Source organism: Pocillopora verrucosa, chromosome 14, assembly GCF_036669915.1.
Source record: "Pocillopora verrucosa isolate sample1 chromosome 14, ASM3666991v2, whole genome shotgun sequence".
NCBI classification, from domain to species: domain Eukaryota; kingdom Metazoa; phylum Cnidaria; class Anthozoa; order Scleractinia; family Pocilloporidae; genus Pocillopora; species Pocillopora verrucosa.
The window spans coordinates 6,224,329-6,330,842 of NC_089325.1; the positions used below are offsets into that span (position 1 = coordinate 6,224,329).

Here is a 106,514-nt window from a genome sequence, read left to right on the forward strand (position 1 = left end):
ATGGGAAAAAAAGAATAAATCCGTTAGGAATGAAATAACATGGTTGAAAATGCATAGTGTTAAGATACTTGATGATTTGATGGAAAGACTCAATAAAAACGCAATATGAAGGCATAATTAATCGATTGATGGAAATACAGTTCAATATATCCATTTTTGTGGATATGATGAATATTCATCCAAAAATATCTTACTATAATATCGCTTGAAATGTCAAAAGAAAAAAAATGGCTTAAAGAGATAACGCTTGTATATAGTACGATGAATAATATTATCTCAACTAATGTTAAAATGGAAAAGAAAGATTTGAAAAAACTGACTTAATCTCAGCTGATCAAATTATTAATGGAGCAAGATGAAAGGATAATAAGACGATCGTCTAAAGGCTGGAGCTTGGGTCCCCTGTGCTAGACCACGCTATGTGTTCGTGGTTAATAATTGTTGTCGTGAGACAAACAAAATCTGTTATGAAGGAAGCTCTGAAAAACTGGATATCTACATTACATCACGGTCTGAATGTCTCAATCATGTTAAATAAAACGTCAATCAACTCAACTTGTGATATTTTTCGCTTTCATGGGCCGTTTTAGAGAGGAAAGTAAGACAAGGCTTGCAACTTCATTTTCGTTGACCCCACTTTCAGGCGTAGAAGGGCCGTGAATATTACGGGTGCAGTTGCTGGAAACCCTAGATTTCATCGCATAAAAACTGTATTGAGTTAAACTGTTTTGAACACACCTTTTCAGATAACAATCGTGCGACCGTATCGAGCCGCCAAGTTTCTTTTGTATATTGACCCTTGTAAAGAGCGTCCTTTGTTCGCACCGAGATCTCGCAGTGTGAAAGAAAACCTATGGAGCCTCATTAAAGCAGGAATTTATCTCATGAAAGGACTGAGTAAAACGTCAGACGCCAATAGACGCGAAATCAAGGGGGTCTTCGTTTTGCAGAAAAGACCCCATGAATCTACAAAACGAAGACCCTCACTTAAACGCTTTGTCAGACGCCAATAGACGCGAAATCAAGGGGGTCTTCGTTTTGCAGAAAAGACCCCCTGAATCTACAAAACGAAGACCCTCACTTAAACGCTTTGTCAGACGCCAATAGACGCGAAATCAAGGGGGTCTTCGTTTTGCAGAAAAGACCCCCTGAATCTACAAAACGAAGACCCTCACTTAAACGCTTTGTCAGACGCCAATAGACGCGAAATCAAGGGGGTATTCGTTTTACAGAAAAGACCCCCTGAATCTACAAAACGAAGACCCTTACTTAAATGCTTTGACGCGAAATCAAGGGGGTCTTCGTTTTGTAGATTCAGGGGGGCTTTTCTGCAAAACGAAGACCCCTTGATTTCGCGGTTGAAATCGGCAACGTATAATAGATTCTTCCTTCCCAGGGGTCTGGCAAAGCGTTTAGCAAGGGTCTTCGTTTTGTAGATTTAGGGGGGCTTTTCTACAAAACGAAGACCCCTGTTAATTTCACATCGGTTTGTACTGAGGAACGCTTTGGGTTAGTTTTTTAACTGTCCGTGCCTTATTCGGGCAAAAAAATTAGGGTCTTCGTTTTTCGGTCTTCGGTCTTCGGTCTTCGTTTTGTAGACACCCGGAATTGATCTCAGGAAAGGACTGAGTAAAACCTTTGAAATGAAAGTGAAACGCGCTCATAATAGCAGGAATTTATCTCAGGAAAGGACTGAGTAAAACCCTCTTTTCGTCACCAAACGGAAGCGTACACAAGCTTTATTAATAGAGAACCTTAACTGGAAGATTGGGAAACTGTGTAAGATGCAAATTTATCCATTGTATTGCCGAACAGCAAATTTCAATATCTCCATCACCGCTGGACCATGAGACGCCAAAACAAAGGTCCGTTACATCACGCGACGAGTGGAACGCTACGGGAGGTACTCGCATAGACACGAACCGCCATGTTGAACGTTCGAGGGTACGAGATAAAATACCTGTAAGAGAAGCATTCAAGTGTTTTTGAGTTCGAGTTTACCGCCAAGTGAAAAAGTTGTGCAAAATTCGTTTTATGTGTTTTGTTTTATCTTGAACTGAGCAAGGCGAGTGATCGAGGACAGCCGCCAGAAGAAATTAATTTTATGGCTACTCGAGCAGACTTAAAAGGTGAGCTTTTGTTTTGTTTTTTTCGTATCTAAAAAGAATCCAAGTCATCCTGAAATTCGAAGGTAAACGGCTGTTCTTTCTACAGACCATGAGACAGGCGTGGTTTGATGCCACTCTGGTTGAAATGAATGAGACCGAGAAGTTTCTCCTTGTAGAAATTCAGCATATTTAAAGTATAGCTCAAGTGGTACCTGAAAGAGCACTGCAGTAGTTGGGGGTGAGTGCGCAGCTTAAAAAAAGCTGCGCGCCAACCACCCAACTACTATTCTACTGGGAGATTTCGATGTTACCATGTCTCGCCAACGTGAAACGCGCTCATAATATGTTGAAAGAGAAAGAATTATGAATAAATTAAACATAACTCGATTCTGAGAAATGTGCTCCTAATATGCCAGTTATCGAATATCAAAAAAAAAAAAAGTGAGATGTTTACGTGTCACGCCAACACAACACTGCACCCGCTAAAAATATTTTAAAACGTAACTTCCTTTGAAGTCAATACGTGGATGAAACAAGTTTTTTCGTTGAATTGTGACATTGCGGAAATTGCCGGAAGTTGTTACTTCCATGGAATTTTCAGAATATTTGTGTTCGTTTTCACAATAAAATTGAGATCATCTGCTAAAAATTATTTTGAATAGGAAAGTAGATAAGAAATTGAAAAAAAGTTTATTCTTGCGGGATGGTGAAACCGAGTTCGCTGATTGCAAACCAAGTGAAGACTTGTAACAAACATTTTGAAGAATGTTTGGCTCTGTGTGGAGAATTAACTCAAGGTCAATCTGTGAAAGTAAAATTTTCTATTAATGAATTTGCTGGTGTTTGAAGACCTGTGCTGTTGATCAAACTAAGAAATATGGCAATAACTTGATGCAAGTTTTTAACGAGTGTGAGAAGATGTTAGCTCAAGAAAAGAAGAGAAGAACGTGCATCTAAGAGATAAAGCAGGCCACTGAAGATATTGAAAGAAAAGAATACATCAAGCGTTATCACAGACAAAGGGCTGTGAAGAAAGCGAAGCTGTCGATTAAAGTTCCTATGCCTGTACCTTTTATGAGAAAGAATCCTACTTATCATCGAACCAAGATAATGACACTTTATTGAGTTTGTAACTTCCTAAATAATGGTTTTTGCTTTGGATGTGGTGTGCTTTTGGTTCATCTCTAGATTTACTGATCATGTTTTTGTTTGTTTGTCGAAGAATTGTCAATTTTCAGGATATTCGCTGTTATCAAATTTATTTTTATCAGACCAGAAATCCTTATAAACGTCATCTGTTTATAATTCATATCTTAAACTGTCAGTGTCTGTGAATGATAATTTTGCTTTATTATTATAATTGTATTATTATCAGACATGTTTTGATGCTACTCTGGTTTACAGATTTAATGAATGTAACCGAAGAAGTTACAATTCATAGACCCAACGTTTCGACACTCCTGTCTAATACCTTCATCAAGGGTGATCTAAACGCTGCAACAAGAGGTCCTTTTATATTATCACTAATTAGCTGCCTTTATTAGGTAATGTTTCGAATGGTTATATGGCATGTGGAGTAGGAAAATATCAACAGAGGGGCCGAAAAACATATAGAGTTCATCGTTTTGTTTGGGAATGTGTTAATTGCGTTATAAATGATAAAAGGGATGACAATCGATTCTGTAATCTACAATTAATGACACCGAAGGAGAATCGTAAGAAATCAGCAAATGGACGTGATTATATGTCTGCAGCTAATAATCATAAGAATAGAAAGTGTGTGAAGGCAATCAACGAGGATACTGATGATGACATATATTATAACATCTTATACTCTGTGCAGCAGAACTTAAAAATTAACGCTGGTATTTTAAAAATAATCTGTGAGGGGCTCAATAAATGTAAAACAGGAATGTCACAGAAAGGCAGTTATAATTATAAGCTTAAATACGTAAAAGCTGAAGATATGCCTGATAATTACAAGACATGTAGTAAAACAGGTTCTAAGAGGACTAATGGAAAAAGCGTTCATCGGAATGGGGAAAAAATGAATATGTTTGACTAAGATGTGATAAAAAAATGAAAGAAAGAAGTGAGTGCAATCATTATAAAACTTGCAAATGAACCAACTACTATTCATTAGCAGTTAGACAACGGTAAAAATCACGTTTCCATTTTCCCGCACACTCTGCGGGTTTTAGCTTCCAGTCATCAGAATCGATATTATGTCCGATAGCTTTCTTCTTCAATAATCCTATGGAAATACTCTAAATGATTATTTAATGTTTGATCTGTTCTAAATTGACCGTCACAGTGATCACACTTTATTCTGCTACTTTTCATGAATTCAACAATTGAACATACGATTTCATCAAAATCGTTGGATATCCTACATTCATAATCAATCTTCTTATATTTTTCAATCATTTTCTCTTATTTGTCAGATACTTTGTGATTACAATTAGGCGTCTTAAACTCCAAACGGAAGCCCCTTATATGTTAGATGATTGTCAGCAATAACAATATCTGGTTGCCCGGCCATATAGCTTTTTTTCAGGAGCTTATTCTCTTCTCTGTAGTATCTTTATTCTCATCACATTGGGCAATAATAATAGTATCAGGATAACACTTTCATATAAAATCAAATATCTCGTAATGGAGGTCAGTCTCTGTTTCAATTTTAATCATCTTACCATTTGGATTATCAAACAACTTGTGATAACCATATTCCCTTCTGGAAGGAAGTACAACAGGTGTTACCCAGTGTTTGAATTATTTAGCTGATCCTAATTTTGATGATAATAGAAGAGAGTAAAAACCAGACTAATTTTTAAAAAATCGTGTTCCGGACCTTACCAGTCGTTTTAATGGGATAGGTTTTATAGTCCTCAGAGTCGATATGCTTCCTGATGTCTTGATCTGTGTATCTGAGTCACTTTTTTACCCCTGAACCAGATATTTTTTTGTCATCAACATAAGAAATCATTTCAACATTTAATTCAGAATTTGTAAATTTCGTTTGTTTCATATTCATAATATTTTATATTGTATTATATGTTTAAATATTGATCAAATCTTTAATCGGTATCCAACTATTGAAATCATCGTCATATCCCTTCCACTTTGCAAGAGCTTGTTTCTTTTTATGAGCTCTTCTTGTGACTTTATCAATTCTGAAAACTTCTCGTGTGGCTTTCAATAATTCTGGCTCATAGAAACTTCCTTCTATTTCTTCATTTTTCAGGCCTTTCATTTCGTATGTGATTGGATAAGTATACAAAACTTTGTCGACAATAAACATCTCTTCTGTCCAATTTGGAGTGTACCCTTTATCAAATGCCTTTCTCTTGCATTTTGATATTCTCACCTTATCACCAACTTTGAATTTTGGTTTTATTTTTGTATGCATATCACCAAACATGTTGAAATAAATAGTTCCCTTATTCCTCTTTTTGCTTTCCTCTGTTGGTGTCATTTCAATGCTTAAATGTTTTGTGTTGTCGTATTTTGTCAATATTTGTGGAAGCATGTTAACATACTGTGTTGCCTTGAACTGTGAACTGTTTCCACACTCTCTGTTTTATTGTTCTAGTCCATCTTTCAACAACACTGGATTTTTCTTCATTTTCTGTTGAGTACATTGTTGTGCTGTGTTTGTCTAATAAATCCTTAAGATGTTTATCATTAGAACTATTTACTATAATCAACCCATAGATATTCCGGTTGTCTACCTTCTTTGAATATGCTGTTAATGGTCAGTTGCAGTTTCACCTCTCTTTCCTTTAAAAGTTTTATCCATCCTTATTACTGAAAACATCAATAGCCATGAGCAGATACTTCTACCCCTTGTTCCATTTACTATGTAAACCAAATCTGCACTCCATATTTCATCAATGTGATTCACAATAACACGTCGTCGAGTGAAATCCCTCATTATGGGTTTGTGTAATTCCTCTGCTAGTTTTTCCTGCTAGTTCTCACTCGACGGCTTTTTCCGTTTTTTGAAAAACCTAGTCCCAGTTTCTGTTTTGTGTTTATCATATTTCCTACCAACCAAGGTCCCCACTCTCTTTCATTATAAGGTACTGCATCAAGTGCTTTCACCATTTTTCTATCTGCTTTATTCTTACATTTTTTGTCATCTTTGCACGCAGAACAGTTAACATAATGTTGCATTGCAGTGGCATTCGTTTTCCCACTTGGTTTGTCATAGATCTCATCATCTTTATCATATCTCAGTTCTTTGCCAAGTGGGTTGTATGTTCCTGTGTATTTATGTCCAGGAAGTGTGAAACCTGATTTTGGTTTTGGTAATTTACCAATTCCTTTATGGATATCAAGACTGCCACATTGATGAAGAGGATTTTTAATTTTTTGATACATCAGAAGTGAAACTATCAAGGGCTTGATCAATATATTTATCAGCCATTCCTTTTATCTTCTTTTTTGCAAAATCAGATTTGATAGCCTTTCCAGCACCAATCCTACCAAGATCAAACAAACCTTTCATACTTTAGAAGTTTTTTTTGGATCATTGAAAAATATCACACTCCACCTCGTTGTGACTTTTTTTTCATTCCGGATCCTTTCTTCATTTTACGATAATTTTTGAAATATTTGATATACTGATTCAAAATAACTCTGGCATCATCTACTCGTTTGATGTCCATCTTTCGTTCTGCTTCATTTACATTTCCCTTTTTATATGATTGAACAATCTGGGATTTAACACCTTTTAATTGATTTCTTTTAAATTTTGCTCGATTAATATTTGTGGTAAGAATTTTTTATCACGAGTATCTATCATATTATCCCTTTTTAGTTGTTTCTCTATATCATCATAATTTTTATATCCATTTTATCTAATACCATAGTAACCTAGTCTTCTTCATTCAGAGCGTAGTCAATTTCTTCTGATCATCTTCTTCATATTCTGGTGGTAACTCTGGTTCCTCTGGACAGTATTGAGGATCAACATAAATTTGTTTGTTTCCATTTAACATGTCAGCAAGACTTTCTTCATATTTAGGTACTTTGGGAACTAGTTGCTTCTCATGCTGAGGTTGAACACCTTCATCGAATAAGCCTTCTAACCCGATATTTAGAATTTCATCTGGTGTATGACGATCAGGAGTTTCACCTTTCTTTTTTAACTTTCTTTTTGGTAATTTAATATCATCAACAATTGCATTATTCGATACATCATCCAATTTTGCGGTTATTGGTTGGAATATTTTCTGAAAAGATGTTTGACTTGTTCTCTCTCCCAATTGATTATTTGAATTGTGTCATTTACAAAATTGATTTTTTTTCCTGGCTCGGCTTTCTCGCCATTTAAGCAAACTCATATACAATTATATGTGCTCTCAGTGCTGCTGGTAAAACGAGCTTCCTTCTCTATAAGATCTATCAATTGTTACATTATGATAAAATATTTCTGTTTGCTAAAAATCTCGAACGACAAAAATACCAAAACCCTATAAAAACATTTAAACCAATAGGCGATGAAGTCATTGAATCTGAAGTAATGACAATGATAATTCCAGTGTCTGAGTTGTCCGATGACAATCAAAAATTGATAATATTTGATGATTAAATTTGTGAAAAAAAACCTGAAGGATATGATCGATTATTTCATCAGAGGTAGACATAAAAACTTAAGTGTGATATATCTGAGTCAGTCATATTATAAAACGCCAAAAGATATGACTTAGTTGCTCGCATTTGTGTTTGTTTGATTTCCCTAACAACAATTAAAATTCACTCATATACCATGAAAAAAATAACATATCCAAACAACAGTATGCAAAAGCCACTGAAGAGCCATTTTCATTCCTTTATACTGATAAAACATTTGACGATAAAAATCTGCGATAAAATATTATAAAACATAACACGACGTTTCGACGTTTCCAGAACGTCATTATCAAGTAAACTAAAATAATAAAATCGAGCATATATATAATGAAGCGGTGAATAAATTACAAAGCGTTAAAAGTTAAACAAAGAGTTTGGCCCTAATGGAATCGCTCTGGGTGTTTAAATTGGGCCTTATTGTTCTTATGTACAGCATTTCATAAACAAGACAATCCCATTTCGTGCCACATTTTTTAAGCATTCTAAACTGGCTCTCATTGAGTAAGTCAATGTTCCCATGGGCATCTCTCAGGTGGCGACCAATGGCAGAGTATCGATGATCAGCAATGCGTTGAAACAAATGGCGCGTCGTATATCCGACGTAATTTGAATCACACAAATCACATTTAAAAATTTAAATTTAAGAACAATAAGGCCCAATTTAAACACCCAGAGCGATTCCATTAGGGCCAAACTCTTTGTTTAACTTTTAACGCTTTGTAATTTATTCACCGCTTCATTATATATATGCTCGATTTTATTATTTTAGTTTACTTGATAATGACGTTCTGGAAACGTCGAAACGTCGTGTTATGTTTTATAATATTTTATCGCAGATTTTTATCGTCAAATGTTTTACCAAATCTTTACTTATTCGAATTATACTGATAAATCAGGGAAATTCATCATGAAAAATTTCAATGAATCAATATAATCCAATGTATGAGTTATTCTAATGGTCCTCTCAATTTTAACAAGTACCATAAGGCTTTGGGTGGAAGTGTTGGGGGATCACCTGGTCCAAAAGGCGATAAGGGTGATGAAGGTGATAATGGTGAACAAGGACCATAATCAAGGGTGATAAAGGAGATACCGGTCTTGAGGGGCCTAAGTGGGATAAAGGTGATATAGGGCCACAGGGTCCACAAGGGCCATCTGGTAGTGCAGTTGGAAGTGGTTCTGCAGACCTTTCAATTTGTTCTTTTGATTCTTTTTTTTTTATCAACAGGCACTAGGAAGGGCACAAATATGTTTAACAGTCCGGCAAATCTTAGGAAATTTCATCAAAGGAAACGCGATAAATCTTGTTTTTTTGAAAAACATTACGCTGGTGCGCGTGCCAACATTGAGCAAAAACCCTATGGGGCCTCCTTAGGGGTTAATAAATTAAGCAATTTTTGCTGCTCGCACTCGATCAACAAACGTTTTGTCTCAACGAGTTGTGCCTTGATAAGCGCAAAAAACTTTAGCTGCCATGCGAAGTTGAACTATTGAATAACTTTCTAATCCTTCTGTTTGCGTAAAGATTTCTGGGATCACCAAGGGGCAAACATTGCAAGTCGCTAGAAGGAAATGCATGGCGAAAGATCATTTCGGCGTTGAAAAAAACGATTTGGGAGGAAATTATTGCTCCTTCGCCTCGATTTTATGAGAAATAGATTAAGCTAGTGTTGTTACGAGGAAAGGATACGTTTTCGTTGGATTTACCACGAAATAAGTAATAAATTATTATGATGATAATATAATATAATACAATATATATAATAATATAATATATATAATATAATGATGATGATCTTATCTCCCAGCACAAATTTTATTGTGAGATTGTCACCGCGTAATGGTCTCGAAATATTACAAAATTAGCCATAAACCGCAAGAAAATAACTTGATAAAGCCTTTTCAGTTGTATTTACGTTTGTAAAGCCTCTTTCTGGCTTTTTTCTTGGCTCGGTAAGACAAAGAAGCTCTACAACAGCTACCCCTTGGCAGCAGGGGATTGAAATAGTTTACTTGAGCATAATCATCCTGATTCATTAAAGTGATTAAACACCTGCACTGCTTCTTTGTTGTGATCGATAAGAATGAATTAGCATTGATTATCGGTTCAAAATGGAACCATTTCGCGACGACGAATAGGTACAAATGGGTTCCTTGCGAAGCGATGTACAACGGGATATATTTCTACATTTAAAGCCCATATACTCCTGATCTTAGGTTCCCGAGATTTTAAGATCCTCCGAGGAGTTCGAAAGGAGAGCGGCAGCTAAAAAAACTTTGGATTTTTCTCTAACAGACTAGAACTCGACTTAATGAGTTTCTCATGTTTCTCATCGCTTATTTCATCCCTCCAAAGAGCAAGTTGAATTTGTTATTCGTGACAGGCCTCTCGCTTTGCGCAAGGCTTGAAAATTTATCGCGGGTGAAAAAAAGGTCATGTCCTACTGTTAATGACGAGGGTCTACTTGCAAGCTACAGAGATAGATATGTGAGTGCGTAGAAAGTCAATGTACCATATTTCTGTAATTCTGGAAACTGTCTTACCTCTTTGCTACTATATCGATCGTAAAATAGGCCGTTAAGATTCAGTGACCGCGACTTCTAAATAGGGGTGAAAGCGGTAGGGGGACTTGGAAGAGAGGGGGGAAAGTTATATCTGACATCTTTATATTTATCAAGAGGAAACTGAGCTATCTGCGTACTTCGGTGGCCCTAATCACTTTCAAGATCTAAATATAATTTACCCTCAGTGCATTTCATACATTTCTCTTAGTTGTAACTTTTAAATTTATTGTTAGGCAAGAGGATATAAACTGCAGTTTATACTCTCTTAGTGTAAAGTCAAACAGTATCTCTTTGTTGACTTTCCCATTATTTTCACCGCCTTTCTGCTGGAAAATTTCATGTTATTTCAAAGCGAAATTCCTCTTTAGTCACCTCTGAGATTGAAGGGGTTTACCACGATACTGAGAGAGAGAGTTATGCAGAAAGCTTAGTGGTGAACTGCAAGATGTTGATTATAGGAGCATAGCGTCCTTGGTCCAGTCTTTTTCACGAATAATGATACGAAACTGTTTGGAATAAAGTCATCTAAACTAGTGTAAAGTTGGCGTGTTCCAAGCGTTCATGGAGCGAATTAATAAACGGCGCGATCTTAGAGTGAAAAAACGAGTGGACCCGGGTCGGGTCGCGTGGAGGATAAGTAGAAACATTTAACGCAGAATAACGCGCACAAAACATACAAACATCCTTAGCCCATGTACTAATATTGCGGTTTTCTTTTTTCTTTCCTTTTTTAGGTCACTATCGTTCTGTGGCAGACAAGTTCGATTACTTCTTTAAAGAATTTCATGAGGCAAATATTCCAATTCTTATAGAATGTTTGGACCTGCAATCACATCACATTGTTGCTGACATTGGTAGTGGGACGGGGATCATTGCCGAAAAACTCTATGAAAAGTGCGGACTGACCAAGCCAATTTGGTGCGTGGATCCCTGCGCAGAAATGCAAGAAAGAGCGCGGGAGCGAAAAGGAATCTACCCAGTTCTGAAAACTGCTGAAGAATTTTTTTCTCATCCCGAAATCAACCATTGCTTTGACAGAGTGATATCTATTGGCGCCGCGCACCATTTCGCAGATCCTGTCGCCATCTACAAAAGTATCTTTCATTCTTTGCGCCCCGGAGGCATATTTCTCGAAGTGACCACAATGGACACAGGTTATCCATGTTTCAAAAGTGCGAAAAGAGTCGAGAAAGCAGCGGTGGAGATTGGCATCCAAAAGCGAAAACTTCTCCGAAAGCTCGTTGCAGATCCAAACGTACGCGCATCAGAGAAGGAGTTTTGCTGCCCGATGTCTCTGACAAAATCCAAGTTGTATGAGATGTACCGATGTCGATACATGAGCATGCTTCATCTGTTGAACGATGAACAGATTGCAGAAGGAATCAAGGAGCTTGAGGATGGGCCGTTGGCGGATGTTAAGAGTTATGATCACATCAGCTTTACTCAAGTCATCCACGTAACAAAATTTGACCTGAACTGACTAAGTATGAAGCAGACAAATTGCGCATTTTGAATTTTGCAAGGGTATTCCTTGCGTTGTGAGTTTGCCCTCATATTTTCTAAATAGCACCAATATTCAAACATGGTTATTAAAAAAAAATTGTTTCCCATTTTAACGAAAATCTTAGTTCGATACTTATCCAACGAATGTGAATGTATTATTGTGATCGATGTTTTCAACATTATTGACCAGGTCGAACCAGTGGCTGTATTTACAAAATTTTGTGATAAAATTACAATTGGATCAAGGCACTGGGAAGTAGCTGATTTGTAGACGGCTATAGTTCTGTATTCCATATACCCCTGTGTATCTAAGGGCCTATCCGCACTGGCAGACAAAACTAGAACTAGACCTTGTGAGCAGGGTAACTGGGATACCTGGATGGTACTGGATCCTTGGAATCAAGTGTAGTGATACTACGGGTGTCGGACTAGTATACTGAAATAGTGAGCTCAAGTCTGGCCAAGGGCATACACCTATTTCAAAACATAGGAATGCTAAAGAATATTTTTTCCAAAGAAAAAGAATATCCATACAACTACAATGAAAACAAGCATAAGATTCACCTTTGTGATCGTGAAATTAATACCATTCGCACTGTTATCGTGGCTTCGTTGCCTGGCATCAAATGAATCCAACATGGCGTCTTTCTTCGCAAGCAGTTTGCATCCATTAGAGTTTTGTTCTTCAATCTCACGGTAGTAGTGTTGTTCAATAGATTGTATAGAGTATATGCAGTTTGGTTTCAGATTTCAGATTTTGCCTTTTACAAAAAGTGTACGTTTTTCAACTAAGACGTTGGCATACTTGGCATACAAGGCAAGGCAAGGCTTTCACGGCTTTCAAGCGTTCACGACTCAATCCGCTCCAAAATTACCGCTCAATAAAATCTTTTAGTATGGATTGGCCGCGAACAATACGACTTGCGTATGCGTCTGTATTTTGAGCAATTGCGCCATAATGCTCTAGGTGATCGTAATTCAAACACGTTGAAATACAAAACGACTGACGAAAGAGTTTTATAAGCAAAAATCTCGTGGTTCGTCTGTGACCCGGCCCTGTCCGTGCATGACAACGTCAATCATCATCAAGATAACACGCGTGATCAGCATGTGAACACCTCATTGGATCACGGTTAGTTGTCATGGTGTTGAGGGCCCAGTGACTGGGTACTATTACACAGTTTTTCTATTTTGTGGCGGAGGAAAAAAAAAGACGACAAAAAAAAGAAAGGCATTTTATGACTGGGCTACCACAGGTATCCCAGTAATTATTGTCTCGACAAAATCAAAGGACAAATTTTGTCATGTCAAGTTTTTGTCTCCTCTGTTGCATCCGCACTAAAAATGTCGGGGGAGTGTCAAAACGCTGTCAAAAAGCTGTCAAAAAGCTGTCATAAAGCTGTCAAATTCGGTTAAAAGCCAAAAATAACACCTATATTATATTTCATTTGTGATTCATTCAATTTAGCTGTGCGCGCCAAAACATCGTTTTGGCGAAATAATGGAACATGTTCAAATGCTTCAACTTGTGACGTGTTTCTTGCTTTTAAACTTCGCTCAGATGCATGGCAGAAGAAATCATGCTTTTGATGAGCCTAGTATCTGGGGCGGATCCAGGATTTCGAAAAGGGGGGTTCGAAGAAATGGGTCGCCGAAGGCGGACCCATCTGGGGTGGTCCGGGGCATGCTCCCCGGGAAATTTTGAAATTTACGTCTTCGGAAATTCGATTTCCAGCGTTTTGAGGGATGATGGTGGACGGTTTAATACCCTAACAAATCATCTCTTTCTAAAGCTACTTTATTAAACAAGGACTACGTTTAAGTCTTTACAATAATCGAGATCAACTAACTCCTAGAAAATGAAACTAAAATCACTGTAATACATTTGTCTTCTCTATTTAATGTGTTCTAAAAAGTCACGCCTAAGATTCCTCAAAAATGGGATCAAAGGGTAGCATTCTACGAGGTTGTTGTTTGGCAAATTTCTGGACTACTGCATCGTAATCGACTGGCTTTTCATAATGCATACTCATTAAAGCCGGGCCAGAGAGTCTCTCGATTGTCATCGTGGTCTGTAAGTAACCCTTGACTAGTTTTAAAGTGCTGTTTGAGCGCTCGTTATCAGCTGATGTTACAGGAATTGTACATACAATTCGCAACAACAGGTGGATGTTCGGAACGATGTCGGAATTACAAGCCTGTTGATAGACAGAAAGTGTAATCAATAAAGTCGTCATCTGTTAACCTAAGGGAAATTTAAACAAAAACAAATTGAGTTACTTCGAACCTGTAAGGCAGGTTTATTTAATAGATTTTTCCAAGCTTTTATTCGGGAAAATTTTGATCATATAAAGCGGTGCTTTTGAAAATTTTTCCAATTCGGCAAGAAATTGCCAAGTCGCCACAAACCATCCGCACATGGAGTACATGGAGTACAGGAGTACGCCTCTGAGTGGCAGCCCCCTTGACGCCAGCCGGCCTGAGATGTCAACAACTTCCTTTGAAAAGCCTGTTGCTTTGTAACGATTTCCCATAAAGGCCAAACTGCTGGATAAAGTGACCGCCAAAAGGGGTGATGCGCTGCAGGCTGAAATGGAAGGAACAGCAGAGATGGAAGCTGAGGTAGCAGCAGAAGCTGATCCACAAGCATTTGAATTAACTCTGAGAACCATGGTTCTCCCGACCAGTTGAGTGCGATTAGGAGAGCGGTTGCCTGATCTTCCCTTATCTTCCATAGGATTCGAGGAAGAAGGACCATAGGAGGATAAATTAGACGAGTCCGTTGGCTCCAATCTTAAAGAAATGCATCCACAACCAGAGCCCCCGGATCCGAGTATCTCAGGACATACCTGAGTACTTGATAAGTCAGGCGAGATGCAAAGAGGTCTACTTCCAGTGTGTAGAACCTCTGACAAATGGGCAGGAAGATCCCTTTGGCCTGGGTCCACTCTGTTCGGCATTTAATGTTGCGCTGGGTATTTGTCGTTCAACTTTGCGTAACAAGGACATTTTATCCGTTTATTAGACTGGAATTTTCCTATTGGAACTTCTGGTGCAAACATGTCTACAAATCTATCGCGTTAATTAATGTATGCAACTGAAGTTGGGAAGGGTTATAAGATTCGTTTTCTTCAAAATAAAATCCTACTCCGGAGTTTAAAAATGGTGGGTGACATCCAAGCTAATTGACAAGAAAAGTTAGAAGTCGGAATTTCAGCCACGCAGTGAGAGTACAACGTAAGATTTACCTGAAAAGTGAATTAAATTTCTTCGATGTATAGTTTTTCATAATTTATGAACAGCCAGAGTGCGAACTCCTCAATCACCAGTCATTTGAGCCGCTTCTTAGCCACAACGTGAGACCTTAATACGACTCGACGCCTTGCATTGCAACTGATGGAAGGCATATCTTCGTACTTTCCTTTAAACCAATCTTAAGATGACATCTTTCTTCCTCAAAGTTGGAGGTGCGTCAAGCAATATTTGTGGATCGCACTCGGAGATAGATGTTGTTAACGGTGTAGAAGTGGATGTTTGATACAGTAAGTGACCGCTTGTCCCACTTTTGGACCTATTACGCATGCGTTCTCTTTGGTTTGGTAGGACGGATCCAAGTTACGCACGCAATCGCGCCTGCGCATTACATTCTCCCGTACCCCTGTATTACGTAATGGCTAAAATAGTGCCCGCAATGTAGTGGGCCGCGCATGCTAAAAGTAGCACCTTACTTATACGGTCAGTCGTACAGTCGTAAGTCCATATTTTTTTCCGGCTTGATGGGTTATTACTATTTCCTATAATCATGGCTCATCCTGAATTTAAGCCTAAGAACGTGTTGGAACAAAAGTGGGTGGGGCAGTCCCGCGTAAAATCGGGTCCATTCCACAGATAGGCGGTTTCAAGAAGTAATCTACACATCGCCGCAGCTGAAAATTAACACGAGATACCACAGTCAGACCACACTACGTGTTTGTGGTTAATAATCGTTGTCATGAGACGAACAAAATCTGTTATGAATGAAGCCGTAAAAAACTGGATATCTAAATCACACCACGGTCTGAACATCTCAATCAAGTTAAATGAAACCTTATTTAACTAATTGTTGGTACTTTTTCGCCTTAATGGGCCGTTTGAAGCGTGTTTTTATGGAATTACTTTTGGTCAGAGGCCGTCAAGAGAGGAAAGGGAGACAAGGCTTGAAACTTCTTTTCGGTTGACCTCTAATGGGCTCCTGATTGTGTGAAACGGTTTTTAACACACCTTTTCAGATAACAATCGTGCTATCGTTCGAGCTGCCATGTTTGTTTTGCGTGTTGAAACTTTTAAAGCTCGTGCTTTGTTCGCACCCAGATCTCGCGGGGTCAAAAAACCCTATGGGTATGGGGCCTCCTTAAACCACGAATTTGTCTCAGAAAGGGACTGAATAAAACCCTCTTTTCGTCACCAAACGGAAGCGTATGCAAGCTTTATTATTAGAAAGCCATAACCGGAAGGTTGAGAAACTGTGTAAGATGCAAATATATTCGTATTATTCATTGGATTGCTGAACAGCGAATTTCAATATCTCCACTACCACTGGGCTGTGAGGCGCGAAAACAACAAAGGCCTTTTGGATCACGTGACGAGAGGGACGTTATGGGAGGCAAACGCATAGCAACGAGTCACCGCGTTGAACGTTCTAGGGTACGAGATTAAATAATTATTCTGTGTTGATCACTTGTGCCATGTTGCTTCATATCAGCAGACACCTATAGGCAGATAATTTACAGTAAATTGGCTAATCCAAGCATGCACTTTACTTATGTTGCATAGATAATTTTACTGAATGTAATTATTTTTTCCTAACCTTTGATCCCAGAAGTGATTCAATTTCTGCCTCATCCTCGATAAAAAGCATAAAAACAACATGTTAACAGAATCAAGACAAGGTTTGATACTTAAATTCCACAGTTTAAGGTATTTAACAGGGTGGCTGTTTGAACATTTTACCATAGTGACTTTTAAATCTTGCGCAGGTAAATTGGTGGATATGCAAACAATGAGTGATTTTGTGTGCTAAGAACTGCCAGGTTTTAGCACATCAGTTGTCATATTTTTGCTTAGAGTTAGAAATCATGATTGAAAGGGTATTTTGAAATTTAAATTCAAACATTTACCTTCTTAAAATAACACAAGTATATTTTAGACTTGAATTCCAGGTTTCTAGTACTGTTATAATTTGTTTTATGTAATATTATTGTTTACTTACTCTCTCATAAATGTGCAAGACCTCTGTTCTCTCCAAAAGGTCTCCATGTCTTACCACTTCCCTACCTCTTTGGATAGTAAAATAAAGTGGTAGACATTCATTGGAGCCTGCCCAGTCATATACCTCCTATGTCATTAAAACAGGAAAAAAGTTTACATTAAAAAAAAATGATCAGGCAATCACTATATGTCTGCATTTTAGAAGAAGTACTTTTTAAAGCAACAAACTGTATCAAACTGGAAGAAAGCACCCTTATTGACCTGGCGCTTTTCCTTGCCATTTGAGTGGCATAGGACAATTGTCACCTTCTCTCCTTCTAGACTGGGTTGGGTAACCCTGCCTTGTCGGGCCTCCCTTATTTTCTTGCTTGATTTTTTAATCTGACATAATAAATACATGACAACTCAATTAATATTTTGCTGAAAATGTATTGAAATTTCTGCTGCTTAGTAGTTTATTGGTAATAAGCATTATTTATGCTCCTAGAGTCTTAAAGGAAGTCATCTAACAAAGATCCTTATTTCATTGCTGGACTTTCTTGATGTCATTGATATGGGCATTATCTTTGCAATATAATTTTTTGAGAAATGATATTTACCAATTTCTTCTTGTCATTCTCGATTGCCTTTTGCAATGAAATCTCCTGCTCCCTCTTTAACGAGCGTTCCTGTTCTAACCTCTCCCTGTTTGAAACAATAAATAGCCTGCTGTTACCGTAAATTTGTTGGTAAATTGATAAGCCTCCCTTTCTATGTCAAATACTCGTAATTTAGTTTGTGTCACAGCTGATACCCTGGTGTTAGTACTGCCCTCTTTTGATTTTCTTGTAAGTTCATGTTTAATGGCAGGAGGCTGGCAAATATAGAAAGATCATGAATAACATCATTGCAATTTTGATTGATTTTAACCGCCCTCCTCCTCCCTAACAATTAAATTTTTCATGAGACAAATCATTCTTTTCAACTTGTGTATCTCATCAGCATTCACCTTGATTTGGTGCTACAAACGTGCATCTGCCTGGATAATCAAAACATATTATGCATATTATACAGATATACCTGGGTTTTTAGAATAGGAAGTTGTAAATAAGACATTATTTAACATGATTACACCTTAGTATCTGATGCTATATATGTTTATGGAAATTCTCAGTAGGATCATAAGGTTGCCAATGAGTAACAAGTTGGAAATATTTCTACCTTTATCGTATCAAATATAAAAGACCTCTTACCATTCCCTGGTGAATGCATCCACAGCATCTGCTGCTCTTTTCATAGCATCCACCACATCTTCTTCTCGTGCTAATAATAATTATTGTAGGTTGTCTCCTAGTCATAAGAGTCAAAAGTGAAAGAATTCTGTTTTCAGCCATCTTAAAGTCAAATCAGATCAATTTTAACCTGTGGTATTTACTTTTAAAAAGCAGCCAAAAATATATAGTAAAGCAACATACCAAATTTACACCAAGATTCTTTTTTGTACTGGGTTTAGCTGTGGTGTGAAGGTAATAATACTAGTGCCTGATAATGGCATGGGAAATTATAACTGTCCAGTAAACAGGTAATGAGAATACTCAGACTTATCAGGTAGAAGTTATTATCTTGATGCAACACCAAATTCTCATAACCAATTTTCATGGAAATGTGTAACAGCTGGAGAGGAGACTTAGCAATCATATTTTGGGAGTTAGATTAATTATACAATTATTATACAAAATTCCCTTAGTTAACATATACTGACCTGTGAAAGAAATTCTTAAAACACTCACCGCAAAAACGCTCTATGAGTATAGGCCGAGAAGTTGTGGGTGCCATTATTAGCAAATCTGACCCCGTGCCTCCAAATTTTCTTTTCACTGTTGTAACAAATGCACATAAAATGGTAAGAAGAGTTTGAGAACATTGATAATTATGGTCATTATTGCATCTTTTATTGGAGTATGAAGGTTGTCATGGGGTACCAAATATAGCATGATGAAGCATAACAGAGACAATGAAACAACAGAAAATACTGGTTAGCTCATTTCTGCAGAAATTGAAACAATTTATTTGAAACACATCCTGCAAAGGAACATCCTATCATCGAGATACGTCTGAACGTCATCACGTGAAATGCCACGTCGTGCTTTAATAGGAGCCTTCAAATTTGCCCACGCCGATTCTGCTTCCTGGGTGTGTACCCCTGTCGCTGGATCAACAAAATTGTCGGCGTGGACAATGACTCGATGCCGGGCTACGTGATTGGGAAGATGCTGCTCAAGGTTTTCGTAGGCGCCCCAGTCGTCCGTGATAACCTCACTCCCAGGAAGGAGACACTTCTCGAGAATCGGTAAAAGAGTGTTGCGATCCCTTCTGGCAACCACTTTATAAAATCCCCTAGCAGGTCTCGTAGCTGTTGAGATAACTCCGAATACCCACACGTCTGGAGTACGTCTTCCTCTGTTGTACTACAGAATATGGCAATAATTAGCACTGTTAAAGTCTGGGTGCTTAATATCAAGCGGCTTCAAATTCACAGCATTTTTCTTTTTTTTATAAAAATGAGCTTGTTTGTTTTTGTTGTCGTAGCTATCATTGTTATTGTTACTATTGCTATTATTATTATTACTATTATTATTATCATTGTGTAATACTAACCTTCGCCTTATGATTGAATTTGCTTTCATCGCACTTCACCAATGCTGGGCCGCCAAAGGGGATGAACGGGTTGTCGGTGATGTCCTGGGAACACACACGCTCCAAACGTCTGAATATAGTGCATACCAGATTTCTATTCATGGTCATCATTCTCGATGTTCGTGTTCGTGATTCATCGATAGACCAAAAATAGAGTGTCATCATCATTTCCCCCAGAGGAATTTTGGGGAATTCAGCGAAAAAGCTATTGGCCCTTAAACTTCGCTTTTTCTTGCATATCCTGCATCTCCTTAAGTTAAAAAAAGAATAGATAACCGAAGTGTAAATTATAAATTACTTTTATAGTTTAAAACCTTCGTTTTGCCTTTTCTTACGAGCCTGTACTGAAACAGTATATATTTTTTTCTGAAACGATTCAGAAGCGGACTTAAGCGCGCACGAAAGCCTTTAGAGGACGCAGAAAGGGAAATATTTGCGTGAGTTAATTTTTTCAAAGTTCACACGAACTCGCGTGTCTCGCGCCTCCTCCAAAGCGAGGGATGTTATCAACTTTTAGTGAAAATTTAACTCCTAGGCAGTCCAACCCCATTTGTAATTCTTGTGATATTTTTTATGCTACTCCATCAGTTTAGATTTTGCCCCAATAATGTAGAATTTGAAGTAATCCTCGACCACTTGTACTAAATCAACTCTCAAAAACATACATTAGGTAAAATTAAGCGTTTTTCTGAACTCCGAGCAGTATAATAAGGCAAACTTTGAAGGTAACACTTATCGGCCTTCCTTTATAGCGTAACTAAAGCTCCAAATATAACCTTCCAAAAGAGAAACCGTGAATAAAATATATGGTACACATATAATATACTTATTGCAGCAACTAACCATTGATAACCGTCGATGTGGCCATCGGTTCTCCCAACCATAACCATGTCCTCGTGACAAGCGCCGCAGTGAAGAGGATTCGCTAGAAGCGAACGATTCTGAAGCCACCGTATCATTCTTGATACAGGGTACTGCCTTAGAGTAGTAAAATAACTCAAGTCCATAGCACTATATGAAGTTTCCGACAAGAAAACAAACGCAATGTAGTCTGATCCGAAAAGAGAGCAGTGACCAAGAAAATGAGTTCAGTGAACCGCCCTTTAGGTTATTACGAATTAGACCCGAAATTTCCCTGGACTATAGTTTCTGGAAAATGTGCGACCAAATTAGTGTTGTATCGGAAGTTGCGGTTTTCTTTCATTTCAGCCGTGAGAAGCTTTAATTACTTTTTTGTGGCGATTATCGGATATCCTGGAGTGTTTAGCGAACACCTCATGCTACCGAGAGTTACCAAACCTATGCTGAATTACTTATGCACATTGAATGTGCAGACAGCTAATTTCCTTCCTCGTAGTCTAACCCCAGGTAAGTAGGGACTGTTTTCCAAATTCCAATTTTTAAAACTATATCAAATCATCAGCATTTCTTATTTACCTCAATTTTACTTATCCTTTGCGGAGAAAAAATATCTCTATCTATATCTAAAAATACCCAAAAATCCTCAGAACATAGATTAGTGAAATGAGCGGACATTTTTTATTGTTTGAAGCGAGCTAAACATTTGCGCTAAGCTCGTGTTAAGCGGCGTTGCATTAAAGCGACCTTCGAGTGTAACCCTTTACCAACGAGCGCGACATTTCAGTTTTACCTACACGAAACGATTGTAACAAAAGGCAGCAAAATTAGTGGTGCGTTGGCCACCCTGTAAGTTGAATTGGACACGTGACGAAAGAAATGGCATCTTCGTAAATAAGTTAGTGAAAAGAAACTTTACTGAAGAAAATTTACAATGTATTCTATGTATGTTTATAGATAGCTATAATTAGTTTTATAATTAAATCTTGCTCTTTTTCAATCGGGCCCAAGTCTTCCTTTGCCCCGATGATTTGATCTTCCATAAGGGTTTCACATTCGGTATCAAAGACTCTCATTACTCCGTCCTCGTTTAACAAAACAAATCTGATGAAAAAGGGTAGATTAATTAGTGTTTAGAATTTGATAGAATGATGCTGTTTTAAAGATCGCAAATAAACAGTCGATAAATGTGAAAAGTTATAAATGAAGGTTTGGATTAACGATTTAAATTAAAAGATGTCTATACTGCCATTGCTAAGTTCTGCATTCATGAATGACAAGTTGATTTACCGTACTACCATTTCACTTAATAACAGTCAGGGAGGGAGTGCCTTTTGACTTTCATACCTTGTTTGAACTGTGATTGGCGAAGAGCCAAACACTGCATTTAGAAACAGCCTATTTTGGCCAGAGGTCCTCTTCCACAGGCACCGAAATGTGTGACTTTCAAACCCAAACAGTGGACTTGAAATATCCTTTGGAATTCGGATTGACGACTTCGGCACTGTCCACCGGTAGCACTTTCGCTTAGACAACTCCCTTTTCACGGCAACTTGAGACTGCAAATAATAATAATAACAATATTTAGAAAAACAACGATAATAATATTATTATTATTATTATTACTATTATTGAAAGTAAGAAACAAAAGCAAATAAAAACGAAAACATCGAAATTCTAACTGAATGAAAAGTGTCTCAACTGTTATACTTGAAAACGAGTCTCCTAAATGAGATCAAAAAACCTTGTCATAAATCGCGCGCTGAAGACTTTCAACTTGACTCTTAAGTAGCGCCTGGCGGCTTCCTTGATAAAGTTCGTTGTGGGCATTTTCCATCTCTAACTGGTAGAAATTGTTACAACCGGCCACGCTGCATTTCATCATTCTTTTAGGACATTCGTCCAAATGAAGGTGGACATGGGACCTGAAATAGACACACATGGATCTTACGTTATCGGGCTTCTTTGGGAATTTTATTACTATTACCGGGTTAACCCTTGAAGAGGCCAAAAAAAATTTTAACAAGTTTTACCTTAACTGCGCTTTACTACTGGGGCAAAACCGGGTGTTGGTCCTTTTGATTAATTTTTTTTTCATGCTCTTTTCTTTAACAAAATTATGACAAAATCTTGTGAATCAATTCATGACGATAACTGAATGATAACTGACCTGGGCAAATTATGGCCACAATTTAATGGACATGGTCCGGGCTTTTCTTGACAGGTTGGTTCATGCTGATCTAGTATATACCTCTCCACCTCAGCAGTGCAGTACTTGCAAGGTACTTTCTCTTGAGGGCAGATCTCCAAGTGACGCTCAAGTGAATCTCGCAAATGCGATCCAGGACAGCCATTGGGGCATTCCAGAAGGAGGAATGAGCCGGTCTCTTGATGTCTCTCCTTAGAACCATGCTCACCGACCCACGAGCAGCCAACGTTTGTGCATTTCACATTCAATTCGGAAATGACTGAACTGAGGGGTATGCTGATGTTCAAAATGTGTTCGTTGATTGGCTCCCGATTCAATCTTTTTTGGCACAGAGTACTTCGGATAACCGCGATTGTGGACTATCCAAATATAGCTCTGAATGGGAAGTTTATCATTTGTTTTTTTCCGTTGAACTTGGATGGAAAACTATGCCAATGTGATTGAGACAATAAGGAAAAGTGTGCGTCAAGATAATTTGTGCCCTTATTTTGCTATTAAAAATTTGATTCACACATATATTCCCAACAAAGGCCATAAAGTAGCGAAGAGTCAAGAAAGATACAGATAAACCTAATTACCAGCAGTAGAGATTTCAGTAGCCGCACGTTTTCGCGTCTTTCTCGCCAAGCTATCTTCAAATGTCAAACTGTAAGTTGTAAAGTAAACGTTGGCCTCACAACTTTAGATCGGCAATCCAGATTAAAGATAAAAAACTAACAGCAAGAATAATGGAATAAATTTTTCGTGACTAATGATGGGTTGTTCACGTCAAGGATCAGTCAAATTTAATAATTGCTTCCAAATGAATACAAATGTGGTGAGATGAAAGTATGGTCACTCGTTGACGTTTAATTAAGAGGAGAACAAGAAAATTGCTAATGCTAACTTTGACAGGGAAAAACTATATCACAAAAAGGAAGTTGCTACGATTGATTAACATCTACGATGACATTGTTGTTTGTACATAGATAACCGTGGGTTTCGGAGCTCGTTAGCAAAACCAGTTGAACTGGCGTACAGTTTTCATTCTTTTCATCTTCGGTCAACAGACGTTTTTGCCCCGCAGGTAGGCATAAAGCTGAAATATTGATTTAATTGGTACAAGGTTCATAGAGAAGTCAAAATGTTTACTTAGAAAGGCGTCATCGCAGAATGCTTGGGTGTAAATCCTTCTTTTAAAAAAAAGAAAGGCTGAACTGTGAAGCTTTGATTAAGATTTTACTTATTAATTTGAGAAGATTAATCCATTTTGCTGAGAGTCGCCATTCTGACTTTATCCAGTTTGGCAACATCGGACGCGCCCTAGTCTGCGCGCTGTTTTCAAATGAAGCATGTTTACAAAAACATTCGCTTTTTGCTAAATGACCCGCTTGGAGAGCGTTCTTAATTCGTTAACTCTTTGCTGCCTTTATTAGAAATTCTTTTCTTCGTCTTCCTTTGTTATAATTTGGGTTTAGATGAAACCTTTGCTGATTAAAATTCTGACGCAAGATTTGTCTATTGTCTGCAGTGCTAAGACAGGTGGTGCGGTGAGCGATGATTCACTTAAAAAAATAACAAATGATGGTAACCTTTTTTTCTTTTATTTTTTTTGTCAGCAGTATTTACACTAGTGATTAGTGCTATATCTCATTTGAAAGAGGACAAAATTAGCTTTTCAGAAAAAATATATTTTTCCTCCAAAAATCCATGGATTTTAAATCATGCTAAGAAAATGGCATACAATTTGCATAAATTATTGTACAACTTTTGACTTTGAAACAGCCTGAGCCTGAATGGATTGGAGCTAAAAGGAAACATTTCTTAGATAAAATATTCCTTATCTTATGGGCAAGACATCCAGAGACTCTGGCTGAAAAAGAACAAATACGGAATGAATTAGAATTTTTTTTCCAAACTGTACCCCAAAACCATAAAAATTGACCCAGATTATTGAAAAATTTATTCCTCACCAAGTATTTACACAAGGGAAGTAAGCTATACCTCACTTGAAACAGAAGTAAATAAGCTTTCCTGAAATGCATGTTTCCTCTCCAAGAAAAAGGAAACAACCTCATTGAATGCTTGCAAACTAACATTAATTAGCATAAAATATCATCAAAATTTGAACTGTGAATTAAGTGATACCCAAATAATACAAAGTAATGAGGCAAAAATTAACTTAAGAGGTTCCTTGTTATATGGGCAACATCTCCATAAAAAATTGGCTGGAAAATAACAAATCTGAGATGTGTTACACATATCTAGTGAACACTGATTGACACACTGACTAATTAGTCTGACCTTATCATCACCCCAAGCCCAAATTTACTAATCCCTCTTGAAGTCTACAGTGCAATCATTGGAACTATATTTCTTTGTTTGACTTCTGAAATTTTGCCTTGAAACGGGGACAAATGAGATAATCAACCTCAAAATACATAGAGCGCAACATATATCAAAAGTCTTTCACTTGCAATGCACCACCAGTATTTTCAAGAGTAAACAATTCAGAAGTGAAATGCCCAAATTTACTAATCCCTCTTGAAGTCTACAGTGCAACCATTGGAACTATAGTTCTTTGTTTGAAGATTGACATACTGACTAATTAGTCTGACCTTATCTTACAATCACCCCAAGCCCAAATTTACTAATCCCTCTTGAAGTCTACAGTGCAACCATTGGAACTATATTTCTTTGTTTGACTTCTCAAATTTTGCCTTGAAACAGGGACAAAGAAGATAATCAACCTCAAAATACATAAAGTGCAACATATATCAAAAGCCTTTCACTTGCAATGCACCACCAGTATTTTCAAGAGTAAACAATTCAGAAGTGAAACCGGAAACTGTCATTTTATATCATTCCACTCATTCTCGAGCATAATTTGTTTGTTTTGTGAATTTTCAGCATGTAACAAGTAGAACCACATCTAAAAAACATACAAAACATATAAGATAATGTACAGGTCGATATATATTATACTATAAAAGATTTTATTTAATTTAGTTCGGACGCACACTGCGTCATATCTGTCATCGGCTGATAATTTAGGTCGTTGCGTTCTAACATTCCATTGAAGATTATTTTCTATGTCGCTCAAAAATCATGTTTGATCGTAATATATGTTGTTTTTCATTCACAAATATACATTTGCAGGTTTGTCTCAAGGCAAAAAACAAGGATTCGTGCGCGAAAAGTAAAAGTAAATGTTTCAACACCACATGCGCACGCATTTAAATATCGCAAAATTTTTACAGATTACTTACCTCGATTCTTCGCTAGGATTTTCCAGTTTTCTATCTAATTCGGATTCCTCACCACTAGACATACCACCATGCTCACTTCCATCGTCAAAAATCACCTCTAAAGCCTTCGCTACGCTGTATCTCTAGCGTTTCGCATCGGACGCCATTATCGCAGACTGAAATCGTACGCAAATAATTTTCGGATCAGGCTCCCGGGGTCACGTTTGATAGTTCCGAGCTAAAACTCGCCATGTGATTGGCTTAGAATGTTTACATGCTACAGCCGAAATTTCAGAGCGATCGGATGTAATCCGAGCATTTCCGAAAAGGTCAAAGTCAGCGTGAAATTTTGCACGATCGGCTCAGGGCCTGACCACGAAGAGTTAATTCTTTAGCTTCGCTCTTACCCAGGGTAGATCACGATTCAGCGCGACATAAGTGAAATTGTTGGAATCTCTACATGACACTGAAATGGCCTCTGAGCTATTGTACAAAGCGAGTGTTTTGAAATTGGTAAGTGAACTGTAATTTGCGTACAGTTACTAGCGAACTGTTTTAAGCCGAACACGAATGAGCAGTGATTGCGCTGTTAAGAATTCACATTTTTTTTTTTGTATTTTATGCCATAGGTCTTTCCGCTGCTTCTCAGTGAATTTTTTCCTCATTGTGGAGGTAAACTCTACAGTTTTCTCTGACTCTTTATTACAGTTTGATCTAATATTCCTCTACTATTTATGCTCTTTGTTTACAGTTTGTACGTCGAACGTAAAATTTTTAAAATGATTAACTGAGGCTTACGCATCAGGATTAATCTCTCGAAGAGGTCACATTTCGAGGAAAGTTTCAGACTTCATCTGTAGTGTAAACAGCTCTTCAAGGGCTGGGCTCTGAAATGGGCACTTTCAATAACATTTTGTTCGATCGACAAAGATATGAGACCTTAAACAAATATTAACACGCGAGTTCAAGGATATCAGTTATTGATACGTAATTGTTCCCTTTTTCATCCAGCGCTAATGTTGCTGAAATTTTTCGAAATTAGCTAAAGCGACCGAGATATCTCTTTCAGCTTTCTCGGAAATTACGCCTGGCGGCATTCTTTGGTTCAAGGGTGTTATACCATTGAATTTTAAATTCAGTTCGAGGTTTGCCGCTTATTATCACGAATGAAAACGTTTAATTTAGACTCAAAGAAATCCCGTCACGATTAATCTTGTATGTTTACGATTCAAACGCATAGGTTTTTGATTGAGTACCGAGAGAGGTAGCTCCGTGAGTTCCCTTAACGCAATTGTCGCAGTTTTGCGGCTTCTAAGACAATGAGACTTGTTTCATGTAAGCTATTTTTGATTCAATCATTCTCGAAAATCTTGTTTTCTTTAAAAGGCGGAGTAATTTGCACAACGCTTAAAGAACGCCTCATTTGCGTTGACCAATAGGATTGCGGTTAATCTTAGTATAAAACCACACAACAAATGCATGAATGCCTATGATACATTTAAATTTTGTGTTTGTATTCCGCTTTGTTCAGCTGGGATCGATTCCAAATTAAATGCTAGGTTCTAATAAAGTACAGCTTTTTGGGTAATTTGGGGTATTAATTTCATCGACTATGGAAACTCCACAGATGTGCTCTCCGAAATATTTTCTAAACTGCTTCTTGTGAATTTAAAATTTAATTGCCATGAATTTAAAACTTTATACACAATACTGGGCTTTCTTAAAGGTAGAGAAATATAATGCGAACGAAACTTATTGAGAATGACAACTAGAATGTGACATAACAATATTTTTAATCGAGGCAGTTACTTCTCTCTGGCATGGTAGAAAATGCTTGCTCTGGTTAGAGCATACTTGATGAATTTTTCACTGTTGGCAAATTCATCGGATCTAAAATGTTTCGAGTTTTATTTAAAAACTTTCCATAAAAGTGCTAGTATACTCACATCTCGATGAGAAGTAGTTGATATATTAATCTCGTAACATTGTTTAGTAAATAACTGCGATATTTACCTCGATCTCAAGGAATATCTTTACTGAGTAATTCTTCATTTATTACATTGCAAGTTTGGAAAAATAACATGTAATTAGATTAGTACTATTTTGTCTACTTCATTTTTACCGGGTTTTTTCGATCTGTTTTAAAATAGAGATGGATAGAGCAGCGATAGTCTTTTTTTTTTTAATCTTTTAAGGAATGGTGCAAATCAAACCAACCGCCTTCGAATAATTTCGTCAAATTGTGTACTTTAGTGTGAAACAGAAAATATGTTCGTTAGTGTTGGCAAAAAAACACCTTTTTTTTCTTTCTGTATCCATATGAAATAGTCAGCATATGATATGAGACAACAATCATCAATGTAGAGTGTTTTTCGGAAATCAAATAAACTGAGTCCTTAAAAAGAGACACAAGATCCCGAAAATAGGTTTTATTTTCAAAGAGTAAATCATTGATTGGTACAAACGGTTCCTCTCACTGCACTGAGTATTTTTGACGGAAAACAAACGTAAATCTAAGGGAAGTGTCTTCGTTTAGATAATTTTTCGACAAAAATAGCGTTTGATCAATATCGTCAATATACAAGCATCTTTACAATTGAGAAAAATTTCTTTTCAAGTAAGAATTATATCGACTTCTATCATGGGTTCATTTGCAAAATTAGCTTTAAGAAAAGGAAATAATTGAACTCAAAGAGATAGAAGTTAGCACCAGTTTGGTCTCCGTTTTTTAAAGATATGTTCAAAATTGAACTCCGCAATGAGAATGACGAAAAACAGAAAATTTATAGCAACTAGACGAGACCTTCATACACGAAACTTTAAAACTAAACGACAAATAAAATTAGAAATCTCGCTGAAGAGCTAAATCCTGAGGGTAGTGTTTTTGAGAACTCAGCTTCAACTGAATGAATTATTAAACTGTAAAAATGCTCCACTGGAGTTTTTTCTTTCTTTTTTTTTCAACTTCTATCACTGCTATTTTAGTTCTCTGACACTGATCGATTATCGGGTAGTTTTATCAATTTGTAACAACTTGGCCTAACAGAACTACTGTTGATAGTGGACTATGTATAACGTAGATTGATTGTAAGGTCTAAGAGTCAATTAACAAATATGAAACGTCATTTTTTTTTGTTAGCGATTGATAGGAGTACTAAGTGACAAACTTCTATTTGAGTTGGATCAACTGAACATGTACAGTTGTATCGGCAGAAGGTTATATGAGGGACAAGACCCTAATAATAATGGTAAATTTCTGCCCCAAGTTCACAAACATTATTAGATTAACAGTGCAATAAACGACATAATCTCCGAATTTAGTTATACCACATAAAGCAATTCACGGACAATCCAATTTGCAATAGTTTCGGCAGGTCAGAAATGCCCGTATGGTTTTCATGACTGACTCTGTCACATTTAATACATAACAATGGCCCCATTTAAGAGCCATTTCTGCAAATAAATCATTTCATTTAATTTCTTGAGAACGAGAGGGCGATCTTATTTTTTTTTTGCTGTATTATGGTTCGATCTTTGCTATTGGAATTCAGTGTACATGACATAAAGCAGCCCAGAAATTGAAATTCTCAAACAAATTTTTTTTAACATGGACCGAGATTTCATGAAACCACGATGTTCAACAATTGATTTTCTTAACTTTAATTTGTTTAGAGGAGTCCTAAATTTTCTTAGCTTTTTTTATTTTTCATTTTTAAATCAACCTCCGATGAAAAGAAAAAAGAATAACAATTTTGAGAGTTTTATTCTCCTTGCGATCTTTTTTGGGCTTAATTAAGAGCTTTGGAAAATAGTATTCAGTTTCATGGATCAAAGGTGGATAATAACTGTCTCCACCAGGAGCTTACGACCTTGGTTATAAGCTTCTGCTCCATCTCTCAATGCTTATGTACTTAACCAGAACTTTGCCTAATAATTCGAATTTCGTTGCATTAAGTGACTTAAAGCAAAGGCATTAAGCCACTTCAAGCAAGCTCAAATCTCTGAGACCAATCAAAGTTTGTTTTTTATTTTTCAGCGAGCTCCTTACCAGATTTTGAAACTATAGAAAGCGAAGTAGCATGTGACGGAGAACACCTCGTGATCCATTGCGCAAACGCAAGCTTGGGGCTGAATATTTATTTTGCACACTATGGACGAACACAGCCTGGTCGCGTGCTGTGCCCCTACGACGGACACGATAATGACACGAATTACAAGTGGGGCGACGCTGACGTCACAAACAAGTTTAAAGCCCTATGTGAAAGGAGAAACAAGTGCAGGTTGAAAATTAATGCTGGACTCTTCGGAGATCTTTTCCCGCAGAAGAAGCATTCGTATTTGCTTTTGGTTTATACATGCGGTGAGTAATATCAATCTTCGTGAATGCTGTTGAAAACTGCCGTTTTTACCCTTATACCTCTTTAAGTAATGAGGAAAGTCTAACTTCACCCCTCCAGCTATGTATTGTCATAGCGGAAAAAGATAAACTAAGGTCTAACAACATATTTTGAATCTGAAGATTAAGAATAACAAAATTATTTGTATACATGCAGAAAACTGACACCAGCTCATTCCCTCGTTCAGAGCGTTGAGCTGCTTTTTGGAAAAAAAAAATGGAAATCTATGCCGTGTGATGCAACAAGAGTTTCAGCTCTAGAGGTTTTACCGCTGAGCATCGTCTTGTCCATAGGAAAAAAGTCGAAAGTAACTTGCGTTTTAACATTTCTGCGAATTGCCTTATTTCATAGTGTCTCAAAGCTTAAGACGTGATATGGGTAAAATCTAATCTATTCCAACGAACTGTCGCGTCCTAAGATATTCTTACGTATTATCATTATTGCGTTTTTTTAAAGAGCTACCAACAGGAACGGAAACCACAACAACAAGCATTGTATCAGCCCCTACCTCTTCATTGGTCAGTTCCTCATCGGTATTGGTAGCAATATCTCCAACAGCAACCTCTCTCTCTCCCTCCAGTTCCATTCCACTGACCCTGCTTTCAAAGACAGTTGGGAATGTCACGACAACCGTCAGCGCCAACACTGGGGAAGATACAATTGTCATCGACACTCCTTATGTGGAGCAGGCTGGCTCCTCTTCTGATTCTAACGTCAGATCACTTGGGATTGCAGGTGCACTGTTTGTGTGGCTTTTGTTCGTGCAAAGTATATGAGAACGACTAAGGTTCGGTAACAACCCTATATTGGGGTAGAGAGAAAAAGCCCGTTCGTTTGTTTATCACCCTATCGTATAAACCTCCAAAATATGAAATTGCATTCAAGACCAGGAAAGCGAGAATGAACAAAGTCAAACTGGGGTCTGCGCTGTTGGCTAAGTTTTCGGCGAATCATTCACACTACTTCACTGAGCCCAATGCAAAATGCTTGCCATTAACTTTGAATCTTCCCTATTCCGTTCTTGGAGAGGTGAATTATTTCGCTTGTATCAAAGTTTTATTTACTCAAGTTGCTTTTTAATGGAAATATCCAGAAATGATATAAGCTTGTGGTTTACATTGATCTAAATGCCTGATAGTCGCAGCTAAAAAAAAAATACAAACACTTATAATTTGCGTGATCTTCTTTTCAGATCACGGGTCTGACTATATAATAGTGTTTATCGCCAGCGCTGCTGGTGCACTTGTTCTTGCAATTATCGTTGGTATTTTCATATACTATCGCCACAATGAAAACAAGCAACATTTACACGTCAAAGAGTTGCCAAAATTAAACGCATATGGACCGGTTGAACGGAAAACACTGCCGGAAGTTGATCCATTCATACACGGCCCCGTCAAGACCCCGCCTCCTGATTACATGATAGAAGGACACAACTACAACTGGCAGCGTGGTAGAACCTTACCGCAGAAGAAGTCTGAAAATGGTTCAGTGGTAGGGACATTCGGCACAAAAGATGTTCACACAAGAGATATGAACGGCGAGAGGTAAGCCAGGTGCACCCCTTTCAAACAAAAATTATAAGTTCTGTCCACGTTCATGAAGACGTTTTGATCTTAAATCTTACAGTAAAGAATGTGAAACATGTCCGCTATATGTAGTAACTAAAATGATATATTTTATTGAAAAGCTGACTTGCAATATGGCCGAAAAACAAACAGACAAATGGAATTCCTCCTCAGCCCTTTCCGGAAGACCAAGAAAGGCTTTAGTTCTTTGTGATGAAAATCTCTCTTTTTAGCTGGCTCCTATATAAGACTGCATAGTCAATTGATTTTTTCTGCTCTTCAAAGCTAAGCATTTGTTTCACGAAGCATAATAATCTAAAAACCTCCTCATTCTTTATGCATCAACGTTAATGATCTCCGTCCTTAATATTCCCTGCACTCTCTTTTTCACTTAGTCCTTTGATATGTCATTTTATTTTTATTTTTTATGGTGCTGTGTTTCATTTTTCTTTCAGCAAGCTATAAAAAGGGGAAAAAGTATTCCACGCTGACGCCGCAGCGCTCCTCTAATTGCCTTCCTATTAAGGCCTAATACCCTCCATTTGATTTTTAAAACACAACCAAGGACCAATAAGATCACATAACACTTTTATTCAACATTAAGTAGCATTAAAAAAAATCCATGTTATTTTCATAAGTAATATTCAAATTTTATAACAGCACAACTAACTCGTTTAGAGCACTTACGAGGTCTTTGATCACATAAAAAGGCAAAGACTTTTAAGACTCTAAGAACTTTCTTTTGTTAACGCAAAGTGAACCTAAGAAATATTAAAATCATTTGCAGTTTTCGCACTAATATTATTTATGGGCGATTAACTGCAACATATGTTACTGGGGAAGAAATTCAAGTTACGCCACACAGCCTTTTTGACAAATCGTAATAGGGCTTCAAAAGTAAGAGGGGCGCTTGAGCGCCTCAGTTCTCTCGTTAACTAGAACCAAAGTGCCCCACTGACCACGACAAATTATACAGCGCAAAAAAAAAAGAACGTTAATGGATACAATACTAACTCGACGCCGAAATTCCTTCAAGACGTAAGGAATAAGAAAGAGAAACTTGACGCATACTTTTAAAAAATTAGCCGTTAGGCATAAAAATTGGCGAGTTTTAACCGTTGATCGTATAAAAGTTAACCTTAAAAAGTTTTCTTTTAACAACATGGGGAAGAAATTGACCGATAGCCGTAAAATGGCCAACATTTTAATTATTAGCTGTAAAAGTCATCACCTCCATTGAGACCCTCTTTACACACCTTTGTTACTCAACATGAAATTCAGGATGGTTGCTATCATGTAACAGGTAATTATTCCTGAGTTCATTTTCAAGCACGGAAACCAAATAGAGTTCCGAGTCAACATTTCTCCTTGCCTTTACTTCAGACAGAATGAAACTCTCAGATACCAACGAAGCCCATATTCACCTGCCACACCCACGAGATACGGCAGCTCAAAAAGGTTTATGGTCCCAGAGTACCCAAGCAACAGATCACTAGGGATTGAACGGGAGAAGCCTTCAAACTTCGATGCCCGCAGATCGAGGACTGGAGACAGCAGACCTTCCTCAGAGGCTCTTTATTACTAGCCTCCCTGTATACTCTTTTACTGATTATGAAAAATGATGCGTCAGGAATTCTGTTGATAACTCAAAATTAAATGATATCTGAGAAAGCTCAATCTCTTAAATTCAAAGCTAGGCTTTAGAAATTTTCCGAAAACAACCGAGAGCCAGTCAAATTTTCGGTTTTTGTCTAATATAATCAATCAAAATAAGCTATTTACTTTCATCGCGCTTCAAACAAGCAATTTAAAATTCTCACTGATTACTAATTTCCTCTAAACGTGATACAAGGTTGCAACGGCAAAGGATGGAAATGTTGAACGTCCATGTTTATGCCTTTCATTTCACTACACACCTGGCGGGAAGATTTATTCGTTTACTAAAAGTCGGCTTAGGGTTATGTTCTCATGCTTCCTACGGCCATATTTAAACATTAAATCAATAGCATATGGCGTCGTGCGTGAAAGGCGGAAACAACACAAAAGAGTTCATTTCAGTGTTCCTGATGACCAACCCAAAAAGAAACCGACGCACTTCAAAGTTTGTTGCTTAAAAAGTCAAGCCTAAAAAGCGGAAAAAAGGCGTATTTTGATCGTTCATTGTGGCCATTTTGTTCCTCCGCTTTCCGTCCGTATTTTTGCCCCGTACTATAATGTAATATCGTCGTGTATTTTGCGGGTTTGATTTTCCTAATGTGGTAAAAAGGCGTAATGGTGAAATAATAAATAAGTACATGAGAAAGTGAGACAGAATATTCATTTCCTAATTCATCAAGGTAACTAATGAAGCAAGTCATGTCTACAAAATCTATGGCTGATGATTTTATGAAAGATTGAACTAGCTGGAAATCAGTAATGCTCCTAACTCTAAAATGCAATTTTTATATGATAAAGTTGAGGTGAATAAATGTTTACTGATATATCTTTTTTCAAATTGTATTTGGGTTCTTACAGCAAACTATCAAATCACTGAAACAATGAATCTACGGATTGTGCTCAAATATAGTCGCAATAACCTCCTCAGGCGACTAACTGATATGCTGAGGCTCTTAAGTTGCTAACGAGAGCTTCCTACTCCTATTCAATTGAGATAGCTTCGTCGTAAGAGGCATGTAATAATTTGCAAATCTGATCCCCTACAGCAAAGATCTCTTCCGACCAGAGTTTCTCATGTCAGTTTTGTGTGTATGAGATGAAATAAGAAATCAATATTCAGTTTTCAGAATACCATTACCCTGTAAGAAAATGAAATTTTCCATTTGCTTGGTATTGTGCTTCTGTCCAAAGGTTTAGGATTGACAAGGATGCGCCAGATTATAAATACATTTTTACAACACCATTTTTAAAGATGGCGAAGAACTATTCGGAGGCAGGCCGGAGTGGAACACAACTCTTATAATGCACCATTAAAACTGACAGATACGACTGCCTCAACCTTATGAATAGATTTATGCTTGACAAAGGAAGTATTTGGAATATTATTGATGAATTATCCCGCTAAGAATGGATGTTGGCCAGCATTTATTACCGAAATAGGACTCACGTGACACATTGTGGTATTTTGGTTTGAACCAGTAAATTTTCTCGCAGACAAGAACCGGTAGCTCAGCTCAGCCTAGACTGGAAACGCTGATTTCATCGAGCTGAACGGAAGTTCGAAGGAGAAAAACAAACCAAAGCAAAAACAAAAAATGCAGGTCAGTCTCAGGAGGCTATCAGTGATTGAAGCGGCTTACCACGGCTTTCTTAAATCTGTTTATCACTATCACTGTTCATTAATTTGTTTTAGAAGACCTAGTTGTTTAATGGAGAAAGTGTGCTTTAGTTTGTTTCTGTCATCTGTTTTCCTTTCGAGCGGTAAAACATTTCTAAAACCTACTACTAAAAACATAATTGCGTGCACTGAATTTCTTGTTTCTGGTGCGTGATGCTCGTATCGAGTTTTCAGACACCAGGATCTGGTTAAAATCTTCGAGTGCTTTAATGTCTATCTTGACATAATAATAGTGAAAAAAGGATTCTATGCGATGTACATTCTTTACTTTAGTTATCACACTGATATAAAAGAGATGGAGAGAAATGTACTTTTGCGGGGCGATCAAAATCGAGTGTATAACAGGATAAAGGAAAATGTGTGAAAAAATACATAAATTGAAGATATGCCATCGACAATAAACACATCAAAGCAATATGGTCTTTCCCAGGCGAATTGTTTTGCTTCCTTTCTGAGCAATGTTCTTCGATTTTCATTTAAAGAAATGCTTTTTTGTGTACAAATGCGTCAACACAATCTCAGCACGTTAAAACCTTTTGCTTTGTGTTTGTATGTGTAACCGTTTAATAGAATATCTCTGAGTTCTTTCCAATGAATAATGGCTTAAATAACCGAGCAGTGAGGAGAATCTAGCAGAGCGGAAATTAAACGGTGCCTTTGTAATGCAATCACCCACAAACATTACAGTTGTTGTGATATCTTCATAACCTCCAGACACAAAAGTCCGATCAAGAATCATTTCTAAATCATTTCTAAAAGTTCGTGCAGCTTTTGTGATACCAAAAGTGCTGTCCGAATGGGAATCAAGATTCCTTACTTCAACGCGCTGCTAACCAAAGAAATCCACTTAGAGCGTTGAAGATAGATTTTTTGTCATTTGGATTTCCTACAATGACGGTGAAGCAGATTCCCTTGAATGCTACTCTGTGTGCTGCAAAAAAGGTATTTCAAATTTTACAACACAAATTTCACAATCACTCAAAAAAAATAAGGAGTGGAACATGACAAATTCACTCTATTGTTTTACTTAATTTTTCCAGAGTAAAGATCGTTATCTTTACCATGCGCTTATCTACCATTCTGTTTGAATGAAATTTTAGGCGAAGAAGAAATGAGTGGTAAAGAACTAACAATAATGAATTATCGATAAAAAAAAAATGGACAAAACAGTATATTGTTGAGTAATATGCTTGCATTACTTCATCAAAATAACTCTCAAACATGTTGCATAATTGTGGAAAATCAGTACCTAGCAATGAGAACAGTCAAAATGAGCGGCCCGTAAGGGTCAAAATGCACTGATTGGATGCGGTGGCTGCATGCACCTATCTCTGTCAATATGTATAAGGTGAGACCGAATCGATGAACTGGATTAAGCCATTATTAATTCGAGTCGTTTGATCACTAGATTTCAATGTGAATTTGCGCACACATTTAAGTCTTTTCCATCATTACCGCATTGCTCCACTTGTCAGACATGATTGTATTACTTATTGCTATCCTGTCACATGAAATTCCGACTTGTTGGTATTGTAATTCTTACTTGCAAAAATTTAACCGTGTGATAGATATCAAGTTCTGACGCGTCGCCTCATCCGTTTCCTCAATCTTCACTCGTTGTGCTTTAGCTATCACAAAACGCTAGTGAGTATCTTAACCCTTTTTTCTTTAAATTTCCTTCGTTATTAATTTTGTGGACTCCTTTTAGCTTTACTTTAATCGGTCCTAGTCCTCAATTTATTATGTTTCGCCCTGAATAACCGCTTTTTCTACTATGTTTCTGATGGCCTCTGTGTTTGAATTCTCTGGATGTGTGATTTAGCTCCGGGCTACACTACCTCTTTTTGCGAGCTAGAAAGAAAGGGCTTTGTGAAGCAGCACTCGGTAAAAAGCTAGGAAATTGGCTTGAATATTACCACTTCCTGATGGTTTTTCAGCGAATTAGGAACATAGCAATAAGATGCTGTTTATGAATTGGTCTGACTCGAGGAGGCTATGACAAAGAAAGTATAGCCAAATTTGAAAATTACATATTTAAGTTTGCATCGAGAGAGATTGAAAATATTTTGGAAGAGCGAATTTTATTATGATGTAAATGCACTCGAGTAGTTACGTAATTGGAGTAAGACACTCTAGAAATATTTAAAGTAGAAGAACGAGGGAGACTGGCAATATTTCAAAATCTCACAATACTTGCATTTGAGTAATTAGGAAATCCTACGCCCAAGGGGTTGATATTTGTAAACACAGGTGCATGCTTGAGACGTTACGCACTCTAAATTGTCTAGCTGTGTAATGCCTAACCACGGTACATTAAAGAATGTTGAAATATAACTAAGTCAATAACTAAATATATAAACATCAAGTTTCGCAACTCTACATGTTAATTTAGTGCGCGAGGTAACAAGAAGAAATGGCTATGGAAAACGTTGGAGGTTGAAAACAGAATTTCTAGCGGTAAGCAGCTTTCATGTAGGATAAATGTTGTTATCGAAGTCGGAAAAAATTATGCTTGTCTCAAGATTGCATTTCTCAAGTGCTCGCTCAAAAAGCTAAAAAGCTAAACAGAAGCAGGGAGACGGGACTCCCAAAGGCGAAGGAAGCATAACAACATGCTAAGCATTAACAAAACTGACAGACATGGCCAGTCATATCGTCTTAACTAGATTTATGCCGAGAGGAGGGAAATAATTGGCAATCTTTAAAATAAAATCTCTAAGTTATAACAAACTGTAAACGTGCCGTAACTATGACAATTTGGCTCAATGTTGGACTTTTAAAACGCACGTGCCCACTATTAAACGATGTCTCTGCTAGACGCTCACTTTATCTTGCACTTGTGAAGTCTCAGTTATCCTACGCGACCCAAGTCTGGTCCCCGGACAAGATTGCATTAAAAACTCAAATTGAAAGGGTCAAAGGAGGGCCACAAGGTGGATCCTCAAACAACGTGTAGGCGTGATGTCATACAGAGACAGACTTTTAACTTTGAAACTTCTTCCTCTGACATTAGACCGCGAACTCAAAGATCTTGTTTTTTTTTACAAATGTCGGAATGGTTTTACTGATCTTAATGTTTATGATTTTGTTTCTCCTGTTTCTCACGGCCGAACCAGACTAAGTAATTCTTATAACCTTAAAACTCCTGTATGTAAAACTAGCACTTTTCAGGCCTCTTACTTTAATCGTATTGTTAAGCTCTGGAACTATATCTGTAAATTTTCACCCCCTACCAGTTATTCAACTACTGCTTCCTTCCGCAACTTTGTTACTGAGCACATGTTTCACCTTTTGCACAATCACTTTGACATATCCTATCCCTGTACCTGGTCAATTGTACGATCCTGCCCCTGTCATCCCTAGTTTTTTAGCGTCTTTTAAATTTGGCGTCTTTTGGTTGATCGTGTTTTAATTATTATTTGTACCATGGGAGGTGCGTCGCATGGGTCCTCGCGTCCCGTTCGCACCTTCTCTTTTGACCTTATCACTTTAAATCACTTTGCACATATATTTCATTTTTTTTTCTTGGCTGTTTAATTTGCTGTATGTTACTTGTGTTATGATCAATAAAGCTGTTAAAAAAAAAAAAGCTCGAAAATCACGTACGTCTATATTAAAGGAACCTCGAGACAATACTCAACGACTTTTATGTTGCTTCTACTCTCCATGATGGGTGTGAAGTTATGTCGTCAGGTAGGTACGCGTCAGCCTTATTAGCTGCTAAGTTTCTTAATGTGATTTCTTTTGCCGCTTTTTCTTCGAAGAGGTGGGAGTACCCAAATTCCACCAAAACTAACGCTATTTTATACTCTCTGGTCTGTTAAAGCTAGACCCTGACTTTTTTTTTCTTTTTAGTCTGTGCTACAAATGACACGCTCTATCCACGATAAAAACTTTCAATTTTTTTTACGGCGTTGTAAATGGATTTCTATGATTGCTAGACTTAGGGCCTCACGGGTTAGTTAAGTTCTTAAAATAATATAAATTCCAGTTTGTAAATATATAATATGAAATAAACTGTGATAATGATTATTTAAGGAAGAAAAGATGAACGAAAACTGAATCACTCAAATATACCTAAACTGTGAAAAAAAAAAGCGCGTGTTATTAATTACTGCCCAGAAACTCAGATTCGCTGCCAGGCCAATTTTTCGTTCCTCTATTTTTCTTTTCGCTTTTTCTTAAACGAAGAGGAAATGCTTACAGTCTACTAAAGGCAGACTATACCTTTTTTCAAAGGTGCCGAAAATAACCTGTTGCGCCCACAATAAAAACTCTCATTAATCCTGGTGTTTTTACATTTTCTTTTTTGTCATTTTCTCGTTATTTTTCTTGTTTTTATTTATTTATTTATTGCTGCTTGGTGCATACTGTCAACCACACAATGTTAGGGATTCTAAGTTTGCCGTTACAAAAGCATATGGGTTTAAATTATTAATTTTGCAGTATTCTTTTTCTCTTTCTTTCTTCCTTCCCTCCTTCCTTCTTTCCTTCCTTCCTTTTTTTCTTTCTTTCTTTCTTTCTTTCTTAAAAACAAGCCTCGGGTGAAGAAACGAGCCTCGATTAAAGAAACGAGGCTCGATTGGAAAATCGAGCCTCGATTACAAAATCGAGACTCGAGTGCGTAATCGAGCCTCGATTACAAAATCGAGACTTGATTGCGTAATCGAGCCTTGCATGTCGCGTAGTGGCAAAACAAGGTATCGTGGTCGTTTTAGATCGAGAGTTGGTCTGGTTTACCAGAAACCTTGAGTGATCCCATTCAAGTATATTTGAGTTCGAGCTTATCGATAAGTGAAAACGTTGTGCAAAATTCGTTCCGTGTTTTGTTTGATCTTGAACTGAGCGAAGCATTTGATCGAGGACAACTGCCAGGAAAGATGGCTACTCGAGAAGACTTAAAAGGTGAGCTTTTGTTCTGTTTTCTTCGTAGCTAAAAGCCCTGAATTTGCGAGTCAACCTGAAATTTGAGAGTAACCGGCTGTTCTTTCTGTTGTGACATACCATAGGATAGACATGTGATGCTACTCTGGTAGATTTAAAGATTTAAATGATGTAACTGACAAGTTGCAATTCGTGTAATCCAGGAAATGTAACTTTTCGGTTAAATCCTTCAATATTTAAACCAGAGTAGCGTCAAACAATGTCTACTTGTTCACCTGGTTGTCTTGTGAACTTTAATATATAAGATGTTAATGCCGAATGCAATTTTTTAGTGAAATTTCAAAGTTGCGTAATAAGTGTTATGTTGTATTTTGTCGCTTTCACTTCTTTCCAATGCACGAGAGAATTGTTTGCTTAGCAACACTTGGGGGAATCATTAACGAGTGAGTTCATGAGGAATGAATGATTTCTAGCAGTTTTTGTCGATCAGTCGGCCAAGTTCAGGTCAGGTCAGGTCAGGTCAGGTCAGCAAATTCCTCAGGTGAAGGCCAGAAAGAAACCTGGCTGTTAGAGAAAGAAATCAAAGAAATGCGACGAGGACGAGGAATGACGTAGAGGTCAACGAAACGGGCAAGGAATTAAGGTTACTTTCCATCTTCCAGAGTCCGACAAAACCGATTTTTCTTTTATTTGACTAAACTGAATTCAAACATTTAACCTAGCGTATCCAAATAAACTTTCTTTAATCTTAAAAAGGAGCCGAGTAATTGAAAAACGTTCTTTTCAAATAAAAATGAATAAATTAGGAAGGTGTCATAATCTCGGACCTGAACTAATCCCCTGAGATATATTAAAGTTCATCGTCTTGGGACTCGTTATTCACGTTATTTCTATATTTTGTTTACATCGCGCACTTGACAAAATTCACTCGTGGAAGCTCTTTCCTTATGGAAAAATCTTTGCTCATGGAAAAATCAAAAGCCACAACGTTAAAGTTGCTCAAAAACCTTTTCAGACTTTGGGGCATATTTTCGCCAAACCTAAGGATCCTGTCACGAAAGAACAACGAACCGACGCCATTTATTCTATTCCTTGCAATGACTGTGATAACGAATACATCGGACAGACCAAACGCCAGTTTGGTACACGGTTAAAAGAGCACCAAAAAGCGGTTTTTCTTTGCAAAAAGGAAAATTCAGCTTTATCGGAGCATACTTGCCTAACCAACCATACAATTGGGTGGGATAATTCTGAAATTATCACTACTAATCGGCGTTACCACCAGCGCCTTTGTTTGGAGGCTTGGCACATAAACTCCGCCCACGCTCCTTTAAATCGTGACGATGGCGGTCTGCTTCCTGACGCCTATTTACACCTCGTCAGAAAAAAGGCCGCTAATTAGTGATCATATAAAAGGACCTCTTGTTGCAGCGTTTAGATCACCCCTGATGAAGGCACTAGACAGGAGTGTCGAAACGTTGGGTCTATGAATTGTAACTTCTTCGGTTACATTCATTAAATCTGCAATCCCCTGAGGTAAATTTTCGCGGCAACCGGTCGTCTTGGGACTCGTTATTCACGTTATTTCTATATTTTGTTTACATCACGCACTTGACAAAATTCACTCGTGGAAGCTCTTTCCTTATGGAAAAATCTTTGCTCATGGAAAAATCAAAAGCAGAAGAAAGTCCTTGGTAAAAAGCGGCTGGTACTGGTACCTCGCGGAGCTCCACGCCTGCGTCCAGATTTCGAACGAAGAGGTCGCCTTCAAACCAAATTTGCCATTCATAATGTTGAAAACGAGGTTCCTTTCATTTATGCAAATACCAGGCTTGATAAAAATCGTAATTTTGAAAGCTTTCGTTCGGTCCGTTGTCTTGCTCCTCAGCACATTTTCCGTTTTTTTTCATTTCTACCGCGGATTTTGTCGTCCTCCTTAACGCTCCACTCAGCGATCGAGATAAAAAAAGGCATGCGCCGGTTTCGTTACTCAACTGATACTCCCAACTGCGTGATTGCCGTTTTTAGAAGTCAGTTAAAGTGATCATATGCAGATTGCCGTCTAGTTTGCATTTAACCGCCTCGTCGATTTTTTTGATTGTTGCGAGGTTGCGTTCCACAAGTAAACCTGATTGTAGGATGGAACGTATTGGTTAAGTCAACAAAGTTGTAAGCTTCTTTCATAGAGATGTCAATGTTCTTCAGAGGAAAGATTTCATTAAGAAATCTCTTACAGACCAAAGGTTAGAGGTGCTAGCCGTTAACAGTCGTTTTCTTGGTCTGCTCACTCCATTGTGACCGATGCGCGGGCTCGATGATAGCTTACGTGCAGCCGTACCCTTCCCTCTTAGCTCAATGAAAACCACGATAATATGTTAAAACATGGTGCCCATTTCAGGTTAAGTAAGGAAGACTTCTTTAAAACAAGATGTTAGTTCTAAAAGATCGTGGAAGTGGATAGAATGGTAGGATAAAGTAAGCAGCGAATTCGGCATGTAAGTCGGTAGCGAACATGTGGCGAACCCGAACGTAGCGTACTCGACAAGTAGCGAAACCGGCTGTTACCGAAAAAAAAGAAAAAGAGTTAGCAATGGGTTGCTTTACCCGGGAAATCTTGATCCATCGTCAATGACGCCAGGAAGTCCCGTTATCCCATTGGTTTGCTGTTTCAGGAGGCGTGATAATCCGTTGGCGTGGCGCAAGTTGTTTGCGAACTTGAGCTAAAATTGGTAAGAATGCAATAACTTTGAGCGAATTTATAGGGTATCTAGATTTAACCAATTTTCGTCCAATTTCGCCAAAACATTCCAGGAATAATGACAAACGATATTTGAAATATTTGTCCCGTGATGTCCACTTACGCAAAACGCCTCGCATATTTTTAGCTACTCCAACTTTAGATGCCTATATCTAGACAACCAATCAGAATATTGAAAAAGCCTGACATACTTTTGTTGATTGACGCCCGCAAAGGTGGGAAGTAACCTTTAGGAGGCTCGATAGAGTTCTAGGTTTTGCTTAATGTTGGTGCACGCGCAGCGTGACGTTTTTCCGGAAAACTTTTATATTTTCGCTTTTCTAGGTCCTAAAGATCATAAAACGGCGATGAGCAAGGTTCGGACAATCGTTTGCTGTAGTAAATATTAACAAAATGATTTTCGTTTTCAAGCTAAGGCTCCACGAAGGGAGGCGCTCGCCATCGATAATTTGGCTTTGCCTTTGATTTTCTTCAGTTTGCTACGGTGAAATCTCGCAAAATTTTCACAATTTGTGAAATTTGTCCAGCCGATCATCTAAAAGCCGACAAAAAAAATAGGTGTTACATCGGCAATTTCCTGTGGATATGTGGAGCCAAAAGGTCATGGATTTGCACGCATACGTGTAGTGCTTTTGAACATACTTGCCTTTTCGCTGAGTTTTGTGACTTAACAGTCACCACCACCCGACGAAAATCATTAATCATAAGCATATAACGATCAGATTAAACGAATTCATTCTTTTTAAAACAGGTGGACAATCACAAACGGGCCGTTAAGATTTGGTGACCTCTACCTCTAAATAGTGGTAAAAGCGATAGGCAGACAAAGGAGGGGGAGCGGTTATAACTGGCATCTTTATATTTCTCAAGAGAAAACGAAGCTATCTAGGTAATTTAATAATAGCCATCTGAACTGGTGTAAACTTGGCGTGTTCCAGGCGTTCACGGAGCGAATTAATAAACGGCGCAATAGTAGAGTGAAAAAACGAATGGGCCTGGGTCGGGCGCGTGAAGGACAGAATAACGCGGACAAAACACACAAACATCCTCAAGCTATGTCTTGATATCGTGGTTTTATTTTTTATTTTTTTTCAGATCACTATGGTTCTATGGCAGAAAAGTTCGATTACTTCTTTAAAGAATTTCATGAAGCAAATATTCCAATTCTGATAGAATGTTTGGACTTGCAGCCACATCACATTATAGCTGACATTGGTAGTGGGACGGGGATCATCGCCGAAAAACTCTATGAAAAGTGCGGACTGACCAAACCAATTTGGTGCGTGGATCCCAGCGTAGAAATGCAAGAAAAAGCGTGGAAGCGAGAAGGAACCTACCCAGTTCTGAAAACTGCTGAAGAATTTTTTTCTCATCCCGAAATCGCCCATTGCTTTGATAGAGTGATATCTATTGGCGCCGCGCACCATTTCGCAGATCCTGTCGCCGTCTACAAAAGCATCTTTCACTCTTTGCGCCCCGGAGGCATATTTATCGAAGTGACCACAATGGACACAGGTTATCCATGTTTCAAAAGTGCGAAAAGAGTCGAGAAAGCAGCGGTGGAGATTGGCATCCAAAAGCGAAAACTTCTCCGAAAGCTCGTTGCAGATCCAAACGTACGTGTATCAGAGAAGGAGTATTGCTGCCCGATGTCTCTGACAAAATCCAAGTTGTATGAGATGTACCGATGTCGATACATGAGCATGCTTCATCAGTTGAATGATGAACAGATTGCAGAAGGAATCAGGGAGCTTGAGGATGGGCCGTTGGCGGATGTTAAGAGTTATGATCACATCAGCTTTACTCAAGTCATCCACGTAACAAAATTTGACCTGAACTGACTGAGTATGAAGCAGAAAAGTTGTGCCCCTTTGCAGGAGTATTCCTTGCGTTGTGAGTTTGCCCTCATATTTACTAAATAGTACCAATGTTCAAACATGGCTATTAAAAAAAATTGTTTCCCATTTTAACGAAAATCTTAGTTCGATACTGATCCAACGAGTTTGAATGTGTTATCATAATAGATGTTTCAACATTATTGACCCGGTCGAACGAGTGGCTGTATTTACAAAATTTTGTCATAAAATTTTCATTTTTCGAAAATGGCTCCATAGAAGACAAAGTTTTTTCACCGTCAAACCGATATCCAGCCCCCGACCCTGATTATTGATTTCCAACCAGCAGACAAAACTAGAATTGCCTCGATGAAACCAAAGGATAGAATTTTGTCATGACAAATTTTTGTCGCGTCAGTTGCATCCGTATTAAAAACTTCAAGTTGTCAAATCCTGATCTACTCATAAGAGTTGCCGGCATAGTTTGCCAGGATTCATCTTAGATCGTTTTAAAGTTTAATAATCCACAAGTTTCTCAGAAAATTGGATCAAGTGGTTACAAGATTGCTTCTTGCCTCGATCGATGAAACAAAATTCCGCTGAAAAAAGGGGCTAGAGTCGATCAAGATGCAAATTTAAGTTGGACAGATGACGAACTTGAAACTACTGCTCGGAGTCGTTTGTGAATATTCCTCCCAAAAGGATCCCGAAGTTTTATAATTAGAACAGGAGAGTTTCAAAAGCAAATACCAAGAGGAAATAGTTCGTCACGTCATATGAACAGAATGGATTGCCACAAGATCTTAGCCTGTTCATCTGAGAAAGGATGGCAAACTCTAAAGATCGCAGGCGGAAAAGTACCCAAATTCGTTCTTCAAATCACTTTCACGGATAAGCTTTCCGGATTCAAAAGCTTCCGGAGCCACAAAGTTTCAACTCTAAATTTCGGATTTAAAATTTCCGGGGACACGAATTGAGAGGGAGTTTTAATTTCGAATTTATTTACTTGTGTGTAAACGGCAAAACCAAACTCGTACGGATTCTTTACGAGTCGGAACAATTTCTACGAGTGTAAACTTAGTGTGAATGTAATTGTTTGGTATAAATGTATAAAAAGACCATTCATGTTTTGGCGGCGGGAAGTCTGGATACTACACTAGGACCCAGACCATCACTTCGAGACTAACATCACTGGGCCTTAACGTCTCTGTAACGTTTGCTTATAGTCCCTGCTCAAAAATGCTTTTCAAACTTATATATGTATATAAACATATATCATATTTTTTTTACATTTATATTGCTTTATATATATATATATATATATATATATATATATATATATATATATATATATATATATATATATAACATCGACAGCTCGGCAATTAGTTTTTCAGAAATTCAAAATCTTCTATGTGATAAATATTCTTGCTGACTCCAACGAGCTTGTTTAGATCTTCTTCAGAGCTATTCCGGCACCGTTTATTCGGTTCTCAAGGAAGGGTTTATGAAGCACCAATTATCGCAGCCTGCGACCAAACTCCAAGTCTCTACGGGGCTCCCGGGGATGGAGGTGGGATGTAAAGGAGGAACCTCGCCTTTCGGCACCCTCATCCCGCGATCGCGCGAGAGACCTTGATGGTGGGTTACAATCATCGCAGGAATAGATCACAATCTCCTTAAAATAAAATATCCCTCCCTGCATCATTTTCTCACCGATCCTGGTGTCGTTACGCGTCAAGACTCGCTACATCAATGCAAAAATCTCCCTCGCGTCGTCGGGGGAGGTCTACAAAATGCCGCAAGCACTTCGCCCACATCAACGGGTGTGTCAGGTGTGGCATTCACAATAAAATAAATAAAACGTCGCTCTGTCAGATATCATGACTATGTAGTGCGCATACGGACCCATACGGTGAAAATTGTGTTATAACTTCTGTAGTCGTGAAAACGCTCTTTCTTAAGAGCAAGAAACTCGGTTTAGAGGGGCAGTCTCAGACAAAGTGACGTAAGCGACGATCGATAATTGATCAAACTGATAAATCGATAAATGACGTTTCCTAAAGCACCAGTGTGTTATGCTAAATTACGATCTGTTTCCGACTACAAAGAGTTATTTCGTGACAGTAATTTGATCCTGTGGGTTTAGATTTGTCGACATCAGGGTTGAAACGTCAAAAGCATCCATTCATCTCTAAATCACTCTGAGAATGTGCTGATCTTCAACGTACTACGCGTCACTGAAGATTCAAGAGCTGCTTTAAACACCTCGATGTGACAACTGTTCTTTAGTACATGGTTACCGTTTTCACAATTGACGGCGATTTGGATGGAATCGAACGTGAACTGGCTTTGGAGTGTATTCGTGCGTGCCCTGTTAATTATTTCTTTATGGAACATTTTACGAACAAGCGCTCAAGGTAAGAGATGTATCCTTCACTCAACTTACGTTTTTTATTAGATTAACAATGTGGTTTTCTAGAGGCCTTTCTGTCTCTGCCTGAACGACGAGCATAGGAGTAAAATTGACTTGTCTTTTACAGTCGTGACTTCGTTATCGCTCGCTGCATCCAGACTTTAGCCGTATGTGGTCGCGGTATTAGCTACTGGTATTTTCTGAAATGGGAAAATATTCAAATACCGCTTAAAATCAACAGGATATCTGCTCAGAGGCGTGACATGAAATATTCAGTACAAAGGAGTGAAAGCACGATTCGGTTTATTTGTAGTCAAGTAACAACATTTAATTACTCCAGAGATCGGGAAGGAAATATGTCTCGTGTAAACTAATCAGAATGAAACTGAAACAGGAGAGGAAATAAAAACGTAACGTTAAGAATTCCTCTAAGTTTGCATTGCTTGAGAACACTGAACCTATAAACATCACTTGCAATTAAAATTTATTTGCAAGTGTTTCTAATTTAACTTACAGGCGAGTTTTTTTCTTAATCAAACCTCTCTTCAACGATGAAATAAGCAGACATTTGAAACATGCCGCAGATAAACGATTGCGTTGAATACAGACAAAAAAAATTCAACTCATCAGTAAAACAAAAATTCGAAGATTTTAGGGGGTACGGGGGGCTAACTCAATGATTTACCCACACAGATAACTCCAGAAATTTTGACTGATATCCAACTTTAATTTACGGAACACTGACGGTCATTTTACTCAAACAACAAAGACACTTGAAAGCCTTTATCCCACAAATTGCACCATGGCTTGCAAGGAGGAAATTTTAATTTCCGGTGAACCTTTTTTAATCTTTGCTAAAAATTCCTTGGAACTTGAAATAATACTACGGTGCTGATATTGTGTAGTTGTCATGCAGTATACTCCATCATGATTTTCTTATCTTTTGACATGGTTTGGTCAGCGGAAATCGTTTGACAGAGCTGCAAAGAGGGCCAAGCAAGATTAGCAGAACTGTCAAGTTTGAGAGTAATATGTTAAAAAGTAAAGAAATTAAGACCTTGTGAAGTCGCGACATTTTAGAGACATCCGTATTTAGGGGGGCATAAACTTGCCCCCCACCGTTCAAATGTCTGTAAAATTTCGAGAATTCGTCGAACCATGGCACTGGAAAAACTTGCCAATTTTGCTAATCTTGTGGCGCTTTTAATTTTTAGCAGTGTCGATGGATTTCCGCCAGGACAGGCGCTTCGTTTATTTGTGATCCAATTTAAAGCGTTAAAAACGCATTATGAGTTAAGGGTTTGGCACTAAACAAACAAAAGAGACTCAATTTTAGGTGATTATGTTGGACGCTACTCTCATTTGAGAAGCATGTTACTGACAGGAAATTGAGCTATGATAGAATAATGAGTTTTTTAATTGTAAATATCTGTTTCACAAGCTTTTGGCTCGGCGACCCTTGGCTTTTTTTCAACGGCTAACCAGGTGAGGCTAAGGGAAGTCTGATAACGATAAGAATGGATATAAAATAAATCATGTCACAAATTTACAACGTCTCAATGTCGTGAAGATATCATTAGCGAGGGAAAATTGAAAAAAAGAAAAAGTCAGGAAGTTAATATATGCATGCATCAAGTAGAGTGTCGAATAACCTTACACTCGAAATAAATATATCTCATTAGACACTTTGGTGTGTGGTATCGCTTAGTATTTTTGTGAGTTGTGCCATATTTCTACGAGCCCGCAGGGCGAGTCAAAATACAGTCATGCTACACAACAAAGCGTCTAATAAGATGTATTTACTTGAAAATGATATCGTAACACTGTCAAAATGTTTTGCCTTTCTAGGAAGTTTTAATCTTAAACCGTTTACTGAATATACCCTGATAAGAATGGATTTGTTCCAAAAACACGATAATTTACATTAGAGCTTTGTCTGGAACGTGACGCATTTTCCTCGCAAAGGGACTGTAAATGGCGAAAAGTAGGAAATAAATATATATATATATATATATATTTAGCTTAAAGGAGATTGTACTCGTGCCCAGTGAACAAAGTCACGAAACCGCTTGTTTGGATCGACGCCAATGATATCAGGTTTGAATGACGCTTTAATATAAGCGAAGTAGCATTGCTGAACGAACAGGTCACAAAAACTAGCTAGATATTTGTTTAATCTTTGTCAATGTTGGTGCAAATGTCGAAATACAGATACGATGCTGAAAAATGAAAATATTAATAAGTGCATAATAAGCAGAAAACAATGAAGAGAAACGTGAACAAAACTAAATACTGCTTACATTCGTGTTAGCTTGAGTTTTCTCAATGTCTAGATGTAATCTGAACAAGATCTAAACTTTTAAGAAATCAGCCTTCATGTGATCGTAATTTTGTTCTTGAAAGACTGTAATTTGCCCTGCAAAAATAATGCTTTAAAGGCGAGTTTTGATGGAGTGTTGAGAAGCCCCACATCAAAGTAACCAGAGTGGTCGATTATAACAAAAAGAAACATGTCAGGGAGCCAATGAGAATCAAAGTAGAAAAGAAAACTTACTAAAGGGTAGGAATGCGTGAGAACGAAGCGCTTGATTTTTATTCGTTAGAAGTTTGATTATTCGAGAGGTTATGAGATTTTCAAAACAATCACAACGAGAAGAAAGGTAAAGCCAATGAAATCGTTGATTTTTTTTGTAGAGCTATTTTTTTAGTTGAGTATCAAAAGTGATCTTGGATTGCTTTCGTTTTGCTTACTACGCTCTGTGGTCGGTCTGAAAAAATTCGCAGCATTATCTCAACCAATCAAATGTGACACGAAAACCAACTTACGTTTTCCCGCGCTTCAGTCAGGTTGCCCGTGTCAGAACCTGTGTTGTGATTGGTAGTTGTGATACTACGCTCATTTGAAAACTTGCTCTGGATGAGATAATTAGCCAAAACAGACAAAATTCAAATACTTGTTATTAAAATTGATATTTTTTCCATTGGCTCTTTTGTGGTTAACAATTTGTTGTTTTGTTTATTTCTTACCGGGATTGCTAGGTGGATCACTGCAGCACATAGGAAAGATAAACTTCTATCGTATGGTTCCTGAAGGCTCTTCCGTCGATCTCAGCTGTGAGCTCAATAACCCCACAGTGGATGTGAGACTGTGGCTGATGTTACAGTCTGGGGCAACGTTTACACCGAGAAAAGGCGTGGTCAAATATGGGCAGTTATTTACTCTTCATAGAGTAAGCAACAAAAAGCAGGGCTCTTACGTATGCAGGGCGAAAAGTCCCAGATTTTACAAATATATTGGAAGAATTATTGTGACACCAAGACTACAAAGTAATGTGAAAAGCCTGTATAATTTATTGTTAACATTCTGTTATTACGTTTCATGTATTGTACATCACCAAGCTATAAAATTCAGGCAATTAACTTCTGTTGTTGCAAATTATGTTATTATAGTTATCATTACTGTTGTCACTTTTGGCTTTGTTATTATCATTGTTATAATTGACTGGATGTCCGATATTGATCGCTCGAGGAAATTAAAAGGAATCAATAACTCTCGGACTCAATCATAACTCAAGTAATCATAACCATTACAATTTCCTCGAATATGATTGGTGCAGTAGCTGCTTTATTTTTCACAAATTAAGTTCACTCAGCCTAATCCACCAATCACAGAATTGATCACAATAACCATAGCAACAACCACTAATCGTAAAAAAAGACATGGTAATTTCAAATGGGAGGTATTATTTACTTTAACACATTGTTTCTACCAGAGATGTTTGTCCTAAATGTATTCTTGTTTTTGGAAATTGTAACAGTTATGATTAATTGGTAATAGGACTCTGTGTCGTCCAACTCTGTCTGTAATTATACTCGCGATTTTGTTAATCGCTCGTATGATAACGGACCAAATTGGACTTGGTCCTATTAACATTATTAATTAAGCTAAGTTGGATAGGTAATGGCCTAATAACGGTTTGTGCGCAACTTATTGCGTCAAAACAGATTTTGTCATTGAAAGCTAGACTACGAGCAGTCCTTCCTTTTCGGGAAGTCTGTCGCGCGCTTCTTTCATGCGCTTAACTCCCAGAGTTCCCTCCGGCGCACGAACTTTATTTCCTTTTCCTGTTCTCTTTTTGTTCGTGCACAGTTCTCCGCCGAAAAGAAGGGACTGCTCGAAGTCTAATGAAAGCAAGAAGCTGCATTAACATCAACAAGATAGATCGATCTTCGAGTAAAACTTACCTCAAGTCTAGTGAGTTTTGATCTCCAATGTCGGGTTACAATGACGTGGTTGCGAAATTTGTATTTTGCAGACCCTCCAAAACCAAACGTGACAGCAAGATATCAAGGAGTCGTTGTCCATAGAGATAAAAATCTAACATGTACTGCAAAAGGCAAGAACATATCTTCGGTTCAGTGGTACAAGAGTGCACGACCTCTGTCCATGCAACAACAAGAAGTCAGGAGACAGTATGACATCGAAGAAGGGGAAATATGGTCCAACACTTTATTGTTAAAGAATGTCACAAAGAAACAGGTTGGCTGGTATGAGTGCCGTGCGTTTTTAACTTCTCAGAAGTTCGGGTTTTGGTCAGCTCATGTCAACTTGAATGTTTTAGGTAGGAGATACCATTATTTCCTTCAATTTTACCTCAAGTCAAACGTGCATTAATCTTGCTTGATTTAACTTATCATTTCCTGGGATGACTTAAGATACGTATGAGTGCTGCTACCGAACTCAAACAATGACACCTTTAAGATAGGTTCGGCATCTGGAGGGAAAATGCAACTAATTCTGGCGCGTTTTTACCTCAACTTACCAACCGGAAGGTTTTTACTTTGGTATTTTATTTTGAAATAAAAGCATCAGACACACAAAAAATGGGTATTTGGGAGATCACAACGATCATTTCCAGTAGCTTTTGGCTGCAAGTGAAAAAATGCCACGACTTCGATATGAAATAGTTCATGGAGTTTCAGAAACGACGATTGTAGCATATCAGAGCTTATATTGGTGTTTCATTTCTCTTAAATGAGAGTTAAGAACATGAGTTGACTCGAATGTCTGAGGTGTTTTTAAAACATGTTCCGTTTAATCATCTTCAGAATGCCCGGAACCTGATGGAAAGTTCGCTGATCCGCAGAGCATTACGGGATATCTTGTGTGCACGGGTGGGAAGAGCACTAGAATGAGCTGCTCAAAGGGACTGGTGTGGAAGGACGTCAAGAAAATGTGCGGCACTCCAGGTAAGGTGTTCGGAGAAGTATGATGTGCATAGGACTGTGGATTTGCTAGTACTGTGATATGAAACCTCTGGTCAAAGCAGCGTTCCTGAGGGCGCAAAGGAAACAAAAATACCAGCCTGTACTTATGACTTGAGATCGTAGATTAAACGATTAAATCTTAGCTGTGTCTACCGTTGTAGAAAATTAAGTTATTCTGGCCGGGAAGCGGTCTGAGCAATTTAGACATAGGGAAGAAACAGATATCAACTCTCTCAGTTGGCTGGTAAATCTGAAGAGAAAGCCGAAGACCGAGCTATAGTCAGACGAATTATGGATATATGACCATTTGAAAAGCGACGTTCTTGACTGACAGAAGCTCCTATCCGATGGTTTTTTAGGCTCATAAGATTTCATTGACCCTTTATTCTTTCAGCGAAGGTTCTTAAGTGGGAATCTTGGCCTCATTCACTGCAGCAGAAAGACCGTACTGTTGGGGAATCCGTAAATATAAGCTGTCAAATGAACGATCCTACAATAAGAATCAAGTTAAAACAAAAGCTTCCCTTTGGTATGATAAAGGAGCGAATGGCGGATGGCTGCAGAGTCATTCGAGTTGGTCAGACGTTTGTTATCCGCGCTGCGGATTTTCATGATGCTGGTATCTACCTCTGTGAAGCACCATCTGCCTCTATAAGTCGAAAGCAAGAAGTTTTCTTGATGATCAAACCAGGTAAAGCGTAATATACTTTTTGAATGAATGAGCTTTATTCATCACTACTAGAGTCAAACTGGAGAGTTACGTTTTGAGCTTTTTGCCACTCATCGTAGTCCACCTTCCCAGTGATAGGCTTATGAGGATGTGCCGCTGGATAGGATCACATTGCCATGATTGGATTGACTATAATGGGGTTACATCTTCAATAGATTTATTAGAATAGGGTCGCACATTTTCGGGATTTTCGGCGGAGAAAATTTTGGTAGTTGTGGTTTAAAAATGGAAAATTCGTGGTGAAAAAGTTGTTACCATATCTTGTCTATATGGGTATGTGCCATGCTGGGTATATGTCAGCGGAACATACCCAGCGAAAATTAACCCAAGTAGCCCCCCACCCCTTCTCCGGGAGTATTTTGTCAAACATCTAACATGGATCTAGTGGAAACCACAAGCAGTCTAAGTTTAAATACTGTCAGAACTTAACATATCCTTTGTTATACCACGACAGACAAATAATACCAGATTACTAAATTACTCTACAGTGGTTCTCAATGTCAAAATCAAGATTGATCATACTAACTCTAAAAAACTTAACTAGCTGATAGGGTAATTTAGTATTATCAACTGAGATCATAACGTAAATTGACCACCATAAAGAGTTTCAAAGCTGACGTTTCCAGTTTTAGCCCTTCAACAGAGCAAATGAATAATTCATTCTCTCTGACGAAGGGCTACTCTCCAACGGACGCCGCACTACAGTTTCTTTAGAAACTTACCCCCTTTAACTAGTTGATAACTGAGAACTCAAACTTTCAACTCTCTTAGTTTAGAGCTCATGTCTAAAAGTAATAATCCTGAATTTCTTTCGTCCAGCTCCGTCATCTGCCATTTTCACGGGGCACAGAAATTTATTTGCTTCCAACGGGAGCTCTGTAGATTTGAATTGTGGCGCCGAACACATCTTTCAGCCAATGATATTCTTGGAGATCATTCGCACAGACGGTATAACACAACTGATCCCGGACGGGCACAGGATTGTCCTGACGGCTCGAACAGTGACCATACACGGAATAGAACGGACCATGAGAGGGAAGGTTATCTGCAGGGTTATTTCATCCTGTAATCAAGCACGAGGAGATGTAGACTTGGGGTTTCTTCTTCCAATTCCCCTGAGAGGTATTTTTCAACTGTTACTGTATAAGGTGCTATTCATTGCTCATCGCGTAGGAGATGGGAAAATTCTGGGGGGAGATCACAAGGTTTTCAGGGGGCAGGGAGAGGGCATCAGTTGTCGCCGACTGAGTATAAAGGGGGACTATAAAAAATCGACTGCTAAATTACTGTCAATAAGGGGGGGGGGGGGGGCGATCATGTAAATCGTCTCGTGACGCATTCAAAATCCTTTGACCTCACCCCCCTCATCCCCCATCCCCCCTCCCCCCCAGGCAATAGATAATAACAAGTCTTAAGATCAACGTGGATATTATCACATTATTCGGCAATTTGGTGATCTAAAGACTCTGGTCTTGATTAAACGATCTAGAGAAAATCATAAGACTTTTTTTACGATTTAGTCAATATTTAAAGGATACTTTGCCTTTCTTTACCCTTCCTAGCGTGTTTTTGCCACGAAATCGCCAGAAGCAATTTGGAAACCCACGGGAGGAAAATTAATTAGTCATAGGAATTCTTTTTTCAGTTTAAAGTGAACGAAGTTCAACTAATTTTTTCAGGGTATGGATCCAAAGGAAGGGCACCCAGAATTAACTTGGCTGATAAAATTTTGCTTTCGAACCTGGATCACATTTTTCAAAGGTCCCAGTAACTTGACGGGACCTTCAAATCTTTAAGAATAGAGAAGCAGATTTTGGCACCCTAACCAGTCCATTATGTTACTGTAGCTGATATTTTTATTGCATAATTTTCAAAACTTTTGAAACCCCCATCTTGAATGAAAATAGAACAGCTTTAGGGGCACGTTTAGGTACCGGGACCTTCGAGAAAACGGGCCACTGGCCTTAAAGCTTATGCGATTTAGTGTCCTGTTGGAAGCACCCTTTTTTTGTATTTTTTTCTCGTCAGGAAAACCGCCCGTCCCAAAGTTATCGCAGCAAAATTCCGAGGTAGAAAAAGGCAACAACCTCACCATTACATGCTCGGTCTCTGGGGAAGAATCACGTGACATAGCGTGGTTCAAGAACAAAGTCCCTGTAGCAGAGGAGAACGTCTTGACATTGGGTTTTCGTAGCCAGCTTAAGCTTTATAATGTCAGCAGTTCTGACGCTGGGGTTTATGAATGTAGGATCATGGACTTTGGCGTTGGATATTTTGTAAAAACAGCGACAGTCAAGGTCAAAGGTCAGTAAGGAAATGAAAAGTTTTGCCGCTAAAATTGTTTCCATGTAGCTTAGTTCAGTCTCTGCCTTCAAGTGAGCTGTGCTTGTATCCTTTAAATCTTCAGACAAATTCTATCCCTCCAAAAGAGTATGCTTTTCAGTGATAGTCCTTTAAAAGACAGGTAGAGTAATGCAATATTTCAAGCAAGGGGTAGGAAGTGTGTTTATGACAGGCAGCCGGGGACCGAGGACATAATTCCCATAAGAGAATCTATTCAACGTTTAGACCTGTCTTCCGTTTAACATAACATGAATTGTGGAATGAATTTTCATGGGTCGTTCAGCGCAGGGAACTCTTTCGAGGAAAATTGGCCAATCCATTCAGAGGCGCAAACATTGTAATTTATTGATTTATCATATTTTTCATCAAGATTCGGCAAACGCAGTGCCGACAGCATCGACAACAACCATTTATCCGTCGGCTTCACTTGAAGTTTCGTTGATCACAATAGTCCCAAATCAGTTGGTAGATATCAACTGCTCCATGTTTCAAGCCGACATTGAGTTGAAATTATGGCACGAAACAACTCCAGGATTTCTTAACCAAAGGATACCTGACGGTGTCTCCGTGATCCGCCAAAATAACACGTTTAAGATCATGCAAGGACAGCAGAGCGATGAAGGAAAATATTATTGCCAGAATGCCGACCAGAAAATTCAAGTTGCCATTTTAACTTTTTCAGGTAACATACAAATTTATGTTCTTGGCATGTTTTAGTCGTAGAGACTCGTCACGCAAGCATGTGACGTGCGAATTATGACGCAAGTTTGTGACGACAGTTGTGGAAGAGATTTTTTGTTATCAAAGTCTTGGAAGAAGCAGAACTTAAGATATAGCCTTCGCAACATGACACTTAAAGTGCATACAGTAATTTACCAATAAATATTAATTTTGCAAATGTAAGCTAAAATAATGCTAACCGTTACCACTGCTTTGTTCACAGCCAACAATAAAACAAATCTTTTCGTTGGTAAGAAGCAAGGGTGTCTGGTTAAAGTTAAATGTACTTTTAGACAATTTTGGTCGATGATAAGAGGACGTTGTAAAACAAATAGGTCTAAACTTCGTTTTATTAAATTTCTAAACAATTTTTCTTCCCATTAAGTTGCCACAGCAACAGAGTTGCTGAGTTCCTGAGGTTGTTGATCCCCATTTTTAGCTTGTCCTAAATCGGGAAAAAATCGTTGCAAGTAAGAGATAGACGGCGTCCAAAGCCACCTTAAAGTTGCGCAGATTCTGTTTTGTTGTTTTTTTTTTTTTTAATTTGGGTGAGAAATAGCGTTAAGCGTTCTGCCTTATCATTCTTCCATGGTTTCATGAATGGCTTCTCTTTGAAAACTTGTCAGATGAAAAACCTCCAAAGATAATCAACTTCGCGACACGGGCGTCTGTAAACGCTTCCCAAAATGTGAGGCTGTTTTGTGAAACGGAAGGTAAACCTCCCCTTGCGTTCAAGTGGTTCAGGAATGGGCGGCTAATCGGAAGCTGTAAGGGAGATCTGGAACGAAAGAGGACATGCTTCCTTCACCGTCAACAAGGAAAATACAATGTTTCATGGAGGGGATCTGGTACAGAGCTGGTCATCAAGAAAGCGTTTCATCCTTTTGACACTGGAGTCTTCACTTGTGTCGCCATGAACTCAGCTGGAACGGATAACAAAACTGTCACGTTAGATATCCATGGTAGGTCATTGATAAAAGCAATGTGACCTGGAGACTGTTTTATAGTCGCGTCTTGTACTTGATATCTCAAGGAAATTAAAAAAAACCGAATTGGTGGGGATTTGAATCCTGAGGGATCATGATTTGTTCCACTTGCTAATTAACAATTTCAGACAAAAGCCATTTCTAGTTCATTGATGCTAACATATTGCAGCATGTTCGTCGCATTTGAAGTATACATAAAGTAGTTTTATGGTAAACTTTCGACATAATTTCTTGACGGCCCGTTTATTTTATGTATATCTACAACCTAAGATGGCGATATAATTTAATGGTAGCTTTTACACATATGTGTTAGGACCCCATTAAATAAAAACTTATCGCATTTTAGACAGACAGTTAAAACTCAGAAGTAGAGTGTGTCTTTAGCCTAAACAAGCTGATTCATGTAACATCGACAGAAAAGCCTGTTGTTAACAAGAAAAACTACACAGACCTCCTTGTGTTGTCTTTTGGGGACGCGACTACGATCCAGACCACAGCGCTGCGCGGTCATCCAGTACCTCACTTCAAGTGGTATCAACAACCAATCAGAATCTGTAATTCAGGATGTAAACCAGATGCCAAAAAATGGCGACGAGTTCCACGTCATGTGATCGATCCATCAGAAAAAGTTCCTTCAAGAATAAGCAGTTTGTTTCTTCCACCTGCGAAGTCTGGATATTTCTTCAGATGTATCGCCGAGAACTTCCTCGGGCATGATGACGCTGTTTTTTCCGTGCTCAGAGTTGGTAAGTTTACTAAAATTGATACAAATTTTACCGCACTTGAATTTTTGACAAGCAGCTTTTTTTTTGTCCTGCGTTTTATACGCAAGACTTTCCCGAAAGTGGGTCAGCGAAAACCATACACTATTCGAGATCACTGCTCGCGACATTTGCAAAAAAACTGTTCCAATTTTTAAAAAGTAAACACAGGTTCGAGAACAAACAGACTGTGCATTTTACTACGTTCAAACTCCATTAAATTTTTCCTTCTCATGATTTCCCTTTCAGACAAGGAAGCTGTTTTACCAAAAATCGTCCCTTCATCTTTCACTCTACAAGTAGATGAGTTGAGCTCTTTTACGATCTCATGTAGAGCTGACTTGGGAGATTTTGAGTACCTCGAATGGAAAAAAAGAAATTCAACTCAGATGTTATCCAACACATTGAAAAGGAACAAACATAACGTATCCACGACATTATCTATCAGGCATGCGCAGTTGGGGGATGCTGGGGATTATTTATGTTACGGATGGACTGCAAACGAGACAAAGATTTCAGTCATAGCAGTTTCTGTTGCAGGTAGGGGAAATTATTCATCGCGGGGAAGGGGGAGGAAGGATTTTTGGGGAGATTCCATGGTTTTCAGAGAGAACGGAGGAGGAATCGGTCGTCGTGAACTTAGAATAAAGAGACGCTATAAAAAGGTGACTGACAGTTAACTGCCATTGAGGAGAGCATCAGATATTACAGAGTCTTATGGGGGAATTGGGTAAATTTAATCGTGATACAACCAAATCCTCTAAACCCCCCCCCCCCCCGTTCCTGGGTGGGGTACCCCGTTCTCTAAAGCGGCCTTAGCGATGTGAACGCCGGGAGGGAGTAACTCTTTCAGGCTGGTAATTTGTTTTAAGCGTGTGGAAAAATCAATAAATGACAGGACAAGTTTTCTCCGTTCGAGTTTTATCACCTATTGAGCATTACGTTAATAGGGGCTGAAATCACCATTGGGAGTCTCAGTGGAATGTTCAGGAAGTTGGAATTCTTACGAATTTGCATAAAAGGTGCAAAAAGGATTTTGGATCAAGGACCGGGTTTGGAAAACTGTCCGGTCGCAGTCATTTCATAATTGGCCCTGGTTGGCTTCATCTTTACCTATAAATCTAATCGTTATTCTCTTTATATTCCAGAATTAGTTCGTCCCGTTGTGTCGCTCTTAAATCAAACTATCCAAGAAGCAAACGTTAACAGCACAACGTTAAAATGCAACATTGCATCAGGGTATCCTGCACCAAATGTCACTTGGTACAAAGATGGCGCACAGTTGCGCCTGCTCTCCCTCGGGTCAGTGGATGACTGTAGAATAAATGGATTTCATTATATCGAGAGTGACCGCCCGCCCTTCACGAGAGAGTTGCTGATATGCAAACCAAATCACGTCGAAAACACTGGAATTTATAGGTGTGAGGCCGAGAATACCAAAGGAAAAGATACGAGTGAAGCAGTTTTGAATGTATTAGGTTTGTATAAGGAATGTGTGACAAATTTCCAGTCCGTTGTTAAGTCCATCTTTCTTTGAAAGATTTGTGAGGCTTCAAATCTTACTTGGTTAAACATCTCAGCATGGAGACCATTCATAATATTTTATAAAGGATGTTTTACCCTAAAAGGGAAACTTTTTCAGACTTGTTGTTGTAGAAGGTTTGAAATTTCAAGAGTTTTGTCATTGGCATGAGAGGATAAACTAAGATGTAACATCTGAGTCATTGGGTAATTATAGCCGTTTCTCACGAGGAAATACAAACCCTTTTTTTTTATCTCTCAAGTCCCTTTCATGCATATGCCAAACTGCTTCCAAATCATCTTACACCGCACAATTGTCTTTCTTTTTCAGTTTTTTTTTTTCTTCTCTTTTCTCTTTCCTCCTCAATATTATTCTTCTTTCTCCGTTTAGCGCAGCCAAAAATTTCCAACATGGTGGATGACAACCTGACCATGGAGTTGGGCGAAAAAGTAAATGTCAGTTGTGAGGTAACAGGTAACCCCCCTCCCTCAGTTAAATGGGTCAAGAGAACGTCAGAGGGTGACTATGTACCTGTCGTGAATAGGGGCAAAGAGAACCGCACCCTTCTGATAAAATCCTTGCGACAGCAGCACTATGGGGACTACATATGCGTAGCTGAAAACAAGTTTGGACATGATTCGGTGGTTTTATCTGTTGGTAAGTGTGCTATGGTACGAGGCTTTCTCTGCTGTTTGCGGTAGTTACCTTTTTCTTTTCCGTCGCTACCCAAAACTTGCATTCTAGCTCAGAGGAAGACGATTTCCGTCAATAAAAGCAAGTTGTAATAATATCACCCAGTCTATATATTGAGCAAAAATATTTTAACTCTGCATGATTTGACGGAAGGCTATATCAATTAAATTTTTCCATTCTGTAAACGGCACCACGTGGTTCCCTTTAACGCCTATGTGCTTTTGAAATTATCCGAGGGAACTTTGACGGAACGACACGTTTGTAGTGATCTTCGTCAAAGCAATAACACCCTCCCTGACTGCCCCTCCCCATCCCTCCTCCCTACCTCATTTCTCCCCCCTTTCCTCACACCTCAACCTAGTAACCTTTCTAGCATACTTTCATGCCTCAATCTTGATAACCACAGTTCAACCAGAACAAGTTGGCGCCATTTCGAGCCTGGGACCTCACTCGAAGATCCCCTTCATAGCAGCCATTGTCGTTGGCGCGACTCTGTTTTTGTTACTCTTGGTCATCGCTGCCATTCTGGGTCGCCGGCGTCAGATTTATGGAGGTTTCTACATCTGCACCACTCCTCCCCTGCCAGACATGATACCGAGGCTGGATTCCTCCATTCCTCTTATTGAACAAGTACATAAGCTGCCACTGGACAAACGCTGGGAGTTCCCAAGAGAGCATCTACGCTTCTGTAAGATTTAAATAGATAAATAGTTTCTTAGGTTTAACCAATTGTCGCCTTCCTTTTAGTTACGCAACAGATCAATAGCAAGTAAAACTATACTCCCTCGATCTATTTTTCAGCATTTTGGACATGAAAGTACACGAATATGCATTTTTCACTTGTTATGACTATGATAAATATTTCGTAATGCATAGTGCAAGATCTCTCCAAGGATTATAAGAAAAGTAAGCGATGTAAATTGTTAATTCTACACTCGCGTTTGCAGGAAATGTCACGATAATTCCCTCTACTTCCAAAAATCTAGTCTATCCAACTCCACTTCCCCTCCCCCTACAATGAACGTGCCCATGCTGTGGAGCCTGGTGTGAGCTTCTTAGCGGCCATTTCTTATGGCGAACTTACCGTTCAAATACTCTCACGGATTGCAGGCAAAGTGCTCGGCTCTGGTGCTTTTGGCGAAGTGTACTTGGCCGAAGCAGAAGGGAACATCATAAGTGATAGCGCGTCAGCGGTAAACTCGCACAAAAGACATCGATTGTCGACTTTAAAGGACTCACGAAGGGGTTCCTCTATATCTCATGGGCCTGTTAAGGTGGCAGTCAAAACATTGAAAGGTGAGTAAAAAATCGTTTCGCCTAACAGACGTGAACTTCGCACGCGATCCAACTTGCCCACATTGTGGTAGCCTGCAGAACAGGCGTAAATTTTTGCATTTTACGGGCGAACTAAGACAAGCGCTAGGCGAGCGTGAAGCGGGAGGCAAGCGCGAGGGAAGGAGCGCAAGGACACGTGCTCCTTCCCTCGCGCGTGACTCACACTTCGCGCCACCTTACACTTGCCACCGTTCGATTAAAGAACGCCAAAAAAATTACGCCTGTTCTGCTGAAGAAAATTTTGGGAAACAGAGCAACTTTTCTGCACATAATGCGACCAGATCAAATGCTGAACCCCACTTAAAGGAATGCTTATCTTTCCCAAGTCAGCCCAATGATTTTTGTCAAACAACCTCGTTCCCAGGGTCCTTTTCCTTCCCTCCTCGAGAAAGCAAGAGATAGTTCCCTGAGAATGAGGTTGTTTGTCATGTTTCCTTGACAGTTCATTGATACTTACACACACTACAGATTGGAGAAAGGCAAAGAGGAAATCAAACCCAAGACCTTAGGATTTCACTGTGTTTATCTTTAGGCAACTGTGTCGCCCATACTTATAATTTCTATCTTAAACTTTGCCGGACATTGCAGTTCGCTTGAATGACCTCTAATTCAACTATAATTTAACACGTGATTTCATTATTTTAACTCCAAATCAACGACTTTCCTCTTAAACAGAGGGGGCAGAGGAATCAGAGCACAAAGACCTCATCTCCGAGCTAAAGATATTGATTCACATCGGATCTCACAAGAATATTGTCAACTTGTTGGCAGCTTGCACAAAGGGTAATAAAAACTAGATGTTTAGGGGTCCAGTTATATGTAAACCACGAGCAGTACCTGTTTTGCAGTGAAATCTATCTTTTGGCGTAGAATCAATGACTGATTTTCCTTGAATCGTGCGACAAACCTAAGACAACTTTATAAAAAGGATCACGTCACTGATATTGTGGCTTAAGCTAATAATTTTTTTCCGTTATCTTTGGTTAAATATCAACTTATTGTTGTTTAACGCTCACGTAAGCTATTTCTCAATGTAATGTTTAAAGGAGAATTTTTCTTCCTAATATTAGACCACTTAGTTTTAATACTACACTTCGCAGCCCGGTTAGTTGAACACCAGTTTCATAGAAAGCATAAATATAAATCTCGTTTACAACCAGGAGGAATGATGCTGTTGTTCCTCTAGTTTCTTTGTTTATTTTTGTTATTGATTTTTTTTTATTTTGTTTGCCGTTATTTTTGTTACTTCTGCCAAAGATGCACAAACTACAACTTTAAAACGTTAGTGGAAGGAAAGATAGTTTTGTCTCATCCATTCCATATTGTGTTTCGACTCCAGTTCCTTATAATATAATTTATTTTACCAAATTACATATCCAGGTCGTTACAGTGATTTTTGTGTGATCATCGAGTACTGTCCATATGGGAACATGTTAATATTTCTGAGAAACAGTCGAGGAATTTATGACCCAACATGGTTGCCACCCACCGAAGATCCTGACAAACAGATCAGCTTGACAGAACTAGTGAGTGCAGCTTTTCAAGTCGCTAGAGCCATGGAATTTCTTGTGTCTAGAAAGGTAGGTGATCCTTTAAAAGAATTTCCCCCTTTTTTCTTTTTCTTATCGTATGATTTACGAATCGTGGTTGATAAACCAAATTAGAGTTTAATTTGAAGGGTGACATAATTAGGAACTAGTTGAATTGAACAGTGAGATAAAAAGGTTGTGAGTCGGTCACAAGGACCGATCATTATTTACACGTGGTTTTCACATGGGGGGGGGGAGGACGGAGGGGAGATCAGCCGTCGCCTATTTACAATTGACTTCCAAGAAGGGGAAGGGGGGGGTCATTAGAATACTGCAGAACCTTGGAGGGGGATCAGGTAAATATCATTATGTTACAATCAAAATCGTCCGACCTCCCCTTCCTCAGGCAATCGATGTTGACCAGTCTCTAACTGTTATTGTCTTTCCAGTGTGTCCACAGAGATTTAGCAGCCAGGAATGTTCTCATTGGGGAAAATTATGTGGTGAAAGTTGCAGACTTTGGGCTAGCCCGAGATGTGTATAAAGATGACAAGTACATCAAAGTCTCGCCGGTGAGCCAGCTCAAATTTATTCTGTTACGCCTAAATTCAAATCCATTTGAGAGGAAACTCCTTCTTTCAGACGCTGAGTATATATTAGTTGACATAAAGAGGGATGACTTTTCGTCTCTCCGCGATCGTGGGAAAGAGAAAAAAAGTTGATTCCCAATCAGGAATCGCAACCTCATTCCCAGGGCCCTCTCTCTTCCTTCCCCGGTGAGGACCCTGGGAATTAGGTCGGGGGAGTGGAACCCCAGAAGTGAGTAGGCTTTTGAAAGAGACAGACAAACACAAAAGGAACAACAGTGTACTCGTGTTTTAAACTTTCACTGGTGATTTATTTTTCCACCAATCAGTCTTTTCCTCATACAGATTTGATGTTTCTTTCTAGGGCCTTGTTCCGGTGAAATGGATGGCAATTGAATCCCTAGTTGATAGAGTTTACTCCGAGCAGAGTGACGTGTAAGACGGTTTTGAAATGTATAATTTTAATCTAATGTATGAAATATAAGTATATATTATATATATATATGTGCAGGTGAAAAAAAGAAAAAAAAATTATTCCAAAATCCAGAGGCATGAGTACGATATCTAACCCTAGGGAGCCCATGAGTGTCCTATTACATGGAAGGGGTCAATTGTCCTCTGGTACCCCTCCCCCCTTACTAAACCATTGCAATCGCCTTTGAAGTAAAACTTACTCGCGTTGGTTTGCAATTTGAAAAGGTTAAGTAGTTCACACAGTAATTCACATTCCTTTTGATTTTATTTTGTAGATGGTCCTTTGGAATTTTTCTCTGGGAGCTGTTTACTCTTGGTAAGACTTGACGATTTTAAAGGAATTCGGATTCATAAGTGCGCCATCAAAACTGTAACCTCCTCAGTAAACCCCTCACCCCACGCCACCCTACCACCCTTCCAAGGTATTATCCCTTTCACTTTGAGTTACTCGTCTAGCACAAAACACGTAAACACTCACATTTAGCAACAGGGTCTGTTGTCCAAAGGGAAATTGACTTTAATTAAAAGAGAAGTCTAGAGGTACAAAAAATACTAAAATAGATCAAAATAATTTCAGTTCTTGAAAGAGTAAGGCTCGTAGTTACGCTCCTGTATTAGTGTTGACCGGTTGGCCTTTGTGAGATTCGAATCCAACGTATTGTTTTCATTATACTGTAGGAGGAAATCCCTATCCTTCGATACCGCCGACAGAAATTTATCAATATATCAAGGACGGAAATCGTATGGAAAGACCCTTGGAATGTCCAGAAGAAATGTATGTGCCTCGAATACGTATGATACTTTAGACTACGAGCAGCCCCTCCCTTTTTACGAAGTCCGTCGCGCGAATCAAAAGCAAACAGTGAAAAATGACAAAATGATGTTAGCGAACCGCGCGGAAATCCGAGAGTGAGGCATTATCCCAGAGTTCTGCGCGATGCGCTAACATCAGTGTTAATGTTACTTATAACAAGAGATATTGAAAATTTTCAGCAAGCGAACATGGAACAAAGATAAAGATTTATTCTCGAAGATTCGAACCTCAGACCTTTCTTGACAGTCAGAATCTCCACCAACTGGATCACAGGACACTTAGTTTGTTTTCTCCTGCGCCATTTGTTTATGAGCTAAAAAAAGGTCAAAACATTTAACTTCTCTTAACTGAATGAATCGAGTTTCAGCATAAGGAATCACGTGAGTCTCGTCGCGTGATTCGCTTCTCTCTTTTACCCAGCTAAATTGTCAATCAAAGTCAGCAAATTATTGTGTTTATTGACAGGTATGCCATGATGACAGACTGTTGGATGGAGAAACCCGAAGACCGACCGAACTTTACCGCGCTTGTGCAGAGGCTGGATCACGTGATGGAATCTAATTCTGCTGCCATGGTCAGTGCATCATAAATTTCTTTTCTTCAGATGGATTCTTTCGGCATATATGGGTTATTTATCTTAACTGGATAGTTTCCCTGAACGAGAACCTGAAGAAACCTCAAATTAGTTATTTGCAAGGATACAAAAGCGCAAAAATATGCTCACATGCCATGTTCTTCACGCTTTCCGTAGCACCAAGCAACCGGCATGAGTTGGGAACCCACTTCATTGTACGTAATCTCCAGGTGTTTTCCAGGTTTCCAGACACTTTTCCGGCAGCCATTTCTACTCCTGGGTATAGAAACAAGGTTAACGATCGAACCCAGACCTCTCCATTCGTAGTCTAATGCGCCAAATCCTTGGCCATTGCGTCTCGTACAAAAATCGCCAAAGATTAAAAATATAAAGAAAGATCTTTATTTTGTCACGAACGTGGAAGGGACAATGAAAAAACTCATGTTTGCCATGAAAAATCAAACACAAAACCTTTGGATTTCGCGCTCCGACGCTCTACCATTTAGTCAAAGAGACTCTTTAGTGAGTAAGGCGATTACAAGGTTCATATGTGTTTCACGTGTCCTGCATACTGAAAGGATCATCCGCGTGGAAAGTGTCTTGCACGAAAAAAGAAAAATGTTGAGCTCGGTGAACAAAATTGTCAAAAAGTACTTAAAAGAAATAAATGTTTAGACGGCGATTATCACAGACTCATTTACCAGCCGTCATGCGGTACTTTTTCTCGCTAAATAATCCTAGCTGACAAGCTGACAAGGTCATGCAATGAACATTTTCATTTTTTTTTTTCGATCTCATAGGGCCGTGAGGGATATCTAGAGCTTGAGGACGAGCCTATGTTGCCAAATGAAGAAATAGATGATGATGGTTATTTGAAGCCAACAGAGATATCTCCCCTTGGTTACAAGTCAGCGCTTCTGAACGGAAATGTTAATAATGACAGAGACAAAGACTTGTCAGGGGAAAACAAGAATTGGACGAGCGAGCTAAAATCCAAGGATTTACACTGCGAACGTTACATAGGTCTGGGCTTCAAGCCTACAAACAGTTCAAATGACATAGCAGAAACTGTGCTTTAGGAGAGTGGTTGTAACCGAAGAACTCAGCTGCTGTAGGATCGCCGTGATCATGCCCTTTCCTTAGCTTTTCCCTGATTGTCTCATACAGGAGAAAGGTTTTCCTTTTTACTTCTTGCAATAATAGAAGACGGAATCAAGCCCATTCGCAGGAAAACAGTCATGAGACTAATTTTTTTCAAGACGGCGGTATCCGGTTACAAATGATTAAACCCTAAACTTACTCAGATCGTATTCATAACTCCCACTCTGATCTTGTTTACATTTTCTTGTGGATCAGTTGAGAGAATTTGATTTTATATCACGATAACACCCTCTACTTGATGAGCTTGTCCACTCATACCTAGTTGTGGGATTATGTCTTGAAACTGTGAAGAGAAGCATATGTTGATCACTTCATAGAAATAAAGGGTGAATAACATTGGAAATATCATACGTTGGAATGATTCGGAAGTTATAATGGAGCGTTAGATATGTTAAGAACGATCGCCCCAAAAGTCGGGAGGAGAAGGTGAAAAAGGTTGTCTCTGTTAAAGGATGGAGAATGGCCCCAGAAATCATGCACCAAAAGCAGACAGGCTAGTGTAATTTGAGATATATTAATATTTTAGTAAGCCACATTCGAAGTAGGGTGCACCTCTGGATCATCATGATCTAACCAAATAGGTGGTAATACTGTAGACAAATCGAACGTTGCAGAAATTTCTCATAATCGTAGATAAATTTCCCCCGCGACTTTATTGACTTAACATATCGAGTATTACCGCTGAACGAATTGATAGCGGGCACAATAGCTGTATATATTTTTGTAAAGTAATAACATATCACCGCTGACCTAACTTGATAGAGGGCACAAATATATGTTATTCACCAAAGGGAGGTCCATATTGGGAAAAACTGTGCCCGAGGTCTTGGGTACACAAGACAGAGGGCACAGTTTTTCCTATTACGGACCGACCTTGGCTGGTGAATAACATTTTAATTTTTTTCTAAAACCTAACAAATGGTTGCGAAAAGAACCTGACTCCCGCTTGGCCGGATGGGGAGAATACTGCCCACTCTCGGAACCAATCAGATTGCAGAATTTGTAGAATACTGCCCGCTCACGAACTGAGATCTTAGCGTAGTCCCTGACTTGAAAACAGCACGTACGCCTTGTTGTTGTAGGCAACGGCAAAGCTGTTCGGACAGACCTTTAACATAAGGTAAAACCGCAGTAGCTTTGAACTCGTTGGTGGGTTCGGCACTTTTTTAAGCCTCCCCCTACAGATATCTTTGAGCTGATCAATTTATTAATTCTTCTTCTATGTATTTTTTTAATTTTTTTTTGGTGCACTTGACTATACAATTACAAGTCGGATATTGATCACTTCTTGGAGTGAAAGGGTTTAACAAAATTTAATTGGAAGCTGAAATAATTATGTATGCTTTAATTTAGGTATACAAAACTTTCTCATACAGATTAAACAATCTAGTCTAAGAACTGATTGTTAATTCTCCCCTCTAGCTGCTACACATTTCCATGTAAATATGTTACAAGAATTTGGTGATAGATCAAGATAACTTCTACCTGATAAGTTTGAATATTCTCATGACCTGTTTGCTGGATAATGTATGGATATTGTAGGGAGAAGTTACATGTTAATCACTTCTGGGAGTCAGAGGGTTAAATGTGTCCATCGGTTCAAATCCTCAAACTTCATCAAATCTCTAATTTGCTGCATTATTATCTACCTTACTTCTTAAATCTTGATCATCATCATTATTGAAACAGGTCTGTATTTGTTTTACAATAACATCTTGGTGTTTACAAAGCCCGTTATTGCATTTAAGCTGTTGTATTCTTCTGTGGTTAGAAAATCATACTAGCTTGCAGATGTTCATAAACAGAAATTTGGATTCAAAATGATCAAAATTTCTGCAAGGCTTCCCTTATGGAGGCTCACTCATGATCTAGCACATCACCTGCAGGAAGCTACCTGACCAATGAGATGAAAGGCCTCATTAAACAAAGTTTCATTAGCTACACAACATTGCCAAACTTTCAGATTAAATCTCTGTAGCTAAACTTATTCACTGCTGCAAGACTCAGTTGAGAGGCCACATTGAATAGAAATTTACAAAAGCACTCAACAGATTTAAAATTGTAAATTGCATGAGAGAAGTGTGGACGACTTAAGTAGCTCTACCCAGATGGTGAGGTTATGAAGGATCAGGGATCAATATGAGAGGGGGAGGAGGATGGAGTCAGAGATTAAAGCACAGACTGACCACCCTATGAGTCTGTGAGTACCTACTAACCATAAAAAAAATTAGGAAATTTTGGATTATCTAAATAAAATGTGGAATAAGGTGTCAGGTCACTTAAGTGTACCTCGTTTTGCCAAAAAATTCCTTCAGGATCTCAAAGTGTGGCTGTTTAAGAGCAGCTCATTACTAAAACCCTTGTACATTTTCTCAGGATTTTTTATTTCATTTCTCATGCCATCAGATCTTTTGGTCAGAGGAAACCCCGCAATCCTCATTGACTGATAATGTATAATTATAACTGCATCCGTGGTTTGTTGCCCTAGAAAATAAATCAGCATTACCATCCTCTAACACAGTCATGAAATGATTAGTTTGTAACTTTTGTTTGTCAATGAACCTCATTTTATTGACTTATACTGAATTCAAATACCATAGGGTGACTTTACAAATTATTTTGTTTATTATTTTACATTTTATCAGTTAATTGTAGGTCCACATCAGCCTCATGGCTACCACCTTTTTAACCTGCATCACTTAATAAAAAATGAGGGATGGATTGTTCCAAGAGTGACGAAATATACTGTGCTCCGATTTATAGAAAAAAAAAACAACTCTGTATGCTATTCCCTACCATGTTCCAAACAGATATATGTCTATAGTTCCATAGTTTTATCACAATTTAGAGTCCTCGCATTCAACCAAATCTTTCATCCTCAGCTGCATGATCTTCTTCACTTCTTCAATCCCGCACTCTAGCTCTTGATCTCTGTCATTATTCAAGCGCGATTTTATTCCTTTCAAAATTGCATCTTTATTGTTTAAACGAGCGCAAATCACAAATGGAAATCCAAACTTATTACTATAGAGCTGGTTATAATGTTTTAACTCTTGAATCTCCTCTTTTGTTAGCGTTGTGATACCAGCGTGTGTTTGTTCTCTTTGGGATTCGGGGGTAAGTGATTCTAAACGATCGGCAAGATCAGGATGGTTACGCAATATGCCGGCTCTTCCATCTTTGGGAAGCTCGTCGATAAACTGGCACATCACCTCCACGAAGTTGTCAAATGACCTAAAAGGCCTCCTACCACATACAGCTGCTGCACAAATTTTTGTCTCCTCGATAACATTGCCAAACGTACGGATAAAATCTCTGTAATAAAGCTCGTTCACTGCAGAAATGCTCAGTTTGGAAGCCATATTGAATTTATCCCAAACGTGATCTTACATAAAGTAATTAATCTAAGCTTTGTCGCTGGTTTCAATATCAGGAGGCTCAATTTCGGAGAAAAACACAGTTTACAACAATTTTCCCCGCTATGGCGATTCACGCACATTTTACCGTGGCGGATTTTGTTGTATTTTCTCTGACTTTGCTGGCATCTATGGGTATTGGAATATTCTATTCTAGGGCGGGTGGAGCACAGCAGAATAACAACGAATATCTCATGGCTGGGCGAAGTATGGCTAGTATTCCGGTTGCCATCTCCGTCCTTGCTTCCTTTGTTTCGTCAATCGCGATCCTAGGAAATCCAGCCGAAGTTTACACGTATGGCTTTCAGTACTGGATCAATTCCTTCACGAACTTTATTTCTGTTCCAATCATGGCGTTGGTTTTCTTACCTGTGTATTATAACCTTCGTTTGACTAGTAGTTACGAGGTAGGTTGTCAGACATGAATTAATGAATCCCGCTGCAGAATTAGCACCGATCGCTTAGTACCAAATTTCCGGTTTATCTCGATTGAAATGCGTGAAGTGTAGTATTCAAATGTGCAAGTTAAAATGTATTGGAGTAATCGCACAGTTATGATACAAATACCACGAACAGTTGAACAAACAGAGTTTTCATCGTTTTTCATTGTGAACAAATGTTTACTTGGTGTAATCATCTGTCATGAGCAAGTAACATTCGCGTTCTTTTCTCTCGTACACATTTTTTTTTATCATTGAATGGAATCGAAAAAGTGAAATGACTTAACATCAATTCAGTCTTAAATTAATTTAACATGGTTAACCTTTTCTCGTGTGAAGTTCTATGCCGGTGTGTATGTTCCGGGGTAGCTCAGTTTGAAAGGTTTAAATATATTTTTTTCTATCTCCCCCTGTTTATGCAGCCCGTCGCTGACTAATGGCACTGATTCGCACGAACCAGTGAATCCTAAGGAAGGATTATTTACAGTTTAATTCAACTGTTCGAAAACTTCAAATTATACCCACTATGAACAAGTCAAATAGCAAAACTTTACGATTTGTGAGTGTGTGTGTGTGTGTGTAACTCTTGGAAGAAATTGGACAAAAGAACATTTAATTTATGAATCGTACTTATTTAACGTTACGTAATCTTTTTTTTTCAATTCATTTCGTCGTATTGTAGGTTTTTTTCATACGTAACGTCTTTTGTTTTGTACGATAATTTGTAGGTCTGTTTTCGTTTCGTTTGCCATATAATTGTAAAAAAAATTCATTTTTGTGTAATTCGTTCAGGGTTATTCGAAGTCGTGTTCGAATTTATACGAGGTCGTTCAAGATTAGTTCGCTCGAGATCAGTCATTTTTTGCTCAATTTAATTTGTTAATCGTACTTAGTTTGAGTCAATAATAAAATGTTCAACTAGTGAACAGAAATCCCTTTAGTTAATTTCCAGTACGATTATTGTTACTGTCGCACTTACAGAAAAGCAGCCTGATCCAATGACAGGAAATGAATTAAGAATTCCTTATAGTTAATTTTGTGACCTTAGAAACATGATTGGCACTAAATTTGGATTTATAACTTTATAAATTTTAGTATTTGAATTAGTTCTTCCCACCTTCATTTTAAGTCTTCCCTAAAATCTCCACTCTCCATTTGATTGACAATTGTTTCTTACATCAGTGTACATTCATTGGAATAAGAAGTACCCCAGAAGTTTGTGCAGCAGGAAAGATGCTTCAGGGTTGCTTGAGGTACAGCCTACAGCATCTCTAGCTTCTTGAGCACCCTCCAAACTTTCCAAGTGCATCATATCTTGATGAATGCACAGCTGATGTATGAACCAATTGTTTTATAACTTAATCAGTGCAGTTGTTTGAATATTGTTCTCTTATAAATTAAAACATTTTAGAAAAACAGTGCACACTAAATCTGAAATAAATCATCTTTTAGCCAAAAAAACTGTAATGATATAATTTAAAACTTGTTTATAAATAACTTATACCCAAAGTAAAATTAATTACAACATTAGTCAAAATATACTCAGACATCAAGATCTGTTTGATAGTGTGGCACAAGCAGTCATTTACAAAATGAAATTTAGATATAACTGACTTTATTCTCGTGGGACTGAGTGCTTTGTAAAAACATTTTCTTTCAGTATCTAGAAAGAAGATTCTCCTTTAGTGTGAGGATGTTAGGATCTGTAATGTTTGTTATACAAACGGTAAGTGAATATTAATTTCTAGTTAGCATTTACTGGATCCATTTTTCTCTCTGTTCAAGCTTAGCTAGCTATTAAATAAGTTATGGTATTAGTAATGTCAAATCAAAGATTAAATAGGAAAAATATTTATTGTGTTGTCTCAAGTGCAGGACAAAGAAAGTCTGAGTCCTCATAAGGAATCAACCTCAGACCTTCAGGTTCTTCTCTGTAACCCTTTCACCCTCATGAGTGATCAAGACAGAGCATCTCCTTACATTATCAGTACCATACCAAGCAGACACGCAACAAGAGTAAATAAATATGTCAATGAGGGGATACTTGATCCAATACTAAATTCTCCAAATTGGCATTTTAAGAATTGTATGGCAGACAGTAGGGAGAATTGCTGAGGTGATCTTGGGAGTGACAGGGTCAATGCTTGACCAGTGAGCCACAGAGAACTCCTTGGAGAATAAATAGGTCATAGTTAGGACGCACAAGTCTTGTATACTGAAAGGATGAGCAATGTGGAAAGTGTCATATGAATTTAAATTATAATATCATTTCTTTAGTGTATACATCACTGTGCATAATAATTAGTTTGTGAAATCTGTATCACAGTTGTTATAATTTCTCATTTAAAATGTTGCAACCAGTGTTGGTTCCTTATGAAAGATTTTGTCGTAGGACCCCACAGACACAAACTTAAGTTAACTTGTGCATCCCACATGCTTGTATTAAAGGCCATTTCATTCATTTGTCATCACCCATGTCATGCTATTTTCCTTTCATTATTGTTGGTCAAATGAGCGCAGTTTTCTAAATTATGAATCTTATTTCAAAAAATTTTTTTTTTCAGGTTTTGTATACTGCTATTGTATTATATGGACCATCACTGACCTTAGAATCAGGTAAAAAAGTATTTGATATGCCAACTGAAAATATTTATATGTGTAGAATATAGAGTGGTTTATTTCAGATAAATATTGTAATTCACTGATCATCCAGTTAATATCTGTGGTATTTTGTATTATTTAGTGACAGGTTTCCCACTGTGGCTTTCAACGGTTGTAACTGGTCTTGTCTGCACTTTCTACACCACAGTAGTAAGTCCTTTTTTAGTTATTTGGTTATGTTTGTGAAGAATCATTTTATTGCTGGGAACATTGACAATTAACATAAACAGATCTATGTGTAAGCCTCTTGCAATTCTTTAACTAAGCTTTGAAAAAAAGCATTTCAAAACATCTACTTCTAGCAAAACATTTGATTTAACTCCTAAACTCTCAGAGGTGTGGAGCATGTAACTTCTCCCTAAAATATCCATACATTGTCCAGCAAACAGGTAATGAGAATACTCAAAGTTATTATGTAGAAGTTGTTATCTTGATCTAACACCAAATTCTCATCACTCGATTACAAGGAGATGTGTGGTAGCTAGAGAGGAGAATTAACTGTTAGATCTTGGGAGTTAATGGGTCAAAGAATCTTGCAGGGACTCAAAAGAGCTGAGAATTGCAGTAAATTACACTCAGGGGACACCATGTACGGTCTCAAAAGAGTGTAGTTACTTAATATACACATACAAGAAACTTACTTTTATGTGGCACATCAAGACCCATTTGGAACACATCAAGTCCACCAGAGATACATTTGTGGTAATCCAAACAAACATGATAGTAACATTGGTGGTAATCAAAACAAACATGATAGTATTTAATAAATTTTTTTTTGTGGTTTCATACAGATTGTGTCTATTTGTTCAAAAACCAGCTGAAATTTAAAAATACGAAAGACAACCTTTTTTTTTGTGGCATCTTGTTTAGACTACCAGTCAATTTGCTACCATTACTATCACAGCCTACAGTTGTAATAAAAGCATGAGGGATCACACATTGTGTACACCCCATGTCACAAGATGCTTGTATAAAGGCTTGCACTAATGATGTTGTAATGTTTATTACTGTCACTGTCCTTAGGGTGGCATGAAAGCTGTAATATGGACAGATGTGTTTCAAGGCATAGTCATGTTAGTTGGGCTGACAACAATTATTATAGTAGGAACGATAAAGGTTGGAAGTCTGAGCAAAGTTTTTGATATTGCTTACAAGGGGCACAGACTTGAGTTTGAGTAAGTTTGTTGAAAAAAATCATGATTATTATCACTATTACAGTACTATCAATTTCATTGATCTTGTAATAACAAAGCAAAGAGAAATAATGGTTTCAGTACAACTAAAAATCATCTCTCTTTACAGTTTTTCCATAGATCCTACACACAGAACCACATTGTGGGTTTTTCTAATAGGTGGTGTATTCCAAATGCTACCTGTCTATGCAACCAACCAGACAGCTGTCCAAAGATTTCTGACCTCAAAGTCCTTTAAGTCTGCTCAGAGGTATATACCGGTAACATTCTGATACTTATTTTCAATAGTAGAAGTAAAGAAATGACCTTGACAGGCAAACTACAATTCCCTTAAGTTACAACAAAAAGAAATTACTGAAATTTTTCTTTTTCCTATAATGGTGTTAGTTTAATTGCAGTGCACATTTAAGGTTCATTTTAGTACATGTGCAATATTCTCAAGTCCAAATGAGATTTATTACAGCTTTCTCAGGAAAATCCTGTTTTTATATTTTTAACCATGGACACACTAAACTAATCTTGCAACCATAAAACTAGTATTGTCCAAAATGACCTTGTCAGTTTATACAATATTCCAAACATGATTTATTTCTTTTACTTGTGAACAGTTATTTTCTTTTTAAGAATCATCTGATTGAACTTTATATTATGTATTAAGTAGATTGCCAACACATAACAGGTAAAGAATTATTTATAGAAGATAATTTGTTCATATCTTTCCATAGGGCTGTTTGGTTGAATCTTCCTCTGAACATATTCAGCACAACAATAACAGTCCTAACAGGATTGGTGATTTATGCATACTATGCATCCTGTGATCCTCGTAGTATTGGGGAAATATCCAAAGATGATGAGGTAAACTAGTGGCTCTTAATTATTGATCTGCAAAAAAAAAAGTCATTGGCTTGCAAACAGAATATTCTGACTTTGGAGTGTGGACAGAATAAATGAATAAGCCCTTGATATTTAAGGAATTCTCCTTTTCGGCACCTTAGGAAATTTATAGAGAACATGCAGTATGGAGAATGTGCATACAGATGTTACAATGTAAAGGGTTTAACATATCTTTTGATCTTTTGCACTGTCTTCTCTAGATTTTGCCATATTTTGTGGTTGAAGTTCTGGGAAAGTTCCACGGTATTCCTGGAGTCTTTGTTGCCTCGCTGTTCTGTGGGACTCTCAGGTATTATTCAGTACTTACCCTGCATTAGATGAAATGTTTACAGTTTTGTGTTCCTTTAATAATAAAAGACAGAGATAGGGTCATGTCTGATTTCAGTACATCCAAGAGGTATCTACTTCTATTCATACCCACACCAAGAAATTTTATTGGAAAATGAAAAAGGGAAGGCATGAGAACATAATTTTTCAATAAAATTTAGTGTTATCTATTTCCAGCAAAGTTAGGAGATTGAGATATTTGTGCATATCTGGCCAAGAATTTGTTAAACAGCACAATCCAGCATAAATTTTTTTGTTCAGCACTGTAGCATCTGGTCTTAATGCTCTGGCAGCAGTAACAGTGGAGGACTTTGCTCCCTTGGTTGTTCAGCATATTCCAACTGAGAGAGAAACTCTTGTGTCCAAATTGCTTGGTAACAATTTTCATTGTTTAGTTTTTTATTTTATTATTATTTTTTTTTTTTTCATAATGATCAAAATTTCCACAAACTTTGTAGAAAATGCAAAACAAATAATTCAGTTTTATAAGATTGGATGAAAAAAGTATAACAACAATTCAATAGAGACAGATCAAGATGGCATAAAGTTGGATGAGGATGAAGAACATTTTTTTGGACTATTTTTAATTTAAGTTAAACCCTTTCATGCCCAAGTTGCAATAAGTAATTCTCCTTACTGTCTGCTATACAATTGTTATGATGTTAGTTAAGAGAGTTTGGTATTGGATCAAGTGATGATGCCATGACTGATGTTTTTCTTCATTCTCGTCACTTGTCTGTTTGATATCACATTGATATTGTGAGGAGATGTTATGTCTTGGTCACTCATAGAAGTTTAAGAGTTGTGGATAAATCCACAAAAATTAAGCCATAATGCACAAATCTTGTTTCTGTGCAATTAGAGAACAATACTGAATCTGAATTATTCCTTTTCTGCTTCTTTTAATTTATAGTATTCGTATATGGCCTCATTTCACTTGGGCTGGCATTTCTGGTTTCAAAATTGGGAATGATATTACAGGTCAGTGTTGTTTACACACATGTGTAACAAATGTTCATCAAAAAAAATGTTCATTTGATGGTTCACACTATAAATAGATTATTTCAATTTCCACTCTCACAAATCTGGTGCTTTGTCTTCTCTAAGTAAGGTAGCATTATATTCTAAAGATGCTAAGTTATGCCAAGTTGTGATTGCTTGAAAATATGTAGGTGACACACCTTAGTCCAATTCTGACAGATAAAAAGAACATAGAAGTGGCATTCAAACCTTTGACAATGTTGCATGTTTAACTTATTTCTTATCAGTGACCATAAGACAATTATTGTCCTCCTAATGTGCTTACCAAAATCAATATCAAGTTATTAATTTTTACAGATGAGCGCAACAATGTTTGGAACCACAGGTGGGCCAATGTTGGCCCTATTTTCTCTTGGTATATTGACGACCCATGCCAATGCCAAGGTAATGCTCCATGCTCCCTGCTCCCTGCCCCCTGCCCCCTGCCCCCTGCCCCCTGCCCCCTGCCCCCTGCCCCCTTCCCTCTGCCCCCTGCCCCCTGCCCCCTGCCCCCTGCCCCCTGCCCCCTGCCCCCTGCCCACTGCCCCCTGCCCCCTGCTCCCTGCTCCCTGCTCCCTGCTCCCTGCTCCCTGCTCTGTTTATGTAAGGTGTTTACAGCAACACATCCCAGTTAAGCAAGTCTTGTGGCACACATTTTTCTAACCTCACTCCCCCAAAGACTTTAAAAATTAATCCATTAATTTATGATTTACTTTGCATTACAAGATTTTGCAGAACTCCCAATCTAAAATGGTACCAACCAGTTGAGAAGTTCTTTGCTTTGATTAAATACAAAGATTTCTGACCTCACAGTTCCATTAAGTTTATCCTTTGTACATTTACTTGAAATGAACCCTTTCCACCCCAACATCAGTCTGTATATTCTCCATGTTATTCTCTAAACAGTTGCTTTGGTACTGACAAGGAGAATTTTTTTAACAATCAAAAGCTTCTTCAGTTGGTGATCATTTTCCTTAGTCTTGTAACCTTAATGTTTGACTCAGTAGTGATTTTGTAGGGAGAAATTAGATGCCAGTCATCCCTTGGGGATAAAGGGTAAAGATTTGATGTTGTTGTTGTTACATTTAGGGTGTATGGATCGGAGTAGTGGCTGGATTTTGGACAGTCACCTGGATTAGCATAGGAGCTCTGGTTCACCCACCTGAGTACCCTACTCAGCCTATGTCTATATCTGGTTGTCCAAGCAATTTCACTAATGTTAATATGTCATATGTAGAACCAGCCCAAAGGTAACTTATAAACAGGAGCGAACTTCTATGTTATGTTACCATTTAGAACAAATTGTCGGTATGGTGTTCATTGTAATGATCTTGGAAAAATAACTTGTGGAAGATGGTGCATGATTTCTATAATAACATAGTTACTGTAATGGAACCTTGAGCAAGAGAGCAAGCATATTTTTTTCTGCGAGCCAAATTCCTCCTTTATTTTCCACATCACATAATAATTAACAACTGTGTGACAAAGTGGAGGTGACTAGTGGTGTATATTTCTGAGCTACAAAACTGTGAGGTAAATATCCACTGCTAGCTTCAGACACTGAGGTGAAGAGTTGTTTTAGTTTATATGAAAACAGTGAGATAACATAGCACAAAAAGATGATTTTAACTCATTTATTCCTGCAATGGTTAAATATTTTCATGCAAAAATCACACATGCATTGCTTGTAGGTGAATAGAAAAAGATAATCAAAGTTTGAGTAGCCCATCAGAGCTTGTCTTCTGTGCCATCCACTGTTTTAGTACACACTTACTGTGACTGACTTTTTCTTTTCAGGATACAACCTAGTTCTGTGTACGAGATTTCATTCTTTTGGTATGGTGTCATAGGATTTGTTATCACATACATCATTGGATACCTTGCCAGTTATATATTTAGTGAGTGATTGTGGGAGATTGTGCCTGCTAAAACTGAAAAGTCAACAAAATTATATAATGATCTTTTTTTAAAATAGAGGATCCTAGCTTCCATAAAATCTTTTGGCTCTCACTTTTATTTTCCAATTTAATTATTTTTTGTATTAATTTTTTTTCTGGAGTTACTTGTCAAAATGGCTGTAGATAGATTTGTCTGGTGAAGAGTGTCTTTACTGTAACTTTGACTGCTTAACCCTTTACATGTATCTTCTCCCCATAATATCCATACTTAATCCTGCAAACAGATCATGAGAATACTCCAACGTATCAGGTAGAAGTTGTTATCTTGATCAACAACAAAGTTATCTTTACTGATTAACAACAAAATGTGTAGCATCTAGAAGGGAGAATGAAGAATCTGATCTTGAGAGTTTAAGGGCTTCATTTTGATTAATATTTTCTGAGGTTTTTACATATCTGTATCTCTTCTTCCTGTCCTCCTCCCTTCCTTTCATGTAAGTTTGTTTTTATTTTTCTGTTTTTTATCTCTATCTTTCTTCAAACTTTCTTTAATTTTTGGTGCACTCATCCCTTACCAAGCTATGTTACTTTTCAATTGTAGAAAAACATGATGCTGAAAGAATAGACCCAGCCTTGTTGTTTGACTATTCCAAGCTCTCAAACTGCTTTGGAAGATGCACTAAAACATCTGGAAACATGGCTCTTAATGGTGCTCATTCCATAGAGGTAATTAATATAACAATAATTTGTTTTTTGTTTGCCCTCAGGAGGTTTTATTTTTTGGTTACTGCATATACAGTTTCTGTAGTAAATGACTGTAAATATATGAAAATTACATGTTTGAACTGCTGACAAAGAAACAAATATAATTTGAGGGATCTTCACAGTAATGAACACTACTTATTAAGCAGCAGTCTTTGTCAGTACTGTAAATACATTTTTACAACTTTTTCAAAAGGGAATGCTAAATTAAAATTGTAGTAATTTATTTACCTTTCTTCATAATTTGAATCTTAAAACTGCCTTGCTGTATGGACTTGTACTCCTTTTATATATCTGCTTATAACCAAATAGAGGCTCAAATTTCAGGATAGGAAGTCACATTTTATTGAAAGGTCATAACACACAAAGCTACATTCTGTATGGACAAGCTGCAACAACAGTTTTCTTCATATTGCAATACTTTTTTGTTTTGGCAACATTTTCCCCCTTTCCACAAATTCAAAATTGTTTGAATTGCATTGTGCAATGGTAGCAGCAATGCAATAAGTGACACTAGAATTTTTGTGACAGCAGTACATGCAAAGCCCCTTTTCACAAAGCTGTCACAGCAGGCAGATTCTCGTGGAGGGCGGCTGACAACTGATTCTTTAAGGAGCTATTATTTCAACCGTTGAGTGGTTATTTCTGTTTTACTTTCACAGGACAAAAAAGAACATGACACACAGACATCTGACTGACTGTTACTAATATTATCTACTGACCAGCCTGAGACTTTTCTGTGTTACAGTTCAACAAATTAAATGAATGAGCCTAATTTTTTTTCTGATTTAAAACTATTACTGAGCACTTAAATATCTCATCAAAATATATGCTGGAAACCAATCGAAACTATACCATTAGTTAAATAGCACTTGCTCCTCATAGGCTTTAAAATGACATGTTTATCTCTGGAGTTCCAGTATGTAGTGTGAGTCCTGTAGCTGTACAGCTTTCTTATAAGCATATTTTACCCTAATTGTGGGATCTTACCTCAGTGCAACACTGTAGCAGCTCTACTTGGCAACAACCACTTGCCCCATAAGTCTGTTGTTCTAGAAAAAAGTCATTGTTTGTATGTGAGAAAATTCGGATTTACCTCCCTGGTATGCCAGTTATCTCCTTAATTACATGTATTTACAAGTTTCTTTATTTTTTTTATTAATATTCCTGAATTAATGCATAGTTATTCATGTTAAAATGATCAGGAGGAAGTCAATTGGAATTGCAATTAAAATAGCTTTAGGGTCAAAATTACGTTATTGTAAATGTCTTCATCGTACAACTTTATAAAATAATTCAAATAGTACGCACGCTATGATTGGCCATAAAACCATTTTACATAAGCATATGTAAACACAGTTTTCGTTCCTCTTTCATTAGTTATTTTATAAAAGAAATGTAAAATGGTTTCCGTGTTTACATAGCCTGATGTAAACACTTGGTAGGTTGGGAGAACACTTGATAAGCTGGAAACCACTCCACTTCGTGTTGTGGTTTCCTACGCTTATCTTGTGTTCTCCCAACCTCCTGCGTGTTTCCATCAGGCTATGTAAACATGGAAACCATTTTACATTTCTTCAGTATAGTAGAGCATATCTAACTCTTCCAAATGTAGAGAAACTAAAACTACATGGCATTCAACATTGTGTCTTGATCACCTTATTTTTTATGTGTCAATTTAACAACTGCATTATCAATTTTCCTATACTTTAACAGCATCTCATTGCTCTTCAAGACCTGCAAAATCAGGTCAGTGCAAAGCCTAGGTAAATTAATTTTTCAAACCCACTACTAACCTTGGCATATGATAACTTTTTATGAATGTGTAAGATAAAATATCTCCAGTTAATAATGAACTCTTTACACCCTAACATCAGTAAGCAAGTTCTCCTTACCACTCTCTTTACTTGTCCTATTGTGCTTAAAACGAGAATTTGTCTAACAATCAAGAGCTTTTTGAGTTTATGATCATTTTCTTTATTCTCGTGACCTTAATGTATGATTCAGGGGTGATACTGTTGGGAGAAATGAAATGCTTATCTTTGGGAATGAAAAGGTTAATTTTAATTAGAGACAAGTGAACAGTACTTTGACCAACTGTGTCCAGAACTACACACAGATTGCACTACATTATGTTTACAGTCCAAAACTGTCCACATTTTATTTCAATTTTTATGCAATTTTATATTGCAGGATGATGAGAATACCCCTTTTATTAGCTGAAGTGGCACACAAGAGCACACCTTTCAACACTCTTGAACATGGGGCATATGAAAGAATTGAAAACAAGAGCTGTCTCATAGAGTCACATTGCATCACTTTCCTACAAGCAATTTATAAAATTACTCATGAAGATTACTTACATAGTATTATAATTATATTACTTCATCGTACTTCATTGTACTTCATCACCATTAATAATAATTATACTGTGATAATAGCTGTTTAGAGTAAATTAATTACTTTTCCAATTCTTGTAATTTATTTTGAAAGGAATGGTTTCTAACTTTACTAGTAATTTGTAAAATTATGTCTTAAGTGTATTTACTTAGTACTCCATTGTTCCTTATCGTATTAACTATAAATAGTAATCATATTATGGTAGCTATTCTTCCAATTCTTGTGATGTATTCAAAGGGAAAGGTTTCTAACGTAATTACAAAGTTAACAAAATTATGAATGATTGATGAAAGAGATTCCTTTATTCAAGCATGCATTGGTACTTACCTCTGTTCCTATGTACATAAGAAAATATTATTATTGACATGAAAGCATACATGCATTCATTTGTTTGTATTTATAGAAAAATTGATATAGTTTTTTACATTCAAAGCTTTATCTATATATGTTCTTGTACCTTGGGGTGCTTAATGTATTTTAGGACTCCTTTTCACTTCAACTCTTGCGTTGTAAATGGTGCTAGTGTTTGTTGTGAATTCCATTGCCTGAATAATGGTTATTACTGTAAAGTTGGCTCAAGAAGCTAGAGTTACTCCTATGCTTCTCTCAAGCTCCCCAAACTTTCCACAAGCATCCATACCTCGATATACATATATTTTATCGTCAATTTTCTTAGTTAACACTCAGCTTAGTTAGGATTTTGGTTTTTTTGTCTTTTTTGTCTTTTTTTTTTTTGTCACTTGGGTTAGCCTTTTTAGGTGGACATTTTGAGGGATACTGTTAGGGCCCCCCACACTTTCCACTGTGCATAATGCATGACAACCCTTGAGATTGGGAAGGAGGCTAAATCTAGATAAGGAAAGATTTTCTAGTGTTGCCATGAAGTCCCAGGTATCAGAAGTCTTGTATTTCAAATACATTTAACAATACAAGCAACTGTAACATGATTATTTTTACACGCATTGCCACATTCAATGAACCATTGAACAACAACATTCACTATATTTGTCCCATACAAAGTACTTAGCAAGAAAGATAGTGGGAGGGGAAATCCCTCTTTAAATTATTCAAGCAAAGACATAATTGAACTGATATATTTGTCGCTGACATTAAAAACATTGTTGACATTTGTAAATGTAGTTTTATTTCATTTTCACCATGACAGACAATTCCTTCACAAATGATCAGCTTCTCCTACACAACTGCATTTCTCATTAAACCCTTCAGCTTCCCAAAGTGATTCTCTTAACTTCTCATTGTGCTCCCATGACATTATCTTGCAAACCAGTTATAAGAACAGACAAGCTTATCAGCTAAAGGGTGTTATATTAATATGAAATGGAATATTTTGTTTCATTTGCAAGGAAATATATTGCAGTCAATCAGGAAAATAATTCTTGGATCTCAGGAGTTTGAGGGTCAAACATTGTTTTTACTGAAATAAACTAGCCAGTGTATTAAAAGCTTTGAGTGACTTTACAGCAACTTGTTCACAGCAAAATAAACTTCACAGGTAACTACACAGCATGTACTAAGTTATACTTGTATAAAGAAAAGGGCATTTATAAAGTAGAAAGAGAATTCAATGAAGACCAAGTTTGTCTTCCATTGTGAGATGAGGATCTGACATGACCTCAGAATCACCTTGAACTGGAAATAAACAAACACAAAACACAGTCAAACATTTACCCTTAGTTAAAAACTTTGCATTTCGACATGTGAGTTCTAAGGTAAAGCCAAGTCTACACACTAGACCTTTCCTGGGTAAAATGTACTTCAACTCTCTGCCAACAAAAAAAAAACACTTTCCAAAACTCCAATTTTTCAAACTGCTCAATCTCAAAGACAAGTCTGTGTGTTAACTTGCTTTGTCAGTAATTTCTTGTCACCTGTCTCTGCCTGCACTTTTATGTGTATTAAAAATTGTTGCTGCAAGAATTTACAATATAGTACCATTCAGCAGCTAACTGTGAGGCAACACTAATTTAAAGATTCAACATGTCATATACTGTAGGGGTTCAAAATTCCTTAACAAGAGGTGAAAGAGAACTTTGTATCTCACCATTTAAGAAATCATCAAATCCAATACTTTCATCCGTACCCAAAAGAGAGTCTAATGCAACCATTGAGCTAGGCAGGCAAGGCAATCGCTGGATCTGTGTTGACAGGAGTATGAGTGATACAATGAGAATCAGGTACAGCATTCTCCACAGTGAACAAGATTATTAAATCACTACCATGTCACTGCAAAATCTATTGTGTTTGTCACTAGATTCACACGAAAAGTTATAATAAAGGTAATGTCCTTTGTGAATCAACAACTAGACAAGCAAATAATCAAAATGTTTCTTTGATACCTTCGATGCAACAGCTCTTTCCATCTGTAGTTTAAGTGGGGCCTGCAGACCTTGTGTATTTCTCAGCATCTTAAAGTCAAGCAATTCTTGATTTTGAAGAAACTAGTCAAAATAAAAACACGACACTTATTTTACCACATTATGCCGTTTTCAAAATACATTAAAAGAACAAAAAGCTTCAAGTATGTCTAAGTTCATGGAAATGTGGAGGATTAGCCATGCTAGTACTAAAACAACTTACAGTGTACAATGTACATTACTAATACAGTGCTATTTCCAGCCTTAACGAAGTACTTGGTCGATAATAACATACATGAAAAAATTACTCAGTTCTGATTGGTTAAGATAAATGCAGTTTTCAGGTAATTCAAAAAGGGGGTTAATTCAGTGCAAAGAAGTAACAAACCAGACCGACAATTCCTTGAACTGTTTAGCTGGACTTTGAACTTTTTTGCGCCTTAAGGATGTGGAAATATCACTGTATATTATTGTTTTGATCATATTCGGTTGTTTTGACCAAACACACAATGTCACTTGCAGTGTTTGAATAGATTATTTTTGCACTTGATGCATGCACTTCACCTCTGCATAATTATAATAAGCTATCTAAAAATTTTTCATGCATATTATTAATACATAATCACATGATTTTTCTCATTCAATTTAGAATAAATAAGCACTTGTTAATGTTTTCAAAGACCACAAATTGCACTTGCCCTTCAGGCTTGTGCAATTTTGTTAGTCTGGGAAAAATTTATTCATGCCTATTTATTCCAAATTGCACTCAAAATCATGTGATTACCTATACTAATTGGAGTGAGGATGTAAGGCTTGAGCAATCTCAACATGTCCACACATTGTGCAGTGCCTCTCCAAAGTTTGAAAGATTAGAGTGTCTGCACCCAACTTGAGGGGCATACAAAACAATGGAACTTGTTCCGATCTCCATAGCATGAAGAAACTGGGATTAAAACATAAGGCCAACTCAACCCCTATATAATGAAAGAGTTATTTCCTGTAAATGGCTGACTGGAAATGTTGCAAAAAAACTTTTATTAGATGAGCTGTATAAACTTACTATTTAATCTATTCTGAAAAGTGCACCAAGGTTTAAACTCTACAAACATCTCTAATCATTATGATCATTCAATGGTTTTCTACAAAATCTTCAACTGACTTACATATTTCTCAGAACCCTCTAAAGGATGGCTTGTGATCAATCCACTCTTAACATTCGAGAACCTTGAAAATACAAAGTATGTAATTAATACATCAGAAATGAAAATTAAAAAAAAAAGATTCTCAAGGAAAGAACTTCTAGAAAATTGACTTAAGGGCTAAATAATGCCCCAATGGTAGGTTTTTGATGAAAATGCCTCTTAAAATTTTGATTCACAGCACACCATCTGAACAGGTCTCTTCAAAGCAAGTTGTGATTCTCCACAACCACAAAACAGACCAAGGTGTCTGCTTAATACAGGATCTAATTACAGTTAACATTGGACAACAAAATCAATATATAACATGCACTTGCATGGGTTTCACTGAGTTGTTACAAGGTGGTCTGATCTCTTAGAGGTCAATGATTCTTTTCCAGACCCTCTAATGGCTAAACTTTACTACTATAGATTCACCTTTTTTCTTCATTTCAACTTGTTAATGCTGCCTTGAAGATTGTAAAATAAAGATAAGCAGAGAGCTACAAGTACTCATACCCTGTTCTCATTTGATCTGGTACACCATAGCTATTGACCAAGGAACTCACTTCGGTGATGGGTTGGACTTTGCCAGGCAGAGCAGACTAAACAATGGAGAGAGTATGATAAAATAAGAGTGAATCCTTCAACTGAAAACAGAGCAGTCATTCTTGGGAGTCAAGCAGGCAGAAAAGCTATTGCCATGAAAACCCATTTTAAGCTGTATGCATCGCATGCAAGTTTATCAAAAGTCCACAGACCATGTGTGCTTGATATGTCCTTGAACGCAACAATAAGAGCATCATTCGCTTTTTCATTCGCTCTGACGAAGGGCTAACGCTCGAAACTTCAGCTTTGAAACTCTTTACGGTGGCCAATTTACGTTATCAACTCAGTTGATAATACTAAATTACCCTGTTATACTCCCCTAACGACGCAGCACCACAGTTTCTTTAGAAACTTACCCCTTGCATCATTTTTATAGACTCCCTTGTCGGGATTTACTATTGAGGATTAGCTTATCTATTTAAAACACAACATTTACAACTTTCACCGAAGCACATGACACAGCGAAAAAAATTTTCTTGACACATACTGGAAATAGGGATTAGATCAAGGGAGTTCACGGAAACTTAACTTCATGACACTTATTCAAAAACATATGAAACTTTCTGCAACAGTCTAAAACTAGTGCGAACGTTCCAAGAAAATAAAAATTAGAATAAAAGTTCTAAAAAATTGAATAGGAAAGCCACTCACCAATTCGGCCATTTTGGATTTTGGTTAAATTAGCGCATGCCCCAAGTAAAAAAAGCCGCTATAAAAACATAGCGGGCGGGCGAGAGATAGAGAAGTGCCCTGAGACCAAGACAGCTGAGAGGTCCTGGGAGCTATCTAAGAACTGAGGAGGGGAATTACGAGGCGCGGGGTACCGTATAAATCCTGAGGTGCTGTCAACGCAACCATTTTTGCGTTCCTCTCAACGGGTTAACTTACATCCAACCAAGAAGTCATGCGTAAAAGTTGAGGTTTTCCTGCAACTTGGAAATGTTCACTTAGATTTTATTTTGCTCTAGTGCTGTTTTTGTCGTTGTTTCACGGTTTTGTTCTCTATATAAACTTCGTGTTTCACTGCTCTTTCTCTACAATATCCGTGCTCCATTTTGCCTTCACGGCCCTTACTAACCACGACAAACTATTATCTGACTGAGGTTTCCAACTGAGGAACAGCAATTTCTTATAGACCGGCGACCTACCTCTTCATAAGAGGAGGAGGGTGGGACTAGAGCATCAGCCGATTACGACTATCAGCCGTCGTTAACAGAGGTTAAAGGGGGGACAGAAACTGCCATTGAGGGGGAATCATTATATACTACAGAGTCTTAGGGGGGCATCACGTGACACAACCAAAATCCTTCGACCCCGGCGGGACTTTCAAGAGACGTACCTAAGGGGGCTGAAATCGGGGTTCCAAATCCGGCGGGATTCAGTAAACTAACCAATGGCCGGCATGTCTTCTACGTCTCGAGGTTCTGAGACCACATAGCTAGAGGATTTTTTTTTTCAGTGTTAAAAATTTTGGTATGCTCCAAACGTTCTCTCAAGTTATTGCCATTCCGACGAAAACAAATCACTAAAATTCATGAACACGTGTTGTGGTCATTAAAAAAAAGTATGTTTTTAAACTTAAGAATTACAGCCGCGAGGTAAAAAAGAAGGTGGCTGTGTTAATTCTATTGCATTGTAAATCACCGGATTCGCATGGCTAGACTGGACTGCCATCAAATGTGTGTAATTGGCAAAACAAATCCGGAAAATGATACCAGACCTGTCACTGTGTATGGTATTTGGATCCGTAGAAGTTTTCACTACGAGGCATTCCGATTCTCAACTGCTTTTACACATTGGTGAATGCGGTGAAATTACTCGCCGAAACTGTCCTTACTCGGTTCTTCTTTAGCTCGATTGGCGTCCTATAACGTAGAGTTTAAAACTGATTCAACTGTCTCAACAATTGTTTTGGTTCAACATGTGACGAAATAACTTGAAATTTTTCCAAGGCCCTAAGGCTGTTCCCATTCTTCGTAAAAGACACTTAAAGTAATATTGAGGGGTTTCCAAGCAACCAGAAAAATGGGAAAGGTTTTGTAAGATGATTTCTGTAACTAGAAGTAGACCATCTTATGAAGTAAAGAAAAAAAACAAGAAGTCTAGGTAACATTCGAATTCATAAAAAAATTATTTACACCACAATGTTTTGGATTATAAGTTCGGTTACAAAGTTCTCACTTCAAGTTAAACTCCAGATTCAAAATCTCCAGAGTCGTAGCCAATTTTTTTACTGGTATCTTAACAGTAAAACGGACGCGGTACCTAAACGTTCCGGATTGAACACGACACCGGAATAACCTTCTTCAGTGTAAATCTATTCTGTACTTAATTATTCTTTCAGAAACGTCAAAAGGGTAAATATGTCTCCATGATGTGCACGTTGAACAGATTTGAAAATACTCCAATGGTGTAACTCATAACTAAATCGAATAAAAAAATAACAAGAATTGTGTACATGTTATGTAGTTATGTTAAATACCCTAATCCCACGAGTGCATTTGGTAGCTTTCGGATTAAAGTTATTTTAGCCGATAAACAAAAATTGGGGGGCCCGCTCAACTTTAACTGAGTCATTAAAAGGTTGACGGTGAACAGACAGAACTTCAGCCAAACAATTTCATTGGAAAGTATGTGATCAAGCTCCCCAGTACTTAAGACAGCCGGTGTAGATCAGTTAGATAATTTATTGTGATAAAAGAGTTAGTGGTCTTTTGTGTAACTTGTTCGCTGATTCTCGCTGGTAAGCAAGACAAAATACGCAGGTTTTTGTTTGTATGGAAAAATATGATCGGCCCAAGAGGGTTAAAAATAAATCAGTTGATAAACAAATCAATTAAAAATAGAGATCAAGGTCATCTATGAAGGTAACGTTCTGCACAACGTGTTCTGGAAAATCTGCACAGGTTGTTCTTGACGAACGGCAGATGTCAGGTGCAGGTAGAGCACTTCGTAAACAAACCGAGCACATCATGCCCCTATTCTGTTCTAGACTGGTGATTTACTCAACTGGAATACCTTGTTTTGTTTGCCAGCGAATCGAAGGCACCAGCAAATCAAGGCAGATGGCTTGTTGAAAGAATTTCAAAGACTTGGCACAGGGCTAAGAGCAAGTGTGTGCTAGCATTGTCTCAGCGGTCCCCGCTAATTACTTAACCGCGTGCAGTGCAAAAGGTCAGTGGCCAATGAGGCTCCTAATGAAACGAAATTATTTCTCACCTCGGCATAATTCTTGTTTGCAGTCACCCAATTTAACATTACCTGTGTTTTGGCGTCATTATTGCCCTGTTAATCACTGGAAAATATCGATGAACAGGCATTGATCGGCTTATTTGGGCCGAAATGTCGACCGTGATACTTACTATAGCTGTTCCTTTCAACAATATTTACTTTACGGCTCCTGGGCAAACAACTTGCTCAAAATTTCCACACATTTTCCAAGGTCAATATTTGGTATTTAAATTTGAACATCTTTTTCAGCATTTTAAAGCTTTGCAATTTTGAGATTCCAGTAAAAGCATCGTGCTGTTATCTTTTTAAATTTTAAAAGTCACCCTGAACTCGATTTAAACCCCGTGGTATCTCTCCACGCGGATTTTAAATGGCTTTCTTCTGAAGTTTTAAAAAAATAGCGCTCCAACTAGGACGATTTGAATCTATTTTTATTCTGTACACGAATGGCTAGTTTATGTCTGCGGCACGTGTAAAGCCATTTTTGAAGTACTCGTAATTCGTTAGTTTTGTCATCCTTTCTATCCGGTAATAATGCTGTGTAACCAACAAAAAGCACATCGCGTGTTACTAACCTTTTTGTGGCCAAAACAAAAAACACGTTTCTGATCTGTGCCGCCTTTCGGTACAAAACAACGAACAAAAGAATAGAAAATAATTTGTCGGTTGAATGAAACAGTAAATCAGGACTGTCCATGTCAATGTTTCTTTCCGTTTGCGCCTAGAAGAAAACAATATCAATGAACAAAGAAATTTGGTTACGTTTGTAATCTACCGCAAAACTCACACTAAGATATTTATTATTGTGCATTGAGCCGAAAATAAGACGACTTCTTTCCAGAAGCGTATTCTCTTCGTCTAGGCGACTAACCATACTTTGTTCATTCTGCAGCCAATCGAGTTGGATTTTCTATAGAAAACCTTTAAAACGATGTATTCAAGACTGCATCATTAAATAAAAGCTTGTGTTCATTGTACAGGCGTTTTAATGGTCAGAAACATATTGAATACAATTCCTCCTTACAGGTACACATTGATGCTGCTAATTTGACTTCTCGACTTTTGATCTGCTGATTACTTCTCACACGTGGAATAAAGTCCCTCATGACAGGTTCCTTGAAGTGTTTTGGCTCCCCACTGCGAAGAACGAAGCTCTTATGAAGTTGTGAATCACGTATCCATCAATCTCGAACACAAAGACGCACGAAATGGTGCCGAATAGTTCACATACCTGATTAAATTCTATCGTTTTTTTATTTTCCAAGTTTTCTTTGAAAGGATTTCTTCAACACCTCGAACCCCGGAAGAAACAGTACTTAGTATCGATTCATCAACTTAACAGATAAGCATATTTGTTTGAGTTCACAATGATTTACCATTTTCAATCGGAGAAGCTTCGAAAATCCACCGCAGTTATTTCGAATCTTAAATCTCAGCTAAACTTCGGTTAACAAAGACATATTGAAGGAAGAAAAAAACGAAGACTCTTCTTCACTCCGCAAGACGTAAACGAAGTCCCGTAGCTGTACAACTAGACAAGAAACCGATAGCAAAGTATGTTTGATCTAGAATTAAACCTTTTAAAAGTGGCGAAACAATGGCTGAACTGTCAGTACGCTACTTGCTATAAAAAAAATTACTTGCCAAGTTTTCACCACCGCTTCCCTGAGTCCATCTCCTTCTCACTTTCTACATAATTTTTATTTACTTACGTGCTTCCTTTATATGTGATTGCTCAGTCCTTCCTTCCTTCCTTCCTTCCGATCCCTTCCTGTTTTCATATCTTGTTTGTTCGAGGTACATGAAATCAGCTATTGTGTTATGTTTTCAGTAGCTTTTGCGTTAGAGCAATGTTTATTTTTCTATTCGATATCAAAGAACAGTTTCGCTTTTTCCCTGTCACTGCGTAATATTTGATAAAAATTATTCTCTCTTCGCAACTAAACTTTGTCTTTCAAGGCTCTTCATTTAAAAATAACCGTTGTTTCTTCGACAAAACAAGCGGCTCCTGTTCTGTTCAATGAATCTTATTGCAGTGACTAATATTTCGAAAATGTATTTGTCACTATCACTCCTTTTCTCAAGTGTCTAAGGGAATTTACTTTCTCCTCCTTGCGAGTACTTCGAATTGATATTGCCTAAATACAGAGGTCAACGGAAAATCTTTTTAAAAAAAGTCAAAACTCATATCAGACAGCTTTTCATGGCTAACATTGCGCGCATACTAAATGCTTTACTGAAATTTATAAAATTGAATATTATTTTTTGGTAACTTAACGTGATTCCAGTTCGACTGAACATTGCTTTGCCTTAATGTTCTAGAAACTGAGATAATTTGCCCCACTGTGGTATTTATGATGAAAGTTGTGAAATTTTAACTGTCGGATAACAATTTGGTTCAAATCATGACAGTCGAAATCTCATTACAGAATTTGTAAGTTGTTTTCTAACGCTTAATAAGTAAGGTTATTCTTTTCGGGAGAAAATGTGATGAAAATTAATCGTTCTTGTCTTCAATACCTTGATTATTTTATCTGACATTTGCTGCATTTATTCGTTGCGACATAAATTCAAAAACAAAAATTGTTCAGTGTTTTCAAGCTTAATTTCTTCAATGATCTCAAAATTGATATTCGGCAGTGTGTGCTTCAATTATAAATTTTGACTGTTATCCTTCGTGGGTTGGGAAAGCAAATTTCTTTCCTTGATCGATTAATTTCTCCGGCTAAGTTCTTACTTTGGTTATTTACCAGCTTTGTCTCTTTATCATCTTCAACTTCTCTTCATTAATTTTTCAGGCAGTTTTCGTTGAAATAAACTTGATCATAAAAGATACTTAAAATTCGTTTCTTCACAGATTTACAATCCATTCAAAAATTTGCACCAAGCTCTTATCACAGTAAAGTCGAGACAGGTTTTGGAGGGATAGCTTGGAATTTCACAAGTTTTTTCAACCCACCTTCGAAAAGATATGATAAAGTTTTAATTCAGCAAGTATTTGTGAATTTAGTCTCATCGCCACTTAGTAAAATATTAATATCGCTTCCCTTTCTTGTTTTGGTGAGGCAAAATGGTGAAATTCTTGATAAAACTGCATTAAGTAGTTTATTGAATGACTAATTTAGGCACCTTTCATTGTTCACCGAGTACGCCAAAATCATTAAGCTAGTAGAGTTTGTACTCACAGAACGTAATGTACAAATTGTCATGAGCTCGAGCGACCAGCTTTCTTCACAAACAACCGACCTATTTTCACCTGCTAAACGCTAGATAGCCACTACTGAGAGCCAAATTTCCGTTGTTTACTTTCTTTGTTTTTTTCGCCGACAGGACAAACTTAAAAATGCCCGTCAAAATATGGAATGAAAAAGATAGATTTTGCCTTCCTCGTCAATTTTTTTTCTGCACGTGAATAAACTTTTAGATGCTCAGGTTGTGATGATTTTCCGTGCGTTGGATCATTGTGATCAAGTTTTGCAAGGTGAAAACTTCATTTAAAATTCCGAGTTAGTCTAATTTTTGGTTTATTCTTTTGGGCTATTCACAAAAAAACAATTTAATCTAATGAGCAAGGTGTGCGCATCGCTCGAGTCACTAGTAATAAAAATCCACTATCTGTTCTGAGTTTAATTGAGTTGGCGTTTATAAACTTTGAACTAAATAACCGATCCTATCATTTATTAAAAGTACAATGATACCTGTCGTTTTGGCAGGCATAAGACTTTTCAAGGAAACAACACAAAACAAAACTATCACGTTTTCATAGCTACAGCCTTTTTTACAAGTCCTAGGATAGCACGCTTAAAAAAGAAAAAGATAAAAAAGAAAGACGGGTTCGGGTAGATTAACCAAGTTCACAAGCTGTGTCGGTAATTACTCCACTTAATTGAGTCATTCTATAGCTTTTTCTCATATATGAATACTTTCAGCAGTAATTCCTTTCAAAAGGTGCAAAATAAAAACATCTGCCAAATCAGGATTCGATATTTTGTAACCATGCGAGTGAAACAAGATGAAATCCCAGTGAAGAGCTTAAGGTATAATGGTGACAGATGTACCAGGAGAGTGTTCCCAAAAGTTATTCGTAAAGTGCGTCGCTCGTTTTCACCTCTTTTTTCCTTCCAACGTGATTCTAGCTGATAACACAATAACAAACTTTAATTAACGGTTTGGCCTTGTGCGTTTACACGTTCGTTTCAATTAGGATTTGAATCAAGCCGCAGGTAGTTTAGACGACAGTGCAAAGTTTTCTTCTACTGACGTGAAAATACTCTCCATATAAACAATCTCCTAATCACGACGATTAACTGGCTCGCTTTTGACCACAAATTGTCCCAAAACCACAATCTACGAAGATTAAAATATTCTTGATCATTCTTTTAGAGATCTATTGTCAATTCAGAAGTCTCCTAGTGAGTTGAGCTTTTCCAAATATTTTGTTATCACCCCACAGGATATAAATAAGTCCCACTGTTTTCAACGCATTAAAAATTATATCTTTTTTTAAGTTAATTTACCCGTGCTTTAACTACCGCACGCCTAAACTCTGTTGTGTCCAATTATAATGTTCTAGTAAAAGAAAATACTTTCTCATTTTTTTGACAGAGATCTAAGACTAGATTTGTTTTGATTCGCGAGCAAAAGATTATACATACACGGAGATCGAACGGCACGCGCGCGGACACTTAAAAACCTAATTACCTTTCTCTGTTTAGAGTAGTCTTCATGGAAACCGCTAAAAATGCAGGACATTTCCGCGATGATGGAGGGAAAATTATTCTTGAAATCGCTGAAACAAAACCCAAAAAAAAGAGTTGCTGAATCTTTCGGCCGTTACGCAAGTATGGATTGAAATAAAAACTCTATACGCGGTTCTGTTATCATAGTTTAAGGAAGGACAAATAAAGGGAATGTTTTGGTGATCGATCGCTTCCCTGGGAAGGAAAGTACTGTTCACATTTTGTAGGCTATGTCCGGCTTACTTTGAAAAAAGTAACGTTCTTTATTTGTTCCAGTAACAGGTTATTACCTTTTCCTGTATTTACTTTGAATGCTATCGACAATTTCTGTGTTACTTGCAGCCGGAGTCATCATCCAAATAATGTTTACACAAACTAAGCTAATTTCCTGTAAAACTTCTGTTTAAAGAGGGATGCAAGGTTAAACCTTATTCCTCCGTAGTTAGCGCGAAAAGGAACCTTCCGGAGAGATTAAAGGTAATTAAATGGGTAAACACAAAATTTAATGATGTGAATACGAAGCAAAATTAATTTCGCTGAAATTCACCATACCACAATTGTACTTTTCAGAGCCGTTGTACAACTGTAAAATGAGCTGAAAATGCGAACGCGTAAATCAAAATAGAATAGCTAATTATAGTCTGTAATGCAAAATGTATCCTATTGAATAATTACTCTGTGTTAATAACCTGTGCCAGTTTATTTGATTCCTTAATATTTAAACAGCGTGCAGTCTTTGAGCGCAATTTATTAGCCAGGCTTTAAGGTACTTGTTGACGAGAAGCGCGCGGTCGTTTTTCAAATTGGTTCTTAGCTATTAATATCAGTAAAATCTACGTAAAGCAAACTTGTGGGGGGTATTCTTTTGCCTGATGTACAGGTAGTAGTCTGATTCAGGGCTTTCGAAAACGCATCAGAAAGTTCTAGGCCAAAACATTCCAAAAAAATATTTGGCTAATTTAGCGCGCGCAATTTTATTTACAAAAGGTATTTACTTCGATTAGCGCTGAAGCCTGCCCATAAGGTTTTCATAGCTCATTTTTAATATTCATTTTGCGCAGGCAAGGTGCAGGTTCGACTTTTTAATTTTGCAACAAGTATTATTGCCAGGTCTATTAAACAGCATTTGTTTTCTGAGAGTTAGAATTTTTGCAATTTAAATCTTCATTTACAACTGCAGGAAAGGAGCGCCCCGAAAGCTTTTTGCATCAAAGTGAAAAGATGTGTTTCTTAAGAAGCGACTGAAAAAAATTAAGACACTCTAAAAGCACCGAGATAAGTTCCCCCTCAAGCAGAAATAAAATTAAACTTCGCTAAACAATTATTTTGCCTGGGGACTTTATTTGAAAAAATTCAATTTATTTTGTGACTGTTAAGCAAATAAGTGCACAAAATAATGATACTGCAGGGATTTTGAAAACAATCTTGATTAGGATCGTAAAGCTCACGGCGCTTGGCACGCGTAACATTTCCAGAAGCTTTAAGAGTTGAGAGTCAAAATTGATAATTTTGTAACAGAAAAAGTGGGGAATATCCTCTGAAAATAAATGAATTTGAGGTTGTTTGTCTTCTTATATGGGGTTTAATTCACGAACCGGATCTTCGCGTTTGGAAGAAAGAGCTGTTTGTTATTATACAGGATGTGTGATTGTCAGTCGGCGCAAACTAAACTTTCTCACAATGGTGCTTGCAAGAACATAGATGAAAAGTTAATTACATTGACACCAAAAAGGCCGAGTGAATAGTTAACAATTGGAAATAGAAATGTCATCAACTGCTCGCAGGTGAAACAGGGCAAAGACGGGTTTTAAAAAGAACATCATGGGGCCACTATCGTGATTAATTCTACTGGTGGATGTTAGGTGCAGCAGATTACGAAGCTTGTGTTCAGGGCGCTTGTCGATCAAATGATTGCATTCGATGAAGCAAATCTCCTGGTTGAGAAGGAGAACTGAAACAAGCACTGGAGTTATACCCCGCCCCCAACTAGGTAATCATTGGCTGATTTTGAATGGCTGTATCAGTAATTAAGCGTGCTTTAAACTGTTTTTCTAAAGCTTTCAAATTCGTTCATTATTTATGATATTCCATTATGATTCGCACAATGGTGAACATAATTTGGCAACATTGGCCACGTGCGCATAACACTATATATGCCTCATTATAGCTGACACCGACACAACTAGCGAGTTCCTTGTCGCGCACGGGTCAACATCATGAGTTCCTCCTTTTACATCGAGTCGCTAATCCAAAGCAGTAAACCGAAAAGTTCCAGCGCTTCTATCTCAGAAACAAGACGCAGCTTCGAGCCAACTGTTCCCTGTTCTTGCTGTTGGACTCCTTCGCAATCGGAAGCCTCAGGATTATGTCAGCTCTGTATTCCAACAAGTCCTGCGGTTCATCCGTTTTTACACGTCCGCGGAGCAACCATACCTGATGCAGCGAGCCTGTACTCAAAAGCCGAGTTTCTGAAAGCGGAACATGCTCATTTACAGCCTCACTATGCAAGCAGCGAAGAAGATCGCCTTCGCTTAGTGTCATACGGTAATTATCTGTAATTTTTTTTATCCTCAACTCGATACCTTTTTTTACTCGGAGAAGCCACATTATCTAATCTGGCGACAGGTGTTTTGGTTAAACCTTGGCACACTTCAAGCCTTTGAATCTTGAATTTTCACTTTTTTATCTGTACACATGCTCGATTGTGCCTTGCGATAAAGCTCGTTTAACTTATTTTTTCTTTTTCCTATTTTGCTTGACAGTTTCCCGAGCCGCTGAGCCGAATAATGTGAACAGGGGAAATTCAAGATCAAAACGCATTCGTACAGCATACACAAGCATGCAGTTACTGGAGCTCGAAAAAGAATTCAGCCAGAACAGATACCTCTCCCGCCTTCGCAGGATTCAAATCGCTGCACTTTTAGATTTATCCGAGAAACAAGTTAAGATCTGGTTCCAGAATCGCCGAGTCAAATGGAAAAAGGACAAAAAAGCTGCCCAACACCAAGTGACAGAAAGCACTCAAAGCCCGCTTTCCCCTTCAAGTTAGAGTGGTCCCGTTGATTATTTCTGCGTCCTCTAAAAGACAGCAAATTACGTACATGTAAATATGTAGAGAATTGTAGAAGGTAACGACTTTTTTTGTACAATAGTTTAACGGAACAAAAAGGTGTCTAAAATGGCTGCGTTAATCGGATAATTCATTATAAGGCTAATTAATTTCTTGGTGAAATGCATCGACTCTGTCACATCCACGCGATAAGACACGATAATCATCACCTCGAACTGCATTCGACATCAGAAGGATTTATCAGAGTCGTAAATATATGAAAGAACGATCGATCACGCATGTCTTCTTTTGTATCTGTATTGCTAGTATCAGGCAAGTACAGTTTGTATTTCAGGAACCAAGGATGTACAAAGTACTTCAAGAACATATGTTCAGTCTAATTGTTGTAAAAAAAATTAACGAGGGTCTTTAGTAATGAAAGGCCATTGGTTCTTCCAAATAAAAAGAAATCTGAATTGATGAAAAGCGAGTGACTCGGCCTCCTTAAATTTATAGTATTTAACTAGGATTACAGACTTTTGCTGGTAGTGTAAAATTTTTTTATATTCCGGTTCAATTCAGAGCTTAAAATCGAAATGTATCGCAGCACTCAAATCATTTTGTTGTCGTTTATTTGGTATTCAAGCACGAGGATAGGGCCTAAGAAATGAAAATATGGTAATTTAGCGAGTTCAGAACATTTCTCTGAATTCTGTTTTCACATTTCCCGGTGCGATCAAATTAGCAGCACTTGTTGTGTCCCTTTGTTTGATCATGAGCAGAAAATGGCAATCTTGTAGTTTCAGCCTGGCGAGGAGCCTCTATTTAATTGAAATTAATTACTTTTCTTTCGGATAAAATTTTAGGTCATCAGGAACACCCTTTACCAAGGCTACGACAAAATCATCCGAAGAATCTTCCTCCATTTTTTTTTTTTTTTAAAAAATTCGAAAGTTTTCTCCAAAATGGAACATAATTATTTCATAGAGTCAAACTGTTAACATTTCCACCTGTAGATTTTAAACCGCAATTGTGCAGTATCCATTTCGAATGAAGGGTATTGATTTACGTTTTCCTCTCCGTTTTAGAGAATGTATAAAAAAAGTATACCCAAACGAACAACCAGAAACATCCAGAGTAAAAACTGAATTAGCGAACTGATTTCTGGTTTCTCTTTCCGAGCTGCAACTTTTCTGACATTATGATTCGAGCTGACACTTCGCTCGGGGTGATTCATCAATTTCGAATATTCGACAATTGGCAATGCTTAAATGGAGATTTATAAGCGGGGGATTCGTTTGCACGCATTTAAATGTCAATTTAACATGCCACAAACTTTGTTTACGAGCGGGTACTTTGTGGAATGACGCGCGAGCTGCGGTTAGACGCCAAGTATTCAGTTTGTTAATCTTACTTTCGTTAGCCTCTACACACTTTGACACCTACAATTAGCTCAAACATTGACTCGTTTTCGTTTGGCATAATAAAGAATACACACGAGTTTTACGAATTGAAATCGCCCTGTTAGAGGATGGGAAAACTGTCAAACGCGAAACAGAAGTTTTAATTCTTTTCTAGTGTGGTCAAATGACACCCAACCGAGTAAATAACTTTGTTAATTGTAGGCGGGCGATACGGGTTCTATTCGGACCCTTTATCGTGAAAACTTCCCGGGTTCTTCCTTACGTGGCAACAAAACAAGTTATAAATAAACTTAATTGGGGTTTCTTTCAGTTTCCTTAAAATTGCTCAGTTCTCCTCGAATTTGTGACAGAGTTTTTGAATAAAAAACAAAATCACGCTAGAGGATTTTATCGCAGAAGGGAACTTGCAGTTGCAAATGACTTCCAAAATTTTCCATCAAGATAGAAATAGAAAGAAAATCGTGCCTTTTAGTAATCAATGCTTAAAACAATCCACGTCAAATTAGTTAATCCTCGGTGGAATACGGATTTGACAAGCTAGCTTTTCGAAGGCATTGAAGGGAAAAATCATAAAATTTAAATCGTAAGAGTTTAGAGCAAAGAAACTTTGGGACGTCAAGAGTTGAGTTTATTTTAAGGGAACGAATTAGCATAGCATGAAAGGGTGTAATTTCAGTAGTTATCTTGTAGGACTATAATTTGTCAAGCGTAAAGGCACTTCTGCCTTACGATGGCGGTAATATAGATGCGATACTTTAAAGGGACAAACAAAAACACACAGGAAAAAAAAGACGAACTTTCCCGCAACAAGGTCATTCACTATAAAAGAGAGTATTTCATCGTTTTTCCCCTTTGGCAGTTAAGTTGAAAATGTTTTCCGAGAAAGAGTTTTAGAATAAAAATCTGAATAATCCCCTCGATCCTTTCACTTATTGAGAACAGCTTATGAAGTCTTAAATGAAATAATCTCGCGAGAGAACACAGTCTTGATTACTCACCGAATTGCGCCGCAAATGCCGACATTTTAACTATGCTAATAAACGGTATTCACATGACAACGTTTCAGCGAAATTTTCAGCTAAAATTTCAAGGCTGTTTGCCAGAAATTAGAAAAGCACTTGAAATTTTGCAAACACGTTACAAATTAAAATATCGCACTCTTTATTGTTGTATTAACTTTCTATGCTGCGTTTTGGTGAAACCCTCCACACAGGAAGATATTTCGCATTAATACCATAGGAAATGCACATAGTAGTTTACTTTACATTTCGGAAAGTAAATTGAGGGTAAAGTTGATTATTTCCTTGCATGGGCTCAGCGATTTTTTTGCTTTTGTTGTATCCGCCGGCTATTAGAAGAAAACATATTATGTAAAACCCGCCGGTATAGATTGCATCTTTTTAATGGGTAATTACTGCTGATATGGCTTTCCAAGTCGGCTTTAAACGAGACCATATTTCAAGCTCAATACTTTGGTAAAGAAAAATGCCAGCACCTGCCCTTGGCCTTGTCAAACTGCAAGTCATTAATTTAAACTTCATTTGTAAAACGAAGACGGAGAGGTGATACATTTGTACGAAACAGACCCACTCCTCGTGCTTTCCTTTTTGTTTCGTTTTGTTCTTTTTTTTTGGTATTATTTTCTTCATATCTTTCTGCAACAAGAATCTGGTTTTGTCTTTTTCATGACTTAATCTCCAAAACGTAATTTGAAACGTATCCTTTGCAATGAAAAAAAAAATATTTCTCTTGAGGAAAAATGGCTTTTAAATGTCAATTCATGATGAGGGAAGATGTCAGTGAATATTAAAATCTCATCGCAGCCCGTTTTAGCCCAGCTTGATGTCATTATATCTCTCCGTGGGTATCGAATGAAACATCGAGATGTTTAAATATTGATATTAATTTAGAAACAGTTTTGGATGTTTTGAAAGCTTCTTCTAACCTTTCTGTCACGAACAAGGCCTCCAGTAATTATAGATGGGCCCCACAGGTAGAAGGAAAAGTCGTGATATTTAATTATTGCAATCTTTGTAATTTTCCGTATTGTGCAAGAAATAAAAAGCGTATTTTTTAGTACGTCTGCATTGACAGCAGGCACAAAAATCGCTAAAAATTAACACCCCTCCTTCAGGATCAAATTTTCCCCTTTTTCAGAGTAGAATTCGCTTCTCCAATTTAACAAAACTTCGATGTCGATTTAGGTATCACACTATACAGGCTTTTAGAGTGAATAGTCTTTTATTTCAATAATATTCAATTACGAAAACCATTAGTCATTTGACACTCTATTTCGACTTCTCCATAATTTTAAATTCTCATTCTGCCTGCGCCTACGTTTCTCAGGTAACCAGCTCTATATTTTTAGCTCGCCAAAATAGCCAATATGTTTATACTAGTATCCATGACACAATTTGAAACCAAAACTAAACAAGAGAAAGTGTTTTCGGCGGATAAAGACACACTTCGAAAAGATACGTATGAACCAAATTAGCAAAACTTATCCAAAACTTTGCGTGGTTTTTTGAGATTTCTTACCTTCCTGGCAGAAAAACCTTTTCACTCGCCCGAAACATTTAGCTTTGTGTACAGTCTTTTTGCTTCAAGGTAAGCGATGGGCGTGTGCTATTATTCTGCACAAACAAAAGTCATTTTCGATTTATCTTCGTCTCCTGTTACAAAAGATCCTTGATTCTTTGTGATCAATCAGGAATCCATCGTGTAACGGGCAAAATGAGTAAAATAAATTGCGCGTTAACATCGTTAGCTTGAAAGTTTCATACGAAATAAATGAATTGGTTATGAACGACAAACAAGCCAAAAGGACAGGTGAATCGGTTCCTAATTCGCAAAAGAAGACTAATAAATGTGAACATATTAATTTCCGGTAAAACAACTATTCCCCTTTGGCAAATAAATTCGTTTTCTACTTGAAACCGCTTATGAAAATTCAAGATTTTAATTATAGAATGATGCCTAATCGGAAATGAACCTAAGTGCCAAAAAAACCCATTGAAAGTTGTCGGTTCGGTTTGATTATTCCAAACAGTATGTTGTGCATGCATCCTTTCGGAAAGCTTCAAAAAAACTTCTTTTAAAAACTGCCTTTGTCTAATTTGAAAGGGAATCAAATTTGCATCTTTGAGGGCCATTTAAACTATCAAAGAACATTTATTTAATTTGGTAATTTGAGAAAATTAATTTGTATCCTTTTTGTTTGTATTTAAGGAGCCGGTGAAAGTTTCCTGTTCAGCTCGCAAATCCGCCCTCAACGGAAAAATGATTAAAGCTTTAAAAAAAGCCTTCGGGCGTTTTTAGGTGTCCTTCTACATTAGAACAAATTTGTTAAAAATAGATGGGTAATTACGCTCTATGGCTTTTAGAGAATTGATCGTTTTCGGAGTCAAAATATCCTTTTTTTGCGCTAAATGTATTGACCTCGGATAAAATGAAAAAAAATTATCAGTTAAATTCTCTAAGTCGGTTTTATTTTCGCATTCTAAATTAGAAAAATCTGATTCATTCGGTAATTCTACACCACAGACAATCAATTTGTTTTTCTCTAATCGATTTGGAAGGCAAGGTTAACTATTTTGTGTAACCATGGCAAAATTGTGATTAGATATTTATTACATTGCGCGCGTGAGCGCGTCTGGTGTCGCACGAGCAGTGAAAGAAAACACGAGCCATGCCACGCGTTTGTAGTGCGTGGCATTTTCCATGTGTGCGTGGGTGAAGGAGTATTGTCAATTCGTGATTTTTTACTCCATACAATAAATTTCGGATAGAAATCGACGGCTTCTATATTCAGCTCAAACAACAGATATTTGCTAAATACATGTGCCAACATTTCAGCATCAAATCTCTGTTTGCTTAAGTAACGGCCAATAGCAAATTCGAAGTAGTCGAAAACTCTTACTGCAAATGTAAAAATCAATTAGACGTTACTCGGCAAAATTCGCCTGCTATTAGACACTTTTCAAAGAAACTATTTTGCTCCTCGGATTGAGTTCTGTGTCGCTGACAGAACTCAAGGTTTAGTTTCATGCAAAAAATCCAAGAACATCGAAGGAATAAGAAAAAACATGCAGGTGAATTTAAACAATGGAAGTTAGCCATTTTATATGTAACGTTCCCCCAGAGCGTGTTATTTATATTAAAAGCTAACTTAACCACGCGTATCCCTCTATGAAGAAATAACAAAGAATCACTAATGTCGCCATGAAAAGCTTCATTCTTTCACTGTTAATTGTTCGCGCTGTCTTTTGTAGGGGAAAGGAGGTCCAGCCATGAAAGATACAACGAACAAAACAAAAAAAGACAAGATAGCAAACACACACACGGAGGCACATTTGTTACAGAACAGATGTAAACTCGCTTCTGTCATATTTCTGTTCATTTCCTTTGTTTCTTGAAAGAACAGAATTGAAACCGAGCAACAGCGATAAATGTGATCATTACATCGACTCAGAGCAAATTTTTCACCTCCTCTCGAATATAAAGCCTTTAGAACCATTTACAAACTTTTTACTCCAACATACGACTTGTTGTTACATGGATACGACAGCCCAATATATGGCGGAATATTTGCCCCTCGAAACATCAATTTAGACAGAGCTATTTACCTTCGAAACGGGCGTTTTCAACCAATACAAAGAAAATTGACCGGTAAATTTTGCGTTGCTTCTCGTAATAAGCTCGGGCAAATTTAAAACAAGATTTTTGTTTTGTTTAAAATTAATTAAAATCCACCCTAGAATGGAAATATGAATCTGTAAGATCTGTCTCGAAATTAATTCATGTGGTTGAGTCAAACTCAGAAGTAAACGACAAACGTCGTCCAATCCATCCTCTTTGAAGAAATAAACATCCATTTCATTCTGCTCTCTGTTTTTGTAATTTAGACTTGTCTAATAAAGTAAATTACATTCTTCAAAAAAAAAACTGAAGAGGAACATTTGGCTGGTAGGGACAGAGTAATAAACCGCTCAAACGAAAGTTGTTGTGCGTTTGATCACTCTCACCAGTTGCTAGAGATCACATATGTTTTGAGAATGGTCGTGTTATGTAATCTCCTTTCTCGTGTCACTTAGGATTAGCGGTTTTAGAGATTTAAATCCAATATCTTTTAGTAAAGTTCCACGCCGTTTTGTCAGCGAGGGTGGCTCTGACTCGCGCGTGGAGAGCGATTCTCGTTTGGATTTAACCACGCGTGTTCGCGTTTGTGAATCGAAAAGGAGAAGTTCTGAAGTTAAACTTTTGTTCTTTAAAAGAAAAAAGTAATTTCGCCGATCAGATTTGTGTTTTCTAATGATTAAATGCTGTCTTATTTTGTTGAGTTCAGCCAGAAAATTTAAAAAACTATTGGACGCACGAACACTCAAAATTTCATGCCATTTCGAGACATCAAGGAAACTGTTGGCAAAATTATCCACCCATCCCTACTCAGGACGCTTTCCACAATGTTGGACTAAGCGGACTGAAAGACTATTATCATTTATTAACTTGGTAAATGATTATCCATTCCTATAAGTTCTCTGTGGCTTATGTTTACTAATGAAGCATTCGAACACATAATCGGAAGATCAATGATTCAAATCTTGATGGCAGCCTCAGATTTTTCATTTCTCCATGCTCATGAGAATTGATAAAAATCTCTCTCTTGATAACCCGATTTCTTGGTTTGTTTATGCGAACAAACTAAACACCCAAAAAAAACATATATTAGTCGGCTTCAAGATAAAATCAGGGCTTGAATTTGAAGGCTTTTTCAGTGGGCTTATTTGATTTCTTTTCCATTCCTTAAAAAATCTAAACCACCATTGTGCTATAACGACTTCAACAAACATTGCCTGAACTCTACAAAACCCTAAGCTGCAAACAAATTGAACTATTTCTTTAAAAAAAAATGGCAATGGAAGAAGACCTAAAACAAGACTTGAACCGAAAAAATGTCGATGAACTTCATAAACTAAAAATGTAATCTAAAATCAACAGAGTAAATTGTATCATCTGCCGCAGGATTCTCTTCCTAACACTACGGTTCCTCGATGTGTAGTTTCGTAACATACTGATATTATATGATTAGCAAGGTTTGGTAACACAAACTGAAAAAAATCGTCGTTTAAGTTTTGCAAAAGAATGTGACGTTGTGGGAAACGAAAGATCAAAAATTTTTCTAACCAGAATTATAAAAAGATACCGATTAACAAAAATATATTTTTGATAAAAAAAATTAATGCTGCTGCTTCAGACAGTGGCCAACGAATGAATTACCAGCATCAGACAAACTATTCCGCCTCGAATCCCAAAACAAAAAGCATACATCAGATAATAATTACCACAGGACGCCTGGTTGTGTATGTCGCAACCTCTCACAAATTCCGTTCCTCCACTTGCTATACAACGGGAGTAACTGAATAAACGCGAATTTTGAAACGTTCATTTTAATTTGTTCATTACGAGGAAAATAAATAAATACTGAAAGATCAAAAATGTTTCACTAAAAACTTTGTTTTATTCTAAGTGTCCTCGCTGTAAACAAAGCGTTGTAGTTGTTTCTTGCGAAGACATCTAACAAGCAGGCTTTAAAAGTTGAAGAATGATTTTTTTTTTTTACCTATTAAGGAAATTGGACCATTAAAAAGATCACAGCACACAATTTACGGTTTAACATCTGATTGTCTATGATTGTCCTTTCGGAACTAACCTCTTCAGTTAAAAGCGTTTCTTACCTGAGGGAAACAAAAGGAAGAAATCAATTTCATTTAATTACATTTATCGATCTTGTGAATGATACACTTTGTAAGAATAAAGGGCATTATAAACTCAGTCACTCAGATCATTCAGAAGAGCATTTCAAAACGCGTCTTAAGAATTTTCGTCTGTATTTATCAAAACTTTTTGTTCCAAACCTATAAGGTGTGATAATTGTGAACAAAAGTACCAAATAGATGGGCGCTTAAAGCGTAACGAAAACAATTGAGTAGAGGCCGGGTGGTTTAAAATACTGGCGACTGCATGTCTGGGTAAGGATGTGAAACATTAAATGGACACAGGTGAACTACAGATTTTAACAATGTAGCTCAAGGCTCTGCTTTCGTAAAAATTGTTAAGAAGAAAAGCCATTGGCGAGTCGCCGCTAAAAAGATTCTTACGCTTCTAGGACTTTTCACATCCACGATAAAAATTTCTAACTTATATAGTTTTACAGCTGTAGGGGTTTCACGAGAATTTACCTCCAACGATATGGTGTGGCGTGCTTTCAAAAGAAGGTATCATGGCGATATACATTTTTTTTGTTCAAGCATCTTTGCTTGTTGTCAAAAGACAAGTATATATAATCTATGTTTTTCTATTTCTGTCTCTGGTGTACAGGCGGTAAACACTTGCTCCATAATTTCCACGTGCTAGCTGGTACCTATTGCACTTTTTTGGTATTTATTTAATCCTCAGGTGTTGATGAACGCGTTACCAACCGATGCTAGATGCTCTTGGAATTCTCGTCGCTCGCTTTTGCACGTGTATGCTCAAAAGACCGGTGAAATGAATAATAAAATAACCGCTTAAGAACTGGTGTTCTGTTGTTATGCATCAGTCGGAGGATAAGCTGATAAATGGTTTTAATCCGTCAGTTTGGTATAAATCTGTTCAACAGCTATCTACAGGTGAAATGCTTTGATCTTTAGTGTACATATTAACTTTTGTAATGTTATTCCTGTTTATTCCGCAGTCATATATTTTTTAAGCTTCTGTCGGCGTCTTTTTTCAAACTGTTTTAACTTCCCGCCGGTAAACTGCAACGTCAATTTTCCCTCAAAGGTCAAAAGCAGGTAAATTTTTGACCTTAAATTAGGTTTTTTTTATTTATAGTTTTTTCTCTTGTCAATGAAAGAGCATAATAACGCCGGCTCTTAAGCAAAAGTTTTGTTAGCAACTTATGGTACTCGATCAGGTGTTTGCAACGAACCTAACTGCGAATGGTCTCAATAGAAATGTAAATAACTTAGTTCTATCGTTACGACTGATACTAAGCGAGTTACGATGTACTCGATCGACCTGGGCACGTGGTTATGACGTCAGAAAACAAGTCAATAAACAATGTGTTCACATGCGTGTGTAAAGATTAGATTTTAAAAAAAACATCGTGTTGTTACTTTTTCCTTTTATCAAAACATTC

At 37.6% G+C, this 106,514-nt stretch overlaps 9 protein-coding genes across 12 annotated transcripts; 5 read left to right on the forward strand and 4 right to left on the reverse strand.

Moving 5' to 3' along the window:
- The first annotated feature begins 1,902 nt into the window (after nucleotides 1-1,902).
- On the forward strand, nucleotides 1,903-12,316 carry LOC136278145 (uncharacterized). Its single transcript, XM_066161509.1, has 2 exons — nucleotides 1,903-2,129; nucleotides 11,045-12,316. The coding sequence occupies exons 1-2, from the start codon at nucleotides 2,105-2,107 to the stop codon at nucleotides 11,788-11,790; spliced, it is 771 nt and encodes a 256-aa protein (XP_066017606.1). The 5' UTR covers nucleotides 1,903-2,104; the 3' UTR covers nucleotides 11,791-12,316.
- A 6,789-nt stretch (nucleotides 12,317-19,105) lies between these two features.
- LOC136278076 (uncharacterized) lies at nucleotides 19,106-19,847 on the reverse strand. The gene is made up of 2 exons (XM_066161279.1): nucleotides 19,698-19,847; nucleotides 19,106-19,507 (listed from the first exon to the last, which is right to left on the reverse strand). The coding sequence occupies exons 1-2, from the start codon at nucleotides 19,845-19,847 to the stop codon at nucleotides 19,106-19,108; spliced, it is 552 nt and encodes a 183-aa protein (XP_066017376.1).
- A 1,688-nt stretch (nucleotides 19,848-21,535) lies between these two features.
- LOC136278077 (uncharacterized) lies at nucleotides 21,536-22,773 on the reverse strand. Its single transcript, XM_066161280.1, has 4 exons — nucleotides 22,765-22,773; nucleotides 22,339-22,519; nucleotides 21,942-22,153; nucleotides 21,536-21,698 (listed from the first exon to the last, which is right to left on the reverse strand). Exons 2-4 carry the CDS (start codon nucleotides 22,477-22,479, stop codon nucleotides 21,536-21,538), a joined length of 516 nt encoding a protein of 171 aa, XP_066017377.1. The 5' UTR covers nucleotides 22,480-22,519; nucleotides 22,765-22,773.
- A 3,578-nt stretch (nucleotides 22,774-26,351) lies between these two features.
- Nucleotides 26,352-35,157, forward strand: LOC131794905 (uncharacterized). Of its 2 annotated transcripts, none has more exons than XM_066161539.1 (6): nucleotides 26,352-26,543; nucleotides 26,660-26,702; nucleotides 30,067-30,390; nucleotides 30,884-31,162; nucleotides 31,620-31,974; nucleotides 33,379-35,157. In XM_066161539.1, exons 1-6 carry the CDS (start codon nucleotides 26,502-26,504, stop codon nucleotides 33,578-33,580), a joined length of 1,245 nt encoding a protein of 414 aa, XP_066017636.1. In that variant the 5' UTR covers nucleotides 26,352-26,501; the 3' UTR covers nucleotides 33,581-35,157. The 2 variants fall into 2 exon arrangements, with proteins under 2 accessions (XP_066017636.1, XP_066017637.1); XM_066161540.1 differs by having other exon boundaries at nucleotides 26,353-26,543; nucleotides 32,451-33,521.
- Nucleotides 35,158-46,718: 11,561 nt separating this feature from the next.
- LOC131794852 (vascular endothelial growth factor receptor 2) lies at nucleotides 46,719-67,062 on the forward strand. The gene is made up of 23 exons (XM_059112418.2): nucleotides 46,719-47,226; nucleotides 50,262-50,549; nucleotides 51,539-51,844; nucleotides 52,332-52,472; nucleotides 52,885-53,181; nucleotides 54,040-54,342; nucleotides 55,249-55,524; nucleotides 55,934-56,245; nucleotides 56,910-57,245; nucleotides 57,686-58,015; nucleotides 58,280-58,570; nucleotides 59,179-59,508; nucleotides 59,943-60,209; nucleotides 60,652-60,933; nucleotides 61,356-61,541; nucleotides 62,256-62,363; nucleotides 62,961-63,160; nucleotides 63,559-63,681; nucleotides 64,061-64,131; nucleotides 64,446-64,486; nucleotides 64,849-64,945; nucleotides 65,450-65,558; nucleotides 66,359-67,062. Exons 1-23 carry the CDS (start codon nucleotides 47,136-47,138, stop codon nucleotides 66,635-66,637), a joined length of 5,064 nt encoding a protein of 1,687 aa, XP_058968401.2. The 5' UTR covers nucleotides 46,719-47,135; the 3' UTR covers nucleotides 66,638-67,062.
- Nucleotides 67,063-69,284: 2,222 nt separating this feature from the next.
- On the reverse strand, nucleotides 69,285-70,086 carry LOC131794796 (2-oxo-4-hydroxy-4-carboxy-5-ureidoimidazoline decarboxylase). The gene has a single exon (XM_059112350.2). It carries the CDS (start codon nucleotides 70,079-70,081, stop codon nucleotides 69,557-69,559), a length of 525 nt encoding a protein of 174 aa, XP_058968333.1. The 5' UTR covers nucleotides 70,082-70,086; the 3' UTR covers nucleotides 69,285-69,556.
- An 89-nt stretch (nucleotides 70,087-70,175) lies between these two features.
- Nucleotides 70,176-82,865, forward strand: LOC131794795 (sodium-coupled monocarboxylate transporter 1). 2 transcript variants are annotated; one of them, XM_059112348.2, is made up of 16 exons: nucleotides 70,176-70,542; nucleotides 72,236-72,301; nucleotides 73,140-73,191; nucleotides 73,319-73,386; nucleotides 74,260-74,411; nucleotides 74,539-74,679; nucleotides 75,155-75,284; nucleotides 75,524-75,612; nucleotides 75,912-76,024; nucleotides 76,564-76,631; nucleotides 76,989-77,075; nucleotides 77,760-77,920; nucleotides 78,468-78,568; nucleotides 79,170-79,294; nucleotides 81,047-81,079; nucleotides 81,524-82,865. In XM_059112348.2, the coding sequence occupies exons 1-16, from the start codon at nucleotides 70,201-70,203 to the stop codon at nucleotides 81,551-81,553; spliced, it is 1,758 nt and encodes a 585-aa protein (XP_058968331.1). In that variant the 5' UTR covers nucleotides 70,176-70,200; the 3' UTR covers nucleotides 81,554-82,865. The 2 variants fall into 2 exon arrangements, with proteins under 2 accessions (XP_058968331.1, XP_058968332.1); XM_059112349.2 differs by lacking the exon at nucleotides 81,047-81,079.
- LOC131794797 (proteasome maturation protein) lies at nucleotides 82,849-89,165 on the reverse strand. Of its 2 annotated transcripts, none has more exons than XM_066161145.1 (6): nucleotides 89,112-89,165; nucleotides 85,803-85,888; nucleotides 85,269-85,329; nucleotides 84,088-84,189; nucleotides 83,793-83,886; nucleotides 82,849-83,380 (listed from the first exon to the last, which is right to left on the reverse strand). In XM_066161145.1, the coding sequence occupies exons 1-6, from the start codon at nucleotides 89,148-89,150 to the stop codon at nucleotides 83,313-83,315; spliced, it is 450 nt and encodes a 149-aa protein (XP_066017242.1). In that variant the 5' UTR covers nucleotides 89,151-89,165; the 3' UTR covers nucleotides 82,849-83,312. The 2 variants fall into 2 exon arrangements, with proteins under 2 accessions (XP_066017242.1, XP_058968334.2); XM_059112351.2 differs by lacking the exon at nucleotides 89,112-89,165 and adding an exon at nucleotides 86,544-86,580.
- Nucleotides 89,166-95,736: 6,571 nt separating this feature from the next.
- Nucleotides 95,737-97,385, forward strand: LOC131794859 (GS homeobox 1). Its single transcript, XM_059112424.2, has 3 exons — nucleotides 95,737-95,852; nucleotides 96,030-96,406; nucleotides 96,625-97,385. Exons 2-3 carry the CDS (start codon nucleotides 96,079-96,081, stop codon nucleotides 96,909-96,911), a joined length of 615 nt encoding a protein of 204 aa, XP_058968407.1. The 5' UTR covers nucleotides 95,737-95,852; nucleotides 96,030-96,078; the 3' UTR covers nucleotides 96,912-97,385.
- The last annotated feature ends 9,129 nt before the right edge of the window (nucleotides 97,386-106,514 follow it).

Coding starts and splice junctions, on each gene's coding strand:
- LOC131794797 (XM_066161145.1), bottom strand. CDS start 89,150: ATGTTAAATTGGGTGACTGCAAACAAGAATTATGCCGAG. Junction 85,889..89,111: donor CAAACAAGAATTATGCCGAG/GTGAGAAATAAT, acceptor TCCATTGTTTAG/TCTGCTCTGCCTGGCAAAGT. Junction 83,887..84,087: donor AAAGAGCTGTTGCATCGAAG/GTATCAAAGAAA, acceptor CTGTCAACACAG/ATCCAGCGATTGCCTTGCCT.
- LOC136278076 (XM_066161279.1), bottom strand. CDS start 19,847: ATGATGACCATGAATAGAAATCTGGTATGCACTATATTCAGACGTTTG. Junction 19,508..19,697: donor AATTCAATCATAAGGCGAAG/GTTAGTATTACA, acceptor CATATTCTGTAG/TACAACAGAGGAAGACGTAC.
- LOC131794852 (XM_059112418.2), top strand. CDS start 47,136: ATGGAATCGAACGTGAACTGGCTTTGGAGTGTATTCGTGCGTGCCCTG. Junction 52,473..52,884: donor GAAAATGTGCGGCACTCCAG/GTAAGGTGTTCG, acceptor TTATTCTTTCAG/CGAAGGTTCTTAAGTGGGAA. Junction 64,946..65,449: donor TTGGAATGTCCAGAAGAAAT/GTATGTGCCTCG, acceptor GTTTATTGACAG/GTATGCCATGATGACAGACT.
- LOC136278145 (XM_066161509.1), top strand. CDS start 2,105: ATGGCTACTCGAGCAGACTTAAAAG. Junction 2,130..11,044: donor TACTCGAGCAGACTTAAAAG/GTGAGCTTTTGT, acceptor TTCCTTTTTTAG/GTCACTATCGTTCTGTGGCA.
- LOC131794796 (XM_059112350.2), bottom strand. CDS start 70,081: ATGGCTTCCAAACTGAGCATTTCTGCAGTGAACGAGCTTTATTACAGA.
- LOC131794795 (XM_059112348.2), top strand. CDS start 70,201: ATGGCGATTCACGCACATTTTACCGTGGCGGATTTTGTTGTATTTTCT. Junction 75,613..75,911: donor CTGTTCTGTGGGACTCTCAG/GTATTATTCAGT, acceptor TTTTTTGTTCAG/CACTGTAGCATCTGGTCTTA. Junction 76,025..76,563: donor TCTTGTGTCCAAATTGCTTG/GTAACAATTTTC, acceptor TTTAATTTATAG/TATTCGTATATGGCCTCATT.
- LOC131794905 (XM_066161539.1), top strand. CDS start 26,502: ATGGCCTCTGAGCTATTGTACAAAGCGAGTGTTTTGAAATTG. Junction 26,544..26,659: donor AAGCGAGTGTTTTGAAATTG/GTAAGTGAACTG, acceptor TTTATGCCATAG/GTCTTTCCGCTGCTTCTCAG. Junction 26,703..30,066: donor ATTTTTTCCTCATTGTGGAG/GTAAACTCTACA, acceptor TTTATTTTTCAG/CGAGCTCCTTACCAGATTTT.
- LOC131794859 (XM_059112424.2), top strand. CDS start 96,079: ATGAGTTCCTCCTTTTACATCGAGTCGCTAATCCAAAGCAGTAAACCG. Junction 96,407..96,624: donor CCTTCGCTTAGTGTCATACG/GTAATTATCTGT, acceptor TTTGCTTGACAG/TTTCCCGAGCCGCTGAGCCG.
- LOC136278077 (XM_066161280.1), bottom strand. CDS start 22,479: ATGATGAAATGCAGCGTGGCCGGTTGTAACAATTTCTACCAGTTAGAG. Junction 22,154..22,338: donor AGCGCGCGATTTATGACAAG/GTTTTTTGATCT, acceptor TATTATTTGCAG/TCTCAAGTTGCCGTGAAAAG. Junction 21,699..21,941: donor CCAATCACAGTTCAAACAAG/GTATGAAAGTCA, acceptor CTTTTTCATCAG/ATTTGTTTTGTTAAACGAGG.